The sequence below is a fragment of the Mus musculus genome, chromosome 9 (genome assembly GCF_000001635.26).
Source record: "Mus musculus strain C57BL/6J chromosome 9, GRCm38.p6 C57BL/6J".
Lineage (NCBI taxonomy): Eukaryota > Metazoa > Chordata > Mammalia > Rodentia > Muridae > Mus > Mus musculus.
This window is the reverse complement of record NC_000075.6, coordinates 72,659,462-72,798,129: the sequence shown is the minus strand read 5'-3', so window position 1 is coordinate 72,798,129 and position 138,668 is coordinate 72,659,462. Positions and strand designations below refer to the sequence as shown.

The 138,668-nt window shown below is 43.8% G+C and overlaps 1 protein-coding gene and 1 long non-coding RNA gene across 4 annotated transcripts; one reads left to right on the top strand and one right to left on the bottom strand.

Annotated features, from left to right (window-relative positions):
* Positions 1-18,702: 18,702 nt before the first annotated feature.
* Gm27204 (predicted gene 27204) lies at positions 18,703-24,978 on the top strand. The gene is made up of 3 exons (NR_166646.1): positions 18,703-19,128; positions 21,881-22,083; positions 23,720-24,978. It is a non-coding gene; the product is annotated as a predicted gene 27204 (long non-coding RNA).
* Positions 24,979-48,278: 23,300 nt separating this feature from the next.
* Positions 48,279-135,799, bottom strand: Nedd4 (neural precursor cell expressed, developmentally down-regulated 4). 3 transcript variants are annotated; one of them, NM_010890.4, is made up of 29 exons: positions 135,517-135,799; positions 128,014-128,178; positions 126,827-126,900; positions 120,737-120,815; positions 120,599-120,637; positions 112,016-112,069; positions 88,968-89,018; positions 87,591-87,652; positions 85,864-85,963; positions 79,746-79,912; positions 76,712-76,829; positions 76,469-76,633; positions 73,048-73,113; positions 71,600-71,719; positions 67,157-67,228; positions 66,854-66,908; positions 66,694-66,752; positions 65,473-65,538; positions 62,891-63,120; positions 61,342-61,463; positions 61,186-61,256; positions 58,995-59,090; positions 58,602-58,675; positions 57,902-57,962; positions 56,443-56,502; positions 55,370-55,477; positions 54,494-54,590; positions 51,651-51,723; positions 48,279-51,004 (listed from the first exon to the last, which is right to left on the bottom strand). In NM_010890.4, exons 1-29 carry the CDS (start codon positions 135,571-135,573, stop codon positions 50,902-50,904), a joined length of 2,664 nt encoding a protein of 887 aa, NP_035020.2. In that variant the 5' UTR covers positions 135,574-135,799; the 3' UTR covers positions 48,279-50,901. The 3 variants fall into 3 exon arrangements, with proteins under 3 accessions (NP_035020.2, NP_001344927.1, XP_011240974.1); XM_011242672.3 differs by lacking the exons at positions 112,016-112,069; positions 120,599-120,637; positions 120,737-120,815; ... (1 more) ...; positions 128,014-128,178; positions 135,517-135,799 and adding exons at positions 92,356-92,358; positions 95,840-95,844 and having other exon boundaries at positions 48,950-51,004; NM_001357998.1 differs by lacking the exons at positions 112,016-112,069; positions 120,599-120,637; positions 120,737-120,815; ... (1 more) ...; positions 128,014-128,178; positions 135,517-135,799 and adding an exon at positions 103,264-104,832.
* Positions 135,800-138,668: the final 2,869 nt, after the last annotated feature.

Genomic DNA, 138,668 nt, shown 5'->3' with positions numbered 1-138,668 from the left:
CCATAGATTTTTAAGGCCACAATTAGACCTTTTCAAGATAAAAATGTCCATGGTTCGGTTCCTAGCACCCAGGAGTGTGAGTTCACAATCACCTGTATGGCCAGCTCTGTGAGATCTGATGCTCCCACACTTGTGCACACTCACACATAGATACATAATGTGCACACACATCATTTAAAATACAATAAATCTTTTTTTAAAAAAGACTAAAAGCGGGCTGGAGAGATGGCTCAGTGGTTAAGAGCACCGACTGCTCTTCCGAAGGCCCTGAGTTCAAATCCCAGCAACCACATGGTGGCTCACAACCACCCGTAATGATAAGTGAATCTCTTCTGGGGTGTCTGAAGACAGCTATGGTGTACTTACATATAACAATAAATAAATCTTTAAAAAAAAAAAGACTAAAAGCTTAAAATGTTAGTTTTATTAATATCAAAGGAGATTTTCATTTCAAAGCTGCTCTTAAACTTTCCTTGGAGTTGATTGATATTGACAAACAAACCCTAATCCACTTATACCAATCAAATCCCACTTTTCATGACTGGCACCTTATAAGGCCAATTGCTACCCTGAGTCCTTGCTTCCAGTTCAAAGCCCCAGTATTGGTGATGAAGTGTTACTGGCTTCAAAGTCTTCACAGCTGCCTCTCCTCAGCCGCTGAGAGCGCAGGGACTCTCTGCTGGGTGTCACAGATGTTCTTGGTTCTCACCCAGAGTGTACGGAGGAAGGGCGGAGCCCTGTTCGCTCCCTGCCACCTCTGTTTGAGAACCTTGGCTCAGTCAAACCTGGCTGTGGTTTTTAAGGCTGCCCTGTTTCTTGTGGAGTTGGAGGAAGTAGAGGAAGGGCAGGAGAAAATGAGAGAAACTTCCCCTGGCCACTGGACGACCGCCCTTTCCATCCCCACCACTATGCTTCTTTCGCAATCCTGCTGTGACGCACTCCTCCCTCAGACAGTGTCTCCTGCTTTGCTGCAGCACAATGTCCATTAAATAAGGTAGTGAAGGCATCCTGTAGACATTACAGTTTTTATAATTAACTAAGTGGTTTCTCAATCTTAATCTTTTGTTTTGTTTTGTTTTGTTTTGGTTTGGTTTTTGGGTTTTTTTTTTTTTTTTTTTTTTTTTTTTGAGACAGGGTTTCTCTGTATAGCCCTGTCTGTCCTGGAACTCACTTTGTAGACCAAGCTGGCCTTCGAACTCAGAAATCCGCCTGCCTCTGCCTCCCAAGTGCTGGGATTAAAGACGTGCGCCACCACCGCCCGGCTCTCAATCTTAATCTTATATAATATTTCACTTGCTATTTTTATTTCCCTTGTGTCTGGGCACCCATGTACACGTATGCCATAACATCCATGTATATGTCAGAGGACAGCCTGAGTAAGCCACTTCCCTCCTTCTACTATGTAGGTACCAGGGATTGAACTCAAGTTTAACACCAGGAACCACTAAATAATGAACCATCTCACTACTACTATTTTTGCAATTTTTTTTCTATTTCTGAAAAATATTGTTTGTTTCTTTGTGGTTTTCTCATATGGGAAATTAGTTTGTCAATGTCTTTTCTGTAGATAAATCTAAGAAGCCGGGAAGGGAGAAGGGCTGAGCAGTGAAGAAGGTGAAAGGTGAGCTGGGACGCATGGAGCTGGGAACTGAGACTCAGCAGAGACAAGCAGGGCTGTCCTTGAGCTGCGGGATGCTCCTCGGGCACACATGAAACCCTGAAGGGGATCCCCAGCACTGCATAAAACCATGCATGCTGTTGAAGATTTATAATCCCAGTATTTAGGAGATTAAGACAGGAGGATCAAAAGCAGTTCACAAGGTCAGCCTGGGCTACTGGAAACTCTGTATCACTCATGGTCTGTAGTGACTAGGACGGTGAAGTTACAATAAGTTTATTTCATGCTTATGCGATTCCAAGTGTGATTATTCATGATTAATGAAGAAAGACCCACATGGTGAATCAGGGATCCAGGAAAGTTTTTCTGTACACACCAGCCCCTTTTCTATTAGCCTGAACTCTTGCACAGGAAATAATCACACTTCCTGTTGCTGGGAAACGTGGTCTAGAGGGGTTCCAGGTGTAAGGGAATGGGTTAGAGTGTTCCTGCTAGTCTAGTTCAGACAGAGATACCACAAATACCTGTAGGAGGTGTCCGAGGATGTGAAGTCACTTAAGCTGTGTTTTGCTCTCTCTGGCCAAGTGACATGCAGCAGTCATCGGGGGCTGTGTGTTGTCAGCTGGTCAATCTTTCTGAAGGTGCAACTCTGTATTTATTGCTGGCCAGTGGTGGCACACACTTTTAATCCCAGCACTCGGGAGGCAGAGGCAGGTAGATCTACAAGTTTGAGGCCACCATGGTCTACTGAGTTCCAGGACAGCCAGGGCTATACAGAGAAACCATGACTTGAAACACCCCCCCCCATTTTTTTAAAAATTAATTTGTGTGTTTTTCAGTGTTTTGCCTACAGGTATGCTGGGATTAAAGACGTGTGCTACCATCTCCCAGCCCAAAATTTTTTAAATTTTTTTTTAATAATTTGTGTGTATAGGTGTTTTGCCTATGTGTATGTCTGTGTATTGTATGTGTGTGTCTGATTCTCACAGAAGCCAGAGAATGCATTGGATCCCTCAGAGTTGAATTTACAAACTATTGTGAGCTGCCATCTGGATGCTGGGACTAGAATCTGGGTCCTCTGTAAGAACAGCCTGTGTTCTTAGCAGCTGAGCTATCTCTCCAGCTCCAACTATGGTATTTCGCAGAGTTAGAAAGATGAATTCACCTAAATCATTCTGACTGGGATAAAGTGAAATTGCAACGTAGTTTTCATCTGCATTTTCCTGCTGGGTAAGGATGTTGAACATTTTAAAACAGTGTTTCTTAGCCATTGGGATTTCATGTTTTCAGAACTCTCTGTTTACTGTTAGGTCCCACTTCTTAATTGGTTGTTTGTTTTCTTGATGTTTACTTTTTTGAGTTCTTTGTATATTTTAGATACTAACCCTCTGTCAGATGTATAAACGGTAAAGATATTTTTTCCTTTTTCTGTAGACTGTATCCTCATTTAAATGTTGGTGGCCTTTGCTGTACGAAACCTTTTTAGTTTCATGAGGCCCCATTTATTGGCGGTCTGAACACCTACATTATTGGGATCTGGTTTAGAAAGTTCTTTCCTGTGGCGAAAAGTTCAAGAACATTCCCTACCTTCGATCATACTCAGCCTTATGAGGCCTGTGTTGAGGTCCTTGATGCATTGGGAGTTGAGTTTTGCGTAGAACGAGAGAGTTCCAGTCCCATTCTTCCTCATGTAGCTGGCTAGCCATTTTGATCAGCATCAGTTGGTGAGGATGGTGTCTTTTTTCTCTAGTGTGTATTGTTGGCCCTTTTGCCAAAAGTCAGGTGGTGCAGGGCGGTGGTGGCTCATGCCTTTGATCCCAGCACTTGGGAGGTCACTTTGTAGACCAGGCTAGCCTTGAACTCAGAAATCTGCCCGCCTCTGCCTCCCGAGTGCTGGGATTAAAGGCATGTGCCACCACGCCTGACTGGATATTTTCTTTAAGGAATGTGAAGTATCCCTCCTTATCTCTCCTGACTAGTTTTGGATTGAAGTTTATTTTGTCAGATATTAGAATAGCTATGCCCTCTTGCTTCTTAATTCCATTTGCTTGGAATACTTTTTTTTTTTTAAAGATTTATTTATTTATTATATGTAAATACACTGTAGCTGTCTTCAGACACTCCAGAAGAGGGCATCAGATCTCATTACGGGTGGTTGTGAGCCACCATGTGGTTGCTGGGATTTGAACTTCGGACCTTCGGAAGAGCAGTCGGGTGCTCTTACCCACTGAGCCATCTCACCAGCCCGCTTGGAATACTTTTCTCCATCTTTTTATTCTAAGATGGTCTACAGTTAATGGTGAAGCATGTTTCTCAGAAGCAGAAAAAAGATGGATACCATTTTCTAACTTAATCTGTTAGTCTGTGTTTAATTTTTTAAAATTTTGTTCTTGTTTGTTTTGCTATTGTTTGTAGTATTTTGAGACAGGGTTTCTCTGAAACCCTGAACTTGCTCTGTTAAGGAGCTGCCAGGAGTAAAGGTATGGTTACAACATCCTGCAGTCTATGTCTTTTTATTGTGGAGTGGAGACCATTAATATTATGAGTTATTATTAAAATATTTGAATCAATTCCTGTCATTTGGTGATTTCATGACATTTTGTCAGCTCCCTTTTTATATATAATTTTCTTCTGTGACCTTTTGGATGTGATTATCCTCATATTAAATATTTCTCCTAAAATTCTCTGTATGGTTGGCTCAGTGGCTATAAGTACTTTTTTTATTTTCCTTTTTTTTTTAAAGATTTATTTATTTATTATATGTAAGTACACTGTAGCTGTCTTCAGACACTCCAGAAGAGGGCATCAGATCTTGTTACAGATGGTTGTGAGCCACCATGTGGTTGCTGGGATTTGAACTCTGGACCTTCAGAAGAACAGTCGGGTGCTCTTACCCACTGAGCCATCTCACCAGCCCTATAAGTACTTTTAACATCTGTGCTTACTATGGAAAGTTTTTGTTTCTTCCTCAAGTCTGATAGATAGTTTTGCTAGGTATAATAACTGAGTTGAGGGTTGTGGTCTTTCAGGACTTGAAGTACATCTTTCCAGGTTACTCTAAACTTTGTCTCTGCTCTCCTCTGACCATACACCCCTCCCTTCACTTCATCTGTGTGTTTATAGGGAAGTTTCCCTTTCCCTCATTGTAAGCTCATGGAGGTTCAGAGTTATGCTTTATTTAGTTCTGATTTGCTAACATGCAACCCACATTGGATACACTGAATTTAATTAAGGAAAGAAATCTGAGGACCAGAACTGGGAAGTAAACTCTACCCTTAAGTAGATGGTTCTCCATTTGACTTTGAATATGAGCCAGAGAGTATTGCTCTGGTAAATCTCTTAAGAAATATGATGTTTTCTCAGTAGCACAAAGAAGTTGAGGGCTAGGAGTATGTATAGGGGGACTGCATGTGTATGTGCAAGTGTGTCAGGGTATGCATTCATCTGTGTACACATGTGTTTTAAGACCAGGGATAGATATCGAGTGTCTTCTTCAGTCATTCTCCACTTTATTTTGTGAAACAAAGTCTCTCACTGAACCTAGGACTCATTTATTCTAAGTGGCTGTGCAGCAAGCTCTAGGTATCCTCCTGACTCTATCTCTGGGATTACCAATATGTCCACACCTGGACTACTTTATGTGGGTGCTGGGGATCTGAACTCAGGTCCTAGTGCCTGCATCCAAGTACTTTACCAACTGAGCCATCTCTCTGACCCATACTTCTCTTGATTGCTTTCTTGCTTTGGATGAAGTCAGTAGCTTGCTAATCTGCTGAACATCTGCAACACTTTTTTTTTTTCATGTAGGTCCACCCTGGTTCTAGACTTGGAATATGGGAAGATACACAGAGAGGGTCTGTTTGAATCCCTGGTAATTGACTTTCCATCTCTTCTGTATCCTCTTGTTTTTCTATAGTAGCAGAGAAGACTCCAGGGGCAAATGTGTTTGCGGTCCAGTTAACCATACAAAATATCCTGTTTCCCAAGCTTAGTTTTTCTCTCCTTTTCTTTCTTTTCTTTTTTCCTTTTTTTCCCTTCTTTTTTGGTGGTGGTACTAGGGATTGAACCAGGGGCCTCACTCATGCTAGGCAAACACTGTGCTACACTCCCAGCCCTCTAGGATTCACGTAGACTTTATAAACTCTGCATGAGTGAAAATATCGAAGCACCTTGTGCTTGTAACAATGGTTTCAAAATAGATAACTTGAATTTCTTAATTGAGACTGAAGAGACTTTTGGGTAATTCATGAATTGAAAGCAAAGAAACTGCCAGTTTCCGTCCCAAAGGTGACCCCTTTAAAGACGTTATTTGTTAGTTATGAGTGACAGAGGTTACGGAGCCAGCCGGGACCATTTCTAAAGTGTTAAGCTGACCTTAGGTAACGAGGTCGTGAGGTCGGTGGGGGTCAGGATTGGTGCAGGAGAGCCCTCTGCTTTTTGTGGAGAGCTTTTTAAAAGGCTTTAGCTTTCTGTCCCTCCCTCTCTTCTTGATGGTCTCATCCTGCCTGGCTGTTTTTAAAAAACCACCATGATTTGAAATCTGACTCACAGGCTGACCTCCCTAGTCGAAGGGCACATGGACAGCCAGATGCTGTGGTCAGAACCTCTTCCCCATTTGGCAGCATGGCAGGAGCCAGAAGCCTGGCGAGAAGGAATCTCTTACATGCCCCACCCCCCAAGTCTGTCTAATGCAGACACGGTTTTCAGGTCTCTCTTTCCGCTTCCGCTTATCTATGTCTCTGGTGACCTCGGATAAGTCATTTACACTTCCTGGGGACTCCTTTTTTTTTTTTTTTTTCTCCCTCATTGACAAAATAAGAAATTTGGACTGCAGGGTGCTTTCTTGATTTTTATCTCATTCATTTGGGTTGATAAAATGCCTGAACCATTTTGTCTTTGTTGTTCCTAATTAGTAAAATTAGAAACAGATCACATTTTGTTTTTATGCTATGTGCGTCTCTTCAGGGATGAAGTTGCTGCATTACCTTTGCTCTGTGTGTGACCAACGGCACGGCACGGCATGGCAAGGCACGGCACAGCAAGGCACGGCACAGCACGGCATGGCACAAGGGGCAGTAGACTCCTGGAGCCCCTACTTAAAGGGCAAGTTCCTGAGGACTCCGGAATTCAGTGTGAGTGGGGCCAGAGAGATGACTTAGTGGATAAAGGCAGTTGCTGCCAAACCGGATGACTTGAGTTTGATCCCTGGGACCTACATGGTGGGAGGAAAGAACTGACTCCCACAAGCAGTCCTTTGACTTCCAGATGTGCACCATGGCTATGCTCGTGAACACACATATGACACACATGCACAAAACGGTACAATAAAATGCAATTTTAAAAAGTTTGTTTGTTTGTGTTTTAAAAAGCGTTTAGTATTAAGTGTCTAAGCTCTGCTACACCATGTGCGCTTAGTGTGTAGTTCTATCTGTTCTCTCTGGCATGCGTGACGTGGTACTCGGACGAACCTGATACCTCACTACCACACTGTGCACTATGTTTTGTTTTATTTTGTTTTATAGAGACAAACTATGCTATATGTTCTCTTCTGCGCACTGAAAGCACTTCTGACAGACAGCCTTTGAGCAGAGCTCCAGCTCCCTGCCCACAGATACCTAAACTGACTCGGTGACATTCCTTCCTCATTAATCTCCCTCCATCAATTGGGAAAAGAAGTCAGCAGGATGAAACTTCGAAACTTTTCTAGTTTTTTCTACCTCTTTCTCTCCCCCTTTGGAAAGCCTGCTGGAATTTCGACTGGGATGTTTTCCAGGCTCCTGGCTGTAGAGACCTCAGCTCGCTAAAACCACAGTTGTTTGTGTGCTGCCGCCCCACAGGAGGCTACAATGATGAAAACCCAGAATGGCCTGTCTTCCATTCCCTCACCCCTGAGGAATCCGGAGACCAGCAGAAGGATGTGCCAGGGGCACATCTAGCTCCCCACCCTCTGCCTCCATTTTAGGAGAAGATGAAGACCCTGTTAATGCTCCTGGCACCACACACATCTCTCTGGATGTGCTGAATAGACAAGAACCAAGGACCCTGAGTAGGAATTTTAGAATTGTTTAAATCTGATTCAACAAGCAATCCATGAATAAAACTCTCATTTATTCTTACCCACAGAAAAATCGTAGCTTCTAATTTCTATTTACAGAGAAAACTATTGAGAGCTAGAAAGGTTGTTACCTGTATAGAATTACTTTCTTACCTTACTTTCTTACAACTGTTATTTAATTGTTAAATTTGATCCCTAGAGTCTTCTGAAGTTTCCCTTTGAAAAACTTCTGCCTAAACAGGGATGTGGCTAAAGTACAAATGTACAAATAGAGGAAGCATAGGACTTGGGGCAGGAAAAAGGATACAGTGTAGCAGCAGAGGCTGAAGTAAGAGGAGTCCCTAAAATTCAAAGCTGGGCTAGGTACCTGGCTGAGTTGGTCAAGTTTTTTCCTTGCAAACACAAGAACTTGAGCTTCATCCTCAGAAACCATCTACATGGGAGCCATATGTTATGTTGTGTTGTGTTGTGTTGAGTTGTGTGTTTATATTCCAGGGCTGTCAGAAAATAGATCCATTCAGTTTAGCATAGTTAGTGAGATGCAGGCCAATGAGAGACCTTGTCTCAAAGAAAGAAAGAAAGAAAGAAAGAAAGAAAGAAAGAAAGAAAGAAAGAAAGAAAGAAAAAAAGAAAGGAAGGAAGGAAGGAAGGAAGGAAGGAAGGAAGGAAGAAAGAAAGAAAGAAAGAAAGAAAGAAAGAAAGAAAGAAAGAAAGAAAGAAAGAAAGAAAGAAAGAAAAGAAGAAAAGAAAGAGATGGCAGAGGGAGGGAGGAAGAGAGAGAGAGAGAGAGAGAGAGAGAGAGAAGGAAGACCACATTTATAGAACATCTAATCTCTACCTATCTCTTCCTCAGTGTTGGGTGTTGGTCAGGAAATCCCCTTCCCCTCTCCAATACAAGCTGTTCATTGCATGCTACAGCTGGGTGTAAAGTCCCTGTTGCTGACAGCATTGTATACTTTGGTTGTAGGACAGGGAGAATTAGGCGGGAACTGAGTTAGAAGCCCCACTACCCACTGACTGCCATTCATAGTGCTAGAGGGCAGGGCACAGCTGCTGGAGGACTGTTACCACTGGTCCTACAAAGCTATGAGCCCACATGTCAACAGTAGCAGCATGCCAGGCCAGGTACGCACACTGATGTAATGGCGGCCCAGCTCTTATGCATACAGTGAACTATTTTTCAGGACTTGATGCCTGCTCCACTGGAGAGAACCTGAGGTTGGTAAGTATGTAAGTAGGAACAAAAATCCGGGGTCATAGGTCGTGGTGGGGGAACTACTAGTGTTTTGTTGAATGGATTCTACGTGCTTGTAAAGTCACAATATATTACTGCTGCTGTCAGCCTTGGTCAGTGAAGCTTCTTTTTGCAGTGGATGGTGGTTGCTATGGAAACTCATAACCGGTCACTCTTCTGGGAATAAATGCTTGTTGCTGTGGCACAGTGACATTTATGTCACCTTCTCTGAGCTTAGAGAATAAATACAGGGGCAGGAAGAATGGAAAAGCCACAAGAAGGAATAGCATGTTGTGTGGCTTTCCCTCTGAGTAGGACAGGATTTTTATCCCTTCACGTTGTTATTGCTGTTTGTTTGTTTTTTAAAGTGGTAAACTTCATGTGATGTGATTATATTACAATATTTAAGAGCTTTATTTATGTATTTATTTATTATATACAAGTACACTGCAGCTGTCTTCAGACACACCAGAAGAGGGCATCAGATCCCATTACAGATGGTTGTGAGCCACCATGTGGTTGCTGGGAATCGAATTCAGGACCTCTGGAAGAGCAGTCAGTGACCTTAACCGCTGAGCCATCTCTCCAGGCCAAAAGATTTATTTTTAAGTATGTGTCGGAGTTGGGAGGTGCCCATGTTGTAAGCACTCGTGGATGCTGGAAGAGTGTGTAAGATCCCTTAGAGCTGGACTAACAGTTGATTGAGAGCCACCTTTACGTGGGTACTGGGAACCGAACCCAGAGCTTCTGAAACAACAGCAGGCTCTCTAAACCCTGAACTCCCTCTAGTCCTGATCATGGACCTCTTAAACTGAGTACCTGGTCTCATCAGCATGAGAGCATGGCTCTCATGAAATGGGGTTTACTGACAATTCCCTCTTGGAGAGGTAGGAAACACGTGAGCCCTCACCCTTCCCCAAGGACATGTGAGGTGGGATGAGAATTTAGGTGTTATAGTTGCTGGTAGATTACCCGATGCCTTTCTTGCATTCATGTATAACCCCAAATTAACTAATTGGTTACCAAGCAAGGCTTGAGTGGAAACCTTTGTTTGCTCTGCCATTGACCCCTCTAGCTGGTGTGGATAGAAATGGACCCTCGGGGAAAGTCACATTCAAGCAGTTTGCCTTATAGGCTTGTCCTCTGATGACTCTAAATAGAGTTACTGACTTTTAGTTTGTAGACATTTTTTTCTTATGGGAATGGATGTGAAGGCCTCCAAAGCAAGAAGCAGAAGTCTCTAGACAGCCTATTGGAATAAGAAAGAAGCAGATGGCCCAGAGGAAGGAAGTAAAGAAGCAGGCAGTTGTAGGTCTTGTATAGTGGGAGTTTCTCCTGTCTGTAAAGCTCTGCCCATGAAGGGATTTAGAAACAAGCTCCCTACCTGTGCCCTCCATATCTTACCTTCTAGGGAGGGGCCTGAAGAGGAATTTCTCACCCCTGTATCCATTAGCTATAGCCAAGGTCCTAAGTTTACATAGTAAGGATGTAACTTTTCAAGTCTACCCCTGGGAGCTGGGAAGGGGTCTTTTTTTTTTTTTTAAAAGATTTATTTATTTATTATATGTAAGTACACCATAGCTGTCTTCAGACACTCCAGAAGAGGGCGTCAGATCTTGTTACAGATGGTTGTGAGCCACCATGTGGTTGCTGGGATTTGAACTTCGGACCTTTGGAAGAGCAGTCGGGTGTTCTTACCCACTGAGCCATCTCATCAGCCCAGGGGTCTTTTTAAGATGAATAGGAGCACAGGAAATATCCACCCCACTGTTAGATGTCCTTGCTTGGAGTCTCTTGTGAGAAGGGAGGGAAAAAGACAGCTGATGGATAAAAAGTACCATTACTGTCCAATTGCAAGAAGATGGAGACTGAAAAAATAAACTGGCTTTAATTTATTAATTAGCTAATTAATTAATTAATTAATTAATTAACTTTTTGAGACAAGGTGTACCATGTCCGTGGCTATAGCAGGGGATGGCTTTGAACTCCTTCCCAGTGCGCCATTACAGTTATGTATCACCAGACATGGTTCATGTGATGCTAGGAGATTGAACCTAAGGCTTCAGGAATACTACCAAGTATTTTCATTTATTTTTGTGAACTGAAGACCAGGCTCAACACCTTACAATCTACTAGGCCAGGGCTCTACCTCTGAGCAATGCCAGTGGCTTCAAATGTGTTCGGTTACCAAAGACTGAAGGGAAAGCTGCTGGAGGAGGCAGAAAGACAAGGTTACAGAGCAAGGGGCTGGAGAGATGATGGCTCAGTAGTTAAGAGAGGTCCCCCAGAGGACCAGAGTTCAGGTTCCAAGCACCCATGTTACATAGCCTCAGCTTCAGGGGTTCTGGTGCCCTTTTCTGTATTCCATGGGCACCACACTAACATGTTCACATGCACACAATTAAAAATAAAATAGTTCTCCACCCTTCCCATGCAGGAGAGGGGAAGGAAAGACTGTAGGAGTCAGAGGGGGTGAAGGACACCAGGAGAACATGGCCACTGAATCAATTAAGGAGGGCTCATATGGGCTCTTGAGTCAGGAAAACGAGGCCTACAAGGGCCTGTACCAGGTCCTCTGAGCACATTAGCTTAGAGTTGTTGTGGGAGGGACCCCCTAATAGTAAGAACAGCTGTCTCTGACTCTTTCATCTGCTCCCGGGACTCTTCCTGTTGCATTGGTTTTTTTTGCTTTGTCTTACCTTATCTCGTTTTGTCCTGTTTGGTTGGTGTCTCTGAGAGGCTTGCTCTTTTCTGAAGGGAAATGGAGCAGGAGTGGATCTGGGGGAGAAGGGTGGTTGTGAGGAGCTGGGAGGAGTGGAGGGAGGGTCAGGATATACTTGAGAGGAGCATCTATCTTCAGTTTTAAAAAAAGTATACAGAATGGGGGAGCTGGGTAGAGAGATGGCTCAATGGTTAGGAGCACTCCCTGATCTGGCAGAGGGTCTAGGATCTCCTAGTACCTGTATGGTTGTCCACAACTATCCTTAACTCCAGTTCCAGGGAATCTGATGCCCTCTTTTGAATTTCACAGACACCATACATGCGTGTGGCATACACATACATACATGCAAATAAACTATTCATACCCCTAAATTAAAAATAAATAAAGCTTTAAAAAAAAAAGCATACGGAACAAAAGAATTAATCTTAAATCCTCTGCTAATTTGGGTTACTTGGTGAAGATACCAATGGAGAGAGAAAATTGGGTGACTGATGGAAAGAATTCAGAGGTGGCTTTCTGAATACAGGGATGAAAACCAGAGGGTGTGCCTAAGGCTGGGTCTGTAGGGGGACGGGTGGGAGGAAAGGAGGAGAGGCAGGGTCCACGGGGGTTGAGGGCACTGTTTTGGCAACTGAGGTACCTTCTGCTCAGAGCCTGTGAGACTGCAGCTCACAGGCTCTGGATGGCTAAAGAAGGGATGAAAGACCAGAGGCAGAATTTGGAGTGCCGTTTCTTTATTTGTCTTGTAGTGAGTGCTGCTATAGCAAAGAGTTATGAACTGAGCAGTTTGGACAACAGGAATCTACTGTCTCCACCCTAGAAACTGAGATTAAAGTCACCTGGTGTCTTAGTTTGATGTTCCAGTGTTTTTATTGCTCTGTTAAAACACCATGTCCATGGGTGTAGGTCATTTTACTTCACTGAGGGAAATCAAGGCAGGAACTGATGCAGAGGCCATGAAAGGGTGCTGCTTGCTGGCTTGCTCCTGAGAAAGCCACACTCCTCACACTGCTTTTTCTTTCCTTTTCCTTTCTCCCTCTTTCTTTCTTTCTCTCAAGATTTTAAAATTTACTTTATGCATATGAGATGAGTGCTCCGTTTTCATCCACACTAGAAAAGGGAATCAGAAGCCGGATGGTGGTGGTGCATGCCTTTCTTTAATCCCAGCACTTGGGAGGCAGAGGCAGGCGGATTTCTGAGTTCGAGGCCAGCCTGGTCTACAGAGTGAGTTCCAGGACAGTCAGGGCTACACAGAGAAGCCCTGTCTCGAAAAACCAAAAAAAGAAAAAGAAAAAAGAAAAGAAAAGAAAAGAAAAGAAAAGAAAAGAAAAGAAAAGAAAAGAAAAGAAAAGGGAATCAGATTCCATATGGATGGTTGTGAGCCACCATGTGGTTGCTGGGAATTGAACTCAGGACCTCTGGAAGAGCAACCAATGCTCTTAACCGCTGAACCATCTCTCCAGCCCCAACACTGCTTTCTTAAACCACCCAGGACCCCTAGGCCCGGGATAGCACCATCCACAGTGGGCTGGACCCATCTCATCAATCATTAATCAAGAAAATGACCCAAAAGCTTGTCCCCAGGCCAGTGTCATGGGAGCATTTTCTCAGGTGAGGCTCCTTTTCCCAGGTGGCTCTAGTCTGTGTCAAGTTGTACAGCTAGCACACCTGGGTTGTGACGTACCTCGAGTGACTCCTTCTTATCCTAGCTTTAGCTATCTAATGCTTCATCCAACCACTCCCCAGCCACTGCTACCCATATCCTGCTGAACAGAGGATTCCTACACACGGTGCCTTGGGAGGTCCATTGTTTTACAACAGAAAACAAGTTGTCTTAATCAACTGAACTGAGACTTCTGCCCCGGCCTACCTCTGGTAGGATGTAATTGTGGGTTTTGGCTTCATAAACCTTGCCTTCCTTTTTTTTTTTAAGATTTATTTATTTATTTATTATATATAAGTACACTGTAGCTGACTTCAGACACACCAGAAGAGGGAGTCAGATCTCGTTAGGGATGGTTGTGAGCCACCATGTGGTTGCTGGGATTTGAACTCAGGACTTCGGAAGAGCAGTCGGCACTCGTAATCACTGGGCCATCTCATCAGCCCAAACCTCACCTTCCTTTCTCTGGGGTCAAGAGTTCTTTCTCGGGGGCTGGTGAGATGGCTCAACAGGTAAGAGCACCCGACTGCTCTTCCGAAGGTCCTGAGTTCAAATTCTGGCAACCACATGGTGGCTCACAAACATCTGTAATGAGATCTGACTCCCTCTTCTGGAGTGTCTGAAGACAGCTACAGTGTACTTACATATACTAAATAATAAATAAATCTTAAAAAAAAAAAGTTCTTTCTCGAATAAGACTGCTCTGGACCACTGGCAGCTAAGACACTCTTAACCTGACTTTCATTGAGTGGCATTCTCTGGCATCTCAGGTGGGCACATCAGGTCTGTTCCTGATCTGCCCATGACAATCTCTGAACTTCTGATGTATGGCAATGCCATTTCCGGCCCCTGCCTTTCTCTGTACAGGACAGTTTCCCTGGGTCTTCATTTGGCCTTTTCGTTAGACAATAGGGACCCGTGATAATCTAGCATAACATCATCCACGTGAACCTACAACTATCCCATTTCCAAATAGAGTCACATCTGAGTTCTTGGGGGCTACAGTTTCACTATTATTTTCTGTTCTAGTAGTGTACCAGGGAGTTTACTGGTATGATATACAGGAGCATGGTGACTTAAAGAGAGTCAGAGCTCCCTGTGTGACAAGCAGGTTGGAGACCCTCTTCCCAAATATCAATCTATTTTTCTTTTCTTATTTTGTATGTTTGGGGTGTTTTGTTTTGTTTTTCTTTTTCTTTTTTCTTTCTTCTTCCACTGTAGCTGTCTGTCTTCAGACACACCAGACAAAGGCATGGGGTCCCATTACAGATGGTTGTGAGCCACCATGTGGTTGCTGGGAATTGAACTGAGGATCTCTGGAAGAGTAGTCAGTGCTCTTAACTGCTGAGCCATCTCTCCAGCCCAGTGTTTTCTTGTTTTTCAAGACAGGGTTGCTTTGTGCAGCTTTAGCTGTCCTGGAATTCATTCTGTAGACCAGGTTGGCCTCAAACTCACAGAAATCCACCTGCCTCTGCCTCCCAAGTGCTAGAGTTAAAGGTGTATACCACCACTTCTCAGCTAAATACATTTTTTTTTGAGAGAACACAAGTCAATATGTAGTAGTTCCCACTTTATACACGAGCAGACTAAGAGTTGGAGAGATGAAATGAATTGACTACAGATGGTTGTGAGCCACCATGTGGGGTGCTGGGAATTGAACTCAGGACCTCCGGAAGAGCAGTCAGTGCTCTTAACCGCTGAGCCATCTCTCCAGCCCCAGCTCATGCTTTTTTAATCTCAGAACTTGAGAGACAGAGACTGTGAGTTTAGAATAGTCTGGGTCCTGTGTACTCTCCAGCTCCCGTTCTCTCTTCCTTTTTCTGGTTCGAGACCATCCAGAACTATATAGTAAAACCCTGTTTAAGACAGAGACAGAGACAGAGAGACAGAGAGATTGGAGAGTGATAGAGGAAACACCTGACATTGACAGCTGGCCTCCACATACTCGTGTGCACACACAGACACACAGACACATGCACACACACCCATACATGAATATACACAAACACACCACACAGCAATTAATAATTTTAAAATAAACAATAGTGATACCAATACTGACACTTTTATTTTATATATATATTCACCCGGAACAACAAGAACTCAAAGACATCACCAGGGAGGCCAGGGAGAGAAGAGAGGTGAAGGTCCCTCGGAGGCTACACTGGGTCACTGCGGTAGACTCACAACAGAGACACTTGAGCCCACACAGGGCAGGATGGAGGGTCAGAGAATGAGTTGGTAGTGGGCAGATCAAACGCTTGAGCGATGTCAAGGAGGATGAAGATGGAGAAATAATGCCAGCGCTTTGGAAATGAGTAGTCTAGTCAGCCTATGACCTCTTGAAGGTTTCAAGAGAGAAGGGGAGGAAACAGGCATGCGGGGCGGGGTGGGGGGAGCGAGGGGGCGGGACTGAGGAAATGGGGGAGTGAGGGGCTCCATTTTTCATTCAGAAAGTTTGGCAGGGAAAAGGAAAGGAGAACAGGATGGTAAGCTGGAGGGCACAGCAGGACCCAGCAAAGGTTTTTCCAAGAGGTGGGGAGGTGGGGGCGGGGGCTGTGTGTGTCTGGAATACATCGGATTTCAAGGCTAGCCTCTGTTTCCAGATGTGCAGTAGTCAGTGATGAATACAACGTCTCCATCTGTCAGCACAGCCAGAATCTCTCTCACAAAGATTTCCATGTTTATCAGCATATGGTACTAATTCTGTTTGCGTTGTCTTGGATGGTGTATTGCCCGACACTTGTCAGAGAAGTCCCCCATTAGATTTAAATGCATCATAGCACATGGTAACATTGAATGCATGGAGATTGAGAGCTTGGATGTGAAAGTATAAGGACCAAGTGGAGACAATCTGTGGCCAGCCACACACCCCAACTCCAGTTCCCTCATCAGGAGCCCAGGGGTGGTGCATTGTCAGTGGAAGGAAACGAACTCAGGCCAACACCTGGAACGGCCAAGCGCTCACTGTCTCCTGCTCTACAAAGTGCTGTGGTCGTGGGCACAGCCTTGAGAATGATGCTTCTGCTCTGTGCCCTTAAAATACAAAAATGGAGGCTTGTCTTATTTCTCATACTTCCTTTCCGTATGGGGAGTGTGCAGTCTCTCTTCCTACCAGAATTTTCTTTCGATCAGGGAGCGCTGGTGTAGGATAGGCTCCACTCCATACCAGAGCAGCCCCTCCCCCACTCATTCCTCCACTATCAGGTCAGTCTATGTGTGGGAAAAAAAGATCTGAGCTTTTTGCAAACAGATCTGGCATGGGGGTTGGGGAGGAAGAAGAGGGAAGGACAGACACCAAATGAAACTCTTTGATCTAAAAAAAAAAAAAAAGCCCCTCAATGCACACACACACACACACACACACACACACACACACACAAGCACAATTTGGTTTCTCTTTAGCATGAGCCTTTCTTTTGGAGGCCAAAGAGACAGACAAGAACATTGTTGAAAAGGTTTGCTTTTGTAGATATTAAAAATGGCGAAATCTGATGGGACTCTCCAGCTCTTTCCTCAGCTCATAAAGGAACACAGGGTAAGCTCCCGAATTATTATCTGGAATTAGAGAAATAGATATAGATTCCTTACATATATATTCTTTTCGAGTTCACAAACACACACACACCTTAGCATCTAGAAAAGCTACACCCTTGGGGAGAAGTGGCTGGAGAAAAGGCAGACTCCCCCAGAAACCTGACAAACAGAAACAAATATCCAGATCCACTCGGATGTTCTTTCAAGTTTTCTCAGCTCTTCACAAATACCCATTCCCCTTTGATCAGTCTCTTCTGAAGACTTGGGGGAAAGATGGAACTGGCTTCCTGCTGCTCTGGCCCATTTTATCTCATTAGACCCTCTGCTCCTCAGGAGAAGGCCACTTGGCCAGGGGAACCCATATCTCCCTCCAGGAATGTGTTCCCTACAGTACTGCTGTCACGGAAGACTGATGGCCTCCCTGGAGTGTGAAGATAAACAGGTTTCTCCTGTCTACAGAGCTTGTTCCCAGTGCCACCCATCCACTTCCACTCGTGCTCTGCAAGGACCCTCCCTGCATTAAAAGTACCCCCCCCCATGCGATATTGCTGCGCAAGGACTCTTTCCAGGCTGTCACATAATTGCCGTGAATACAGTACAGGCTAAGAGGATGCACCACCAAGACAAGACAAGCTGGTTCAACAATGGATGAGCTAACAGAGCGAAAGAAGCCCTAGATCATTCTCTGAGGTTACAATGGCCACAGATGTCAGGATCTGCCACCACATCTGCATACACACACACAGAAACACATAGACGCACAGCCAGACAGACACACAGACCCAAGCATACGCACGCATGCACACACTCACACACACCCATCTTGCCAAAGTCTCCTCTTCATGTCTGACTTCCAGCCTCTTGCATCCAGCATTCCATGCTCTCCCTCACTCGTAGGGTATCACCTTCTGGATTTATTTGCTCCTGTGATGCAGTGGGGGGGGGGGGCGTGGGTGTGGGGAGACACTGATGGTCTGGAAAGGCTCAAAAGATCACAGCTGTACTGTCACAGCGGCTCGGTGCAGACACAGTTGTGGGAGGTCGTGTGGGAGCCAGGCTCCTGATGGAAAAATCTCTCTCTCTTTTTTCCAGCGCAGAATTGATGTTGTTTTAGGGCAAAGACCATTTCGTATTAGTTCGAAGTGAAGCCTGGCTTTGGTTTTGCAAAATAAAGGTCCTCTGAATAAACCTAAGAAGAAGACAGCAGCCACACAGACAGACCTTGCCTGGAGGGGCAGCAGATACAGACAGAGCAGAGCCTCCAGGCCACGTAGGAATTTTAAACTGATAACCTCAAAATAGCCAATTGGGTTGCTAATCCCCCCTGGCGGCAGGTGACAAAGGCTTCTTGATGCCTTGCAGACTGGGCTTCGCTGCCAGGGCTCCTAATGGTCTGCAGTACACTCCCTGGTGTCCCCGAGGCAGTAGACTGCTCTAGGAAAAACCTCTTAGGCTCTTCAGGTTCCCTTCTGGTGTCAACAACCCTGGGGACAATGAAGGGGGTGGGGGTGGGGCTAAGGAGGGACTGGAAAGACTTCCTCTCTAGCACTGGAAAGTGCTCTGTAGGGAAGAGGGAGGATAACAGGGGAAAGGGCAGCTTCTGACTCCATCCTTGGCTTCAGAGCACCTTAGGTGACCTTAAAGAAGGGAAAGAAAGGGCTGGAGAGATGGCTCAGCGGTTAAGAGCACTGACTGCTCTTCCGAAGGTCCTGAGTTCAAATCCCAGCAACCACATGGTGGCTCACAACCATCCATAACAAGATCTGGTGCCCTCTTCTGGAGTGTCTGAAGACAGCTACAGTGTACTCTCATAAAATAAATAAATAAATAAATCTATCTTTAAAAAAAAAAAAAAAAAAAAAAAAAAGAAGGGAAAGAAAGGTTGGTTCTCCCAGCTCACAAGAGCTCTGGGGGCCTGGCATCCTCTTCGTAGGGTCCTCTAGAAAGGGACCGAGTTCCAAGTGAGGCCCATCAAGGAGGAGAGATGTGGACTTTACCCCCCAGCAAAGGCTGGAGGGAGTGAAAGCGGACAGACCCACACCCACTTCTGCATTCCTTCCTGCTCTCCCTCCGGCTCTCTGACTCCGGTGGGCCTCCTTCCCGGCTTCAGCTGGAATTCCTAAAGCAATTCCGTAGAGCCCCTCCCTGCCCTCCTGTTTTCTCCGTGGATTCCTGACTCGCTCAGCTCAGCCAGAGTGCTCCGGTCTGTGTCCTTAGGGCTCCGGAGGTGCAGGTGATGGGATAAACTGATTGGCACACAGCAGGGATACTGTGGCTGCTGAATGGACTATTATGATAAGTAAGTATTGCAACTCCAGAGCATTCTGCAATATTCTAGAATGCCTTCAGCCTCTTCAGTAAACATTATGGGAGATACTAAGAGGTCTTTTTTGACAGGGTTTCTCTGTATAGCCCTGGCTGTCCTGGAGCTCACTTTGTAGACCAGGCTGGCCTCGAACTCAGAAATCCGCCTGCCTCTGCCTCCCGAGTGCTGGGACTAAAGGCGTGCGTCACCACGCCCGGCCTAAGAGGTCTTTTTAAAAAGACCCGTTTGCTGGGCAGTGGATTCTCCTGTCTCTGCCTCTATACTGGGCTTATAGCTCCTTTCTGCTGGATTTGGCTTTATTCGGTTTCTGGGGATTTGAACTCAGGTCCTCACACTTGCAGTGGGAAGTACTTTACCCACTGAGCCTCCACACAAGGAGGTCTTATGGTACCTGCTCTAGTAGAGGACTGGAGAATGAAAGCAATGTTTGGAATCTGGCTGCATACCAGGACCCACCTAAGCACCTTTACTCCTCATTTGGGTCTTTGGGTTTGAAACAGAGTCTCCTGTAAGCCCGCGGGGGGGGGGGAGGAGGGGGTGCGGGGGGCGGGTGTCAAACTCACCAGGTAGCTGAGACTCGATTCTCCTGCTTCTGCTTCCCCAGTGCTGGGTGACAGTCCCCCATCAGCATGCCCAGGATTTGTTTGTTTTTAAGATTTAAAATTTTCTGTATGTGGCTACACACATGTGTGAATGGGTACCCATGGGACCCAGCAGATGGCAGCAACCCCTCTAAAGCCTGAGTTACATGTGGTTGGGAGTTACCTGAAATGGGTGCTGAGAACCGAACTCAGAGCCTCTTCAAGTACAGTGCTGTGTGCCATCTCTCCAGCCTCATCATGTCCAAGGCTAGCAGAACTGACAGCAGAGCTTATGGCACGTTAGGCAAGCATTCTACCAACTGAGTTATATTCCTAGCCTCTCAATGACATTCTTGATATGGGGAATTCTTTTTATTTTTTTATTCCTGGCTGTTCAGGAACTCTGTAGACCAGGCTGGCCTCAAACTCAGAGTCACGTCCTTCTGCCTTCTGAGTGCTGGGATTAAAGATGTGTGCCACCATAGCCTGGCTGATATGGGGCATTTTTTTAAAAAGAATTATTTATTTTATGTATATGATTACACTGTAGCTATCTTCAGACACACCAGAAGAGGGCATCAGATCCTTTTACAGATGGGTGTGAGCCACCAGGTGGTTGTTGGGAATTGAACTCAGGACCTCTGGAAGTGCTCTTAACCACTGAGCCATCTCTCCAGTCCACTAACGGGTGTTCTTAACATGGTTACATTAATGCACTGAATCACAAGTATGGGCTGCATTGTAATTAAGGTGAATTTTTAAAGGTATGCTTATATTGACAGCCTCAAACTGTACTGACTGCTTTTGTGTTTCAACTTGACACAAGCTGGAGTTATCACAGGGAAAGGAGCTTCCCTTGAGGAAATGCCTCCATGAGATCCAGCTGAAAGGCATTTTCTCAATTAGTGATCAAGAGGGGTGGGGGCATTGTGTGTGGTGCCATCTCTGAGCTGGTAGTCCTGGGTTCTATAAGAAAGCAAATCCAGCAAGCCAGGGGAAGCAGTCCAATAAGCAGCACCCCTCCATGTCCTCTGCATCAGCTCCTGACTCCAGGTTCCTGCCTTGTGTGAGTTCCGGTCCTGCCTTCCTTTGGTGATGAACAGCAATGTGGAAAGTGTAAGCTGAATAAACCCTTTCCTTCCCAACTTGCTTCTTGGTCATGATGTTTTGTGCAGGACTAGAAACTCTGACTTTGACACTAACTTACATGTTATGATGATTTGGCTTAAAATAATTTTGTGTGTGTGTGTGTGTGTGTGTGTGTATATACACGAGGTGAGTATAAAGGCATGTGAATTTTAGGAAACTGGTTCTTTCCCTCCCTCCACTGCAGATTCTGGGGACTGACCTTGGGTTGTCAGACTTGAGCATCAAGTACTTTTACCACTGAGACACCTCACAGGCTCACTCACTCGCTCTCTCCCTCTCTCTCTCTCTCTTAACTTCTTGATGATGTGAAAGGATATGTATTCAATGTAAATTCCAGATTCGTGAATTTTGATCCTTCCCAAGAGCTATCCTGTGCATACTCTCTTGCCTGGCTAAGAGCTGCCTATGAGCTGTGTTCCCATCAGCCATGAACTGTTGAGGGGAAACAATGGCTGCCACAAAGCCTGCTGAGCTGTGACACTGGTAGGCATCTCAAGTGCACTCTTGGTTTATGGGCAATGTGTTCTGCTTAGGATGAGTTCAACGGGTTGCCATCTAAGCCTCGGTCCCAAGCATCAGTGTAATGGAGGATGGCCTGTGTCTTTGTCCATTTGTCTTACTATAATGAAGCACTAAGACCAAGTGATTTGCAGACATTTATTTTCTCATGGCTCTGCATTCCGGGAACTGCAAGACTGACATCTTAGTTAAGTGAGTTCCAGGACTATATATATATATATATATATATATATACACCCTGTCTCCAAAACAAACAAACAAACAAACAAACAAAAAGACAAAACAAAACAAAAGGGTCAGACAAAGATTTGAGGGGGCCTAGCTTGGAGCACACGACTCAGATATGTTTGAGATAAAATATCACACCATGTTGCTGTTGGAATTGATGGGAAATTTGCCACAGACAAGCCTGGAACAGACTCCAAACATACAGGACTACAAATGTGTGTACAAAAGTCTTGGCTATTTTTCCGCAGGAAACGGAGTGAGTGGAATGGTACCACAGCACAGAGGGAGCCAACAGCATCAGACTTGTCCTTGACAGGCATGCCTGGCTTCAGATCTGCCATGAAGAGCCAGGACGTGGCAGGATCCAGGATGCTCTGGTCTCATCCTTAGCCCAGCTTTGAACACACTGCTTGGACAGGCTTCTCCTGCCTAAGATTTGACAACTGTTCAGGTAACATTCTGGTGGTATTTTCTGTAACAAAGCAATACATGGTATTTTGACGTTTAGAAAAATATCAGAAAGTAGGCCCTGGGAGATGGCTCAATGGATAAAGTGCTTGATGGACAATCATGAGGACCCAAGTTCAGATCCCCTCCCACATAAAAAGTCAGGCACTGGGGTTCACCCCTGTATTCCCAGTGCTGGTAAGAGGGAAATGAGAGGATCCACAGGACGTGCTGGCCAGCTAGTGTAGGCAATCAGTGATCTGGAAGTTCACTGATATACTCTGCCTTGAGAAATACAGTAGGGAGCTAGAGAGACAGCCCAGTGGTTTAGAGCACCAGTGGCTTTCGCAGAAGACCTGAATTGGGTCCCCAGAACCCACACAGCAGCTGACAACAGTCTGTAACTCCAGTCCCAGGAAATCTGATGTCCTCTTCTGGCTCTGAGAGCACTTCACACTGTGATACACAGACATACAAGCAGGCAAACATTCATGTACACAAAAAGCACAATAATAATTAATAATAAAATGAAAAATGGAGATACCCAACATTGACCTTTGCCCTTCATCTCTCTCTCTCTCTCTCTCTCTCTCTCTCTCTCAATGTATTAATTTACTTTCTGTAATGAAGTTGCTGTGATTAAAAAAAAAAAACAAAAAACTAAGAACAACTCGAGGAGGAAAGGAATGATTTCATCTCACTACTCCCAGGTCATCATCGGACATTGAGGAAAATCAGGGCATGAACTGAAGCACAGGGCATGGAGATCACTGCTCACTGTTTTGTCCTCCATGGCTGGCTCAGCTTGCTCTCTTACACAACCCAAGATCACCTACCCAGGGATGATACCACTCACAGTAGGCTGGGCTCTCATGTGTCAATCATTAACTGAGAAAACCCCCAATACAGGGTTTCTCTGTGTAGCCCTGGCTGTCCTGGAACTCACTTAGTAGACCAGGCTGGCCTCGAACTCAGAAATCTGCCTGCCTCTGCCCCTCAAGTGCTGGGACTAAAGGTGTGCGCCACCATGCCCGTTTTTTTTTTTTTTTTTTTTTTTTCTTTTTTTTTTCCTACTTGCTTCTTGATGCCATCTCTCATTGCTGCGACCTCAGAATTTGCCCTTTGCCCCTGGCAGTGCTAGAATACTTAGCGGCTATTCAACAAATATTATTTTCCTAGGCATTTGCTCTTTGTATGTTGCACATGGTGGTTTTATTTCTGAGAGTTGTTTTTCTTCTATTTTTGAATGACTGATTTTTGAATTACTATTTCATTGTAATAGCACGTGTGTGTCTGGCTGTCCCCGGAAGACTGTAAGCAAGGTGTCTGTAGTCAGGGTTATACACTGTTCTAACCTGCCTACAGTACCCAGGCTAGCACACTGTAGGGCTTTTCTAAGTATACTGGGAATGAGAGAGCCTGTCCTAAAACTTCCATTGGCAGATTCTCTATGGTTACCCAGGTCATCCCATCTTCCATCCTGAGTTCTTACAGCTGGTCCACTATGTGGCCCTGTGCTAGAGGCTGGGGAGGACAGGAGGATGACCAAAGTCTGGCTCTTGCCCTCAGAGAGTGTGTGTATATACGGTCAGTAACACATGCAGGTATAAATAACCCTAACTTAAAATTGTATTTAAAAGTCAGGGACAAGACTGAGCAAACACATCAGAGGCAGGAGGATTGCTTCCAGCTGCTGAGACCAGGCAGGCCTCCAGGACACGCACTGTCTTCTGCCATTCACCCCCATCGATGAAGAACGACCTCCCAAGACTTCAAAGGACTCTGGAACTAAGCTGATAACAGAGCAACTGGAGAGCCCCTCCCCAGCTATGTTCCTTGGAGTACTTCAGCATTGACTGTGTGTAGGAATTAGGATCTCTGTTGTGCCCCCTCCTCAGGGTGTGTGTGTGCACTTGCACACACACAGATACACAACTACTATTGTGCATATGTGGAGGTCAGAGGACAACATGGTATCAAAACTGGCTTTCCAGCTGTCTCTCTTGTTTGTTCTTTTCGGCTATGTACCCAAGGCTAGTCAGCCTGCAAGAGCCAGCCATTCTTCCCTCTTTGCCTCCCGTCCTAGCAGATGGTGCTCAGATTACAGCCACTGATGCTACTGTGTCCAACCTTTACCTAGGTTCAGGGGATCTAAACTCAGGTTGTAAAGCCTGACACTGTATTATTTATGGTTGAATACAATTCCATTGTGTCTATGTATCACACTTCCACTGTCTGGTTGATGGATACTGCAACACGGTGCAGCAACCAGCTCGGGTGTTTCTGTGATGTTCTCAGCTTCGCCTGGGTGCTCTCCCAGGGCAGTTCTAGTTTCAGAGGACCTCTTCCAGAGGACCTGAGTTCAATTCTCAGCAACCACATGGTGGCTCATGACCATCTGTAATGGCTTTCAGGAGTACATGCAGATAAAGCGCTCATATAAATAAATTAAAAACTAAAAAAAAAAAAAAAGCATTTGGTAGTTTGGGTTTTTTTTTTTTTTTTTTAATTTATTTGTTTTATGTGAGTCCACTGTCCCTGTCTTCACACACCAGAAGAGGGCATTGGATCCCATTACAGATGGTTGTGAGCCACCACGTGGTTGCTGGGAATTAAACTCAGGACCTCTTGAAGAACAGTTCATGCTTTTAAGGCTGAGCCCTCTCTCCAGCCCTGTTTTGTTTTTCAAGACAGGGTTTCTGGGGCTGTCTAGATAGGTCAGTGGTTAAGAGCGCTGACTGCTCTTCCAAAGGTCCCGAGTTCAAATCCCAGCAACCACATTGTGGCTCACAAATATTCCTTAACATCCCTAACAAAATCTGATGCCCTCTTCTGGAGTGTCTGAAGACAACTACAGTGTACTTACATATAATAAATAAATAAATCTTTAAAAAATTTTTTTAAAAATAATTTTAAAAAAAGACAGGGTTTCTTTGTGTAACAGAGCCCTTACTATCCTAGACTTGCCTTGTAGAGCAGGCTGGTCTCAAACTCACAGAGATCTGCCTGAGTGTCACAATGCCCAGATTTGTCAGGGTTTTGTTGTTTTTGTGATTGTTTTGTGTTGGGCATCAGTTACTTTGGAACTGAAGTTACAGGCATCTCCCAACTGCCTGGTGGTGAGTGCTGGGGTCACAATTGAGCAGCAGGCACTCACTCTCACTGTGATTTTGGTTTTATTCTGTCCCCTAGGCTGATCTGAGCTTCCAGGGATCCTCTCATTCTAGAGTGTCAGGATTACAGGTGTGAGCCACCATGCCTGACACAACACCCTTTTAATTTGCATCTCTCTGATGGCTAAGGATGGCTTTGTTTTGTTTCTCCAAATTTTGACCTGGCATAGCTCTTTTTCCAATCTATTTAGCTCATTTGCCTACTTACTGATTGGATTTTGTTGTTTCATTTTAGGAGGGTTTTTTGTTTTTGTTTTTGGTCTTTGTTTTTTTTTTTTTTTTTTTTTTTGCTTTTTAACAAGGTCTTTCTCTATAGCCCTGGCTGGTATGGAACTCACTAAATAGACCAGGCTCAAACTCAAGAGACCTGCCTGCCTCTACCTCTTGTGTTTAAAGCTGTAGAAATTAGTCTGTTAATCTATCAGATGTGTGGTTGGCAATGGTTTGTTCCCCTTTCGTAGGCTCTCTTCACTCTTTGTTCTTTCCATTCCTACACAGAAACTTCAACTTCCTGAAGTCCCATTTGTCCATTCTGGGAATTATTTTTTGCACTTATCTCCTTTTCAAAAAGTTCTTGTGTCTGCCTATACCCTAAAGTGTCTTCCTCTAACAACTTTAGAGTTCAGGTCTTATAGTAAGGTATTTGGTCCATCCTGAGTTAATTTCTTTTAGTAGGATTTGTTTGTTTTGAAACAGGGCCTTCCTATGTAGCTCTGTCTGTCCTGGAACCCACTATGTAGACAAGGCTGGCCTTGAACTCACAGAGATCTTCCTGTCTCTGCCTTCTGAGTACTGAGATTAAAGGTGTGAGCCACTATGCCCTGCACACAAGAGTCATTTTTTATTTTCTATAGGTAAGTGTTTTCCTGCTGGTTCTCTAGCCTTGGGTATGCAGAGGTTGGTTCAAGTGATCGATCCACGACTGAGCACTTGAGGTTTGCTCCCTTGATTCTTAGTTTCTTCATGGATACTTCAGATGATCATACGATTTTTCTCTTTCTTTTTTTTTCTTTTTTTTTTTTTTTTGCTGGTTTTTCGAGACAGGGTTTCTCTGTGTAGCCCTGGCTGTCCTGGAACTCACTCTGTAGACCAGGCTGGCCTCGAACTCAGAAATCCAACTGCCTCTGCCTCCTAAGTGCTGGGATTAAAAGTGTGTGCCACCATGCCCGGCTTGCTTGCTTGCTTTCTCTTTCTTTCTCTTTCTCTCTTTCTCTCTTTCTCTCTTTCTCTCTTTCTCTCTTTCTTTCTTTCCTTCTTTCTTTCTTTCTTTCTTTCTTTATTTCTTTCTTTCTTTCTTTCTTATTTTAATTTGTTTATTATGTATACAGCATTCTGTCTGTGTATGCCTGCAGGCCAGAAGAAGGCAGGCACCAGAACTCATTACAGATGGTTGTGAGCCACCATGTGGTTGCTAGGAATTGAACTCAGGGCCTCTGGAGGAGCAGTCACTGCTCTTAACCTCTTGAGCGATCTCTCCAGCCCTGAATCATACAGTTTTCATTGTGTTTTTCAAGACAAGATATATTGGTGACTTCTGAGTTGCTGTGACAACCAAAGAAGAATCTTAAGGGAAAAAAAGCTTATTTTGGCCCATGGTTTTGGGAGTGTAGCCCATCCAGGTAGGGAAGCCAGGTAGAATGTTCAGTAGCAGGAGCAGGTGGCAGACTCCTTGCATTGTGGTTGACCACTAGGGACAGGGAGAGGAAGCCCACCAGTGATGTTCCTTCTCCTGTCAGTGAAAGCCAATCTTCTAAGGGCCCCATTGGTTTCAGCTACACCACAAGCTAAGTACTCAGTATGATCCCAGGGAAGAAAATTTCAGATTCAAACCGCAACATGAAATAAAGGGGAATAGGGTATGGTTTGGAGCTTAAGAGAGGGAGAATCAACAAACAAATAATAACAGGGGACTGGAGCTGGGGAGTTGCCTCAGCAGTTAAGAGCACTCGCTGCTCTTGCAGAGGACCTACTTTTGGTTCCCAGCACCCAGGATGGGCAGTTCACGACCATATGTAACTCTAGCTCAAGGGAACCAATTCCCTCTTCTGGCCTCTGTGGGCACCTACATGTACATATTCACAGTACACATAAACTCATGCAGGCACCTACACACACACAAATAATAAATGGGTCTTTTAGAATGTCAAGGAAAACAAGACAACTAAACATATAAAATCCAAAGGAAACATGTAGAATGGCCACACCACACCAGCAATTTGCTAAACACAGTCTTTCAACACCCTCATGCTGCCTTTACAGAACTCGGATACAACAGTTCCTGTTACTGATGTGGAAACGGAGGTCCAGGGTCACACGGTGAGCAGGCAGGAACAGACGTGGACTTGGACATGGAAAGCGCACTCTTGAGCCGTATGTCGTGAAAAGGATGGTGGCCGGAAGCCATTCCGCTGTGTGTAAGGCTCACTCTGCATCGCGGCCCCTGTCTTCACAGTCAGCGTTGTCTGAACCTCACAGAGTTGGGAGTGGGTAACGGGATATATAGTTCGGGGGACACTCATCTTCCCCAGAGGTGCTCTCAGCCCACCTGCAACAATGTTCTGGTGCAGAAGTGAGGGGCCAACCTTGCCAGACTCTTCCTCACCGTGGACGCTCATCTTTGAGAGCTCTGTTGCTTCCTTGGCCCACCTCAAAACACCCATTTTAGCAGTGCCTTCCTATAGGTGCAGCAGGCCACCCTCTTTTTACAACCCACAGTGGGGCTTTCTGGAATCTAGTCTTATAGAATGTGGGACAGTTTTGAATCTGTGAATCACCTGTGCTGTAAGGCATACAAAAGATGGTTTCCGACTTCAATGCTCTTTCTATCACGCGCAGAGCAGTGACTTAGAACTCTGACTGTGCATAGCTAAGAAGTGTGGTGTCATGCCCACATCATATGCCAGAGTGTGGAAGGAGCCGAAATGATCCCTATGTATCTCCTTCCCTGTGCCTTCCCAGAAAGTGCTGGCTTCTCCCCTCAGATGCATCTTCTAAAAGATGTCTGTTTATTTTTACTTGTAAGTATGCCACATGTGTGCCCACAGAGGCTAGAGAAAGACACCAGGTCCTCCAGAGCTGGAATGGCAGGTGCTTATGAGCCACTCAACATGGGTGCTGAGAATTGAGCTCTGCGCCCTCTCCAGACCCCTCAGATACATTTCAATAGAATAATGTCTCAGTCCCCCACCCTTGGGACTGGCTGGCTTCCTTGTCCTTCTCCAGCTCTGCTGGAACCTCTCAAACATCCCCTATCACTATTTGGAAATCTGACGAGTAGAATCATTTTATTTCCTTCACCACAAAAGAGATCAACATGTCTCTCCCTGACTTTTTTCAGGTGATAAAAGAAACCTGCATGAGGCAGATGAGAAACAGTAATCCTTCCCTCTCAGAAACTGATGCAGTTGTGTGTGCATGTGAGTATGTCTATTGTGTGCATGTATGTACATGTGTGTGTGCATGTGTGTGTATGTGTGTGTACATGTGTGTATGTGTGTGTGCATGTATGTTCATGTGTGTGTATGTGTGTGGTAGGTACACTCACACATACATGCACACATGAAGGCTGTGGAGGCCAGTATCTTTAGGCCAGTACCTTTCTCTATCACTCTTCACATTATTTGTTGAGACAGGGTCTCTAACGGGATCTGGAGCTAGCTGTTTGGACTCACCAGTGGTTCCAAACCTGTGGGTCTCACTCTTTTTTTGGGGGGGGGAGGGTAGAATGATCCTTTCACAGGGGTTTCCTAAGAACACAGATATATACATTACAATTCATAACTAGCAAAATTACAGTTATGAAACAGCAATGAAAAATTGTTGTATGGCTGGGGGGGTCATTACAACCTGAGAAACTGTATGAAAGGGTCACAGTACCAGGAAGGTTGAGAACTGATGAGTTATACTAACAGGCCAGTAAAACCCCAGGGTCCTCTTGTCTCTGCCTCTCAGCCCAACATCTACACGGCTGCCAGGGATCCGAACTCAGGTCCTGGAGCTCACAGGGAGGTATTCAACCACCAAGTTATCTCCTCAGACCCCACACACATTCATCTTAAAGGCTCTGCTGAGGCCACGACCAAACGTTCAAGATGTCAGAATCTGTCCACAGTATGCCCGGCATGACAGCTAGGAAGTGCCCAGTGCTTCCATATGCCAAGGAGACGCAGGACTCCTGAAACGAAGGTCCAATGATGCCTTGGGATTTTCTACTTGAATCTTAAAATTATTTACTTCAGTGGTTCTCGAAACCTTCCTAATGCTGTGACCCTTCAATACAGTTCCTCATGTTGTATGACTCCTGACTATAAAATGATTTAATTATGACTTCATAATTAATTGTGCTGCTGTTATGAATCAAAGTATAAATATCTGATATGGAAGACATCTGAAGTGTGTCTCCCAAGGGGTCACGACCCACAGGTTGAGAACCACTGGGTTTCTTTATGGAAGAAGAGCTAGCTGATATATTTGAATCAGAACTATTTAATGATACCCATTTCAGCCCAGGTCTCTTTCTCCTCTCCCCTCTCTGCCTTCAGCTCTACCCCTGCTCCCCTCTCCCTTCTCCTCCCCCTTCTCTTTCTCAGGGGATGAGGGGGGTCTCTAGTTTCTTAGGAGCTATCCATTTTTTATTTATTTATTTATTTATTTTATTATTTTTTTTTTTTTTGGTTTTTCGAGACAGGGTTTCTCTGTGTAGCCCTGGCTGTCCTGGAACTCACTCTATAGACCAGGCTGGCCTTAAACTCAGAAATCCACCTGCCTCTGCCTCCCAAGTGCTGGGATTAGAGGAGTGGGCCACCACTACCTGGCCCACATTATCTTTAAGACAGGGTCTCTCACTGTCCTGGATCTCACTGAGTAGGCTGGTTGGGTAGCTAGTGACCCACCCCACCCCCACCCCGGGGGTCCCCCCTCCCTACCTCCCCACAGCACAGCACGGGGCTTGCAAGTTTGCGCCACCATGACTGGCTTGTTAAAAACAAACAAACAAACCACGGGTTCTGGGGATTTAACTTAGGTCCTTTACAGACTGAGCTATCTCCCAAGCAGATGTACACACACACACACACACACACACACACACTCACACACACTCACACACACTGACACACTCTTCCTTCCTCCCTTTCTCTCTTTCTTCTCCCTCCCCTTCTTCTGTTTCTTTAACATGTGAGAAGAAATCAAAGCCTAGGATCATTTAGGGGAATTTTCACTTTGGATCCTCTTTCTGTCTCCTAGACTGTCTTTGGGTAGTATCCCAGTCATGGGCCTGCTGGCCTAAGGTCTTTTCTTTCTTTCTCTCTTCCTTCCTTCCTTCCTTCCTTCCTTCCTTCCTTCCTTCCTTCCTTTCTTGCTCTTTCTTTCTTTCTTTCTTTCTTTCTTTCTTTCTTTCTTTCTTTCTTTCCTTCCTTCCTTCCTTCCTTCCTTCCTTCCTTCCTTCCTTCTTTCTTTCTTTCTTTCTTTCTTTCTTTCTTTCTTTCTTTTTTTCTTTCTTCCTTTCTTTTCCCTGCCCTGATCCCTCTCCACACTATTGACCTGGCTCACAGTAACCTGAGACAACTAGAAACCACTCTTTTCTGAGCCTCTCTAGCTTAGCTGCTGCCAGAGATCTAAGGTTGCAAAATTGTATCTGCTCCCCCCCCCCTCCGCCCCCAAGCAGCAATTAGGCAATTGACAAGCTCGGTGGCCATTTGTACCTTCTGAACAGCGTGCAAATGGCTGATGGTGGGTACTATGTAACAACAGCACATGTTCATCCCTGACCGTTAGCGCTTTCCAGAAACCAGACGACGGGCCAAAGACCATGCTGATGCCCTCGGAGTCAGCAAAGGGAGAGATGGCGCACGGTGCAGCCACCCCCTGGGAGCATGAGCAGCAGTATTTCTAAGATTAATCTGTTGGCAGCTGGTAAGTAGGTGAGTTCCCTGCAGCCTTTGAAAGCAGAGGGGATTGATTCGCAAACGACCGCCCACGCTTCCGGGCAAACATGAGTCCGTGGCGCCATCTTCTGGCAGAAATGACCTCAAGGAGTGGCTGAGGACAACAACAGACATTTTATTGGAGGTGTCAGAAGATTCTGAGCTAGGAGAAATCACAGGACTGGTTTTGATCTGGCCCTTTGGGCGCAGACGGGAGTCAGGGGTAGAGCAGAGATAGAAACTCAGCGGATGAACCGATTGACACCCGTTGATTCTTTCAGCTGAGCCCAGCCAAGCACAGTATATGCTCATACCCTCCATGTGAAAAGTGAAATCAGACAGGCTCAAGAGATGGCTAATTACATGTCCCAGTGGCCTTTCATACACACAAATGACACTTGTAACAGAAACTCAACCTAGGCTCCACAGTGTCTGGGAAAATACCGCCACTCTACCCTGCTCCTGTCTCCAGAGCTCCTGAATGGTCACAGGCCCAGTTATTTGGAGAGAGGACCGCGGAGGGGGCCCCCAGAGAGCAGGGGCATGGAGCCCTAAGAAGGCAAGTGGCTCACAAGCAGTCAGTCAGTAAACAACATTCACCAGACACTTTGTTCTCGAGTTTTTCTCACAAATGCCAGACCAGTGTCTTATTTGGAAAAAATAACTCCTTTGTTATGAAACACAGTGGGGGAGACACTTATTAAGTATAATAGATTGGGCTGGTGAGGGGGCTCAGGGAGTAAGGCTGTTTGACTCCAAGCATGGACCTGGATTTGATCCTAACGAACCACAGACTTCTGAAAGTTGTCCTCTGCCCCCACACACATGCCATGGCACATGCGTGCACACACACAGAGAGAAGTAGAATACACATATATGCCTGCATAGTAGATTACCACAGAAGGGGACACAGGCATCATTTCCCAAGCATCTCTCTCTTGTATACTTGTAACATGCCTGCCACATGTTACACTATTACATATAAATACATTATCCTCTCCGGGTCCTAACCCAGTGGGAGGAGGTCCAGAAATCTCACTCAGAGACTGCTTACCTTTTTTTGGTTTTGTTTGTTTGTTTGTTTTGCTTTGTTGTTTTGTTTTGTTTTCGAGACAGAGTTTCTCGATGTAACAGTCCTGGCTGTCCTGGAAATTGCTCTGTAGACCAGGCTGACCTCCAGCTCACAGAGCTTCTGTCTTCCAAGTGCTGGGATCGAAGGTGTGCACCACCACCGCCCAGATAGGTTATCTGTCTTTTGTATGGTCCTATAATTAAAGTTATTCTTTTGGTGACTCAGTTTGTTATACAACTGCAGCCCATGGTCCTTTTTTTTTTTTTTTTTTTTTTTTTTTAATTAATCTGGAATTTCATTCCATTCTTTTTTTTTTTTTAAAGATTTATTTATTTATTATATGTAAGTACACTGTAGCTGTCTTCAGACACACCAGAAGAGGGAGTCAGATCTCGTGATCAGATGGTTGTGAGCCACCATGTGGTTGCTGGGATTTGAACTCCTGACCTTCGGAAGAGCAGTTGGGTGCTCTTACCCACTGAGCCATCTCACCGCAGCCCATGGTCCTAATGGGTCACTTCCTGGGCCTGTTTGTCTTCTACAGAGAGGTGGCCATGTTCCTCTTGCTCTCTTCCCCTTAACTCGCCTTGGTTTTCTCCATATCTCCTGCCTGGAGGTTCTGTTCCCACCATGCAGCGTCCATCCCTGGTCACAAGTACAACCTGTTGAGAGCTCGGCTGTGGGAAATGTTCTTTCTTCTATACCCAGGTGCTGCCAGGGTCAGCCCTGGCCTCTACCAGAGAGCAGTCACTCAAAGAGAACTTTTGTGGCTTATCCCTGACTGTCCCAATGGGCACATGGGCCTGGTTTATACCTGGCTCTTCAGAGGATACTGTGAACATCTGCAGTTATTGGGTAACTCTGTATTGGTCCCTGCAGATCTGTCCCATCACCCATCTCATCCATAACACAAGGGATGTGGACCCTCTGACCTCAGTGGTCCTTTGAGGCTCTGATGCAAGCCCTTAGTTCTGAGCGCCTACGCTGGTGTCTCTGAGGAGAGCAGAAACTTTTCCAGTCACATCTGTGCCTCCTTTGCATGCTAATCTTTTCCTTCCTGGAAATTTCATAATGGCTACAGATTACTATTTGGCAGAATCTTTCCGGCTGGGTTGAAGAATCCTTTACACGTCTTTTCTTTCCCATCTCCCCCTCCTTTCCTCAGGCCTCTCAGTGCATCCAAGGCCTTACCTCAGGGCTTCTCTAAGCTCTGGGTGGTCATCTGTGGTGGTCATGCTTGCCCTGCACTGTGACAGCCCTGAGAAGAAACCAGGAGGATTTTCTTTTATGTTCAGGTGCGTTTGTGCGGAGTGAGGTAGCACGTGGAGCTCAAGTCAGCCTCAGCTGCTGTTCCTCGGGTGACAGCCACCGCTAGAGATTAGGCTTCTGGGACACTGTGTGGTCCGTGACCCCCAGGATCTGATCATCTCTTCCTCCTCCAGCGCTGGTTTACAAGCGAGGGTTATCTCGGTTGTTTTTTTTTAATGTGGGTTCTGAGGGTTGAACTCCGGTCCTTGTACTCACAAAGCTCTGAGCTTTCTCCTCAGACCCCAGCCAAGGAAGAGTTTTGAATGCTGAAGAGGATGCTGTACACATCTAGATCAATGTCGAGGTTATGACAGCCCCTCTTTCCATATCGAGATTGTTTTTAGGACCAGGATTAACATGTTATTTACTACAATCTAGAGCTAGGTTATGTGAGACACTGTTTTCTCTAATCACTTTCATGTGGCTAGGGTATATACTTTATTTATTTATTTATTTTTGGTTCTTTCAAGACAGGGTTTCTCTGCGTAGCCCTGGCTGTCCTAGAACTTACTCTGTAGATCAGGCTGGCCTCGAACTCAGAAATCTGCCTGCCTCTGCCTCCCAAGTGCTGGGATTAAAGGCATGCGCCACCACGCCCGGTAAATTTATTTATTTTTATTTATATAAGTGCACTGTAGCTGTCTTCAGACACACACCAGAAGAGGGCATCAGATCTCATTACAGATGGTTGTGAGCCACCATGTGGTTGCTGGGAATTGAACTCAGGACCTCTGGAAGAGCAATTAGTGCTCTTAACCACTGAGCCATGTCTCCAGCCCTGGGTATACATTTATTTATGCAAACACTTAATTTATCACAAGAGGGAATGCATAAAAATTTTGAGCATATATTTTGTTTTCTCACAAGAAGCATTTGTCTCCCCTTCAGGAAGACACTCTGCAGTGAAGTCATTAACAGCTGCCTGTCCACCTATGTGTTCAGACCAAACTAATCCTGACTTTTCTTCTCAGCCTGTAAAGAACAACAGACATGTTGGGGCTCAGACTCTGAGTCTAGGCTAGTGTGCCCTGATGCTGTGTCCCCAGAGTCCTTCCTGGTAGGCAGTCAGAACAGAACAGCACGGGCAAGTGCTTTGCTGTATCTGCCACAGGGGAGTAATCATAAGAGAGAAAAGACAAAAATGTTTTAATTGCCTTGTAACTCTCCTTAGCTGTGAAACTGAAGTGGCCTTTACAGCTGCCCCCCCAGGGAGACTAAACACCAGCCAGGCCTATTTTGAATGGAGAGCCATAAAGTGCCATTGGTTAACAAGAGGAAAATCTGTAATCAGGGCTATTTATAGCTCCGGCCCCACAGGCACAAGGCCCAGAGCTCCTTACTGCACGGCTGTCAGCAGCTGCCATTGCCTGCAGTTGAGGGCCCAGCCTCCAGCAGAAGCTTGGATTGGAGGAAGCCTAGGTCTGTGGAATTCCAGTCAAACACACAGGTGTGTTTAGGAGGGTAGGGGTTGGGGAGTGGGCAGAGTCAGAAGCCAGAGGCTCCCCCAAGCTAGGCTATGAAGAGGATGGCTGACTGGCAGCGAATCCGCCATTACTTGTATTTCTCTTACCCACAAGTGCTTGGAATCTAGGATCTATACCACTGGAAAGATTTAAACATTTAAACATTAAAATTTTTTGTAGCTTTCTTCTGCCCAAATTAAGCATCTGTAGATTTCATAGTGCCCGGGACAGCTGTGATTGGTGGATCTACACACCTCGCTCTCCTCCACCCCTCGCTGCTTACCTACCCCTCTCCCTTCCTTCTTTCCTTGTGCTGTTTTGAGACAGGGTCTCACCATGGAGGCCTGGCTGGCTTGGGACTCACTGTGTAGATCAGGCTGGCCCCACACATGTGGTGATCCTCCTGCCTCTGGATGCTGGGGTCACACGTGTGCACTGCCTTACCTGGCTCTCCCTAGAGAGGCAGATTGAAACCTAAGCGGCACCCACAGGCCAGCTAGAGAGAGTGAGCAAGCGAGTGAAACAAACAGAGAAACTCATCCCAGGAGGAAGCAAAACGAGATCAGGGAACAGAAGACTTAGACCAGAGTCTGCAAACAGTGTCTTCAGTTGGCATCTTGTCCATAAAACAAGACAGGATGCTATATCATGGGGCTGGGAAGATGGCTTGCCAGTTAAAGGAGATTGTCACCGACTCTGACAAGCCAGGTTTATTCCTTGGAATCCACAGAATGGAAAGAGAAAAGTTGTCGTCTGAGCTTCACAGGCGTGCATGCGCATGCACACACGCGCATGCATGCACGCACGCACACGCATGCACACACACATCTTTTGAGAACATGAAAATAATAAATAGAAAAAGCTGGACATTAAAACAATTGCTGAGGCCGGGCGTGGTGGAGCACACCTTTAATCCCAGCACTTGGAAGGCAGAGGCAGGCGGATTTCTGAGTTCGAGGCCAGCCTGGTCTACAAAGTGAGTTCCAGGACAGCCAGGGCTATACAGAGAAACCCTGTCTCGAAAAACCAAAACAAAAAACAAAACAAGCAAACAAAACCAAAACAATAATTGCTGAAAGAAAACTTCAATCAAAGAGAAAGAAAATCTCCCAGATGGTAAAATTTTAAAAAACAAAAATCCCATAAGTGAGGCTTGGTGCCACACGCCTTCAATCCCAACCTTCAAAGGGTGAGGCAGAGGCAGGCAGATCTTTGCAAGTTGAGACCAGCCTGGTCTATATAACAAGTTCTTGGAGAGCCAGGAGTAGAGGCTCTGTCTCAAAAAAAACTAAAGTTCAATAAAGAAATAAATACCACATAAAAATGAAGAGATCGAGAACTAATTGAAAAGGTCAAAGTGTTCCAGAAAGAACCATGAACAGGCAAGAGAGAAAACGATGAAAGGAAAAAAATTCTAATGTTGAACAGCATACGCCAATGAGCAACGTCATAGGTAACAAAACCTACTTGGGCTACGCACATGGTTTACTTGCCTGGCTTGTGAGAGGTTCCGGGTTCAATCCCTAGCAATTCATACTTACACACAGAATGCCTTGCACACTTAGAAAATGGACTAGGTATAGTGACACACGCCTTTAATTCCAGAGCTCAGGAGGCAGAGGCAGGCAGATTTCTGAGTTTGAAGCCTGTCTGGTCTACAGAGCGAGTTCCACAATAGCCAGAGCTACACAGAGAAACCCTGTCTTTAAAGAGTAGATTCACACATACATATACCAGGGACCCTCACTATACTGAAAATGAAAGTCCCAAGGGAGTGACGGAGAATGAAGCTGCACATCTGCACATCTAAACAGATGCGCTTCAGAATGACGGAGGCAACCATTACCGATAGAGCACAGACAGACAAATGCCACCGACTTCTAAGGGTAAATGGTTGTCAACTAGAAATCTGTAGCCAACACAGTTATCGCCTAAACATGAGGACAAAACCTTTTAGGAGTTAAACTATAAGCAATCTGTGTTGTAAGAATTTACCCTAAGATGTGTTCTAGGAAAACAAGGATGTGGGTTAGAGCGATGGCTCAGTGGTTAAGAGTGGTAAGTTGATCTTCCAGAGGTCCTGAGTGCAGTTCCCAGCAATCAGATGGTGGCTTACAATCATCTATAATGGGATCTGATGCCTTCTCCTGTCATGCAAGTGTATATCCATACAGAGTGCTCATATACATAAATAGATCTTTAAAGAAAAACAAGGAAGCAAATTGCAAAATGACCCATGACTGGGTCCAGTGTAGAAGAGTCTCCGGATCCCAAAGTGAGCATCAGTCAGAACAGAAGGAACTCCCAGGACACAGTCACTTCACAGTTACAGAGAGATTAAAATAAGTCAAGAGCTGGTGAGATGGCTCAGTGGGTAAGAGCACCCGACTGCTCTTCCGAAGGTCTGGAGTTCAAATCCCAGCAACCACATGGTGGCTCACAACCACCAGAAATGAGATCTGACTCTCTCTTCTGGAGTGTCTGAAGACAGCTGCAGTGTACTTACATATAATAAATAATAAATAAATCTTTAAAAAAAAAAGAAAAGAAGTCGAAATGTGATAAAGACAATTGGTAGACTAATGGCACAAGGAAAAGTCCAGGAGGGGCCTGCGGGGATACACAGCAGTTATCAGTGCTGGTTGCAGGATTGTTGGATCATGTGGTACAAAGAGAGAATGACTCCTGAAAGTCATATTTTTCAAATGTATTTATGTTGTGCTTATGTCCGATGCCCTGCAGCTGGAGTTACAGATGTGCCAGTGAGCCACCAGAGGGTGTGAGTGTTGGGAGTGTGAACTCTCTACAGAAGCAGGTGTGTGCGTGAGATGGTGTATGAGTGCAGAGGTCAGAGTGCAGAGGTCAGAGTGTGTAGGAGTCAGCTTTCTCCTTCCATCACATGTGTGTCCCATGGATTGAATTCGTCCATTAGGCTTGGCGGCAGGGACCTTTACCCACTGAGTCATCTTGCTGGCCTAGAGTTGAATAACAGTTACCTGGCCATCATAATGCTCATTTTCAGCCATTGGACTAAGCCAATAAGCAATGAAAAATGTTATGTTTTTGGACCCAAATGTAAGCATCCTGAATCTATTTTTTAATTTTTATTTATTTTTATTTATTTATTATTTTATTTTATTTTATTTTTGAGACAGGGTTTCTCTGTGTAGCCATGGCTGTCCTGGAACTCACTCCGTAGACCAGGCTGGCTTGGAACTCAGAGATCCGCCTGCCTCTGCCTCCCAAGTGCTAGGATTAAAGGCACATGCCACCACTGCCTGGCAAGCATTCTGAATCTTGAAAATACAGAAGGAAAAGTTAGATAAACAGTTAGGGAGAAGAACGAACCGGCTGAGAGAAAAAATATGGGTGATAACCAGGTAGTGGTGGTGCATGCCTTTAATCTCAGCACTCAGGAGGTAGACGCAGGCAGGTCTCTGGGTTTGAGGCCAGCCTGGTTTATAGAGCGAGTTCCAGGACAGCCAGGATTACACAGGGAAACCCAGTCTTAAAAAAAACCAATAAATAGGGCTGGAGAGATGGCTCAGTGGTTAAGAGCACTGACTGCTCTTCCAGAGGTCATGAGTTCACTTCTCAGCAACAACATGGTGGCTCACAACCATCTGTAATGAGATCCGATGCCCTCTTCTGGTGTGTTTGAAAATAGCTACAGTGTACTCATATACATGAAATCAAATAAATAAGTAAATAAATAAATAAATAAGTCTAAAATATTTAAAGAAAAACCAATTAATAAATAACTTTTAACATTTGTGTGCCTGTGTCTGCACAAATGAGCGCAGGTGCTCATGGGCCAGAAGGGCGCATCCAATGCTCTGGAGCTGGAGCGCTGGTGACTTCATAATATGGAGCCATGCCCTGCAAGAGCAGGGATGTCTTTCATTTGTTCAGAAGTGCCACTGAGCTTTTCAGGAGTGTCAAGTTACACTTTAAAATATACTCGTTTTCAACTAATTTCAGGGCTGTGTTGAGTTTTTAGGATGTGATATCTCACAAGATGGGGACAACATATGCCACACTCTGTGGAAAAAAAGCTGATCTGCATCTTAACTGGGATTCTGCCTCCCACACTAGGCGATGTTTTCGAAGCCCACAGAGAGCATGGCGGTCTCCTTTGATGGGCTTTTTATCAATGTCAGCTGCAGAGGGAGGCTGTGGGCAACCAGGAAATGCCAGGGACACGGGGTCACTTTCTTTTTTGGATCTGCCTTTCAGTGCTCTGCAGGAAGCCAGATCTTACCACCTAACCCAGAACATTTCTCGAGAAACATAAACACCTTCTCCCTTCTTGAGGAGAGAAGGTTGACGTAACCCACAGTCAATAATCCGAGACAGACTCATGGAGACTAGCACTCAGGAGAAAACGAGTGTGGAGGCAGGCCAGTACTTGTAATAATGGGACAGCAGATGTGCTGCAGAGAACTGTGTACACATGTATACACATGGTCAGGAACACATAGAGCACATGTGCACATGTGAAAACACACATGTAAGTGCACAAAACATGGACAAAGGCATGCACACAATGCACACACCTAGACACGTATGCAAGCATACGCATATATATGCAAACAGTACTCACACGCATATTGCACAAAGTGCATGGACATATGTACTCACACACTTGAGTATGTGTGCACATACACACAAACATATTAAAAATAACAGAAAAAAATTGACGCGTGCACAGATAATGTGCACGACCCAAGAGTGTCAGAGCAAAGTTGTCCTCCCCTCCCCCCTCGGCAACTTGAATAAGAGAATCATCACCACCGACCTGAGTTACATCTGGGGATCCAAAGCCACCAGCACCCTGACACACTAGATTTCTGATTGCTGATGATTTGTGTTTAACTATGGCGCCTGTCATAGTTTTAAGATTCATTAAGGCCGTATTAAAAAAAAAATGCAAATCCCATGAGGTCTAGCTGTCCTGAGTTTATTTGGACTCTTGCTGTGAGGAAGAGAGGAGGGGACCTGACTGAAACTTCAGATTGAAGGGTGGTCTTCGGTCTCACCTACAGGTCAGGCATGGGGAGATGAAGGTGCACACATTAGGCCTCTATGGAGCTGGGAAGCTGTAGAAAGCCTGAGTCTGGAGACCACCCAAGGAGACTGACCTAACTCCTGGACCTGCCTCTCGTTTGCTCTGTGGGTGAGCTCTTGGTGGCTCCTGGCTTGCCTTTTTAACTCTCATGAGAATGAGGCTGTGTGCTCTTACTGGCTTCCCTGGCATTCGACAGAGTGAGACAGTAAAGGGAAAACCGTGCTAACGGGAATTAGAAGCTCGTTCGAATGTCAGAGTGGCTCTCAAGTCCGTGTCCTAGCACTCCTGGCTGCACACACCTCGAGGAAGAACAACCTACGGTTAGACGCCTCAGAGATGAGCGTCATGGGTTTGAAACTCACTCGGGGACTGAGCCACACTCCCATACTTAGGAATATGCATGAGGTCTCTGTGTGCATGTACTCGGCCAACTTAAAGGGCTAAGGGACCTGGATTCCACCATTACCAAGCAGTCCCCGCACAGCTGGCAGGGCACGCTGAGGCTGAGTCAAAGGAGAGTAGTTATTGTCACCCTGGCAGAGTTTCTGGAGCCTCTAAGAACAACATTCCTTATATTCAATTAGGGAACCAACATCATTTCAAACCTCACATTTAGAGCTGTCCTTTATGGTGCCAGCCCATTGGCTCTGTGCACCCGAAGACTAAGCATCTTTTGGGTAATTCAATATTCAGGAGCATTTTGTGGTGTCGAATTGTGAAATACTTCTCCGCAGAAGCCCTAAGGGAGATCTCAAGCAGATGACGCAGTCTAGTGGCTTGTATTGTGTGGAGAACACACTGGAGACCTCAATCTCTGTCTTAGCTGTCTCTCCTGGCCCAAGACTGGCTTCTGGCGCCAAGACAGAGTGGACAGGCTACAGTATGGCTCCCATAGGCCTTGGGGGCTCTTTTCCAACTCAGAGCAAAAGTCTCTTTTCTAAGTAACCCGCTCTGGAACAATAGTTGACTATGGGTATATCTGGGGCTGGGAATCTTTTTTTTCCTTTGGCTTATAACTTCTTTTCTTCCCCTTTCTGACAATGTCTCATGTAGTCCAAGCTCATATGAATTCAACATGTAGCTGAGGGTGACCTTGAACTCCTGATCTGTCTTTCCCTACCATCAGAGCGCTAGATTTGCATCACCACACCCAGGTGAGGTGGAAGCCAGGGTCTGGCTCACGGAAGGTGAGCTCTCTGCCAACTGAGTTTTGTCTTCATTCCTGGTGCATGATTTCAGCGTGAAAATAAAGGGACTTCTTTTCTATTCAGATCAGCCATCAGCAAACAGGTGCTAGTATATACCCTAAGTCTCATATCTTACCCATCTGAGGCATTTACATTTGTACGGTCACACTAACTCATTTCTGGGTTCTACTTCCTCAAGGATCTCAGAGCATCTCACTGTGTTCTCTGCCTGGGCCACTTGGCCTGGTTGATTTCTCTGTATACCTAGTCACCTCATGGAAGTACTAGGGCTGTGTCTGAGTACCCCCTTCCCAAGTTCTCAAGCCAGGCGTCTTACAGCCTTCTAGCCCTACATGTTAAATGAGGAAGAAAAAATTGCCTTTACCTGGGAGGCTCAGGCCCAGGGGATAGCGGTACCAAGGTGGGGTTCTCCTCTGCCAGGAGGCTCAGGACTTGAGAGGGAAACTCAAACACCCTCAGAGGGAGTGTTGGAGCACAGTTGAAACTGTGAACCCCAGCCATCAGTAGACCCAAATGTATACAATGTGTGCACGGAGGGAGTCTATTATTACAGATCCTAGAACACCCAACAGGGCAGAGACAACCTAAAATCCAGTCGGATGCTTTAATTCTGGTCAAATATGAATTTAATTCTCAGCCCCTGCCCTTTCCACCCTCTGAGGCAAGGTCTCATTATGTAGCTCTCAGAGTTCTGCCTTTCTAAGTGCTGGAATTAAAGGCTTGTGTCACTATGTCTGGCCCACTATCTTTCTTTCTTTCTGTCTGTCTTTCTTCCTTCCTTCTTTTCTTTCCTTTCCTTTCCTTTCCTTTCCTTTCCTTTCCTTTCCTTTCCTTTCCTTTTCTTTTCTTTTTCTTGTTTTTTTTAAAAACAGGGTTTCCCTGTATAGCCTTGGCTGTTCTGGAACACACTCTGTAGACCATGCTGGCCTTGATCACAGAGATCTGCCTGTTTCTGCCTCTGGAGTGCTGGGATTTAAGCACTTCACTGCCACCACCACCGCCACCACCACCACCGCCACCACCAGCTTTTTTTTCTCCCTTAAGAAATGGTCTCATTTAGCTGTGGAGTTAGAGGCTAGTCTTGCAGAGCAAGTTCTAGAAAAGAAGAGAAAACATGGCTTTAAATGAAAAGATAAGAAAAGGAAAGAGAGATGGTTTCATTCAGCCCAGGCTAGCCTCACATTTGTAATATAGCACAGGATGGCTCCACCTGCGATCCTCCTGTCTCTATATCTATCTCAAGGACTGAGATTTTGAGTGTGAGTCACTATGCCTGGTTTATGGGGCGCTGGGTTTAAATCGGGGTCTCATGAATGCTACCAGTTTAGAGAATTAATTTTTTAAATACAAACCCAGCTACATTTAGAATCTTCCCCAATAAACATTTACATTATCCTACTGAATATAAGATATCTGCAAAGGTTGCCCCCGTCGGAAGTTCAGGGATCAGGGCTGGAGACGTAGCTCATTTGGTAGGCTGCTTGTGAAACATGCTCAAAGCCCTGGGCTTGAATCCAGTTCTCCATAAACAAAGGGTAGTGATATACCTTTGTTATCCCAGCACTGGGAAGGTAGAGGCAAGAGGATCAAGATTTAAGGTCATCCTTGGCTACATAGGGAATTTGAGACTAGTCTGGAATATGTGAACAGGAGATGTCCTCATTAAGAAAGAAAACCTGGTGTGTGTGTGTGTGTGTGTGTGTGTGTGTGCGTGTGTGTATGTGTGTGTGAAGAGATGGCTCAGCTGACTGCTCTTCTCGAGGTCCTGAGCTCAATTCCCAGCAACCACATGGTGGCTCACAACCATCTGTAATGAGACCCGATGCTCTCTTCTGGTTTGTCTGAAGACAGCAACAGTATACTCACATACATAAAATAAATAAATAAATCTTAAAAGCAAGCAAGCAAGCAGGGTAGTGGTGGCACATACCTTTAACCAGAGCATGCAGGAGGCAGAGGCAGGGGGATCTCTGTAAGTTTGAGGCCAGCCTAGACTACAGAGTGACTTCCAGGACAGCCAGGGCTATACAGAGAAACTGTGTCTCAAAAAAAGGAAACAAAACTGAATATAAAATTACTTAAAGCTGCCAGAGGCAGGGGGATCTCTGTGAGTTTGAGGCCAGCCTAGACTACAGAGTGACTTCCAGGACAGCCAGGGCTATACAGAGAAACTGTGTCTCAAAAAAAGGAAACAAAACTGAATATAAAATTACTTAAAGCTGCCAGGTGGTGGTGGCGGCACTTGGGAGGCAGAGGCAGGTGGATTTCTGAGTTCAAGGAGGCCAGCCTGGTTTACAGAGTGAATTCCAGGACAGCCAGGGTTACACAGAGAAACCCTGTCTCAAAACAACAACAACAACAACATTACTTAAAGCAAAGAAAAAAAATGGCAAGAAGAGAGTGGGAGAGAGAGAACGCAGAGAAGCTAAGGCTCAGCTTGGACCCTGTCTCCTGGTAGGTCCTTCTGTCTAACTTGGGATATCTGCACATCTCACCTCCCTAACAGGAAGTTCTGACTCCATACCTGCTGCCCCTGGGTACTAAGAGTCTCCTAAAAGGTGAACTGGTGGCTCAGGATTCAGCTCCCACCTCGGCCATCACCGGTGGAGGCACAGATGATCCTGTTACCACAATCATCTGCTTCTCTTTTTTCACACTAAGATAATCCCCACTCCTCCCCCCCCCCACCCCCCCGCTGGGAGTAACTCATAATTATCTGCGAGGAGCCCCTTGTTTTACTTCACAGGCCACACGCACGGCTGAAAATGAGCGAGTTGGTTCCAGTTCAAAGCCTCCAGCTGGACCCACTTCCCAGCCAGTGCCCATCTGCAGTCCATTAGCCCTCCTGGTCTGGTCGCATCTTGTTATTATCCTCATAGCCAAAAAAACAAATAGCTGTCTCTCCCACAGCCTGTGCTTTCCCCTGCATGTCTGAGGTTTGTTCCCAGTGACCCCTGCTACCCCAGTCCCCAGGAGCTCCTGCCTCAAACAGTGGCTTTTGCCAGTCTTTCTGTTTTGTCTCGGCCCTCTTTCAGATACACAGTCTCTTTCCCATTCACCTCCCAACTGTGCTGAGCATGCCATCAGCTCGGCTACTGGGGACAACCTCAGCTCAGTGGATTGATCTCTCTCTCTCTCTCTCTCTCTCTCCCTCTCTCCCTCTCCCTCTCCCTCTCCCTCTCTCTCTCTCTCTCTCTCTCTCTCTCTCTCTCTCTCTCTCTCAGAATCGGCTTGTTTCCCCGGGGAAGACTTACTATAGAGAGAAGGATGATCTCCAACTTTAAAGCTCCTGCCTCTCTGCCTCTGCCTCTGCCTCTGCCTCTGCCTCTGCCTCTGCCTCCCCATACCCATACCCAGCTGATATGATTCTGAGGATGAAATTGAGGATTCCCTGCATGACAAGCTAGCACCAAGTCACACCCCCAGCCCTAGAGAGGTGTCCCTCATACCCCTACTCCTCTCACGCATGCACTCTGGCAGATGCTGGCAGGAGTTGAACATTCACACTCTTCCCTACTGTGGTGGTTTCGATCAGAACGGCCCCTATAGACTCGTGTATTTGAATGCTTAGTTATCAGGGAGTGAGACCATTTGAAAAGATTAAAAAGATTAGGAGTTGGTATGGCCTTGTTAGAGGAAGTGTGTTATGGGCTGGACTTTGAGGTTTCAAAGGCCCAAGTCTGGTCCAGTCAGTCAGTCAGTCTGTCTGTCTGTCTGTCTGCCTGCAGATCAGGCTGTAGTTCTCAGCTACTTCGTCAGCATGTCTCCTGCCTGCCACCATGCTCTCTGACATGATGATAATGGACTAAGCCCCTGAAACTGTAAGCGAGTCCCTAATTAAATGCTTCCTTTTTGAAGAGGTGCTGTGGTCAGGGTGTCTCATCACAGCAATAGAACCGTGACCAAGACACCTTCATAAGCCGCATCAGTCTGTCTGTCACCCAAGTTGTCAACAGTAAAAACCGTATCAGGGAAGTGAAAGGGCTTCTGGGGAAGCAGACAGCCATTCTGAGCCTTCTAGGTGTGAGCCCAGAGACTGCAGGACACGGCAGTCGATAGCGCGTAGCTTAGTTCTCAGCAACTGGCTTTCCTGGAGTTGGAGAGAGAAAGTGAATCCAGAGTGTCAGAGCTTCTAGCTGCCTCTCTCATATACTGCTCCAGCCTTGCTGATCGATGCCAAAGCTCTGCCTCTGCCTCTGCCTCTGCCTCTGCCTCTGCCTCCCCATACCCATACCCAGCTGATATGATTCTGAGGATGAAATTGAGGATTCCCTGCATGACAAGCTAGCACCAAGTCACACCCCCAGCCCTAGAGAGGTGTCCCTCATACCCCTACTCCTCTCACGCATGCACTCTGGCAGATGCTGGCACACGGCTATTTGGAATGTGGCCAGTCTGAACGGAGACATGGTAAGGTGTAAGACAACACTGGATTTTGATGACCAAATATTCCCAGGTGAAGACTCTGCTCTATTAATTGCATGTGGATTACATATGAACGTGGTGTGTTGCATACACTGGGTTCTATGTTTCACTTGTTTGGACGTAGCTATTAGGAGAGCGTTACATACATGTCTATTGGTTAGGGCTGCAGCGGTTTGGAGTAAGCCCTCACGCAGGTCTCAGTACAGCTTCCCAGCCTGATTATGTCTTCTTTGTCCCTAATACATACTGTGATGGTATGCATATGCTTGGCCCACCAGGCGGTGGCTCTATTAAGCGGTGTGGCCTTGTTGTAGTAGGTGTGTCACTGTGAGAGTGGGCTTAAGACCCCCACCCTAGCTGCTTGGAAGTCAGTCTTCCACTAGCAGCCTTCAGATGAAGATGTAGAACTCTCAGCTCAGCATGTGCCATGCCTGCCTGGACTTTGACATGTTCCCACCTTGACGATAATGGACTGAACCTCTGACCTGTAAGCCAGCCCCAATTAAATGTTGTTCTTTATAAGACTTGCCTTGGTCATGGTGTCTGTTCACAGCAGTAAAACCCTAACTAAGACAGCCACCTACCTTGGCAATGCCTAAACAAGTAATTAGAAGTCTTTTTCTGGCCGGGCGTGGTGGCACATGCCTTTAATCCCAGCACTTGGGAGGCAGAGGCAGGCAGATTTCTGAGTTCGAGGCCAGCCTGGTCTACAAAGTGAGTTCCAGGACAGCCAGGGCTATACAGAGAAACCTTGTCTCAAAAAGAAAGAGAGAGAGAGAGAGAGAGAGAGAGAGAGAGAGAGAGAGAGAGAGAGAGAGAGAGAGAAAAAGAATGAATTAGGGAAAGGAAAGATGGGCTCAGTGGCTAAGAGCACTGGCTGATTTTCCAGAGGGCTTGAGTTTCATTTGCCCAATGGCTCATAAGCACCTGTAACTCCAGTTTCAGGTGACCCAACACTCTCCTCTAGCCTCCAAAGACAGACAGACAGACACACACACACACACACACACACACACACACACAGATGTATAAATAAAAATTAAAAAAAAGATGCATGCAAAGCCTTTTCCATCTGTAAGCTGCCCAAATTCGTGCAAAAATAAATGATGGTTAATATAAAGCGACTGGTCACAGTGGATACCAATGCTGCAGTCACTGAGCCCAAAAAAGGGATGGAAAAAGTGGGAAAGTGAGTCCTCCTAGAAATGCAAGCACTGAGCACTGGTCATGGGTAGAGGGTGGTCGAGTGAGGCCTGATAAAATTTTAAAAATGTTTTATTGATAGGTTGTGAATTTCACACCATGCTCCCCATCCCTACTCATCTCTTCTTTCTTATCCGCCCACCGCCCTTCTTTTCGACTTAACTGTGTTTTATTTGCTTCCCACTAACAATCTTTATTTCATTCCTGAAAGCAGTCGCTCACCCATTCAGCTCCCCTGCCCAGTCATTCAAAAGGAAAACCCAAGGTCAGAGAAATGGAGGGACTGACTCCCCTGAATTCTGACAAAATATGGTAAAGGTCGAAAAATGTTTTAAGTTTGCAATTCCTAGTAGGAAAACATTATGTGCATGAACACTCTTAACGGCAAACCTGTAACACGCCTCAGCCGCATTTGATGCAGAGGGTAGGGATTAATCTCAAAGCGTCCCAGCTCTCCTGCCACCCGCCGCCCCCCCACCCCATATCATCATGGAAGCTGCAGTCTGTCAGTGTGTGCCACAGTATATCCCTCTGTCCATACGTCTTCAATTGCAAATGTTAATTGAGTCATTGGTCTGGTTTAGGGCCTCTGGCTTCTGCTACACTATCAATACCGGAGCCTCACCAGGACTTCTCTTGGATATCCTACTGTTGCCCTGTGTCCTGGAGATGCTATAGCTTTGGATCTTCAGGACAGGCTCCTTCATGTACTACAGCAGTTCACAGATGGGAAAGGCCAACACAGAGCCTTGGGCTTGGGCAGTAGCTGAGATGTTCTGCTTGCCAGCTCACTTGCACCAGGACCACCAGTGTGAGTTCTCCAACACTGGCCCAGCTAGGCTAGATCAAGCTCTCCAACTCTCTGTCCTAGGGGCTGGCTTTTTAAAGTTTTGGATTTTTTTTTTTTTTTTTTTGAGCAGAGACAGTACCAACAGGAACAGGAGGCTACGTGAGTGAGAACACTCAAGGACCCAGGCTACAGAGGTCTAAAGGAAGGAGGAGCTGCAGCTCAGGTGACCCCCTATTTCGGTTGACAGACTAGGTAATATATTCACTTTTCCCACCTCACACTTTTATGTAGCCCAGTGAGTGCATGGGAGGATTCCAGGGGCTCTATAGTTCCTGGTACACTGTCTGGAGAGGGGTGTGTGCATAGTACATGTAGGAACTAGGCATTATTACAGGGAGAACTGTGTAACCCAAAACCAATAGGGAGTCCTAAGCTAAAGCACCTTCTATGCTTGCCAGCCTAGAGGCCAGAGTGCGGCTGTCTGTCAGGTAATCATGGAGGGCACTCACACAGTCACCAAGCCGTCTTGAGACTCTCAAACATTTTTAGGTAACGGAGCCACAGCTTTGTTTTTAAAATCAGAATAGAACTTTATTTGTGGAATTGAGATTTTGAAAATGATTTTATAGTTTATGCAATAAATTTCGATACCTTAATCTGGATATACATTTACCATATAAGAAAAAATTTAAAAACAATGTCAAATAGCTTATCATTAAAACCAATTGAGTTTAACTTGATACGTATAAGGAATAACTCGAGCGGTATAAATAAAATCGAAAACAAATACCATTTGGGTTTGCTTTTGTAATGCAATTTTGTGTTTCATTTGTTGGGGTGGGGATTAGAGAAAAAGTAGGCTAAAACACTTTTCTAGAGAAGTACAAGGTCTTCGTGTTTCGTGAATGTGACTCCACAATGCCCCAGTGGTAGAATATGAACGAGATGTTTTCATGCACTAGCATGGGGGGCTGTGGTGTTCCAGCCAGGGTCCCTTCGGACCATTACTACACACCTGGGGTAGGGAGGGGGACACCAGGTTCTGTGATGTCACTGAATCATCCAAAGGAAAATGAGTGTGAAGGAGGAAGGAAGCTCGTGTTTTCTAAGCCCTGCTGGGGATGAGTTCTGGGGACGACACTGAACAACCGTGTACAGTTCTGTTTTCACCCTTAGTTCCACACAATGGGGGCACTCCAGATAACACACCAGCCCATATTAGTGTTATTTTGCCACTATGGAGGAAGTGAACTTTTGACGCTGAAATCCTTACATGAACACACACATAATCCAGCACGTAGTAGGGATCCTCCTCGCCTAGGCTAAATCACTTTAGGTGAACATGCTTACTGGGAGGGGACAGCTGACTCAGACTCTGGTGGCTTGCAGAAAAGTACCCCTTTAAGAACTTACCATAGCCTTGAGAGACAGAATGAGTGGGCCCAGCTATCCACATCTGCCAGACGGGGAAATGAGCCCCGTGCTGCAGGCTCAGCTGGCTAATGATAAAAATCAACACTGGACGGTGGCCATGCCTGGCTGACTGATCAGGACACTCTGGAAGCATGCACTGGCCTGGGGGTGTCTTTCACCGATCAACATAGTGGTGTGGTCTGTGGAAAGCGTTTCCACTACTGTCACTGAAATCCCTACCATGGGCTGACAGGTATTAGTCATGTTAGAGCCAACAAGCTTAAATCAATGGCCCCAAGTATTTCTTACAGCTCCCACAGGCTACTTATAAGCATTCGGAAAGTTTATAACACAAGCTTACACTAACTCATTACATGCCACATTGCTTTTCTCATATCTAAGAGCATTTTCCGTATAATCACCAGTGTAAGCTGACTAGAAGGAGCCTTGGCAGATATGACCTCGCAGTCGGACTCGGACCTCGCTTTCCTGTCCTTCTGCCTTTGTTATTCTGCGGGCTCTTACTTCCCACTGACTGTAAAGTCACCATCCCACTTGTTTCTAAGCCTGAGGATGAAGACGGGGCTGGATGTCAGTGCTGATGGCTTCATCCCAAGGGCCCGGTGCACAGCAGCCAGCACTGCTCATGTGTGCAGATTCATGCATGGAACCTCTTCCTGTGCCTCAAAGGTGACTATGGTGGGACTCCACCTGTAGCATTTTGCCCCAAGGGTTCTTGACTTTTGATTAAACATAATTTTCATAGGAAACAGTATTTTTTTAGAAAGCATAAGAAACTTGGTAACAAATTCATACAAATTATGCATTGAACTACTCTTTGGTTATTTTAAACAAATTTTTATACTAACGTGATACTAAAAATATAAAAATGCAACTACAGAAATTCGCTTAATCTGTAAACATAATGAACTCCGTAAACACGTATGTACTACGTGACTGCAAGCGTGAAGAGTGGCTGGTAAGGGCAAGTCATACATGGAACTCGGTTCTTCACGGCATGCTTAGAAACACTGCGTTGTGGAGCTTGTTTCGTGTTTGAAGGAATTCTAACGCACTAACACATAATGACTCTAGCCTTAGGATGCACAGGCAAAAAGGAGGCCTAAGACTCACTACACACTGCAATAAAAGCTTGCTCCACTTGTCTCCAGAATCGCCTGTAAGGCTCAAGCTGCATGCTAACAAACGTGAAATACTTCCCAAGTGAAGAGTACATTTTTTTTTTAAACACTAGTGACTTAAGTGACTAAAAACACGTGTGATACATCTTCCAAAGCGGCTTCAAGGTTCTAGGCGATAAGGTACACTAGGCAGGTCTACAGAATAAGTAGCGACATGTGGTACTAAGTATGTCGCAGTATACTAATCATTAAAGACTTTCTTTGTCCAAATTTCATCTTTAAAAAGCATCAAATTTTTCCCACCAGCTACTCATTACAGATATTTCACAGTTGGAATCTCAGTAGTTTCAGAAGGATGTGCCTAGCAAGATGAGATAGGGTCAGAACTCAGGCGTACAGGACTCACATCCTGCCGTACACATGAACCCCAACAACTGGACAAAGTAACTGGACAAGTGAACAGGTCAGCATGGTGGTGGCTAAATCATGGATAAACTGTCCTCTGGTCTCGGTGGGAAGAGCCAGTGACCATCTTTTAGAAACTATCTGGAAAATGTTAAAATGTGATTTTGTTTTTGCTTTTGCTTAGAAACTATGGTGTACAAGACACCACAGCTTGTTTTTTTTTGTAATCTAATCAACGCCATCAAAGCCCTGTGTGTTCTCAATTGCCATCTGAAGTTTATCCCAGAGTTCGTCAAAGGATTCGTAGGGTGGCAGGTCCAGGCGATTGAAGCTGAAAAGATTGAGAGGATCTGGTTAGAGTGACAGAGAGGGAGGAAATGTCACCATGGTAACCATAGTCCCACTGCTACTTGGTCAAGAGCATGTTCCATCATTGCTATTAGAGGTCACAACAGCCAGGGAAGTCTCCCGACCTCTGGTGCAGTCTCGTCCTTACATCCCTCTCCAGATAACTGCGTTCCTTGACTATGTTAGCCATCAAGATAGAATATTCTGGCACTCTGGGGAAAAGACCACATTACTCATGGAACAGGGATATATATATGGCCAACAGTTTAGTTGGGCCTAATTTTTTTTAAGATTTATTTATTTTATGTATGAGTATAGCTGTCTTCAGACACACCAGAAGAGAATATTGGATTCCATTACAGATGGTTGTGAGTAACCATGTGGTTGCTGGGAACTGAACACAGGAACAGTCAGTGCTTTTAACTGCTGAGCAAACCCTCCAGCCCAGAGCATCTCTATCTTTAGCTGCCTGAATTTTGAGCCCAAGCAGGATGGGTTTCTGGATCCGAGTTTCTGTCCTTCCTGTCTTCTAAGGCTGCCACACACCTATTACAAGAGGGCACAGCTGGGGCTGCCCCTACACCAGCAGGGAGAAACTATGCCCTGTCTAGGGTAAAACAGCTACTCACCAGGTGTGTGCTCTTGGCAGCTTATCAGGGGTGCCCCATTGTTCCACTGTGAAGGATTGTGGTCCATTCGAGCCTGTGGGGAAGATGAGTTTCTGTGGTTTAATTTGCTTTACCCACAAGTCCGTAGACATTTCAAAACATACTTCTCCATATATAACTCGCACACACAGAAAACGACTCAGAAGAGACAGAGAAGCCTCCCCAGTGTGAGGAGTCACTGCTGAGTCGTCCAGCACAGTCTGTCCCTTCACCTGAGGGCGCTGAGCCCTTTCTGCCCACCGTGGCACACCTGAGACACTCGGCTTTTTCCTAGACTGACCCAGTTGCATCTTGAATTAGGACTTTCTTCACTGGTACAGGGAGGGAGGACGGACTTCCTTTCTGCTTTAGATTCCCATTGGACCAGTTTTAATTTTTCCCTGATTATGTAATGTCACTGTAAAAACTGAAAATAACAGAATAAAACACAGCTGAAGGATGTGAAAGTCATGACAATCTTAGCTCATGAGGTAACCCTGGGAAGGGTTTTGTGTGGTTTCTGTGGGGTTTTCTTTTGTTTGATTTGTTTTTCAATGTTGAATTTAGGGCCTCCTACATGCCATGAAAGCACTACGGAACCACAGTAAAAGCTTTTAGCTTTTAAAACATTTAAATTATACTTATTCACTATTATTTCCTCTGTACCTTAGTGTCCATGTGTGGAGGTCAGGCAACAAGCTGTGGGAGTTCTCTCTCCACTTGTGGGCCCTGGGGATTTAACTAAGGCCGTCAAGCTTGGCGGCAAGGCTTGGTTGTCTGATGTTCAAGACTGGGTTTTACTCTTAGTCCAGGCTGTGCTGGAACTCACAATATAGCTGAGGCTGGCCTCAAAGTACTGTCAACCTGTGTACTTCAGATTCCCAAGTCCTGGGATTCCCGAGTCCTTCTGGGCAGCTTCCCCCCTCCTTTCACAGCCTGCCATGCTGTGCTGACCCCCAACCATACAATTATTTCACTGATACTTCGTAACTGTAATTTTGCTAGTGGTTTACACTGTAATGCATATATCCAGTATGTGAGCCTCCTAGGGTCGCGGTCCACAGGTTGAGAATGCGAGTTTAGAGCATCTTATGTGCATGTGACCCTGTTACACAGTCTACAGTTTTTCTCATTACGGACATTTTAGAAACCGCCTTTTTCTTTCAGAGATTCCACTTAGCTCTCTCCAATCCTCAACACCCCAAGCGCCAGATAACCAAGCTCACAACCTGATCTGAGACTTTCTTTCCACTCTTCTCCTTAAATCCCATAATCACTTCCAAATGTGCATGCATGGCTGCCAGAGGGTTTCTCAGAGGCATAATTTCTATATTTGTCCTTCATGATCAGATCACAGCTACGACTTTCAGTACCAGGGCTGGAGAGAGCTCAGCTGTTTAGAGCCCACACTTGCAGGGGACAGGAGTTAGGCTCCTAGCAGCCACACTGGGTGGCTCACGACCTCCCTGTAGCACTAGGGGATCTGACATGCTCTTCTGGCCTCCACAGGCAAGCACACGGTGCACAAACACCATTACACATAACATAACATAAAATAAAATAAAATAAAATAAAATAAAGTAGAGGGGGAGCTATGTGTGATCTTATCTGGGGTCCCACCATCTTCCACAAGAATAAAAACCCTGCTGGGCAGTGGTGGTGCACGCCTTTAATCCCAGCACTTGGGAAGCAGAGGCAGGCGGATTTCTGAGTTCCAGGACAGACTGGTCTACAGAGTGAGGTGAGATTCAGGACAGCCAGCGCTACACAGAGAAACTCTGTCTCCAAAAACCAAAAACCCAAACTACCCCCGCCCCCAAAAAAGAAAAAAGAATAAAGACCCTTCGGAGAGTCTCTATACTCCACAGCTCACACCAAACCACAAAAAAGATTGTCTATCAACAAAGCTTGGAAAAACTTACTTTTAATTTAACTTTATTTTTTACATACAAGTTCCTAAGATATTGTTGAGTTCTTCCTAACCTGTGGAGAGAATGTTTCAAGTCCCCTGTGGACGCCTAAAATAGTGAATAGTGATGAACCTGGTCTTTGCATGCACATCTCACATGTAGGCATGTAAGTATGCTCTCTGCTGTTTATTAAAATGCCTTTAATATTTCTGGACTGAATGACTGTGGTAGTTGAAGTAGCGGAAGGTGAATCCTTGGGTAAGAGGAGAATTTACCTTTCTTTAGTGTAGTCTGCGAATCCTCTAAGGTGTATTCTCTACACTCACTGCATAGATGTCAGCTAACGCTATTTCCCTGCTCTCTCCACCCAGCAGTGAGAGTAGTGGTTCTCAACCTGTGGGTTTTCACCCTGGAGGGGACTGAATGACCCCATTATAGAGGTCACCTAAGACAACTAGAAAACATAGGCATTTATATTATGACTCATGATAGTAGCAAAATTACAATTATGAAGTAGCAACAAAAGAGTGAGCATGACAGGAGGAGCCTCAGAGGGCTGCAGCGTGAGGAAGCTTGGAAAGGCAGAGCTGGGCTGGAGGTGCTGGGTTTCTAGGACCACAGCACAGAGAACGCAGCTTAATGCCCAAGACGGAAAGTAACTCAACCATGTGCCAGTTTCTGTCACTGTCCAATGAGAAGGTAGCAGCACCTCCACTTCTCTTTTTGGGACAGAGCCTCTTACCTACCTGCAGTTTGCCAGGTAGTCTAGGTTGGCACTTTACCATCATGTTGTCTCCCAAGCCTATAACTTAGTTGTTTAAAAATTAAACTAAAGTGGAAGCCTGAAGACGCCTGAGCTATGACAATGACAGTCGGTGTGTGCATACTTCTGAGAGCTCTGCACAGGACCCTTACCATAGAGTTCAGCAAACCCATTCATCGGCACACGGGATGTGCCAGTGACAAACTGAAGTAAGCGTATTCTTTTTTCCGAATCCATCATCCAAACAGCCTGAAAAAGAGAAAGACTTCTGCTAGACAAGAGTGACAAGAGTACTGAAAATAACAAACTGCCCTGGGAAAGCCATTAGAGCCCCTGGAGGCAGTGGTGGCGGCATGTGGATCTCTGAGTTCAAAGCCAGCATGGTCTACAGAGGATACAGGATAGTCAAAGCTATACAGAGAACTCTTTTTTTTTTTTTATTTTGATTTTGTTCGAGACAAGGTTTCTCTGTGTAGTCTTGTACAGAGAACTCAAAAAGTGATTAGCATTTAGAGAATAATCACTAAAGTTTGTTCTTGTTCTCAAAAAAACAAAGACAAACAAATCCTATTTCTAAGACTTTTCTCTCAGCAATGGAGAGATGGCTCAGCAGTTAAGAATGCTCTTGCATGGCCTGGATTCAGTCCCCAGCATCTACAGTTGGCTCACAACCGTCTGTAACTGTGCTTCCAGTGGAACCTTGCTCCCTCTTGGCTTCTACAACTATTGCACGCATTGACACAAATCCATGCAAGCATTCTCTCTCTTCTCTCTCTCCCTCCCTCCCTCCCCCAAAACAAAAACCTTTGACAGTTGCATATATTGGTATTACTGAAAGGCATAGCTGTAAGCATTTAGAGGAGCCATGTTGCCGGTTACCTCACATTCTAAGAGTGTTCCCACATTGGTGAAAGCTAATGTGCCCATCTCAGTGCACCCTGAATGCTCTCCCTGCTTACCCATGGCTATTGGCAAGGGTGGACTCACACTCAGAGGCATAGCACGACTGAGTACATGTCTTAGATTACCTTCCAGAACCAGTGGATGACCTGGTGGTTCATGCTGTAGCCATTTTTGTATTTTGTGTGTTCCCGCCAGTCGTTCACATCCACATCTCCCAGACCACACATGAGAAGCTGCAGACAGATACACGGATCGGCAGTCAGAATGGTAAGCAGGAAAACCAGGGCGAAGCTCTGCTGTTTTCTCCTTCCCGAGACAGGGTCTTATTATGTACCTCTGGAACTCATTATATAGATCAGGCTGGCCTCAAACTCACAGCGGTTCACTGCCTCTGTCCCTCAGTGCTGGGACATCCAGCCAAAGCTGTTTTAACATAGAGCATTTAGGGCTAGAGAGATGGCTCAGCTGTTAAGAGCACTGATTGCTCTTCCAGAGGTCCTGAGTTCAATTCTCAGCAATCTCATGATGGCTCACAACCATCTCTAATGGAATCTGATGCCCTCTTCTGCTGTGTCTGAAGACAGCAACAGTGCACTCATATACATAAAATATATCTTAAAAAAAACAAAACCATAGAGCATTTCTCTTTCCTTATCTATCTATCTATCTATCTATCTATCTATCTATCTATCTATCTATCTATCTATCTATCAAACTGTATGTATGTATGTATGTATGTATGTATGGCAACATCAGCATGTGTATGTCATGTTCTGAGTGAGAAAGTTAGAGGACAACTCATTGGGGGTCCATGTCCACTCCAGGAGCCAAATTCAGGCTGTCAGGCTTGGCGGTCTACTTTTCCCACTGAGCCATCTTGTCAGCCCTCCAGTTCTCTTTTTAAAGACAGGGTCCCTGTAGCCCAGGTTAGCTTCAAACAGTGTAGCTCTGGATGACAAGAACTATTGGTCTTCTTGCTTCCACCTCCAAAGAGCTGGGTAACAGGTGTGCACCACCACACCCGTTCTACGGTGTCTGAGGACGGGGCCCAGGGCTTCACACGCTAAGGAAGCCCCTCCCTCATCCCTTCCACAAATGGCCATCCCCTCTACCCCACACCAGTGGTGCTAAGGACTGAACTCATGGCCTGCAGCGCTCATTAACTACATTCCCAAGCACATGCAGAAATAGTTCTTACCTCTAGCTCATTTTCATCAAATATCTTGATGAGATCCTGTGGTATCAGTTCAAAAAATCCCTAGAAGGAAAGGAAACGCGTCGGAAGCTAGTGAGCAGGCACAGCTATGCTCCAGCGTCTGGTAAAGGGGAGCGCGTTCACTTCTACAGACTTTGCCGCTACACACTGCATTTCAATATGGCTGTTCTTTATTTCTTAAAGTGGCTGGTAACAGCCTCCTTTGTCCCTCTCCCTCCCTTGTTCACAGTACTGAGGAGACTGAGTCAGACAAAATTCCTCCCCCCACCCTGGCCACGCCCACTGCAGGAGGGAAGACCCCTCAGCAAGGCCTCAGAGGCTTCTGCAGTGTCCTCAGCTCCCTGCTCCTCTCCTTCACCCACTGAAGCCTGCACAAAGTCACCTCTCACTTCTTCCTTTCACAGACAAGTACACAGAGTGTGCAAAGCTAAATTCAGTCATTTGTACGCCAACTGCCCCTCCACCACACTGCCACCTGCCCTGCTGCAGACACAGCCAAGGTCAGCACTGTAACGGTCTGGTAAACACTTTGTATTTCTATTCTATTTGATTTTTGTCTAAAACATCACGTTTGTGCCTGTATGTCTGTGTAAATGTATGGGTACACATGTTCCACAGCACGTGTGTGGCAGTCGGATGACAGCTTGCAGGAGTTAGCTTTCTCCTTCCACTAAGTGATTATATGTGCCCAGGGTTCAAAGCCATGTCCTCAAGTTTGGCAGCACACACCTTAAACCCACTGAGCCCTCCCAGCCTGCTCTTAATACTACAATCTCTCTCCCTACTCCCTTTTTGACAGGGTCATACTATGTATCCCAGGCTGCCCTTGGACTTGCATTCATCCGGCCTCCGCCCCCAACCATAGCACCTCTGCACCTTACTTTCCCCCACTTGGAGGACTGAAGACTCTCGTTCTCACTGGCACAGCTGCTTGCTCATGGCTTTTTCTCTGAGTTCCTCTAGTCCCCAGCTTAATCCCGCTTTGAGCCTCCCTAACCACTTCCCACTAAGATTCTAAGAATTCTTGAAGACAGTCAGAGCAGGAAGATTTGCCCAGGAATATATAGTGAGACTGACATATAGCACCTGAGCAGAGGTAACCAGCTACATGGCAGAATAAAGATTGAAATAAATGTGTTATCTATAAGTTATGATCCTAGTCAGAGAAGAACCTAGCTATATGGCCAGGGTACTTGTAAGACTTGGGTCTGAGTCTTATTTCTGGGAGCATGGGACTAGAAGAAAGAATTGGGACCCAACTTGTACACTCCAGGGGGTTCTTTACTGATCTCCATGAGTGCATATGTATATTATTTTAAAAACATAAAATCAAACTAGAAACATATTGAGAAAGACTTTACAGAGCCCACCACATCTTACCCTCTCAGATGTGTGGGTCTTGGAAGTCTGGGTATGGTGAGCAAGAGTGCTGTGTACCTACCTCTTTAAAAGCTGCCATTTGCTTCTGGATACGGTTCACAAATCGCCATTGTATTACAAGGCTAAAAGGAGGAAAAACAAAACAAAACATTTCTTTCCATTTCCCCCCCAATACAAACCAAGAAACAATTTTAGGACATGTTTATACCACTTAGAAACAGACAGACTGGCCGGGCATGGTGGTGCACGCCTTTAATCCCAGCACTTGGGAGGCAGAGGCAGGCAGATTTCTGAGTTCAAGGCCAGCCTGGTATACAAAGTGATTTCCAGGACAGCCAGGGCTACACAGAGAAACCCTGTCTTGAAAAAAACAACAACAAAAAAGAAACAGACAGCCGGGCATGGTGGCGCATGCCTTTAATCCCAGCACTCGGGAGGCAGAGGCAGGCGGATTTCTGAGTTTGAGGCCAGCCTGGTATACAAAGTGAGTTCCAGGACAGCCAAGACTATACAGAGAAACCCTGTATCGAAAAACCAAAAAAAAAAAGAAACAGAGAGACTGGAGCTGGGCCCAAGGCAAAAGCTGAGCAGAATCGGGGAGAACTAGGGTGTGCTTGTCCTAAGAGAACTGAGATTCTGGCACGGGGGAAGAAAGAACAAGGAAAGGAAAAATCTTCTCAAAGAAGAAAAGAGGAGGAGAAGGAACAGAAAAAAGCAGCATGGGATTATTTCTAGAAAATATTTAGAAATTAAGTACTCACTAGATATACTCCTTTTTGTTCTTATTGGTGACAACAATCTCTGATCCTCCGGTTTTCAGTTCGTGCTGATGTGTCTAAAGTAAACATGAATGTGGTTTTTGTAAGGGAAATGGGAGAAAAGCGCACATGAATTACACCAGAAGCCTGGTGTTTTAAATTAAATCCACTCAAAAGTGAAAAGCTAAGAAACCTTAAACATAAGTTCTACTCAGACAAACACAGAAGTGGTCATGTGTCAGCACAGATACAAATGCTGGCTGAGAGACAGCTTTTGCTTCCAGAGAATGAATGTATAAGCTGAGCCCAAAAGTGTCTCAAGGGTGTACTGACGCCTATAATTAGGTGACAGGATTGGTTTTGCAAAGGATGTTTAGTATCTGAAAGTCCACAGACCTGTCCAAAAAGTTCTTCATCTATGATAAATCTCAGGTCCAGCTCCGTCGGGTCATTTTCAAGAATCCATCGCAGAGAACTGTAATATTCACTATCCTAGAAGGAAAATTACACTCCAATTAATTAATCAATTAATTTTGCAGTGCTAGGAATTGAACTCAGCCTAGAATTGTATATTCTAGGCATGTGCTTTACCACTGAGCTACAGCCCTAAGGAAAAACTCACTTAAAAAATCTGTATACAGAAAGATACCTCAACAGGCACGACAAGTACACTGACGGGCTGGGAGACGCTCAGGCAGCAGAGCGTGCGCCTCACAAGTATGAGGGTCTGAGTCTGCATCTCCACCATAACCGAGGAAATGCCGGGCGCAGGGCACACACCTCAGCTCCCAGCACCAGGACTGTGAGATGAGTCCATGTGGAATGTCAGAGTTCACTGCTGCCCGGTACTCAAAAGTTTCAAATTAAGTATGTTATCTTTTAACCAACCCAAATAATAGCCCTGTGCTCTTACAATATCCAAAGACTCCTGCTGGGGATGCGGCTCACTAAACTGGTGGAGCACTTACTAGCCTGTGTAAAGCCCTGGGGTTGATTCCTAGAAAAGCACGAACCAGGTGTGGTGGTGTAGCTGTAACCACAGCACCCATAAGAGGAGGCAGGAGGGTCAGAAGTCATCGCTGGCTACATAGTGTGTTGAGGCCAGTCTGTTCTCCGTAAGACACGGTCTCAAGTAACAAGAAAAAGCACAAGAATCAATCGGGGCCTAGAGAGCTAGCCGCTCAGCGGGTAAAAGCTCTGGTTGCTTTTGCAGAAGAACAAGGTTTAATTCCAAGCGGCCACATCACAGCTCACAACCATCTGCTGCTCCAGCTTAAGGGGACACAGCATCTCTTTCTGGCCTCTAAGCGCACCAGGCGTGTATATGGTGCACATACACACACTCATACACATAACATAAAAATCATAGTGTTTGTAACTGACCATGTGTATCTACACTGCACAGAGCCACACACAGGACTTGGTCCTTGGGCTTCTGTTCGCTTACAGGAACCCTGCCCCAACACTCTGCCTTTGTAGTGACGGCTTTAAACATTTGCCATTCATTGTAAGTAACTATATCGCAAAACGTGATGCAAAAGATTATCTAACTACTATGTGGCATAAAGAACCTAGCAGGTCTTGCAAGACTCCTCAGTGGGTAAAGGCAACTGTCACGGAGCATGGTAGTCTGAGTTCATCACTGAGACCCACAGGACAGAAGGAGAGAAGCAACTACGGCCAAGTGTCTGTTGACGTTCACGGGTGTGCCACTTATAAGCAACACTCCCTTCCCCACTAAACAAATGTAATAAAAATAATTACATGTAAATTTAATAAATCTAATTAAAATGTGTACGGAGAGGGCTCAGTGGTTAAAGGCAGGTGCCACTTAATGAGCAGAATCAATCCTGGAATCTACACAATGGAACTGGCTCCCTCTTTATGTGGTGCCTACATGCATACACAAACAAGCTATGTAAATTTAAAAGGTTGCAGCAGAAGATGTGATTAATAGTTACAGTGCCTGAGAAACAGATGGACTGATGGACAGAGGCGCAAGAATGAAGTCAGTGCAGTAGACAGTAGAGATGCAAGTACTCACTGCGAAGTCCCTTCAATGTATTCTATGAGGGGAAATGTTCATCTGCATATTTCTGTATGCAGATGACTGTGCCTGCATATGTGTGTAGTGGGCGCATGCACCCACTGGGCACACGGGCCCTGCTCAGTCACCCTCTGTGTTGTCTCACTGAGATGGGGCTTCTCGCTGACCCTGAAACTGAGCTCATGGGTAGGTAGCAAAGCCCAGAAATCCTCCAGCTTCCATCCCCAACAGTGCTGAGGTTTCAGACACTCAAGCAGACACAACCAACTTTTTCTGTGGTGAAAGGATGTAAACTCCGGCCCCTGTGCTTTTTTTGGTGCCCAGCAAATGCTCCTACCCACTGGCCCATCTCCTTAGCCCCTATCTATATTTTAACACATTAAAATTTATGAATTTCTGTTTTTAATATAAATTATCTGGGTTATGTATGCCACTTAGAGGTACAGCACTCACTAAGCAGGTGCCACCACCATTAAGCCAATTCTGCAAGAAATCATCTGCCCACTGAACCCTCCGTATTCTAACGCATAAGAGACCTACCACGGACTCCATGTCGTGCAGTGTTATCAGTTTCTGAAGCATCATCTTGTAAAACGGACGGATGAAAAACCCTTGTAAGAAATAAAGTATTTTTAAGATTTTTTAAAATCAAAAACAACAACAATAAACACATAAAGATTGCAACATGATGCTAACCATCCAACAGCTTGCCATGATAAACTGCCATCCCAGCCACACGGCCAATGAACTTGAAGTATGAGAGGTGATCTTCATTACACAAGCCCGAGTTAGGATTTATCTGTAGGGTGTAATTATCCCTGGAAAGACAAACCAGACTCATGTGACCCTCTCAATAGTTCATAGAACAAAATAATTTATGTAAATAAACGATTATGAAAATCTCCCCTTTTGTTATTTTCCTGTGCTAAAATCACTGGATCTGATAATGGTCTTAAATAGTCACTTCTGTCCAAAGATGGAAATAGTCCCAAAGGACACGTAAACAGATAGATTAAAAACTATTTTATTTGTATATACAAAGGATAAAGAAAAAAACCTTTCTGCTTGGAATACCATGGCTAGACTTTAAAGACAGGTTGTTGGACAATTTCTCTGAATTGAATTCAAATACTGCCCCTGGAAAGACACAGAGGCTCACAAGACCCAGGAAGAGCACCTGCTGCTGTTGTAGAAGACCTACCTGCAGTTGAATTTCCAGCACCCACATGGCAACTAACAACCATCTGGAACATCAGTTCCGTTGCCCCCTTGTGGCCTCTGAGGGTACTACATGCGTATGGTGCACAGGCATACATGCAGGTGAAAAACTATTCACATTAAATGAAACTAAAAACAAAGATCCAGGAAGTTATGAAAACGTAAAAGATCTACAAAGCCACTCCCCTGGGTGAGGTAAAGCAGCAGCAGGGGAGAAGAGACTCTGACCAACAGAGCTCCTGTGGTCATGCAGGGAGCTCCAGGGACACAGCCTTTGTAGGGCCTCACCCATGCTAGGAAGGGCTTCTCTGCTGCCCAAGAGTCATGCCTGATGCCAGAAGAGTCCCTCACCCACATGTCTCAAAAGTTCTTCAAGTTAGCCCATTGGTTTTCCATGTTGGGCTTTGGTAAGAATAAAAGGTTGGTCTGTTCTTGGTACCCTATCTTTGGTAAGAGAGGTTTGTTCATGTTTTCCAAGGAAATGTCACTTGACATATGTTAAGTGACATAATCCATACACTTCAGCCCAGTGCTGTATGGTCCCATGCATCTAATGTATGGATGTAGTCAGAGGCACAGAGAATAGCAGACTGGTGGCTGCCTGTATATGGTGGGAAAAGTGTTTAATGAATGTAGAATTATTCAGGAGGATGGGAAAGGTACAGAGATCAACAATACAGGAAGCACTTGAAACGCCAGCCAAGTGTGTGCTTACAGAGGTCTGTGAGGTGGGCATTCTGTGGAGGACGGCCTGCCTACCACGTGCAATCCACAACACACACACAAGGTTAAAATGGTAATTTCTATGTACATTATATACAATTTTCAGGTCCTATAAAACAATCTTTAAAAAGCTATTTCTGAAATATCTCCTTGTGGCCCCGATCACGTAGCCCATGCTTTCTAACATGTAACCTAGTTTTGGAGACTATAATTTAGTGCACAGCCATTTAAAGTATTTATGAACAGTGTAAGGACGTGTGGCTGAGTCTTAGCAAATGAGGAGGCTGAGGCAGCAGGAACTTACGTAGCAGAATATTCAAACAGGCCGTAGTAAGGGTTGAACATTTCCTTCGAGATGAGGAAGAACCACTCTCTGGCAACCCCTCCATAGTCAAGGCCCTTTTCACCATCAAACTCAATCCAGAGTCTGGCCTTGAGCAAGTCAGCTCTCTTCACACCCATAATCCTCCGGTAAGAATCCTCCAGAATGTTTGCGCGGCGAAGCTTCATTTCAAATTTGTTTGGAATGTCAGTCTGCAGAGCCAGGGAGAGAGACATGTTTAAAATAGCCCAGTGTGTTTCCCACACTTCACCAGGCACCGATACCCTTTCCCTTTAAGTAAGGCCACCAGGACAACCCCACTTAGGTGTACTGAACTTTCTTTCCCCACCCTGCTTTAAGAAACAGGGTCCATTTTTGTCATCCAGGATTGCCATTCACTTGCTCCGGGTAGCCTAGAAACCCTCAAAGCCCACTCCCAACCCACCCAGTCTGGACTTATTGTTATGCATCCCCATATCCAGTGTGGAAGTGGTATGATTTCTTTTTTTTTTTTTTTTTTTTTGAGACAGGGTTTCTCTGTATAGCCCTGACTGTCCTGGAACTCACTTTGTAGACCAGGCTGGCTTCGAACTCAGAAATCCGCCTGCCTCTGCCTCCTGAGTGCTGGGATTAAAGGTGTGCACAACCAGGCCCAAGCTCCCTTATTTTAAAAAGCTTGTGGTTTTTTTTTTTTTTTAACTTGAGATCGAGTCTCTCTGTGAAACCCTTGTCCTGGAACTCTATGAAGACCAGGCAGGCCTCGAACTGAAGAGGTCAATCTACCCATATCCCTCATCAAATGCTTTAAAATCACAATGCCTAAAAATAGAAATTTATACACAAAGTTATTGTTTAAGGAAAAAGTTCTGAAGAATTTAAAAGGCCTTTTCTATGTAAAAATTTTATTGGGGAATATAATATGTACACTAAAAATAAAAAAGTAGTGTTTCATTTTGTTAAATTTGTAAATGAAAAACTCTGGTATCTAACCCACCATTTTGAATCCCTGGAAGTCACCAGCTTGGAACCCCTCAAAAAAGCACAACTAGTACTGCCACCTAGTGGCCTCGCCCCTAAACTGCAGGGAAAGGAGGAAGGGACCATTCCACGAGGAAGGCATTTAAAATGCTAGTTATACCAAATGATGGGCATTTAATAATAAACATAATGAAGTTTGGTCATGGGAAAGAGTAACAAACGTATCTGCCAAGCATAAGGAAATGAGTAACAATACCATACATCTGCACTGTGTTCACAGCTAACTTTTTTTTAAAAAAAGATTTATTTATTTATTTATTTATTTATTTATTTATTTATTTATTGTATACAGTGCTCTGCCTGCATGTCAGAAGAGGGCACCAGATCTCATTACAGATGGTTGTGAGCCACCAGGTGGTTGCTGGGAATTGAACTTAGGACTTCTGGAAGAGTAGTCAGTGGTCTGAGCCATCTCTCCAGCCACACTGTTAACTTTTAAATTGTGTTGACATGTATTGTGCTTAAAGCTGAGAATAGATGGCTATTAACACCTAAGGTAGTCAAGGGTCCAGAAGCCTGGAACACAATCAAACATAAAACACCAAGAAAGAAAATCTCCTGATCACCAAGTTACAAAGAACAAAAACAGGAGGAGAGAGACTACAGCAACTGTGTTATGACCTTTTTCTTTTTTCCTTTCCTATTTATTTATTTAATGTATAGGAGTATATTGCCACTGTCTTCAGACAAACCAGAAGAGGGCATCAGATCCCATTACAGATGGTTGTGAGCCACCATGTGGTTGCTGGGAATTGAACTCAGGACCTCTGGAAGAGCAGTCAGTGCTCTTAACTGCTGAGCCATCTCTCTAGCCCCCATGATCTTTTTCTAAATTACAAAGACTCCTGAAAAGTACACAGGAATGTAAGCATGCTACTTATAAGTTATCTGAAATACACGCATCCCAGGGTTAGAGAGGTGGCTCAGCAGGTAAGAGCACGCACTGCTCACGTAAGGGACCTGAGCTCAGCTCACAGGGTTCATGGCAAGCAGCTCACAACCACCTATAGGGACAGCGGACATGACACCTTGGCAGCTACAGCACTCACACACAATTAAACTTGTAGTTCCTTTTGTTTTGTTTTTTGAAAGGTGTCACTACACATCCTTGATTGTTCCTGAGCTCATGGAGAGGCACCGACCTCTGCCTTCCGAGTGCTGGGATTAATGGCATGCATCACCATGTCCAGCCTTTAAAAGTAATAATCTTTTAAAAATCATGGAGCTGAAGAGGTGGCTCAGTGGCTCAGAGATCTCCCTACTCTTGCACAGGACCCAGATTCAGGCCCGCAGGACAGCTTAACCATCCTGGAACTGCAGCTGCAGACCCAGCCCCCTCTCCTGCTTCCACAAGCACCAGACCAGGTATGCATGAGGAAGAACACTCATACAGGCTGAATAAATGGGTCTCTGAAAATAATTTAACACACACACACACACACGCACACACACTCACACACACACACACACACTCACACACACACACACCACCATTTTCTGTGAGCAGCTGTTATGACGTCACCCACCTGCTTCTTGAGCTTCCTTCTGAAGAACTCGTACTTTCTCTTGTAATCTCTGGAGTAGGGCACTGCCTTTAGTTGAAAACATTTGAAAAAAAAAAAAATGAAGGAAGTTTAGGTCGTTTTTATTCCAAACAACATTATATTCTCCCCCTGGATATTTTAATGAGTATTTACAACAACAAAGAATTACTTGGAAATTGAAGTTTCATATGAAGAAAAGCAAACAGAAAACTTAATTTTTAAAAAATTTCTCTTAAAAGTAAAATAGCATTCAGCAGTCTCTGCGGCTGCTTTTCTTTCCTTTTGTAAAGAGAGTCTCTATGTATCACTGGCTATCTGTGAATTCTCTATGTAGACCAGGCTAGCCTTGAAGTCACAGCAATCAACGTACTTGACTTATGTTGTTAACACAATGTGCCACTATTCGCAGCTCATGCTACTTCTGAAAAAAATGCCTTCTCCGTTAAAGGAAACATTGAAAAATACATTGTTTCCCATGGACTCCCAGGAGTTCCCTTACTTACTTATCATTTAAAGAGTACACACTAACATGCTAGATACTAAAAAAACAAAACAAAACCCAAAAACCTGTATATCCAATTTTGATTAATTTTGTGTATTAAAATCTGAAGGAAAAAAAAAAAGTAGGCTGGGCAGTGGTGGTGAACAACTTTAATCCCAGCACTTGGGAGGCAGAGGCAGAGGCAGGTGGATTTCTGAGTTTGAGACAGCCTGGTCTACAAAGTGAGTTCTAGGACAGCCAGGGCTATACAGAGAAACCCTGTTTCAGAAAAACAAAAAACAAAAACAAAAACAAGTAGCTATATGGCAGAGTTTCCTATAAATTAACCTAACTCAAGATCAGCATAATTATGGGACACTGAAATATTTATACAAAACATGAATAAGGCTTAAATAGTAGGCATTTTGCAATGGCTTTGACTAAAAATCTAGTTCAAGGTGTGATCCTGGAGATGAAAGGGAGGTGCCACTCACCCCGCCCCAGCCGGGCTCCTGATGCCTTGTGTGTTACTTTAGCCTGCCTGGACTGGGCAGTCTACTGCCCCAGCCCCCACAGCGCCCAGCCCTGACTGCTTCTGGCTGTCCAAGCCTGAGGAGCAGGGTAAAAAGGCTTTCACACTATCTTTTCAAAGAAAAGAGAGGCCGGAGGAGGGTGTTCCTCTAGTTTCACCCCGACCCAGAGCACCAGATTCCAGAACTCACTGGTCCAGTGATTGCCACGTTCTGCAGGCGAGGATCTTCCCACTGGGTCTTCTTTATATCTAAGAGGGAAAAAAAAGAAAAGAAAAGAGCTGTTCCTCTTCCTCATGTCCACACCTGAGTACTACAAACAACTGCCAGAGAGAAGCCATGCAGCACGTACTGTGGTTTATGAAGAAGACTCGCCCATCTGTGTGGGTTCTTTCTTCCCAGCCTGGCTGTAAGGAAACATTCATTGCAATTATTTTAGTACCAGGTCTTAGATGTACAGGTTATTTAAAAAAAAAAAAAAAAGAAACAGAAATAGAAGATCTCATATTGCATATATGCTTAATTTGTACATAACACTTAAAACGAAAGGCATCAATAACTTATTAACAATGTTAGTTATAGTTGTTAAGTAACTCCAGCATCCCAAGGTACAAAATGTCTGAAATAGTGAAGTGAGCTCAGCAGGAGAACTTACAGGTAAGGGTCCCAGGTCATTGGAGTCAGTCTTTCCTCTCAGATGAGCAGGGATTTTCGATCTTGGATCATCCTTTATTTGTTTTAGTCATAAATAAAACGACATACACATTTTAAAATAATGCCAGTCATTGTGCTACAGTTGCTTTGTAATGCCAATAGATTTTAAAATACTCTTTGGAGCTGTAGAAGCAGCTCAGTAGTTAAAGCATTTGCCATGCAACAGTGAGGACAGAAGCCTGGATTCTAAGAATAAGCAAACACCAGGCAGGCACCATGGTCCACTCTAATTCTAGCCTTGGATGGCAGGCAATGTACATGTGTAGCACACACACACACACACACACACACACACACACATGAAAATGAAAAAATAATGAAATAAATAAAATTCTCTTTTATACTTCATTTACACCGATGGTTTGGCTTTTTGAGACAAGAGCTCACAGCCCAGACTGGCGCTGGAGTTCCCGTGTTCCTACCGCACAGCCTCTTGAGTGGTAGGGCTAGGGGCTGTGCCACCTCACTGTACTTCATCTTTAATTCCTTTCCTTGTGACTTATTTCTACTTCTGGAAGATACTGCTGGGAGGTCCTACTGATGGGTGAGAACGCCACTCCCCAGTGGGCTCAGGAGTGATGTCTTCCACTGAGACCCATTTCAGCCGACTGCGAAGCCTCTGAGAACATTCTGCCCAGTCCATTGGAACCCAAACTACATCAAGTTTTTCTCTGCACAGAAACTGGTATAAGATGGTGGCATTAGACTGGACCACATCTGGGCTGGTGAGGTGGCTCAGGGGGCTAAATGCTTACTACCAGGTCTGATAATCTGAGTGTGATACCTGGGACTCACATGACAGAACAGAAGTATAGAACAGGCCCCTACAAGTTAACTGTCCCCTGATCTCCACACAGATGCTGTGCACATGCATGTGCACATACAGGATAAATAACTGCATGGGTGTGATCAAACAAATGAATGAATAAACAAGCAGAATCACATATTGTGGTCCTATCTGAATATTGATTTTCTTTCTTTGAAAGAAGGGTAGACTAAAAAAGGTTACTAAGATCTATTTGAATCTTAAAAAAAGAGAACCAAGTTCAGTTTATGTGGATTAGTTAAAGTATAATTACCTTAATATTATTATACTAAGTTATTAAACTCTTTTAGATTTGTTTTAGCTATTCAAACCTTTGAAATAGCTTTTAAAATAGTTCTTTTTTTGTTTGTTTGTTTGTTTGTTTGTTTTTTAATATTTATCTACTATATGTAAGTACACTGTTGCTGTCTTCAGACACTCCAGAAGAGGCATCTGATTTCCTTACAGATGGTTGTGAGCCACCATGTGGTTGCTGGGATTTGAACTCAGGACCTTTGGAAGAGCAGTCGGCGCTCTTAACCCCTAAGCCATCTCACCAGCCCCTTAAAATAGTTCTTAAGTCTTAAGTGTTGACACCTCTTCTGGCCTCCATGGACACATATGTAGGTAGTCATACATGCAAAATAATGTAAATAAATTCTGAAAACAACAATAATAGCAATAAATATCTGTTCATCTTAGCTTCACAGAGTCTTTCTGGGAGTATTAATAAATGAGATAGAAACTTGAAAGTTCTCTGAAAATAGTAAGTCTCATATAGAGGTAGAAAATTATTACTAAAAGTCTTCCTAAGTTTTTAAGACGAGTGAACCAAAAACTAGAAAATGGAACACCTTCATAAAATCTAATCTAAGTCAAAAGAAGCATAAATGTACCTTGAATAAAATAATATTAAGATTCCCTAGAGCTGGAGAGGTGGCTCAATTGGAAAGCACTTGCCTAGCATGCATAAAGCCCTGGCTTCCAGGGCTAGAGAGATGGCTCAGTGGTTAAGATTGGCGCTGCTCGGCCAGAGGATGCAAGTTCAATCTGTAATCCACCTCCACGTGATCTGACATCTTCAAACAGATATACATACACGCAGGCAAAACACCAATGTATATAAAATAAAAATAAATCCTAGCACCACAGAAACAGGGCCTCTGTGTGGTACCTAGGAGGTGGAAGCAGGCAAATCAGGAATTCAAGTTCAGCTTCAGTTATACAGCAAGTTCTAGAACAGTCTGAGCTACATAAGACCTTACCTCAAATAACCAAAAAAAACCAAAACAAAATCTAAACCCCAAGATTTTTACTTGTAATTCATTCTTATGAAAGGCAGATTACGGGCTGGTGAGGTGGCTCAGTGGGTAAGATCACCCGACTGCTCTTCCGAAGGTCTGGAGTTCAAATCCCAGCAACCACATGGTGGCTCACAACCATCTCACAACCATCCATAATGAGATCTGACTCCCTCTTCTGGAGTATCTGAAGACAGCTACAGTGTACTTACATATAATAAATAAATAAATCTTAAAAAAAAAAAAAGAAAGAAAGAAAGGCAGATTATACCAGCACATGTGACTACATTGAGAAGCAATTGCTGCTATAAATTTAAAGTGAGGAGTATGGAAGGAAGCTACCCAGGTGGCAGTCTTGGGTGTTGTGGTCAATAAAGAAAGGCCTTTGATTGGTGCATGCCAGACTCCCCAACCTTCAGAAAGGAATCTTTGCTCAGTGTTAGAATGCGGATTTGCCTGTTTAGCAGGGTCCCTGGTGAGGAGCTCTGGCTGAGGGCCTGCGGAACTCTGGCTCGATGGCAGCTGACTATCTCCAATGTGGCCTGGCACATGAATTACGTCATACTTTACATCTATGGAGAACTCACAAATAATAGAATTAAAATAGCTAGCTTAACCTATAAACAGAAGGCACACTTGCAAGCAAGTCTTAAACCTCTGAGGCTAATTTGTAGCAATTTAATCTTACTATGTGGCCCTGCATGCCTGCATATGGATTTGCCTGCAGGGCCCATGGAGGTCAGAGGTCCTGACGTGGGCACAACTTCAGTTCTCGGGAAGACCAGCAGGTGCTCTTAAACCACTCTTAAAAAATCTTTTTTCCTGAATTTTAAATAAAATTTTCTATCAAACTTTGCATTTATAATAATTTAGTCAACTAATTTATAACAATTTTCTCAGCTAATTAACACGCAGTAAGATTTGACTGCTGTGAACATATCTGTCCAAGAAGCCAGAGTAGCAGCCTGTGTAGCCTGAAAGGGGTTGGGAGGTTTATAGTGCCCACAGCAGAAAGCTCGCTTTGCCCTGTAAGAGTCACAGTGGGAACAGCCTCAGCACAGAAGTGGCTTTAGGGCCAGTGAGATGGCTGAGTGGGCAAAGGTGCTTGCTACACCTAAGGACCCGAGTTTGATTCCCCAGAACCCACATGGCAGAAGGAAGGACCAACGCCTGTAAGTTGTCCTCTGACCCCCGCTCACACACACACATACACACCCTATGGTATCCATCCCCATAAAAAATTAAATGTGAAAAGAAAAAATTTCAGTGAAAGAAATGGTGATAAAATAAACATTACAACTATAAAACTTTTAAAAGATGTATTTACTTATTTCATGTATGTGGGTATACTGCCAATGTCTTCAGACACACCAGAAGAGGACATCTGACCCCTTACAGAGGGTTATGAGCCACTGTGTGGTTGCTGGGAGTCGAACTCAGGACCTTTGGAAGCCAGTGCTTTTAACCACTGAGCTATCACTCCAGGCCCATAAACTTCTTTTACAGTTTTATATATTTAATCTGAATGAGTATTTTGTCTGCGTGTATGGTTGCACACAAATGTATTCAGTGCCCATGAGGCTGAAACAGGGCATCGCATCCTCTAAACCTGGAGTTACGAATGAGCCACCACGTGTGTCCTCTGCAAAAGCAGCAAACACTGAGCCGACTCTTCATCCCCATAATTATAAACTTCTTGCACAGACACTAGTCAGCAAGATTAGCTTAGCAAACTATCTGAAGAAGTGCCCAGGGAGCTGGCTCAGTGGATACAATGCTTGTCATTAGTGTAAAGAGCACAGTACAGATCGACAGCACACACACAGAAAGCCACTCAGGCATGGCGGCCAGTCTATGGTCCCACTGCCTGAGAGCTAGAGACCAAATCCTAGAGAAAACTCCAAATTCAGCCAAAGTCCCTGACTAAATACATAATAACATGAAGAGCAATTGAGGAATTCACAGTGTCAACTCTAGGCTTCCACATGAGTCTTTCATACGCACCCCCCACACAACCCCACACGTGTACATACCCACTTGTACATACACATACATGTGCGCACGCACACACACACACACACACACACACGCGTGCGCGCACACACACACACGCACACACACACGCACACGCACACACACACACACACACACACACACACAGAGGCATGCATGCCAAAACTAAACAACACAATCACTGAAGGAGCAGGTCATCACTCTGCTCTTGCTCTAGAAGTGTGAGGTCTGAGCTTACCAAAGACAAGCTAAGAGTTCAGAGTACCTGCATGGTGGGCTTGGACCATGTGGTGGTTTTAGAGTTGTGGTCTACATAGTATGATCTTCCTCTGTCATCTTGTTTTTCTTCCCAACCTGGTGGCAATCCAGATGAAGTAGGCAAAAGCTAATATGCACAGACACAAAAAAACCCCTCAGTGTTAACCAGGAGGAATTTCTGACAGAAGCCTCCTGCCTTTCTTCACTGCTGGTGCTCTGAAACAACTCTTGTTTTAAAATTTAGAACAATGAACCACATTTTAAATCATATTTTAAAACATATTTTTAAAACATAGCAATTCACTTGGTGCTGGGCGGCAGAGGAAGGTGGATCTGTGAGTCTGAGGCCAGCCTGATCTACCAAGTGAGCTCCAGGACTGTAGTGAGATTCGGCTTTTGCTTGCACATGCTGTGGTCTAAAAGGAGGCCAGACAAGCCAGGGTATGGACACCGGAACAAGATAACAGGGGAGTCCCTTCTTGACCCCTACGATCTACTGTCATGATGACTAGGCCAGTGGTCTTCAGAGTCAGGTGAACTCAGCACAGGACTGGAAAGAATCCTTTTCTAAGACAGATAAGACACTCTCCTGAGCCTCGGCCCCCCATCTCTTTCCTCAAAACTGATATATAGAATGGCAGTTAAAGGTGTACTGACCAGGGGGCAAGTGAGGAGGGACTTCCAAGAGGAGTAATGGGATGTGCACATATCAGATGAGTCAATAGAGAATTAAAAGGAGGATATTCAGGTGTTTGGAAGAGAACAGACAGGAGCCAAGGTGGCGGGTAGCAGGCAAGGGAAAGGGTAGAACGAAGACACGGGAGCCTCAGAGCTTTGTAAATCAAGCATGGTGCACGATGCCTGTAATTCTAGCACGAGGAAGAACGGGCATCGAAGGGTTGGGAGATATGAGGTCGACTCACAAGCAAAGTAAAGTGATTACATGAGGTAGTGAGACCTTGGCATAACGAGAGGAAAGCCAGGAAGAAGAGGTGAGAAGCACTGTGGAGATGGGCGGTCTGTGCTGAATCAGAGCACTGCCAAGGGAGACGCTGGGAGATGAAAATGCCGACCTGGCTGCCACATACTGGACCAAATGATAGAGGGCACTGGGTAGACAACCCACACAAAGGGCAGATATGGCTGTGTGGCGCATGTCAGTACACAGCTGCATGCTGTGTATCACATGTGGGGTAGCAGCGGCCCATCACCTCTGAGCAGCAGGGTCCCAGCTGAGAAGCCACATCCCACCTGCCACCATCACATGAGCACGGGGCTTGCTTTACAAGAGAGACAGTTCTCTTGAGGCTTGACTTCCAAGGTTGTGCCCCATGTCTCCCTAGTCCCTTGCTAAGCAGTCACACACTCAGTGTTGTGATATACAAGTATCAAAAAAATTAGCTGAGGTTTTGAATCTTTCTTTCATTCTTGGCTGAGGCAGAGGAGAAAACTCACCACAGGAAGTGTAGGCTGTTCCTCAAAGATACAGGTCTGCAAGCTGCCTCCTCTGCTGGAATGATTCTTAAGGGGAGGAAACAAGTAACACTTTAGCTTTGCACTCAGAGCACAGGCAATGTAGGGAGGGTACAGTTGACACTGTAGGAGACAGCAAGCATGCCAGGAGGGTGGGGTGGCTAAAACGGGGGATGCCTTCTCTCCCCGCCCTCCACCCTGGCTCTTCCACCTTCTGGTCCTCCAATGTAGTTGTAGACACGACTGGACTTGGATTTTCCCTGCGGATACCCACTCTAACTCATTCCTTCACACTGTCATTCCTAGCAAGTTCAAACATGGCTTTTCTTGCTAGACCCAAATAAAACAATTTCACCATTTGTCACCTTAATTACTCTGACAGTGACAAGGGCTTCCTGCTTCAACCCTCATTTCTGCATGTCCAGATTTCCAGCTGTAGCCAGAGGGCTGGATTTAACACGCTTGTTCTCTGCCTACTACCTTCAACAAAATTTCATCGAGTACTTGGATGTTCAGCACCAAACACTGTGCTCCCGCTCAGAACCTGGCCCTTCCTCATCTCGACACTTCTGGACTCACAGCCCACCACTGGGTGTCCACTCTGATAACTTATTTCCTGGAAATCCATTCTCTCTTCCCCTTCACCGTGATCATTAACCACTAACTGAAATATCTTATTTTTGTTATTAAATGGCATCAAAACTTACAAATACACATACATAAAATCAGAATATCCCAAACTGTACTGTTTATGATAACACAAATGATTAAACAACATAAGTTCATCACAACAGGAAATGGTGGATATTTTCAGGACAACTAGTTTTAGTGATTTTAAAAGAAGTACATTGATATCCATGGAAACAGTTCAATTAGCAAGTGAAAAATAATAACCAAAAGGGATGTGTAAGATGACCACAGGGAACTAGAGTGTGGCTTGGAGATGAGACACACGCTCTGCACACATAAAGCTATTTGATCCTCACACCCCAAATCAACCAACCCACAAAAACACAGAACAGCAACACACACAGACACAGACACACAGACAGACAGACAGACAGACAGACAGACAGATAGACACACACACACTCTTTAAAATTACATATAGGGGTTGTAAAAATGGCTCAGCAGTTAAGAGGGCTTGCTGCTCTTCCAGAGGTACATATCTTGGAATCAGCACCTATCAGGTGGCTCACAACTACCTGTAACTCCAGCTTCAAGGGATTTGATGTCCTCTCTTCTGGACTCCATGGGCACTACACTCATGTGTCCATGTGCACAAACCCATATACAGATACATATAAACATGCACACATACACATTAAAATAAATCTTCTATAAAAAACTTTAAAGGTATGTAACTATATGTGCATACATGTATGTTTATGAATAAATATGTAATGTTTAAGACACTACATTTAAAACCATTAGTAGTCACTGAGGCAATGTAATTCGGAAGGAAGAAGGAAGAACCATTTTTTACTTTGTAAGCCTCAATACTGTCTCAGGTTTCAACACATTCATGAAATGGTTCAAGAATATTCTTAACAGGTGACGGTAACTCATAGAAGGCCTAAGCATGACATGGGCACACTGCTGCATCTGGTTTTTATTTTACATGGGTTCTGGGCATTATACTCAGGGACTTTTATCTGCATGGCAAATACTTTTCTGAGTCATCTCCCCATACCTATTCTGTAAATCTGATGAATCCTTTCCTTTGACCCCTGACAAATTAATTGATTAAGCAAATGGAAAAAAGAATAGGCTGTGGAAGAAAGAAAGAAAAGGAGGCCGGTGAAGAGGCAACCTGACGGATACTCACGTAGGTAGGGACATACAACTATGTAGAACTTCTTTTTTTTTTTTTTTTAAGAGATTTATTTATTATTATACATAAGTACACTGTAGCTGTTTTCAGATGCATCAGAAGAGGGCATCAGATCTCATTATGGGTGGTTGTGAGCCACCATGTGGTTGCTGGGATTTGAACTCAGGACCTTCGGAAGAGCAGTCGGTGCTCTTACCAGCTGAGCCATCTCACCAGCCCATAGGTGAAACTTCTTGAGGAAGGAGCTAGAACTTAGCAAATAATTACCCGCTGAGGTGCAACACTGAATGCTAGTTCTAATTGCTTGGCTCTGAGATGTGGTTTGAACATGGCCATGAACAAGTAGGAATGGCTGGATTCCATTGACACCTTATTTATGGCAACAGGCAGCTGCAGATTTGGCACGCAGGGCGCAGTAATGACCCTGCACTAGAATGAAGTCCTGAAGATCAAGGTGTTCTGTCCACTTTAGGACAGATGAAGTCTCAGTGAGTGAGTGGTTATGGCACCTTGTACCTGGCCAGCCAGAGGCTCCCACAGGGGTGGTAGATGCATGCTGGGGTGCTTGTTTGTGGACCCTGTAGACAGTGAATGAAACCATTACTTCTCTCCTCATTTAACCAATATGCCTCTAATCTACACATGTGTACGGATGGGTGACATCTGTGATTTTATGTTAAAACCTCATACAGGGAATAGAGATACAGTTCAAGTGCGTAAAAGCAGAACCAGGGTTCAATTCCCAGCACCCACATTGTAGTTCACAACTGTCTCTAACTCTAGTTGCTGGGGATCTGTCAGTTACTTTGGGCCTTTGAGGGTATCAAGCATAGACATGTTACACATACATGCAGTCAACACACACACACACACACAAAATCTTTAAAAAACAAAACAAAAAACACCCACCCCAAAAAACAATGTCAACTCACACAACCAAGATAGAGAAGTAGTTTCCACCACTCATGAACTAACCTGGCACACACAGACAGAGTCATGGCAAATTCAAGTTGCCGTCTAAATTGTGTCTGAACATAGGAAAAACAACAACAAACAAAAAACAAAACCAAGAAACAAAATGAAACAAACCCACTACCTAAGCTGCAAAATACCAAACAGTTGTCATGTCCACTCTTCTTTCTCCTCATCGAGTTGTGTCCTCACAGGAGGAGATCTGAGTTATTCAAACACAATTCTTTCCACTTCCTGACAACATCTAGAGTAGTCTCCTGTCTCCCCCAACCTCTTTTAAAATTCCCCAAGGAATCAAATCCACCGTCCTCGCTGGCACCCTCTCACTGCCAGTCCATGATTCTTTGTGTGAAACGACCAAGAACCACAGCTTGTGGCTTCCGTGTTTCTGGTGGCAGTGGGTGAAGGACCCGAGAACACAGGGTCCATTAGAACTATCCACGCTCTGCTCCACGGAGTTAGTGGAAGGGTAAGTGAAAGCCCCCAACATGTTACTATGGCATGTCACTGAAGACAAAAGTCTACATAAAACATACGCTGTTACATCAATGTATGACAAGGTATCACAAATTCATGACAAGATCTAAATCATCTTACTGAGCTGGTAACCGGCTGGCTGGTGGCTGGATTTCCACACACAGCAAGTCTGGTATTAAACTCTTCTGCAAGGTGAGTCTGCACATCAATGTGACCCGATGGAGGTGACTGGACAGCCTGACCACTATACTCGGTGTTTTCATCTTCTCGTACGATTTCCCAATTCTGAAAAGAGCAGAGTCCACACTCATCCACTGCATAACATGTGCCGGACACGGGAACAAGAGAAGGAAGGGTTCATACCTCAGGGGACTCCCGGTTGTCAGGGCCATCCACATCCTCCGATATCTGCCGCCTGGTGGTGAATGCTCGCTGCGCTTGCAGCTGCATATCATCATTGTCTTCATCCGTGAGGTCATCGCTAGGGCAGAAGTGTAAGAAGGCGTCACCCCTGCCTTGTTACAGTTAGAATCATAATCAAAGAGTCTGTGCTTACTCATCCCTAGATTGAATTCATGGGTTCTGACCAAAGCTAATCACACTGTCAACACTTTGGTCTGGGAAACTAGGGCAGAAGAAAATGTACATTGGAAGTAGAAATCTCATGCAAATGTGTTAAGAGCTGATATTTAGTTCATCACTGTGCTAGCTTGATTCTTATGCTATGATAAAACCCTGACCAAGAGCAACCCAGGAAGGAAAAGGCGATTTTCTTTTACAGGCTCCAGTCATCACCAAGGGCAAGAATCTGGTCCTCATACAACCCAGGACCACTTGCCCAGGGTTGCCACTGCCAACAGTATGTTGTACCCTCTCACATTAATGATCAACCTAGAAAATGCCCATCGGACATGTCCACAGGCACATATGAAGACAAGTCCTCAACTACAGTTCCTCTTACCAGCTGAGAAAACTAACGGCACAAATGATGTTTGACATGAAATTTGTTTATTATTCTTGTACCATGTCAGCCTGAGATAGAAACCCAAGGCAGTTCTAAAGTAACAGGATGCCTCATGAATGGATTAACTGGTGGGCTCGGTCTTAGCAGGGAGCCATACTCCCCATGCAGGCATGCAGAAGAGGAATGGCAGGCAGTACAAGCACCCTACGGCTGAAAATTTAATAGAGATCTAAGTCCAGGAAAAGCACAAACTTTAGGCATGTCTAGGTTACAATAGCCTAGTTATTTCTGTCTATATTGAGACAAATCAGGAATTTTATTCATACAATCGGGAACAAAAATCTTAACTTAAAATTTTTTAAGTATTTATGTGTTAGGTGTTTATACATGTGTGTGCCCTGGGCATGAGTGTGGAGGCCAGAAACCTACTTGCAGGAATTAGGTCTCTCTTTTTATCTTGTTGGTTCAGGGGAATCAAGCTCACTGAGCCATCTTAATGGCCCCCAAAATATTCATTTGTTTGATGTCATATTAGACCAAGATAGTTTCTAAACGATCCTAAACTATTTCCATTTTTAAAATCAGTTCTTTTAAAATATAATTTTTGCCATAGTGGATGAGATACACCTTTAATTACACCAATTAGGAGGCAGAGGCAGGCAGATCTCTTTGAGTTTGAGGCCAGCCTGGTCTACAGAGCTAGTTCCAGAACAACCAGGGCTATACAGAGTAAGCCCATATCGAAAAACCAAAAACCCAAAAGTTCCAGGAGCTCTTATACTGTCTTTTGCACAGATATACATATAGGCAAAACAGCCATACATACAAAATAAAGTAAAAATTAAAAACAAAAGCAGGACATTGGACAGGTTGGGGTGCTATGTGGTCCATGGGTGCACACACTGTTAGTGACTGTGTATAAAGAGATGGGAGTGCTTGACGTACATATCACTTATTCATATCACTTCTGGGTGACATCCTCGTTTGCTTTTACAAACATTCAATACAGCATTACCAACCACAGATACCTTACCGGTTCACAGAACATGAGAACTATATCAAACTGTCCACAGCATCACCTCCCGTACCCCCCAGCCACAAGAAAATCATTCTCTATTGTGGCTTGTAAAAACATAAATTGTGACTAATGGATCTAAGAAATGTTTAATTTTTTTTCTTGCATCTGCATCCTGCCACCTGAAATCGACACCACCAGTAGAACACACGATTCTGTGTGGCAGGTCTGCCTGTCTGTCAAAGACAACAGGGTAGCTTGACAGACTGTCCCACTTTGTACTTGGTGTGTGATCGCGCAGATCCTGATGGCCATGTGCTTGAGAGTGTGACCACTAGTCTACTTTGGAGGGTTTGAAAACAGACAGGAAAAAATTTTTAGGAAGTATCAGATGTATTGGAGGTGAATGGACTAGTAAGATAAATGATAAGGATGTGTCAAGCACTCAAAGATTGAAAACAGCCACGTGAGGCTACAGGAGAAGGAAGACAGGAGGATATCTGATTCTGGGAATAACATGCACAATTGTTGTTAGTTTCCTCATCTGTTTTCGTCCTGGAGATTGAACTAGGGGCCTTAAGCTTGCTAGCCAAGCACTTTCCTAGTGAATTAAACCTCTAACTCCAAATGAGATCACAGTGCAGTTTTATACTTAAAAAAAAAAAAAAGCCACTAAGGAGCTATGAGCATGAACATATCCAAGGTTATTCTGCCTTGCATCTGCATGTGGGAAGATCTATGTCTACCATCTAAATTAGAGAAGGGTGTTAGGAAAGGACCCATTAGTGTCTTCACTGTGAATTAACAATAATTTCTATTTTAAAAATGAAGTGCTGGGTTGTGGTTCAGTGGGAAAGAACTTGTTTAGCAGGAATGAGGCACTGGCTCCAAACTCTAGCAGCACAAAAACACTGCAGAAAGTTAAGAATAACCTTGAACTTGCGATCCTGCCTCTACCTTCAAGTGCAGGGATTAGAGGATCGCCACCGTATGTCGTCTTATGTGATGCTGGAGACGGAACTCAGGGTCTCCTGTAGGCAAGTGAGCCACAGCTCTAGCCTAAAATTGTTTTTCAAGATATGCTTTGTTTTTTATTACATGTGTGTATATAGATGTGAGCATGGCATGACACACATGTGGTGGTCAGAAGATAGCTTTTGGTAATCACTTCTCTCCTTCTACTATGTGGGACCTGGGGATCAGGCTGGGTAGCAAGGGTCCTTCATACACCAAGCCATCTTGCTGGCCTCCAAATATTTTTTAAACAATATCAAATCATTTTTTAAAAATCACAGCTAACTAAGTTTTTCAATGGTGGTTAGCTGACAGTTCAGGGGTCCCTATACCACTATACGCCTACTCGAATCACAGCATTAACAGGCCAAGGAGCAGCAAAATCTATGCAGACTGGCACATACTCAGGGCTTGGCCTTTTCCACTGTGTTCTTCTAGATTCATGGTTTACGTAGTAGGTCCTTCCAAGGACATCCTGCCTCTCTTCCCATCCTGGAGGTAGGGGAGAGGGTTCTGGTGGATGCGGCAAATGAGTGGCAGCATCTGGTTGGTCCAAAACAACCCAGCCAGGCTGAAAAACAGAATGGAAGCAATTAGCTTGATCTGATGTTTGACTCAAAAACAAAACAAAACAAAAAACCTACAAATTACAAATAAAAAGCAAAAATAAAGGAAATTAAAAGAGAATTTATGTTCAATTTCAGAAATATGCATAACAGAATTAGTCCATGCTCAATTCTCAAAGAATGTGAATACTTTGTAAGCAAGGCTTTCCTGCAGAAACATTTAAAAGTTGTTTGAAAATGCCTATTTCCAAAAAGCGTAAAACACAAAACAAAACATACAAACAAACAGACAAACAGAATGAGACAATAAACCCCCTGAAAAAACGACGGACAACACGGACAACAAGACCAAACCCTTCATAACTGAATGAGGCTGTGACATGGGGGCGCTAGGGAAACGAGGAACCCAATTGGAGCCATATGACCGTAGCCACTCTCTCAGCCACAAGCAGCTGAAGCCAGCAGGGAAAGAGATCCACAGACACTAGAGACATGAAAAGCTGTCCACTGAGGCCAACCCTGAGAAGCCCAACAGAGGCAGTGAGAGTGACTAAGAAACAGTCACTACTCAGACTGTATGTGTGGGTGAGTGTGAGATGACAGACCTGTCACTGTGAGACTGGGGTCTGCATTTTCTATTTCTCCCCTAACCCTAGAACAAGCATTGTGGCCAAGTCATAAAACTCAAACAAGAAATTTTAAAAGAAGAAATGCCCAGGAATTTGGGTCTTAAAGAAACAAAATGCACAAAACCCTATGGGAGTTAAATAGTAAGGAATTAAGTGGAAAAGTTATTAAGTATTAACATGCGTTCATATTAAAAACCTTGTAACAGGGGCTTGAGAGTTTGCTCAGTGATCAAGCACATACTGTTCTTGCGGAGGGCCTGAATTTGGTTACCAGAACCACTATCAGGTGGCTGACAACTTCCTGTAACTCCAGTCTCAGGAGATCTGATATCTTTGGCCTTCACAGATAAATGCAGTCAAACACTCGAGCACACATATGCAAGCACACGCACACGCACGCACGCACACACACACACACACACACACACACACACACACACACACACACACACACGGCTGCGGAGTGTAGCTCAGTTCGTAGAGTCTGGGAATAGCAAGCATCAAGTCCTGCATTCCATCCCAGACACCACAGACAGCAGGCATGATGGATCAATTTCCGAGGGCAAATCTGTCAAAATTCTGATACAATTATTATGTTACAGATGTTTTTTAAATAATGAGAGCTAATTCTCAAGTTCAAGTAGAAACACAAACAAGTCAGTCATAACCAACACCATTCTAAGGGAGAAGAGATGTGTGGACAGTTCTGTCATAGAAAACAGTCGGGGTCTAAGCTGCACACACATAGCTCAAAAGACAACTGGGAAACAGAACAAAACTCAGAGGAACTTGGCATCAACAAGCACATTTTACATCTATGGCGAAATGGGAAGATTGTTTGGAGAATAGGTACTTGTTGGGAAAAAATTAATTCACATCCCTACCTAGTATCTTATACCAAGATATACAACAAATTGAGTAATATTCAAATGTTTAAAAAACAAACCCAAGGTGTGTTAGAACAAATTTGGAGAAATGTAAAGCAGTATGCCCCAGAGTGGGAAGCGATGAAACATGACGGCAAATCCAGAAAGCACAAAGGAGAAGAATTCTGCACTGGACACGGGAACTCATAAACATATTCACACCCTAGCCCTGCTAAATCAATGGAAAAGCAGAGAAACAGGAAAGGTCTTCAGTACTGTGACAGATCCACCCCAGCATACTGACTGGGCTTCTACTCCCTGCGCTGGCACTGAGCGTACAGGCAGATGCAGGCTGGGAAGAGCAGCCCAATGCTTGGAGGCTGCACCTGACAGTAAGAGCAGCAGGTGGAGGCTGAGAGGAAGAGGGAGTTTAGGGAATGGAGGGAGGACCAGAGAATTACTGGGAGGGCATTCTATGTGGGAAGCTAAAGTTGGACCCCATCACGTGTGGTCTCTTTTTCTCGTTTCACTGCTATGGGAGCTGATACCCAAATTCTATTCTCTTCTTTTCCTCTTACTTCATCTCCATTTTTTTTCTGTCTTCCTTTCTTGTAGACCATCAAAATGTGCTACTTTATAAAGGGAACTCTAATCCTGTGTACAGTCAAACTGCATCTCTCAGGACTTGGTCTCAGAAGGCATGATCTGAGTTTATTACAGTCTGTTAACAGTCTCTGGTATTCTGTTTAGCTCAAGATTTCCTTTCTCAATTACTCATTTATTCATTCTTATGTGTTTAGATGTTAGTACCTGTGCATAACATACACTGCAGTGCCGGTAAATGGCAGAAGGCATTGTGTTCCAGGAAACTGCAGTTACAGATGGTTGTAAGGCACCATGTGGGTACTGGGAATTTAATCTGAGACCTCTAGAAAAGCATCCAGTGCTCTTAACCACTGAGCTATCTCACCAGTCCCGGGATTTCTTTATTGAATGTGGCCAATGGCTATTTTGCTCTCAGAAAAATAGGGTCTTATCAATAAAAGTGAATTTACTAAGGAGAATAAAAGAAGACACAAAGGTGGATTACAAAGGAAAAGGTGATGGGGAGGGGGAGGGAGCTGAAGGCAGATAGTGGCAGTGACTGTGATCAAGATAAATTACATGTACGGAGGGACACGTCAGAAGAAAAGCAGCCTTCTAGGATTCCGTGACATCAACAAGAAAGGCTGTTTAAAAAGGAATCCCACGCCAGGCAGTGGTGACGCACACCTTTAATCCCAGCACTTGGGAGGCAGAGGCAGGAGGATTTCTGAGTTCAAGGCCAGCCTGGTCTACAAAGTGAGTTCCAGGACATCCAGGGTTATACAGAGAAACCCTGTCTCAAAACAAACAAACAAGCAAACAAAAAAAAAAAAAAAAAAAGAAAAGAAGAGAAAGGTCCCACTGCTGAACATGAAAACAAGACACTACAGAGGGACAGCTCAGCGGTTAGGAGAGCTTGCCCTTCCATCTCCAGCACTCACACCAGGTGACTCACCAGTGGCCTGAAGCCCAGTGCAGGGAGGGCTGATGGCCTTTGGCACATTCCAAGTGTGTAAGGGTGCATGCATGCCATGTACGTGGGGGTCAGAGGACCTACTGTAGGAGCTGGTCCTTTCCTTTCCCCCTCCTATGCAGGGTTCCTTCTTGCTGCCTCTGGCACTGAGCTAGCTGGGCCTTAGGCTTCCAGGGGATTCATCTTGCTGAGGAATACGATCAAGTGGGCTGAAGACGGAGCTTAAACTTGGAGCTTCTGGCTTGTGACCAGTAAGCTGCTTCCCTGGCACAAGAGCATTTCTTTGAAAATGTGTATTACTTTTTAAAGATCTGCTTTAGTGTTGCCCATGTAAATTCAGTAAGAAAAATGGAAAAAAAAAAAAGGTACTTAATTTCTTATTTTAATGCTTTAGAAAAAGAAATGGTTTTAAGTTTGAGAAAGTACAACTATACCCCCAAACACTACTGGGAAAGAATATTTTCTGTCTTCCCTAAGAAATATGGATTATCTATTTTCCTCATAAAATAATTTTCTACAAGGCAAGAAATCCTAACTACTAGTCTTAAAGCCAATATGCAAATACCTACAATTTAATGGAGTCAGAAGGGCCAGAAAGCAAGTACAAAGTACTTAGACAAACATTTTATCCTAATCTTGTAGAATTCATACAGATGATCGTAAATAACACAAAATGAAACGTTACACACAGCTAATCAGAGCCACACTATACTCAGAAATGTAAGAAGCCCAGAGCTCACCTCCCTCCAAAATTGCACTTGTTGTTTTTTTCAAATAGCAGAATTTGAAATATGTAGTCACAAACTACACATCACAGGACCAGGCAAGACGTCTCTGGTCTCTCGCTGCCCAGAAGATAAATAAGCACATTCGTGGGTCTGAATTCCTCGGCCTTTGCATAAACAAACGACACGCTTACATCTCTCGAAATTATAAGGTGGCCTCTGAAGGAATTCAAACATTGTGATGGGAGGCCAAAGCATAAAGCAAGGCGAGTCTACACCACAGAGGCAAACCAAACCATGAATGAGGTGCCTGTGAACCATGCTCAAGCAAAGCTGGGGCGAGCTCCCATGTAATGAAATGCTGCTAAACTTCAAAGTCTCTGGGAAAGCCTTTTCTTCCTTCATAGCAAAGTTCATTTCAAGCAGAAATCCAAATGTAAGAATCCCTCTGCGTGACAAGGCCATGGACAGACATTTGTACCCCAAAAAAATCTCTTAAAAGCTTGCAATGTGGGCCAGTGAGATGGCCACAATAAAGGCACTGTGAATGAAGGTGAGACCTCACAGTGGAAGGAGGGGACATTCAAGCTGTCCTCTGACTTCTGCAGTGTTCTACGGAACACCCATGCACACGAGCAAGCACAAACCCACGAGCACACTCCGTGGAGGAAGGAAAAAGGAATGAATGTGAACAGGGGCTGGAGACACAGCAGGTAAGACCACTCACTGGGTTCAACTCCGGCACCCACATAGCAGCTCTCAACTACCTGTAACTCCAGACCAAGTGGATCTAAAACAGCACCTCTGACCTCATGAGTACCAAGCATACACTAACCTAACATATAAACACACATATAAAATAAAGAAATAAAATATTCAGAGAAAATAAATGTATATTAGAAAAATTAAAAACAAAGACAAACAGATCAGCAGAAAAGGTAATCAAGGAGGGGATATCTATTTATTTAAGAGAACGGTGACAAGTTTCAGTCATCAATGAGGGGTCATCTATCATCTATTATTTAAGGAAAAAACAACTTTCTTTCTACCCTCAAACATTCCCCTACAAAGTAAAATCTCACTAACACATAGACTACCAAAAGCTTTGCTAATTCATTTCCTGCTCAAGGCACCCAAGCACATGAGCTAGAGCCCACACCTCAGGGATATCCCCTGGTCTCACAGCTCTGAGAGACCAGAGCAAACCCTCAACCAAAGAGAGACAAGCCTGGAAGAAAGCATACACAAGAAAGAACCTTCCAGAACAATCAGGTTAGATGCACATTCTCTCTCTCTGCCTCTGTCTCTCTCTCTGCCTCTGTCTCTCTCTCTCTCTCTCTCTCTCTCTCTCTCTCTCTCTCTCTCTCTCTCTCACACACACACACACACAGAACACACATACAGTGTGAGGTAGAATAAATGTTTAAATTTAAACCTTTTGATGAACTGTCTCTAAGGGCACCACAGAAAGGAGGTGGTTTTGTCTTTTTAAAGCCAGGGAAGAAACCCTAAAGGCGACCTGGTGCAGTCCTTCTCCCCCACAAAAGAAAAACCTAGCAGATCAGAGGTCACATGGCTGTGGGAAGCAGAGCTAGCTTGCTCCAGGGGCTCAGCTAGCTATCAAAGCCCAAGCCACCCTGCTACTCTTCAGTGCCCAGATGTGTGGCTCTGTTCAGGCACCTGGTTTGATTCTTTATTAATCCTGTCACCTGTGAGAACCATGAACTAAAATGTACTTCAAATAAACATGACAAGAAAAGCAAAATGAATTAAATGTCCTTCGAGTTTTATACTAATGTAATTAGTATATAGAAACAGAGCAATTTTAACATAGTACGATGTCTATAGATTTAGCTTACAAACACCTATTTTCTTATTGTAAAGTAGACTAGGACATAGTTTTTTAAAAAAAAAAAAACCTAAAGACAATGACATAATTATAATAAACACCTGCATTGATAAATATTGCATTTCCTATTTCTACCTGTAAGTCTACCAATAACAACCACTCTACAGAAATACTGTCAGAGAGAGAACTGCTTAAGGAACATTTGGTCAAATCAACATCGTGGTGATTTTCATTGCATGCATCAGTTTCCTTGAAAACCATGGTTTTCTACCAAGAACGATATCAGACAGCCCCATTTCAGCCTAAGCAAACATTCCTGGGAATCTCACCTCTAACTCCTCAGCCTGGTCTGCATTTTCATCTTCTGAGCCATTTTTAGGTAAATAAGTCATTTTTAATCTCAGATAACCTTTAACTCTTGATTTGTGACTGTGGGAAGGAAAGAAAACAATTATTAATGAAACTTGAACACCACAAAGAAAGGATTTATCTGCTTTAGGGTCTGCAGCAACTCGGGAAATGTCTTTACAGCAATCTGAGGGACAGAGAGCAGGGCGAGCAAAACAGGCGGGAAAATATTTGCTTAGTTATTCTTGGTATGCACATATTGCAATCGGTCCAAAACGAGAGGAAGAAAAGAGATTCAATTCCTAGACTTCGACAGGAACAGAGGCCTTCTCTCGCAGACAGAATAAGCAACCACAAAACCAAAAATCCTTTATGTTGTTTTAATATTTATATTACAAAGACTAGGTTAAAGCAGCCATTTTTAAATGAAAAAGATTTAAATGTCCATAATACACTGTTCAATGCATTTCTTTGTTAGAAAGCATAAAGCAAGTGCTATGGTTTTCCCAGATGGGTTACTTTTACATGTGATAATTAATTACACATTCTAAATTGATTTTAATTGGCCAAGTGGCACAAAAGACCATAAGGAGTTGCATGTAGAACTTAAGACTTTAAATGTGGAGGGCTGGAGAGACGGCTCCGTGGTCACGAGCACCTTTTGACCTTGCGGGGGATCCAGGTTCAGTTTCCACCGCCCACAGGGCGGCTCGAATATGGCTCTAACTCCCATTCCAGTGGATCTCATACACTCTTCTGGCCTCCTTTACCACCGAATGCATGCATTGCAAAGACATGCACTCAGGTAAAACACTCATACACATTAAATAAAGTGAGTAGGTCCTTTTTAAAGATTAAATTTAGTTTAAAAAAAGGAACCAAGTAACTCAGTTCAGGAAAATGGAATTCCAAGCGTACTTACTGGGTTTAAATTTTATTCACTATTCATGCTAGTTTCTCTATGGGAATCTTCTAAAATGTTTTTGAAATTAAATTTTGCAAAATATACTCAAGTTAATTCTGAATTTGTTTTTGTACCGATCAAGCTGGACATTTGTTTTACGTGAAATACAGCTATTAGATAAATAAGGGGGACAAATCATTCCTAATTTTTGTGTCTATTTAAGAATTTTATTTGGAATATGAACAAAGTACACTGTGATTCTGTGTGTGTTGTATGTGTGTGCATGTGTGTGTGTGTTGTATGTGTATGTGCATGTGTGTGTGTGTTGTATGTGTATGTGCATGTGTGTTGTATGTGTGTGTGCATGTGTGTTGGGTCCACTGAAAGAGTAGCAAGCACATCTAACAATTGAGCCATGTTTTCCAGCCACTTGAGTTTATTTTATAGTCTGAAATAACTAAAGCTTTTAAAAGAAATAATATTAATTTATTTAAATAGCTTGTTTATAGGGTGTTTAAATCCTGGATTTTTAAAGAGGAGAGTAAGGTTTAATGAAGACACAAATCTATAGTATGTGTACTGTATGTGGAGGGATGGCTGAATGGTTCAGGAGCACTGGCTGCTCTTGCAGAGAACATACATACAATTCTTAGCAGCCACATAGGAATCTGACACTTTCTCTTGGCCTCCTTGGAAACTGCATATACATGGTGCATATTCAGGCAGACACTAATATACATAAAATAAAAATAAAATCGCAAAACTATTAACCTTAATAAACTATAATCTTACATATTTACTGACCTTCTTGGATGAAGAACAAAATCCTTAAATGTATATGGTCTCTCCATTCTTGGGTTTTCAGTCTAAAATGAGAAAGGGGGTTGAGTACTTTGGAAAGCACTGCTGAACTATAATGAAAGGCAGACTGAAGAACGAGAAAAGAAGGTTTAATTTGTTAAGAGTCAGCTGGTAACCACATGGCTTTGGCTTCCTGCACAGGAACTCCAGCAAACTCCATAACTAAGGGGGGAACAAGCAGAGGGGAGGGAGCGCGGGGAAGTAGGGGGGTAGGCTGAGATGTGGGAGCAGGCAGGACCCAGGCAGTAGAGGACAGTACAGTATGGGCAGAACCCTGCCCCAAAGGAACATGGGATATGTACTATGTCAGCAGCTTGACTCTGTTAAGAGTATACAGAGAATTCTAAAACAAAAGCAAAAACTCCAACGTTGAGAGGAGTGTGGGCGGCCACCTTCCCACAGCAACCCCCTGCTTTGTATTACTTCTCTATGGCTTTGCTACCCTCTGCGCCTTGAAAGTTATTTACATGAAAGATCTCACTATAAAGCCAGGCTGGCCTCAATGTTGTAATCCTCCTGCCTTAGCCTCCTTCCAAGTATTTACATGGAAGACCATGCACAATCAGAAGCTATTTCCTTATAGTTTTTGGAAAGTATTTTCTTTGGTTCTTTCTACTCTGTCTTCTGACTTTCTTTTGATCCACCCATGTTGACTAAGGTTTTGCACCTGGTCCTTCATTTAGACACCAAGAACGCTCAACCCTTCCTGTTTCTTTTCCCTACACAATTTTCTTATATGCTGCTACTAACTGCCCACATTAACTTTCAAATTTCTACAATTTCTTATCAGAATTAAATATGGCCAAAATGTGCACTGAATGTGTACAGGATCCATGAGAAGCCAGAAGAGGGCACCGGATCCCATACAAGTGAGGTTTCTGGTGGCTGGGCGCTGGCAGGTGAGTGCAGGGAACTGAGGCCTCTGATCAGTCCCATGAAGCACTGAGCCATCTCTGCAAGCCCCCAGTGACATTTGATTCTGAAAGGCTACCTAAGCCTTTCCCACTCTTGTGTTTCCAACTCCATTCTCAGGAGTGTTAATGGTCCTTCGGTCTCTTAGTCTCTCACATCCAGTATGTGAGCCCAAGTTCTTGCTGTTTATGGGGATAATTCCAAGCCCTTAAAATCCAGGCTCCATCTTGCCTACCAATCCCTGTGGTTCAGTTTCTTGAAGCTCACGTAAGGAAAGGAGATGAGTGAAAAGGAAAAGTGAGATATATTTCAGGAAACAGCTGATATACTAAAGATTCACATTAGCAGTTATTAAAATAGAAAAAAATCACAAATACAAAACCCAAAACCATGGATGCCAATACTAACCGGTAAAGGATAGAGAGGGACATCCACTTGACCTAGGAAATCATCTCTTGTCTGTAAAAGAAAGGATAAAGAGCATTACGAATATATTCACTTGATGAGAAACCATCATACATACACACAAAAGTAAGTTGTTAAATCCACTGAAGCATCCATGGAAAGTCAATGGCAAACAAAAGCAGAGTGATGTGGTACCCTCTCGGGTGGCACAGCAGAAACTCCAGTCCTGCAGATAATCACTACACACTCAGGCAAGTATAGACACACCAACGCACAAGAGAATAGCAGTAGAGGTAGGAGGAACCAGGCACACAACCACACATCACACATGAACTGTTCAGTCCTTAAGCAAACATCTGCAAAGTTCAGGCTTGAGCGGTGGGAAAGCCAAGTGTGGAACTAACAACACAATAGAAAAGTAGGCAAGAAAGCGCAGGAAAAAAACAAAAATCAATGACCCTCAATGGTCCCTGAACCGCCCTCCTTAAAGGCACAAGATTCAAAAGACAAGAGTATAAACCTCAGGCAATGTAACCCAGTAAGTTAGTTAGTTTGCGAGACTGAGAGTCAACAGTCTTCCAAGAAAAGGTGCACAATTTACTTCCTCTCCATCTGGAACCATACGCAATGAAACATACAACATAGGGGGAGGAGCTAGGCAGAAAATTATTTGAAAAACTCAAAGTAGGCAAAGTTTTTCCAGGTTTGAGAAAATAAAAGCTTAAATTTCAATAAACTGACAGCTGATAACTCTTAATTATGAATGAATAAGCACATCATTATTAAATGCTAGAAATTACGGGAAAATCTTGAAAGATACCAAATTTAAAAACAAAAACAAAACACCAAAAACCACTGCACACAGGAAATAAAATATACATGGTGGGGCTAGAGACGCTGGGGGGTTAAGAGTGCATGCTGCTTTCTCTAAGGACCCCAGGGTGGTTCCTGGCTCCTACACTGGGTGGCTCACAACTGCCTACACCTCCTCCTCCACAGTATCTGATTCCTTCTCTGGTCTCCACAGGCATCTGCACTCACATGGACCCCCACACCCCCCCCCCCACACACACACCAATTTTTAAAATCTTTAAGTGCATGAGTGTTTCACTTTCATGTGTATATGTGTGTGTATGTATGTATGTGTGTGCACCATATGCACTCAGTGTCTAGGGAGGCCAGAAGCTGGTGTCGATCTCCTGGAACTGGAGTTGCAGCCTGTAAGTTGCCATGCAGGTGCTGGGAGTTGAATCTGGATCCTCAGAAGGAGGAGCTAGTGCTCTTAGCCATTTGTGCCACCTCTCTAGCCCCCATATACACATAATTTAAGAAAGAATACAAATAATGGCAGGTTATCCATTAAAAACACTGAAAGCAAGAAGACAAAAGAATGCTGTTTATCAAGTGTCTCAGTCAGGGTTTCTATTCCTGCACAAACATCATGACCAAGAAGCAAGTTGGGGAGGAAAGGGTTTATTCGGCTTACACTTCCATACTACTGTTCATCACCAAGGAAGTCAGGACTGGAACTCAAGCAGGTCAGAAAGCAGGAGCTGATGTAGAGGCCATAGAGGGATGTTCCTTACTGGCTTGCTTCCCCTGGCTTGTTGAGCCTGCTCTCTTATAGAACCAAGACTGCCAGCCCAGAGATGGTCCCACCCACAAGGGGCCTTTCCCCCTTGATCAACTGAGAAAATGCCTTACAGTTGGATCTCATGGGGGCATTTCCTCAACTGAAGTTCCTTTCTCTGTGATAACTCCAGCTGTGTCAAGTTGACACAAAACTAGCCAGTACATCAAGTATCTAGAATTCTCGTCTAGCAAAGAAATATCCTTCAAAATTAAAAGGAAAACAAGAGGCTTATGGCGGATGACAAGAGACAAGATTGCCGTCGGTGGGCTGGTAGGACATGTGGGAGGAAGCACTGCACAAAGTGAAAGGAAAGGCATAGGAGCGAAGGTCAGGTTCAAAGAGGGAAAGAGCATCAAAGTCACTAGCTGTAGGCTGGGCAGCAGCTGAGTGGGTGAAAGCATTTGCTCTACAAGCTATAGGCCATGAGTTCAAAGCCGAGAACTAACACAAAAGCTGAAGAGATTGCTCAGCAATTCAAAAGGGCCTGAGGGTTTGATTCCCAGCATTCACATGGTAGCAACAACGACTGAGATTCCAAGTCCAGAGGGTCCTATGCCCTCTTCCAGCTTCCTGCTCCTTTTGTAGAAGACCTGGATTAAGTTCCTAGCACCCGAGCCTGCCCACGTTCACATTTGTACCTGTAACCCCAGTTCTACACTCTCTGACACTCTCGCCCCATACCTACAGACAAATAATTGAAAATAAATTAAGATTTTTTTAAAAGCTTTGACATACAATTCACACAAAGTTTACCTAAACTGAAGGCGGTGTATCCACAGGTGGGAGTACATGCTGAGGCTGGAGATTGACATGTTGAAACAGGGTGCTTTCCTCTATCCCTCTCTTAATTTTTAAGAAGTATTTATTTTTATTTTATGTGCATTGTTGTTTTGCCTGCATGTGTGTCTGTGTAAGGGTATCAGATCCCCTGAACTGGAGTTACAGTTGTGGGCTGCCATGTGCGTGCTGGGAATTAAACCCAGGTCTAAATAGGGTTTTATCTTTACAAAAAGTGGTCCATGTGTTTCCTAGACATGCCTGTCTGTCCCTGTTCCCTAGTGCCACGAGCCTCACCCATCTTTTTTTTTTTTAAAGATTTATTTATTTATTATGTATATAGCATTCTGGCTGCATATGTGACTGCAGGCCAGAAGAAGGCATCAGATTCCATTACAGATGGTTATGAGCCACCATGTGGTTGCTGGGAATTAAACTCAGGACCTTCGGAAGAGCAGCCAGTGCTCTTAACCTCTGATTCATATCTCCAGCCCCTCAGCTCCATCTTTAACAGATGGAAACAGCCACAGGGAATCTGCATATTGTTGGTAAAGTCGGACAGATTAACAGGCTATATTAACAGGTCATGAAGTTGACCTATAATACAGCAAGCATCAACTTCACTGAAATTATAACACTGATCTCAAAAACAAAAATAACAACAACAAAAAAAAACATCATTGACAGGTAAAATTTAGAACTCAAGATAAAACATTTTACACTTTCTTCAACTAAGAATACTAAATATTTAAAATAAAGGTTAAAACTAATTCCTTGGGCTTGTAAGATGACTGGGTTGAGAGTGTTTGCTATGCAAGCATGGAGATCTGCATTTGCATCCCCAGAGCGGACATAAAGATTAGTTGTGTTGGGGTAGACAGCACAGCAATACGAGTACTTGGTGACATGGATTTGGTTCTCAGAACCCATATGGTAGCTCACAACTAATGCCTGTAACTCCAGAACCAGGGGATATGACACCAACTTCCAGGCTCCGTAGGCAGTGTACACAGATATGCAAGCAAAACACCCATACACATAAAAAATAATACAGCTGAAAAAAAAAAAAGAAAGCTGGCTATGGGACTCTGAACCTATTGTCTAGCACTATGAGCAGAGGACAGGAAGGGTCCCTGGAACTCAATGGCCATTCAGTCTGGTCCAATGGGTGACCTCCAGGTTCAGTGAGGGGAGTAGAGGAAAACATTCAATATCAACCTGTGGCCATGTGCACAAGCACCATGACGTCAGGAGCACTCTCATGAATACGGTATGTGCAAAAAGTACAAACAAAAAACAATTTGTAAGCCACACCACACTGCACATAGTATGACCTCATTATTTAACTGAGGTTAACTCTATCTTCATTGCCAGTTTACAAGTCAACAAACTTGAAATCCATAATCTAGTGACCTGCAGACCTGTATTAAAGAGCAGTGAACACAAGTGGACTACACAGTGCTGTTCATTTAAGGGTTATCAATGATACGATACTATATTAATTTGGTAAGTTCTCTGTGTACCCCAGACTGGACTTCTGAAGGCTTAGATCAGGACTATGTCCTGCCAATCTTGTGTCAATCTAGTTTCTATTCCTTTCTTCATTTGTAACATGCAAGTTTTAAATAAAAACTGGGCAGTATTGGTGGATGCCTTTAATCCCAGCACTTGGGAGGCAGAGGCAGGCAGATCTCCGAGTTTTAGAGAAGAGATTTAAGCTTCCTTGGTCTACAGAGAGAAGTTCCTAGACAGCCATGGCTGCTACACAGGGAAACCCTGTCTCACGGACTAGAAAAACAGAATAGCACAGACAGACAGACAGACACACACACACACACACACTCTCATACACACACATACTCATGTATACATGTCCCAAATGTTGCACATGCACAACTAAATAACCATACATATAAAAATAATAAATAAATCTTAAAAAATAAAATATCTTTTGGTTTTTTATGTAGGCTGACATATTGAAGTATTTTACAGCAAAATATATTAAAAAGCAAAATTTAACTGTTGGGACAAGCAGTGACATGCATAATCCTTGAAGAATGATGTAGGGAAGTAATAAGACAAAATTAGTAAGTAAAAAAATGAAGACAGAAGATGGGCAAAATGATTGAAAGTGCTGACAATACTTGAAGGTGAAACATCCATTCACCATGTTATTTCTTATACTTTCTTGTGTATTCTGAAAATGTACATATTAAAAGGGTTTATTATAATATTGGTGGAAACAGGAATAGCAGTTCTCATGAGACCCTGAGGAGCATGAGCCTGGAATTAACAGACGAGGTTGTAAGTGATGGAGCTGGCTGGCTGCAGTAAAGGCAGTAAGGTTCATCAGAGCAAGTGTGAAGCCCAGAGTTTCAGGCTCAGGAACCTACAGAAAAGCCAAGCTGCCCTGGCTGTCCACCTAGAATTTCAATGTTGGGAAGAAGTAGGGCTCCTTCAAACGAGCTGGGAGCAAAACTCCCAGCAAGCTCCAGGCTGGATTGAGAGACCCTATCTCAGAAGTAGCATGGGGGAGCCACTGAGATGATTCCCAACATTAACCTGAGCGTCCACAAGCACATGCCCATCCACACACATGAAAAACAGAAAGTAATCAACAAAATGAACTATTTCACTCCTTTGGCCACAAGATGGGGAAAACAACCAAACAGGTAAAAGGGAAGTTAATTATCCGGGAACAGTAGCTGACATCTCCAGCCTTTCCTGTCACTCAACAACTGCAGGAAGGATGGACTTGACCTGCGCCACACGCTACCCAGCTGGGACATTATTCATCAGGTCGGAGTCATCACGATGGAATTTTTCCTCCAGACACTTGTTTTTTCCTTCTGGTGTGATTTTTACCAAAATAACCTTTTCTAAGCAGCTTGCCCCAGTTGGGTTCTCCTACTGCAGGGGTAAAGTGCTGTTTGCCTGTGGTAGAGCAGGAACACTATTAGACCATGGAGGCACTACGCTTCAGTCTGTGGGGCCCAAGTCAGGCATGTGAACATTTATTTAACCCTTCATTTCCCATGCAGAAGTATTAACTGTTTGGCAAGTTTCTAAAACACAGAATATGAAATACAAGCACCAATTAACTCTCTGTGGAACAATATGGCAAGTTCTCCTTCAAGATTAAAAATTCTAGCTGAGTCTTTTTGACATAATGATGGTAAGCATCCCAAACCAAACCCTAGCAGGAAGCCATCGTGGTACCTTTCCTAGTCTTACTCTGAAGGGAATGTATATGTGTGCATATATATATGGAAACCACAGGACACTCTCAAATTCATTCATTCCCCAGCCATCACCCATCTTTCTTTGTTTTTCCCCAGACAGTGTCTCCCACCAGAATCTTGCGTCATCATTTGAGTAGGCTAACTGACCTGCAAGCCCTAGCGACCTGCCTATCTCTGCTTCCCATCATATGCTACCATGCCCACTTTAATCTATGTGAGGTGGGACTTGAACTCAGGTCCGTCCTCATGCTTATTCAACAAGCACTTTACTGATTGAACCATCTTGTTCTATTACATTCATCCGTTTGGTTGGTTTTGTCCAAGACAAGGTTTCTTTGTGTATTTTGGAATTCTCTCTATAGACACAGGCTGGCCTCAAACTCAAAGAGATCCTTCTGCCTCTGCATCCTGAGTGCTGGGATTAAAGGTGTGCGCCACCATGGCCCGGCTCTGACCAATTTCTAATAAATGGTTCTATGGCTGTAAGTGGCAGGAATGCATGCTTATACTTAGCATATTGTCAAGAATGCAAAAGGTCACAGTGTGTGTTAAAAAAATAATATTTTAATATTATGAGACATATTTGAATTAGTCACGAGGACTAGATATACTTCCAGAATATACCTAGGTAAATCAGACAATAAATGTGAAGGTCAGGTAATTTTATGTATTGCAAATTAATTCCCACAAGCACCTTGAGAATCAGGTTAAGTAAATATTACTTTTTAAAATACGTTTTACCCTAAGTTAATACAGTTATATATTGCATAGAGAGAAAACATTTTCCTGTGTCCATCACTGTGTCTAAAAATTGGGCAATAATACAAGGTGTTCAGTTTCTGGTAAATACTTTAGTCAAACGCATTTGCTTTGAAGATGACTTGAGTGTCCATTAAGGTCTATGACCCCGTAAGAGGGCGAAGGTCATTCTTAGCTAAAATAGTCATTTGAAACTAGCACCTACTCAGAGGATCCCAGCTTCAGGCTTGGAGGAACTCGAACAATGATAACTGTGAGGCAGCCTGATGGCCTTTGCTGAAATGTCCTTTCAAGTCTTTCTCCATTCAATTTTCCTTGCAGAAAACTTGATCTGGGGCTTTTATGCAGACACCAAGTTCTAGGTTACCAGTGAGTGGAATGTGCAGGCTATGAATCAGAGTCTACTGTGGAAACTAATCCTTGACTCAGGATCACAATATTCCATTGGCACTCAGCCCAGGGACACGATATTCATTTAGGAGAACCGTCCAGTCATCACTTAAATAGCCTAGATTGGTTTTCTGTCCCTGCCAGGCTGTCAGCTCAGCCTTAGCCAGCAAGATCCTCTCCACCTCATCCCAAAGGGGCCATGACTTTATTCAGTAATCAACACTTTCAATGTGAACTACCAGCTGTGAGCTGCCAGATGTGGGTGCTGGGAACCCAACTCCTAGCAGCCCTGGATAAAGTCATGTAAGCTGCTCTAAAGAAAGAGCAATTTCTAAGAATTTTTAACGTTGATTTAGAGTTGAAAAGTAATATATTATTTTAACACTATGAAAGTATAAAAAATGATTTTTCGCTGGGCAGTGGTGGCGCATGCCTTTAATCCCAGCACTTGAGAGACAGAGGCAGGCAGATTTCTGAGTTCCTGGCCTACAGAGTGAGTTCCAGAACAGCCAGGGCTATACAAAGAAAACCTGTCTCAAAAAACAAAAACAAAAAAAAAGTGATTTTTCAACTTTCTCCTTTAAAGTAGCAAAAGGAAAAGCCACAACTGTGCACATAGAGTATACAATGTCTCAGTGATTACATAGTGCAGTTTAAGAGTTAAACAGTCTCAGCTGGGCGTGGTGGCCCACGCCTTTGATCCCAGCACTCCACTCGGAAGGCGGAGGCAGGCGGATTTCTGAGCTTGAGGCCAGCCGCCAGCCTGGTCTACAAAGCGAGTTCCAGGACAGAAAGGGCTATATAGAGAAACCCTGTCTCAATAAAACAAAAAACAAACAAAAACAAAAAAAAACAAAAAAAAGAGTTAACCAGTCTCAGTACTATCTTGACTGCCACACCTGAAGAATGCTTCGAGGATGTAAACATTGCTTAAATAAGCCAGAAGAGTTAAAGAAAACAGAACGTGCCAACAGTCCTCGTGTTGAAAAGGGAAAATGTAACATAAGAACCATTCTTAAAGGAACTCACAATGGGGCTAGAGAGAGGGTTTAGCAGACATCAGACATGAACATGGTACACTTAACATGCATGGCAGCAAATCACTCACATATATCAAGTAAAAACAAATAAATGAAAAAAATAAAATACCACAAGTGTTTCCGAATGGCAGATTTTGGTTAGTGCCCAACTATTTCCATGAGCAAATTCAATTCAAATGAAATGCCACCATATGATAAGAACATACTTAACCATTTAAGGTTGTAAAGTCTGGATAGCATTATTGTCATTAAGATTGACAACAAACCAAACACAAATGCAGCCTCTCTGCTGTGGATACTCAGGGTCTAAATATCTGAATATAAGCTGAGTGTTGGTCAACTTACACAGTATCAGGAAACTAATCTAAATTGCCACACACAAAAAGCCATCAATTCCAACCAGTTACGAAGGTTGCTTATCTTTTCAAGTCTCACCCCTCCAGTCAGCACTGACTTATGTCTAGAAGATCTGAGTAGTAATACACCCATTCTTTAAATTCCTATTTTCTCTCTTCTGTGAAACTGTTTTATTCAATCATGAATTCCAGCTGTCCACTTTCTAAATTCTTGAGCGTGAATGTAGACAGTGCTAAGTGTTGACAGAAACATCAGACTCATCCCATCCTGGTACATTAGAGAAGCTAAGCACTGAGAAACCCTGTTTTGTTTTGTTGTTTTGAGTAAAGGTCTCTCTACACAGCCCTGGCTTTTCTGGAACTCAGTTATTCCCATACTCAGACAAATGCAGGCAGATCCTTTCTTGGTCTGCTTTCATCCTCCATTCTCTTTCTCTCCCCACTGTTTTCATGACCTAGTTTATTCTGGACCCTGTGGCTGTCTCTAGGCATGCTCTCCCTCAGGCCAACAATACAACCCTATCCTCAACCATGCTCGGGAATGCTCATGTCCTCATTTTCATTCACCATTAATATTCTTAATGCAAATTCTTTGTTTGGCAACGTATTTATTCTAGAAAGCACCATGGCTCATGGCTCTGTACTATCTCCCATAGGCGTCTAAGAACCTATCTAAAAATGTGTGAGCTGCCTCCTGAGAGGTGTTTCCTATAGCTGGTGAGCTGAGCTACAGGACTCAGTGCCATGCCAAATGCTTCTCTTTCCACACTCAGACCTGCTGCTAGGTGGGATTATATCCCAGAAGCCTTTTAAATCTTAACAAAGCTGAGGCTGCTTTCAGCAACCACTTCCATGTTGACAGCCCCCAGATCAGATCACAGACTAGACAGCTCCTAGGCTGTTTTCAAACATTTTTCTTTGATCTTGAAGCACCTGTCACAACCTTCCCACAAGAAAAGCCTGAAGAAGATACCAGCAAGGCTTTGGACACTCCGAAGATATGCTGACAGATAACTGCTTCACCACCCCCCAGCCTTCCCTTCCCTTAATCTTGCTCTCAACCTCAGCACGTGGCCTGGCCACACCCAGCAATGCTGCCAAGCCTCCTGCTTGGCCAAGCTCCCAAGCCCAGGTCTAATCTTGTCTTGTCAGCCATCACAGTGCAGTAAAGTTTACAACAGCTAGCTCGGGCAGGCTCCCTATCCCAAAGTTTTTAGGCCATAACCTTAAAAACCTTGGCTCAATTCTACATAGAGGCTCTACTTGGTTTTATTTTCTCTAAATGTTTTATTATAGTTATCAATTTGCATATGGACACACAGGAGTATGTCAGAGTGCATATGTGGAATTGAGAGCACACTTGTGGGAGTTAATTCTCTCATTCTACCATGCGGGTCCAGGGATTAAACTAAGGTCAACAGCAAGTGCCTTTACCTGCTGAGCTATCTTGTCAGCTCTATGTTATTTTTGGTGTCAGATGAGAGGCTGAGAAAAGCAAAGCAATGTTGTTCACATACTCCGGTGGATGGCCACACCCATGGAATCAGTGGGCTATAAAAAAAAAGGGAGGGGGGATACAAAGGTGGGAGGGGGAAGAGGTTGTAAAAGTAGATCTGGAAGGAGTTATTGAGACAAAGGGGTGATAATGGTCAAAGCATGAAATTCTCTTAATAAAATATGATATTCTTAAAGAGGAATTGTGGCTATGCATTGCAGTCCTGAGTTCCCATATACAGTTTTCTGTTCCCTCACATAACACTGACAGAATCCAGTCTGGGTTTTACCACCCATACTTTCCTATCTAAGGTGCCAAGGTGAAGAGCGGAGAGCCCTGTCCTCCCATTCCTGGGGAAGACAGCACTTTCTTTGTAGGGATGTAGTTTGTCTTATTCCATCTTAAATCACAAAATGCTGAGTCTTATTTGTAACAATCATTAAACCGTACCTGACTATTCTACACTGCACTCATTGTAGGATGGCATCTATGCTTGCTGTTCTCAGCTATGTTATCATTTCACCTTGGGCTCTAACCCTGGGATTTTCCTAGCTTACTTTTGCTGGAGTCACCAATGAGCTCCTAACTACTGCATGCAATGGAGAATGAAGTTCTCTGTAGAGGCATATGCTTTCTGCTGGCCCTTCCCTGCCTGCATGTCATCAACCTCTCCTGGCCAGTCTAGGAGCTCACTGGGTCTCCCTTTTATCTTCTTTTACCCTGTCCTCATAATTAGTGGTCCCCACTGTGTTTCATGTGATGCATGGCCCAGCTGAGATGATCCTTTGAGCACAGTCCTCCCTATTGGTGGAGATTCCGAGCTCCTCTATGGGCTCAGCTCCCATTCCTCCAGCAGCACTACCAGGACCTCACTGTACCTGCTGCACCACTCAGGCTCAGGCTGGTCTTACCTCCTGTACTCCCTTACTTCAGGGCATCAGTGTTTATCCAATCACACAAGGTAAGAAAAGTTAGAGTAGCTTAAATTCCTGGTGCCACAAATAATTATCTTAAAGCACAAAAGTGATGGGGCTGGAATGGTAGCTCAGTAGTTAAGACTATGTATGTACCGCTCTTATAGAAGGTCTGGGTTGGATTCCCCAGAACACAGAAAGCAGAAAGCTCGCAACAGCCTACAAGTCCAGCTCCTGAGGATTCGAGATATCTAGTCTCAGGACACCTAAACTCACATATACATACCTACCACAGACATGCAGGCAGGCAGGCAAACCCACAGACACTGAGACACACAGATACCCCCACACTTATTTAAAAAACATAAAGATGTCTATTTACTAAGTGTGGTCTGTTAACAGGACATAAAGGACTTCTTTGCAGGCCTACTTTAGCTCCAACCTAAGCATCATGCCCCCCGGCTCCCCCAGGCCTTCTGCACCTCTCCCGTGAGTCACACTGAGTGACTTACAACCTAAGGCTCTTGCACATTTCTGGCCTTCAAACACCAAGACTTCTGCCTAAAGTAGCAATTCTTACCAGGAGGCAACTTGCCCAAGAGGACACGTGGCAATGCCTGGAGCCATTTTTGACTGGTACACTTTGGGGTGTGCAAGTGGCATCTAGTGTCGGATGGTCAGGCTGCTCCCTGCTTGACACCCTAGAGTGCAAAAAACAGCCCCACCCACAAAAAAATTTACCTGGCTCCAAATATAAACAGTGTTGGAGAATTCCTGCCCTGAAATACCCATCTGGGCTTTTGATATCAGAAAGAATTATTTTAAAATTACTGAATTGTATCATCTGGAGATTAATGGTGAACATTATAATTAAGACAAAACTAGGGCTGGAGAGATGGCTCAGCGGTTAAGAGCACTGACTGCTCTTCTGAAGGTCCTGGATTCAAATCCCAACAACCACATGATGGCTCACAACCATCCGTAATGAGATCTGACTCCCTCTTCTGGTGTGTCTGAAGACAGCTACAGTGTACTTACATATAATAAATAAATAAATAAATAAATAAATAAATAAATAAATAAATAAATCTTTAAAAAAAAAGACAAAACTATTTCAGGATCTATTCCTTTAGGACTAAGCAATATGCTTATCTAGGGTTAAGTACTAGACGAGGAGCAGGAAACCCTTTCATAACAAAAAGCACAGCATTTCTGGATGATGGAAGGAAAGCACATCCAAGCCAGGGTGGAGCTGGAAGGATTCTAAACAAGGCAATGGAAGGTCTCAGCACCAACAATGAGATTTAGAACATACGACACAGGGAAAAGTGAACTAATAATAAACAAGCGAACTACAGACTTTAGAAAGTTCAGTATTCATTTTCAGAACTGTGTATGTCACCTTGGCTCCTTAAACTGACAAACTACCATACTGACCAAAGAAACACAAAACTTCTCCTGGCAGATCAAAGGCCACCATATATTTTTACCTACACAGTATTGCATTTGAAATGCACAAAACAAAGCAAAAAGAGACCCAACCACAAAAAAATCCCCCAAAGGTTGTTTTTTGCTGCACCTGAAATAGACACTGAGGCAGGTTTTAGGAAACCATTTTTCAGTCTCAGCTGTAAGCACAGAGGATAGCCTATGTCTTAGATACAGGTAAAAAGTCCTAACTACACATTAAACATTAGTCATTTACAAGCTAGGATTATAAGAGAGCTGTAAACTCGAGAAGAGGCTGCTGTGAGCTCATAGCCAAATACAAGAGAAGAGACTTGAGACCTCTCTGCCTCACCAGGGTCTCTGACCAAAGCTGTTATCTGATTTCACTGCTACTCAGTACAGATGGCTGACATTACCAAGGGCGACTCCAGTATCAACTTGTTAAATGTGGATGCAGTCTCAGCACATCTGAACACGAACCCAGACTAACTGGAGACATGGGAAATATTTTGGGAGCTGTTTATTTATAAGCTAGTTACAATAAACCACTATAATTAGATTAATATATTATTGATAAACATGCCATTACTTCTGAAATGTCATTACTGTGGCCACTCCGTGTTTAGAAAAGGAATTAGCATAAGCACTCAATTTGTCATTTCTAAGTGAATTAATTTAGACACAGTAGACAGTAAATATAACTTATGTCACTTATACTATTTTTATGTTTAATACATGTTGAAGAACAATTTAAAGTTCTCAGACAAATAGCACCTTCTGTATTTTTTTACAACTAAGAGACTAGGATTAGGTTGTTACAAAGCAGTAATTGTTAGTTTGCTAGAAAATTTAAAGGCCTGTGAAAACATTCTTAGCGATGCAAACAGCATTGAGTTTATATACTTCACTGGGTGTATTTAAAGTACCTCTTTGGAAAGCATCAGTGGCAAATGATAGTGCTGCCACAGTAACGACTGTCTCTGGACTATTTCTAGAATTCTTTTCAGATTCATAACTTCTTAGGTTTCTTTGAATGTAGACTCTGTGAGTAACATCGACTGAATTGGCAGAGTACTAATGCTGCTTTAAGGACCCAGCACTTTGGGGAAGAGAATTAAACCGATTATAATGTTCCAAAAACTGTTTTAGAAAAATTTTGCAAGTGGAATGAATAACTCTAAAACAAAGATCAAACTTTGAAATCTAATCTTCTCTTATCCCCAGTGAAGTAGCTGCGTAGATTAACCTTGGGTGGACACAATGATTATATTTTCCAGATTTCAAAAGAGAGAAAAAAGAGCCCAATTACCTAATTTTCTAACTCCATCTGTCTAGACATTATCTGGATTCCCCCCACACTCCTCCAACATTTAATACAGGCATTGCCATGAAAAGAAGCAAGGTCCCTTCACAAGAAAGAAATAGAGCACGCCAGCCAGCATATGTGTTGTCAATCTAGAGCTAATGTCGTCAGAAAAACAATTAAATTTCCTGGAATTTTGCAAAACCTTCCAAATACAGACATGGTAAAGGCTACTTTAGTTTTAAAGATTGTAAATAATTTGAAAAGGCCAAATTACATAAAATGCCAATCTGGCTAAGATCTGTTAGAGCTAAATTACTAATAAAATAAAGCAACATTGTGAGAACAATAAACTAGTGTAGTAAATTGAAAATTATAGAAACTACCTAGTACGTTTAAGCCAATTCAAACACATAAAACTTAGAAATCAATACTGCTGAAAAAGTGAGTTACATTTTGGGAGACAGCGATCACTGGGAACTCAGGAAAAATAGGGTGCAAACAGCATTCCTGTGGCTAGGGTGTATGTAAATGCAAAGCCCACTTACTTTTCCTCTGCTTGAAACATTCAATATAATAGTCTTTTTGATCAGCGATCTTACAAATACATGTGTTTTAAGAGGGAGAAGAAAATCCCATTTCTGAAGGTAAGAAGAACAAATATCCCAAGATCGAGTGTTATGACATCGAGCCAGTTCTGGAAGAATTTTAGGATTTAAATCACCAAGGAAAGGTTTTTTTGGTTTTTTTTTTGTTTGTTTGTTTTAAAAGTAGTTTATCCATTGGTAAAATAAGAAAGAGCTTTACAAATATAAAATTGAAGCTTTCTAAAAACTTCCTCACTAAGGGCCACAGAAAGGAACAGATAGTGCTATAATCAAGTATAATCAGTATAGCTAAGAATTCCAGGAAGTATTTTTTCAAGACCAGAGGAATCTTACCTTACAAACATCAGACAGTTCATTTGTCAAGTCTCTCTGTCTCCAGAAACTATCAACTTTACCATCATTCCCAGATGCAAACTTAATGAGCAACTGAGATGGTCCCCCCTTTGAACAATTGTGCTTCAGGCTGGATAAGCAGGAAATATTTGGGTATGTCCCACCCAGCGAAACACTTCTTTGCAAAGCAGCATGGCCTTTGCTTATCGGTGAATTTGGTCTTTCCAACTCTCCACGGATGTTTAAATGGTAACCCATGTCTGATGCGGTTGGCAAGCAAGGGGATGCCCTCTGTTTGAGCATGCCATGGTCCAAATCAGACTGCAGCTGAAGTTCTAACCTCTCTGATGTGCAGCCACCACGGGGGTTTGCACAATCTGATGTCGTTGGTTTTTGTTGGGTCAAGTGCACGGAAACACAGGAAAATCCTTCTGGCAACTTCTCACACACAGTTTGTTTGGGCCTATTATTTGAAATGACAATTTTCTTTTGCAATGAGCCCTTGGCATGGAGTGGCCGTACATCTCTGACTTCTCCAGGAGTACAAACCATTTTAGATAATCGAAGCCCGTTGACAGCTGTTGACAGAAAGCCTTTGGTGCCAGATCCATCTTCATGATGTGCAGTTTCAGTAGGTGATACAACCAACTGGTGTGAGGTCTGGTAGGCACCTCTGCTCGTCGGGGATGCTGGTGGGGTGTTTGAAGGACTCCTGGGGAAAATGACCAAAGACGTGCAGCGCTTCAGTGGACCCTTTGCGTTCCTACTCACTGGCAGTTTCATAATCTCTACTCCACGATCCAGGTCCTCCTGGGCAAAGGGAAGTCTACTGGGACTTCCGCACATAACTTCACGGGGTGTAGTGTCGACTGGCACGCTTCTGTTGGAGGCGTTGTCAGAAGGTAAATTTCCACTGAAAAAGGTCTCATAGCCACTACTGTCGCTGACACCACTGCCGGTGGAGGAGCCTCCACTTGCGAGGCTTGCACAAGACCCACAGTCACTGCCACTGCTGCTGTAAGACCCACTGTCACTGGCTGAGAAGTTACTGAGGCTGCCATTGTCCAGCTCACTGTCAATTCCACTGCTGCTGCAAACATCATCCTTTGAAGCACAGGTAGAGGAAGTACTGTCCCTATCAGCCACGACAGTGTCAGATGGAAGACACCCTCCGTATCTGGGCTGCAGTGAGATCTGCAGGCAGCTGCTCTTTTTGTCAGTACTTTCAGAGGATCTATGCTCTACCCACGGAGCCTGTGGCGCCTGTCTGGGGGTCAGCCTCATTTGAACCACACTAGCCACTGAGATCCGGGGCCGCCTCTGGCCGTGTGTGTCAACGTGGCTATCCAAGTCATCTCCAGAGGGTTCCGACAGAGGGTAAGTCTTGCTTCTTCTGGCGGCAAAGTGCAGTCGTAAACTCTGTGCCATTTGTTCTCATTTCCAAGCATGTTCAGGGCTGAGAGTCAAAACAAAGAGCTCTGTCTGTAGTCAGGCTAGCGCAGCTGTGCTGCATCCAGAGGAAAAAACCATCGGCGGTGTTGAAAAAGCTCGTGGGGAGGCGTCTTTAACTTCAGATACCAGATTTCATAGAAAAGGACGACCCATGCCCGAGATTGACGTTCCCCAAGTGTCTAGAATCGCCGGGAGTCAGAACGCCTTCACTGACAAAGCACTTGATTTCCAGCGACCTTTAAGCTGAGCTCAGCTGCAGCCCTGACTCAAACACAGCCAACCTTGTTTCAATTATACCTTCGCCAATTTGCATGAATGAGTAACGCAAGAACAACAAGCTTCTTCAATTTCAACTGGGAAACCTAGTTTTTCACCCCAGCCCTACAAAACGAACATTTAACTCCCGAAATCTCAGTGCCTACAACTTCCCCCGGTGATCCTCACCGCTAATATTTTCACTGAATGCTATAGGATTACAGGAAATGGGTACAAATAAAACCTGTGTGATTGAGTATCAAATTAAAGATTGAATTTCAAAATATGGCCATACTGAGAGATTTAGTCAGGTTTAATGCAGGGACTACGCGGACTGTAATATTTTTTCAGGAATGAGTAAATGAAAACAGCTGAATAACTTGGAAATACAAAAACGTGGGGTGAGGGGCATAAAGCCTAACCGTCAAATTGAACAAGGTAAATATTTTAGCAAAACACAATTATGAAAGTGAAAGTTGACAAACTGAACTACAAAACGAGCCCAGTAACATTGTTGTAAACACCAAATAACCTCCTCAAGGGGAAATTTTTAAAAAAAGGCTGAGGAGAAGCTGTCACCAACCATTTTGTCCTGTAATTTTAACGTTTAATGCAGCCAAGTAGTACAGTCTTTAAATGATGCCATTTATATTTTGACTATTAAAATCCTGCCAAGAAATAGCCTGGGTAAACATTCCATTAAAAACATATGCAGATTAGACAGAAAAGCTACACCCCAATATAGTCTGAACACATTGGATATTTTATTCCACTGTGTGCAATTCATTCACTTAAAGAGAGTGTTGTGGTAAGTAAAGAAGCCTAAAAAGGATTTAACACATCAAATAAACATATCTCAATGGCAATCCTGTTCTCGGAGAGTCCTCTGCGGGCCCTACTGGTGCTTTAAAACAACCCAGGCAGCTGTTAGACACCTATAAAGACAAGACATACAAACCAGGCCACATATTTCATAATATAAACAAGGCAGGCCCTTGTTTACATCTTTGCCCACTAGCATGGCCTCTGAGGTAGAATTACGAGTACTGATAAAACTCTCACAGCAGAGAACAGTAGACGGCTTGTCCTTCAGAGGTGGTGATTCTCTGTATATATAGATATATATTTCTGATTTATGTTTACATAACCTTTACTGTATTTTCAGCTTACTCGGCAATAAAGGCTTAATATTTTAATTTCTCTCCCAAATGTCACAGACCAAGGTTGGTATTCTATTTGAAAGAAGCAAATTTATTTTTAAATAATACTCTAGGGTATATTTAAACCCCTTACCTGAATTTTATAGCAAGAACTCCAGCAATAAGTATATACTGGCCCATTCATAGCAAAATAGTTGAGTTATTTACACTACATGGCACTACACCCAAGCTGTATTTTTTCTAACTTAAGGGTTTTTTTCCTAAGTAAAAGCAAATGTGTCAAACATATACTTTGTTTAAAAAAGAAAACTGCTTAAGTCAGATCTGTTTTGAATTCCAATTTTCTAACAGTATTTTTAACCAGTTAACCATAACAGACTGGAATCTGTTAGGTTTTGTTCGACTGAAATGGACATTACCCTTGCTTAGCCCGTTATGCCTTTACAGACTTCAGGAAACACTGCCGTGTATTACGCTGCTTCTGTATGGGAGCAAAGTCCTAATCTGGTTTCTTCTTCTAACTTTTTTTTGGATTAAGTTAGGCGTTTGCCATATTCAATAGGTCACTTGTAGTCAGACAATCAGTACCGGCTAAGTACACAGGCCTTGGAATAAAACTTAGTGAGAAAAAGCTCTGATTATTAATATAAAACAATGCTGAATATCTGACATGTTTTCTCCTCAACAAACAGCTTTTCGGTAAGATTTAATCTTCCAGAGTGTGAGGAACACAAGCAGGCTTTTTTTCCCCTTTTTCCCTTCTTCTGATTCTACTGAACATAAAGCAAGGACCAAGGACCAAGCTTGGATTTGTTTGTGTGTTTGCTTTGATTTTTAAAGTTGACTCACAGGTGAAGATGAAACTCAGTTGATAAAGTGCTTACCTCACATTCACAAGGTCCTGGATAACACACCCAGCACCCTATAAACATGGTATGGGGTAACACACCTCTAATCAATCCCAGCATTTGGGAGGTGGAAACAGGGGGATCAGAGGTCAGTGTATGGAGCGTTTGAGGAAAGCCTGGCCACATGAGATATTAACTCCATGCAGTGGCTGCTTCTGAATGATTACTTGTTAGGTTCAATGATAGATGAGAGGCTTTGATAACTGAGAAACTGGAGGAATAAGGCTAGACAATCATGACTTAAAATCCCAAAATGCTGAATAGCCCAAATTGTAGGCTCAGACCTCAGGCAATGCAGAGCCACACACCGTAGTTACCAGGGCCAGTATCAACTCCAAGTTCAAGCCAGAGGAATGAGAAGTGCTGGCAGCCCTCATCTGGGAGTATTCTGCTGTCTTGTCGAAACCCAGAGTCTGAAGAGAAATGGACAGGACCCCAGGGTGGAAGAAGCTTGGCTGCTCACTCTGAGCTGCTGGATCACTGGTTATATACACATAGGATAAAGTGATCATCTATGCTATATGAGCAGCTCGGGATGCTAATGATTGCAGATGAACCTTGAACACCGACATACTGTGGTAAGTAGCTGTAATTAACAACTCTGACTACTATATTAGGGCACGAGGCTGTTTGAACAAATTCCAATCTACACATTGTTGAAGGTATTTCTAAAGACGGGAAGAAGAGGAAAACCAGTGGCCGGCCTTTCAGTAAAAGCAGATGGCCTTCCAAGATGTGAACAGTCCTCATCCAATCAGCTGAAGGTCTCAAGAGAGAAGGCGTGTTTCATAAAGAGGCAATGTAACTTGTTTTTAAGACTTATTTTTAATATTTTTAATTATTCAGGTGTGTTTGTACATATGCAATAGGTGCCGTGTCCTAGATGCCCGAGGAATAAGAGCCCTCTGGCACTCGAGTTACAGGCAGTTGTGGTCTGCTTGACATGGGTGCTGACAGCCAAACTCAGATCCTCTATACCACTATTAATCAAAGAGCCATCTCTCCACCTCCAGTAGAGAAATCCTGCCTGCTTTCATTTCATAATCATCAGGACCCAGACCACCCCTGCCACCATCACCTCAAGCCTTAAAACCAGCTAAGAAAAAAAAAGCAGGAATGATACATGATTCGGGAAACATTTTCCAGACGCCTGGAAATTATTTTGTAAAAAATTATACTTGTGCTCTTCACCTTTCTCTTTCCAAAGAGGTCTGCTAGGATATGTTTTCAAGGATAGATGTTTATAGTGTTGGGAGTCTGCTGTGGACTGGCCAGCCCAGTGGCTACGACTTCCAATGCATCGACATGATTTCTAAACTTGTTATGAGCTGAGGTGTGGGTGGTGCTCAGCACACTGCTCTCGTTATTTCCGACCCCTGCTGGCTGCTCAAATTCACTTTCAGAGAAAGCTCTATTCCAGGACACATGAAGACTGTCACAGCAGATACTCACAGCATAAATAAGGTACCATGGTAAATGTTAAAACAGTTTAAATCGGTATTCTCAAGAAGATGGGGACAAGGCTCAGTTGGCAGACTGATGTCTAATATGCAGAAAGCCACCAGATGTGGAGGCATACATGTAACCCCAGCACTGGAGAGATGGAGGCAGGAAGATCGATATTTAAGGTCATCCTTAGCTATCCTAGGGAGTTTTAACTCAGCCTGGGACAGACACATGAAACCCTGCCTCAATAAATAAACTAAATTAAACTAAATATTAACAGCCAGGTGTGGCATTAAATACCTTTAATCCCAACACTTAATTGGGAGACAAAGACAGAAAGATATTTGTGAGTTCAAGGCCAGTATGGTCTACATAATGAGATCAAGGATAGACAAAGCTACATAGTGAGATCTTGTCTTGGGGAAGAAAAATATTTTTCTGAGTGTTTTCCCAGCCCTTGTCTTACTTTTAGTTTAACTAATTAATTTGGTTTTGGATGTAGGCTCTCCTACAGGCCCAGGCTGGTAGCATGGCTCCTTGCACAGCTGAGAATGACCTTAAAATGAGTTTTCCTGCCTCTGCTTCTCAAGCACTCGGTGACAGGCACACACTTCCATGTCCTGTTTGCTGATTTGTCTGGGGTTACCACTAATGTGACAAATGAGAGCTGAGACCCTAATGGAACTCCAGAGTCCTTGCTGTGGGATCTGTATGATCTGGACTAATACACAGCTTTGGATTTATCTTAAATTTTTAAGCTTTGGTGCTGGAGAGATGGAGCGGCAGCTAGGACTGCACATGCTCTTGCATACCCATGCTGGGCAGCTCACAACTGCCCCAGGAAGATCTAATACCTTCTACCTTCTGTGGGCACTGCACAAAGCTACACACTGAGTAATGCTACACAGACCAGACACACAGACACAGAGTAAATTAAAAAGAAAACACCTTTTCTTATGAGCTTTAAAGTTGGAAGTGCCACATTTATCATCTAACAGTGTTTAACCCACTAATACCAAGGGCACTGCCCCTCCAAGATCATTATACTCAGTACAGAACCACACACATATAAATTCTCAAATGTGTTAATGAAACAATATGTTTGACAACACCGATGCTGACAATGAAGAAGCAATCACATCCCATGGAAGTCACTGGAAGGAAGGACCAAACAACCACACGTGGTGGAAAATAAAAGGAGCTGTCTTGCCCTCTGGATTAAATTTAAATAACTTGAATGACACCCAAGGATCAAGAAGAAAGTTACTTCAGCAGGGCATGCCTTTAATCCCAGCACTTGGGATGCAGAGGCAGGTGGATTTCTGAGTTCGAGGTCAGCCTGGTCTACAGAGTGAGTTGCAGAACAGCCAAGGCTATTCAGAGAAACCCTGTCTCTAAAAACAAACAAACAAACAAACAAGAAAGTCACTTCAGCATGAACATTAGCACAGGGAGTGAAGTTAAAGTAAAAACGCTGCTTTGATTATTATGATTTTTCAACGGAGCATCATCAGTCAGTAGTACAACTTATCATTTCCTGTTTTTAACTATTTTTGAGGCAGGGTCTCCTAGTACTAGTACAGGCTTGCCTACAACTCTCTAGAAAGGCTGGTGGGTGGGTGTGAGCGCGCACTCACGCGTGGTGTGTGTCTATCTATCTCTGTGTTATTGTTTTTGTTGTTGTTTTATTTTGAGACAGGTTTTGCTATACAGCCTTGGTTGCCCTGGAACTCACTGGGTAGCCTTGAACTCACAGAGATCTGCCTGCCTTTGCCTTCGAATGACTACCCAGCTTGCCTGAAAGTCTCAATACAGAGTTCTAGGATTACAAATATGTGCCTCCATGCCAGACTCAATTATCATTTCTTAAAAATAAAGTTATACAATGTAACAATATTCTTTTTCAAAAGTTTTCATTAAAATCATGTGAGTTTATGTATACATGTGTATGCAGATACACACATAGAGGCTGTGATGTGTGTTCCCCTACCAATCTCCTCCTTTAAGGCAGGGTCTCTCTCCTAGGTCACATGTTTTCTCTGGTGGGCTAAATACCAGCAAGCAGCAGCAATCTTCCTGCATCCATTCGCCTCTGAACGGGAGTTGCTGGAATTTACATGGCATTCCTAGGATACCTGGTTTGCTATCCTGGTAATGAAATCCAAAATCTGGTTTTCATAGCTGCCCATCGGGCACTTTTAACCACTAAGCCGTTTCTCCAACCCCAAATCCAGTTTTTCTGTTAGTCAAAAAAGTGATTCAGGCCAGGCTTGGTGGTGCATGCCTTTAATCCCAGTACTTGAGAGGCAGAAGCAGGCAGAATTCTGAGTTCGAGGCCAGCCTGATCTACAAAGTGAGTTCCAGGACAGCCAAGGCTATACAGAGAAACCCTGTCTCGAAGAAAAAGAAAAAAAAAAAAAAAAAGACCCTAAAGAGAGAAAATTACAGTTTCCAGATGTTTTTCAGGAAACCAAGAGGCAGAATGGCCATTTTATAAAAATGAAAGAAAACCAGGCTGAGCATGGAGGTTCAGGCCTGTAATCTCAGCACTTGGAAGACAGAAATAGGAGAGTCCCTGTAAGTTCATGGCCAGCCTGACCTGCAGACTGAGTTCCAAGGTCAGAGCAAGTCGACTCTACAGAGTGAGTTCCAAGAAAGCCAGCGATATGTAGGGAGACCCTATCTTAAAACTAAAACCAAAGCCAAACCAATGAAAGCACTCAGGTTGGCTCTGTCCTAGCCTTTGTGAATGATGCTCACTCCCTCAGTGTAGACAGGCTCGTAGAAGAGAGTAGACGGACAGTAAAACGGGGCCTGGAAACCTGAAGAAAAGCCACCACAGGAGCTGCCTCCTAAGCATGAGGGCCTGAGTTCTGATGCCCAATATCCACACAGAAAGATGGGCACAGTGATACACACTGTATTCCCAGCACTGGGAGATAAGAGGTGAAGGCATACAGCTTCCAGGATACTCAGAGGTGGCGAGCTTTGCCTTCCTGGCAAGGTGCCAAGCCAATGTGACCCTGTCTCAAAACAAAAGTTATGATGTGCCTAAGGACTGAAACTGACAGAAACACACACACACCACACACACACACCACACACACACACCACACACACACACCACACACACACACACACACACACACACACACACACACACACACACACACACACACACACACACACCCGGTAGGTGGTGCACTGTAGCAGACACACAGTACACACAACTGCAGATTCAGAGTACACGGCATGGAAAACGAGGAAAAACGGCTTCCCTTCCCCACCTTCTGTCACATAGGCGTTGAGAGAGACTTTACAGTCTTAACAAGCAGGACAGGTCCTTCAGAACAGAATGGAATGGGAGGGTTAACTCCAGGAAAGGAGAAAGAAAAATACCATAGCCCCATTAGTAGCTCAGAAGTCTCTCAGATCAGTCTCAGATCTCAGGTTCCTGACCCAACTGCCACCACTCTCCTGAAGTTCACCATCAATGCAACCTACACACTCATGCAGTGTGACAGAACTTACCAAACGATTTTCATCAAACACTTCGAAAAGAATGCGGTGTCGCTGTGGAAGGACCTACATAAAAGAAAACAAGCTTTCTTTAAAAACACGAATATCCATTCACCTGTAGATGCCAAGAAACATCTTCAAAATGAGCAACTTACTGACCCAGGTAAGCAGTTCAATTGCACAAAGAATAGGCAAGACTCACGTTACCCACAGTCACACTTATTCCAACACTTTTTGTTGTTGAAATGATATGTGGTATTTTTCAAAGCTAATGTCTCCCATTTTTGCAGAAATATTTCAATAGTTAAAATTTACTGGGCCGGGCGTGGTGGCACACGCCTTTAATCCCAGAACTTGGGAGGCAGAGGCAGGCAGATTTCTGAGTTCGAGGCCAGCCTGGTCTACAGAGTGAGTTCCAGGACAGCCAGGGTTATACAGAGAACCCCTGTCTTGAAAAACAAAAAAACAAAAACCAAAAAAAAAAATCTACTTATTACTAAACATAAAAGAAACCATTTTTTAATATACCAGAGGTTGAAGATTATATATATATATTTATATATTTCAGATGGGGTTTCCTGGCTACAGTACGTGCTATGCAACTGTGAAGACTTACACTTAACACAATCTAAGATCTCCTTCGCAGGAGATAATGCCACCCACAGAGGGCTGGATCTTCCTACATCAACTGATAACCAAGACAATACCCCACAGGCGTGCAATTCAGATAAGCCCTCACTGAGACTCTCTTCCCAAGTGACTTTAGACTGTGTCAAACAGCAGCCAAGGAACACAATGTGAAACTGAAGGGGGCCCTTCTACAAAGGAGAGTGCTTCATGTGCCATCCTAGCCTCTGGAATGGATGGTCACACATCTGCGAACATGCATAAACAAACACACACCATTATTTGGGATTTTCTCTTTGTATCTGATTTGAGGAAGGTATTGACCTCAGAATGCAGTTTCAGTGCACAAAATACCAACAGAAATGAAAAGCTATAAAATGTAATCTCTGAATGTTAATACATTTTATATACAGAAGCAATGCAAAGTTTTTTTCATTTTACAACTTAAATATGACTAGATCATCACTGAAGAGTGGTCCAGTGACTTAGAACACTTGATGCTCTACCAGAGGACCGAGTTCCGTTTCCCAGCACACACTTGACAACTCAGAGGTGACTGTAAGTCCAGTTCCATGGATGCAACACCCTCTTCTGGCCTCTGCATGGCACATACAAACTCACACAGGCTCACACACACTCACATGAGTCAAAACAATCAAAGTAAAAATAAACCATAGATGTTCCCCCATAGAAAACAAAGTAGCTAAGGAAACAATAGCAACCACTTATCAAAACTCTGATGCTTAGAACACTCACAGGCACAAAACAAGAGAGCTACTGAAGAGCAAAGACTGCTAGATTCAAATAGGTGAATTTGTGGTAGGTGCTCAAAATATAGAAGAAAATACAAAGTTGAAGAAACAAAAACACTCTGAGCAAATTCTAATCAAAGAATTAAGCTTCTCTTCTCTAAAACAAAGAATGGGCAATATATGATTAGCAAATCAAACTGAGTTCAGCACTTATTTTTTTCTTATGAACCGTTAGATAAGAATTATGACATTTTGTATGCATATGTCCCTGTGGTGTATGCATGTGTGCATGTGTATGCGAGAGTGCTCACCTGGGCCACATGTGTTGAAGTGAGAAGTGCATGTTGGGTGCCTTATTCAACCAATTATTTTTTGAGAAAGGATCTCTCACAGGACTGGGAACTTCCCGTTTTGAATAGGCTAATTGACTATTGAGCAGTTTCTGCCTCTAGCACTGGGGCTACAGGTATGTAACTATACCTATCAGGAATTTTATTTTTGAAGATACTTTTTTTTTTAAGTATTATTTATATGAGTACGCTATCACTCTTTTCAGACACACCAGAAGAGGGCATCAGATCCCATTACAAATGGTTGTGAGCCCCCATGTGAGTGCTGGGAATTGAACTCAGGACCTCTGAGAGAGCAGTCAGTGCTCTTAACTGCTGAGCCATCTCCAGCCCACCTATCAAGAATTAATACATTTTTTAAAAATGGTCTTATCGGGGGCTGGTGAGATGGCTCAGTGGGTAAGAGCACCCGACTGCTCTTCCAAAGGTCCGGAGTTCAAATACCAGCAACCACATGGTGGCTCACAACCATCCATAAGGAGATCTGACGCCCTCTTCTGGTGTGTCTGAAGACAGCTACAGTGTACTTACATACAATAAATAAATAAATCTTTAAAAAAATAAAATAAAATAAAATATAATGGTCTTATTTTGCATACCTATATGCTTGAGCTGGGGTTCTGCTATGTTAGACCTGCTAATCTCAAAATCCTAGATTCAAGTGATCTTTCTGCTTCAGCTCCTAGAAAGCTGTCATTACAGGTATACCGTAACAGTCCATTCTTCTAGAAAGGATAGGTAGCCCAGGCTGGTCTCAAAGTCACTATATAGTAGAGGCTGGCCTTGAACTTGTGATCCTCCTGTATCTACTATACAGTAATGCACCATCACACTAGGCTTACACTAGAGTCTACATGCATATGTAAGTACTTACACTAAAGCCCTGCCTTTCTCTCCTCACCCTAAGCACCTACATTTCAATGATCAAAGTTGTCCTTTGGTCTGCAAACACAGGACATGTGCACGTGTTCTCATACACACAGAAATGGAGGAGTAAGAAAAATCCATTGTCCAAACACCAGATATTTCCTTTCAGGGATCTATTAGGTTCTCTCCTACCTATTTAGAAAGTACTGATATCCAAGAGAGATAGGAGAAATCACATTAAGTGACATTTTCTGATACTGTGGTTTCACAAAAATGTCTGATTTAAAGAACAGAAACGGGCTGGTGAGATGGCTCAGTGGGTAAGAGCACCCGACTGCTCTTCCGAAGGTCCAGAGTTCAAATCCCAGCAACCACATGGTGGCTCACAACCATCCGTAACAAGATCTGACTCCCTCTTCTGGTGTGTCTGAAGACAGCTACAGTGTACTTACATATAATAATAAATAAAAATCTTAAAAAAAAAAAAGAACAGAAACAAAACTAGAATACTAATGATGTTCAGTTCTATTCTCTCACAGTCTACACTTGGTTTTTTTAAGAGAGTACTTCTGGTTTTACAAACAAATTGCTACATGATCCCTCCTTTTTTATTTTTTCATATAACATTGTGTAGAATGTATGACATAATTCAAAAGTAGGAATACTGGGATCAAATTCTTCTTGGCTAAATGTTTTTAACTTCAATATTCAATTTCTTTATAAGACGGGACTATTTGGACAACCTATTTCTGCTTAAGTAAGCTTTGATGGTTTGTATCTTTAAAGTCCCTGATCCTCATCATGCACGTGTACACTATGGGTGAAGAACTTCCAGCTGCGTCCCGCATCACACTATCCATCCCGCACACTTCCATCCCGCACCACACTATCTATTTCAACAGATGAGAAATCAATCCAGCACTGTGAGTGAAATAGAAATCTAGTGAGAAAATTCATATTTTTGAGAAAGAGAAATGTTGGAAATTAAAAACTCAACAAAAGCCGAGCATGGTGGCACACACCTTTAATCCCAGCCCTTGGGAGGCAGAGGCAGGAGGATTTCTGAGTTCCAGGCCACCCTGGTCTACAAAATGAGTTCCAGAATAGCCAGTGCTACAAAGAAACCCTGTCTTGAAAAAAATAAGAAAACAAAACAAAACAAAACAAAAAACCTCACCAGATCTGGACAGGAGATGACACACAGGTCAAGAACACTGAATGTTCTTCAGCATGATCTGGGCCAGATCTACTTTGATATGTTAAATAGGCACCTCAGGTGCTGGTCAGTTTGAAATTTAACCCTGAGTACATATCCAGTAAGTTACTACCCCACAGAGATGCTAGCACACCCACATTCACTGCTCTCATTCACAGCAGCATCAACAGATTGAGTGGATGAAAAATATGTGGTCCACATACAGTGGACTCTATGCCTTCCAGGTGAGGGTGCCTTGGCCTACATAGACCAGTTCCTTCGGTTACCATTCTGACTGCTCTATACTGCGCTCCTCCACTGCACAAAGTCTCCCGGAGCTCTGGGGGTAAATGGTTTATAGTGAGCAGGCTTTCTTCCAGTCACTGTTCTGCGACTTATCTTAGAGTTCACTGTCAAGGAGCAGTGTCAGAACTGTTTCCTCCCAGACGTGACAAGGAAAAAGCTTCTTGTTGCTTTACAACAGTGTGCGCTAAGTGCTGGACTTGGCCATGAGTACTCTGCAGCTCTATTTATAGAACAGTCAAAAGACTGTTTGCAAAACATGACGGCCAGGGACCTTTTCCTCTGTTTCAATACCTATATACCTAGTAAACAAAGCAGTAGGCAGACATTTCCTAAAGTTTAAGCATTAGCTTTTTTTTTTTTTTTTGGTTTTTCGAGACAGGGTTTCTCTGTGTAGCCCTGGCTGTCCTGGAAATCACTTTGCAGACCAGGCTGGCCTCGAACTCAGAAATCCACCTGCCTCTGCCTCCCAAGTGCTGGGATTAAAGGCGTGCGCCACCACGCCAGGCTAAGCAGTAGCTTTATAGAGTCTTGGTTACTTTATTTTTTTAAGTTTTTTTTATATTATTATATGTAAGTATACTGTAGTTGTCTTCTTTTTTTTTTAAATATTAAGGCCTGTCTTAGTTAAGGTTTCTTAATTTTTTTAATTTATTTACTTATTATATTTAAGTATACTGTAGCTGTCTTCAGACACTCCAGAAGAGGGCGCTAGATCTCGTTACGGATGGTTGTGAGCCACCATGTGGTTGCTGGGATTTGAACTCAGGACCTTCAGAAGAACAGTCAGTGCGTTTAACCGCTGAGCCATCTCTCCAGCCCTGTAGTTATCTTCAAACACACCAGAAGAGGGCGTCAGATCTCATTATGGATGATTGTTAGCCACAATGTGGTTGCTGGGATTTGAACTCAGGACCTCGGGAATACAAGTCAGTGCTCTTAACCACTGAGCCATCTTACCAGCCCACTTGATTTTATTTACTTATTTATTTTAATGCTTTACATTTGATACAACTATTGAAAATCAACTTAAAACTACCTTCCCAGTAATATATTTTAAGTAATATATATTTTAATATCTATATAAGAAAGTGACAGTGGAGGACTCAATTTCTCATGTATACTATGTTTAATGGTAGGGTCTCATTGTTAAGGCACAAATTATTTCAAAGAAGTTTCTCTAAAAACAGATTATTTCATACACACACACAAAAATGAAATAATGGGAATAATTTGGGGCTTTTTTTTAATTTTAAAAGAAAATTGACTTATTTACCACAAGCTACTTTTCCCTCTCTGGTGACTGGTTTGGCAAATGCTAAATTTTTCTGTCTTCTGCCTTTGAAAAGGAATTGTTGACACTGGAATTGAGGGCATCTACAGAGAAGTTGGTGTCAATGCCATTTAATAAGTCATATTTTTTCACAAATAAGGAAAAATCATTTTAATGAGAAGTCTAAGTATTAACAATAAGTATATGTATATAGATTATATGTATTCATATATTATTTTTCTTTTTTTTTTTTTTTTTTAAGATTTATTTATTTATATGTAAGTACACTGTAGCTGTCTTCAGACACTCCAGAAGAGGGAGTCAGATCTCGTTAGGATGGTTGTGAGCCACCATGTGGTTGCTGGGATTTGAACTCCAGACCTTCGGAAGAGCAGTCGGGTGCTCTTACTCACTGAGCCATCTCACCAGCCCCTATTTTTCTTTTTATAATTAGGTAAAAATTAACAAAAAGTTAAAAAAAGGAAATTGAAAACATGGTGTTTGCAAGAAGATGAATGCAACTAGAAGTATAAGTGAAAGTCACTGAGAAAGACAAATACTATATGTTTTGTCTTCTATGCAAAACTTGTTATGTGTGTATTTATTTACATGTTCAGATCACAAAATTAGACCTGCAGGAAAGGAAAAGATCCTAAAAAGGGCAGGGAATGGAGAGGGCAATAAATAGAAATCCTGCACTAAGAAAGTAAAACAGGGAGCCAGGCAGTGGTGGCACACGCCTTTAATCCCAACACTTGGGAGCCAGGGCAGGCGGATTTCTGAGTTCGAGGCCAGCCTGGTCTACAAAGTGAGTTCCAGGAAAGCCAGGGCTACACAGAGAAACCCTGTCTGTGAGTGGGAGGTGGGGGGGAGGAGGTGGGGAGAAAGTAGAACAGGAAGTGGGGAAGTAAATGGGGGGTAGGAGGGAAAGGGAGCCAGCCTGGGAGGGGCAGTGAGTACTGCAAAGGGCTGTGGAAGGGATAACTGAGAACAAAGAATGATGACAAATGTTTGAGTAGCCCATTATGGAACAATATATCTTATATGTTAACCTAAAAAAAAAATCAATTGAAAGAACAGATTGTCTTATACTCTGAAGTCATCGAGGATATTTTTATAGTCAATGTTCACATTTTCTTACAGTTAAAAAGCAAGAACAAAGAAATAATCTCAAAAGAAGTAGAGATGGTAAATTTTAGTTTTTAGTTCATTCCTCTCTATAGTATCTTTGTTAGTACTTTTATTAACAAGCAAATGTTATCAAAAGTAAATAAAGTATAATGAATATAACATGTAATAGTTAATAATATAGATTTAAAAATAAGTAAATAAATCAAAAACAAATAAATAGCCAGGTGGTGATGCTGCACACCTAGCACGTTGGGGGTAGAGACGGGCAGGTCTCTGAGTTTAAGGCCAGCCTGGTCTACAGAGCAAGTTCCAAGTGCTACAAAGAGAAACGCTGTCCTGAATCAAAATAAAACAAGAGCAGATGTGCCAAAAAAAAAAAAAAAAAAAGTTGGTCTGCTGAAAAATGCACACATTTCTGAGCAGGACACAGTAAGTTAAGTAATAATATAATTTAAATAAGCAACTGAGCACCTTGGAAGATCTTAGAAAATTCTAAGCCAAAAAAAAAAAAAAAAAAAAAAAAAAAAAAAAAGGGAAAATTCTAAGCAACATGCAAAGAAACTGCCCAAGGCGGCCACAGTAGCCTCGGACTGAAAGAGTAAACCTAAACTTAGTTTCACTTTCCTTGGAATGACTAACTAACTCTGAGGTGTTTCTTCTAGACTCTAAAACCTCAGACTGGTTTCAAGAGCTAGTTCTGATATGCTAAGTAGAGACCTTCCTCTGAACATGAACGCCAGAAGCACCTGCTGGTGCTGCACTGGACCTCAGACTCACGAGTCTTACCTCAGCAACTTCTTCCCTGCTGTGTTCTCCACCATCAACACTGAATGTACAACTCAGACAAGTAGCATCCTTTTCCCTGACTAAAACCAAGGGATTTCACAGAAGCCTACAGACACAGTTGCATTCACATACAAACAACTTTTTAAATGATTTTTATTTTATGCACTTCGGAGTTCTGTCTGCATGTATGTCTGTGTGAGGTGTCAGATCTCCTGGAACCAGCAGTTTGGTTGACAACAAACAGCTGAGAGCTACCTTCTGGGTGCTGGGAATTAAACCCAGGTCCTTTGGAAGAACAGCCAGTGCTCTTACCCGTTGAAGCATCTCTCCAGCACCCATTCTTTTTAGTAAAGAACTTTTTTTTTAATAAAATAAAATAAATATTGACTCAGAAGCACATTGCATCAAAGGTAAGAGAGCAGACAGGCCTGGCAGCTGGGTTGTGAGATGGGTTGTAAGCAAGATCAGAGCTGTGGAAAGCATATTGAAAAAGCAGAAATGAAATGAAAAGGTATCTTTGTAAGAACACTGGCTTAGGCCGGGCTGTGGTGGCACACGCCTTTAATCCCAGGACTCGGGAGACAGAGGCAGGCGGATTTCTGAGTTCGAGGCCAGCCTGGTCTACAGAGTGAGTTCCAGGACAGCCAGGGCTACACAGAGAAACCCTGTCTTGAAAAACAAAAACAAACAAACAAACAAAAAAAGAATACTGGCTTAGTATAAGCCCACAGAAAAAAGGGAAACCGAGGCACAAAAAAACCATTTTAAGGAAAATATAAGAGGACTTTTGGGATAGCATTTGAAATGTAAATGAAAATAATAAAAAAGATGGAAAATACAAGCAGAAATGATCCAGCCAAGAGACTGGAAATGCATTTCCTCCACCCTCCAGGGAACAGGAAGGGCAGAAGTGTGCCCCTCACTCTACTGGGAGCTTGAATAGCAGGACAGGATGAGAGGTGGGGTGAGTTAAGAAGGGCGTGTAAGGGCTGGAGAGATAGCTCAGAGGCTAAGAGCACTGACTGCTCTTCCAGAGGTCCTGAGTTCAATTCCCAGCAACCATGCTTTCTGCCAGGCAGTGGTGGCGCACTCCTTTAATCCCAGCACTTGGGAGGCAGAGGCAGGCGGATCTCGGAGTTCGAGGCCAGCCTGGTCTACAGAGTGAGTTCCAAGACAGCCAGGGCTACACAGAGAAACCCTGTCTCATAAAAAACACCCTCTAGGCACATTTCAAAGTGTTATTTTAAGATATTGTAAATGACTACATAATGGTACCTACAAAGAAAAAATTTTTAATAAAATAATACTTACCCTGAACAGTATTTCTTCATTCCATTTTGGATTCAAAGACTAAAAGACAATAAACGTAGCATAATTTATTTTTTAGAATGACTTGTCATAGAAAAAGCAAAGTTTATTAAAAATCTTTGAAAGCTGGCTAAATCTAACCTTTTTGATAGTTTTTGTCTGCACGCTGGTAAGGATTCCACTCATCGGGTCATACAATGTCACTCTTACGTAAGGATCACTGTTAAAAGTTAAAAACAAGTAAGTTTTAGTAGTTACTAATAGTAATTTAGTCCAACTGTTCAAATTATCAGATTTTCAGTTCTATTATTTCTATTGCTTTGTACCCTAAAAACCAGGGATCTGTATACAGTTATAGAAATTTATACTTTATTAAAAACTTTAATTACCACATCTGTAGAATGACCAAAGATTTAGTGTAGAACTTGGGAGAGTGGGCCCCATGCCTTGACTGGGCAGCACAGAACTGGCTCTGGAGGCCTAGATACAGGTGAGCCAGCTAAGGGTATGAGTGCAGGAGAGCTAGCCCTGCCTCCTGCCAACGGCAGCATTGGGTGGCCATGCCAGAGCAAGCCTGGAGAGTTTGTACTGATGGTCCAGGTAAAGAAGAAGCTGGTGGGTTGGCTAGCTCTGCTACCACACAGGCCCAGGTCCAGAGGTTCTGAAATTGGCCCACCCCATCTGAGACAAGCTGAGACACAAGACAAGGCTAGTTCTGCAGATCCAGCTGCAGGATCTCCATGACACAGGGCTACAACGGGATAACTGGGAAGAGTGCTGATGAAGATCTAATATTGATGGTGTCACAGAAGCTAGAGATCCTGAACAGTCAAATGACTCATTACAAGTGGAAATGTGTGGGACAGTGTGACACACCACAGCTTTCACGATGAGATGTTTTCCATGCTTTTTGTCATTTGCTTTCGTGGTTTTTTGATTGGGGACGAGGCGGAGGCTGAAAGGGGGAAGGGACGGACATACAGACATAAGGAATGGACATGAGCAGTACTCAGGTACTTGATATGAAACTCACAAAGAACCAATAAAGAGATTTGAAAAAAACAAAAACAAAAAAACCTTTAATCCCAGCACTTAGGAGGCAGAGGCAGGCAGATTTCTGAGTTCGAGGCCTGCCTGGTCTACAAAGTGAGTTCCAGGACAGCCTGGGCTATACAGAGAAACCCTGTCTCAAAAAAACCAAAAAATTGTATCTTGCCAAGCACAGCGGGACGCATGTTTTGATCCAAGCAATCCGAAGGCAGAGGAAATCTGAGTCCAGCAAGGGCTACATGGTTAAATCCCTGTCTCAGAACAAACAAAAAACATGTTGTAGAAGCTCTTCCATTTTTTTAAGGCTTAGTTTACTTTATTCATGTTTATGACTCGTGTGTGTGTGTGTGTGTGTGTGTGTGTGTGGGTGTGTGTGTGTGTGTGTACAGATGCCCATGTATGTCAATCAGAAGGTATCAGGTCCCCTGGAGCTAGAGTTACACAGCCATCTAACATAAATAGGTACTAGGAACAGAACTCAGGTTCTCTGCAAGCGTAGCAAGATCTCGTCTCATCTCTGCAGCCCCAGGGAAATAGGGACAAGGACAGTTTGGAGACACAGGGCACTCTTGCCTAGCATGATCCACCTTGGAAGGCAGTCAGCCCATTTCAACACCTCCTTTGTCCTAGCTTTTCATGATCTAGCAATACATTTTGAAACTCCTCTATTCCTTATTCCTGTTAACTCCTTCTAGGAAAGCAGCAAATGTCTTTTTCTTCCCTTCTCAGTTAAAGTTACAAGAGAAAGTTGGTAATAACTTACATAGAAATTACTCCACATCAAACACTGCTCCAAACAGTTTTTGTGGATCAGGGTTAGCTACTGTCGTTTTCTCCAAGTTGTACAGACTACACAGCAGTGAGAGAGTGTGGCTGAGACTACAGCACTCCTCCACAGGAAGGAGCACACAACACAGCAACCCCCTAGCCATACTTCGCCCCCACAACAGCTCTTCAAATCCCATCTGCTTTCTGTCTGTTCTCAGATCTACTCTGAAAAAGGTTTGAAATACTTATGTCTGGGTTCCTACACCGTTCTCAATTTGTATTCTTTCTCTCCATCTCTCCCTGACAGGTCATCAGTAGCCCACGCTGGCCCTAAACTCTCTGTAGCTGAGCAGGATGCTGACCTTCTGATTTTCTTGCCTCTCCCCTCACGCTTAGATTACAGACATGCATCACAACCAGTCTTCATGGTCCACAGACTGAACCTAGTATGTCCTAGGCAAACTGAGCTACAGCCCCTCCAAATAAAAACTAAGAATTGCTGGATACAGTAGCACATGCATTTAACCTCAGCACTTAGGAGGCAGAGGCAGGGGCTGGAGAGATGGCTCAGTGGGTTAAGAGGACTGACTGCTCTTCCAGAGGTCCTGAGTTCAAATCCCGGCAACCACATGGGGGCTCACAACCACTGTAATGGCATCCAATACCCTCTTCTGATGTGTCTGTAGAGAGCAATGTTGTATTCATATACATAAAAAAAAATCTTTAAAAAGAAGAAATTCACATGGGCAATACCCAAATGCTCTCACCCACATGTGCTAGCACACTCTGGGGCTCCCCAGCTGCCCCTTGCCTGGTGAGGCCATTGTTCTCTATTCAGCTATGGACATCTCTGATTTTGTTGAGGTGATCCCTGTGTTCACCTGAATGACATCCTGAATGCATCTTCTCTCCTGGAAATGGGCTCCTTTGTGGGAATGAAGAACCTGGACCCAGATCAGACCAGAGGTCACAGGGCATTGGCCAAGATATGCAAATCTCCTGAGGCACATCTGGTGACTGGAGGTTCTATCACAGGGTGAAGACCCACAAAAGCATTCTGAAAACTCAGTGACATCTCTGGAGCATCATGAGGACAGGTCTAGAGTTTACAGACAACCCCTCTTGAGACCTCATAACCAAATTAGAAACAGATACACAAGAGTTCCTTCGTGAGACCATTAACAGTGGATCAAGGTGAAGGCTCAGGGGCTTCTGAATCATTCAGACTGTGAACAATGAACACATGCTTGTTGAGACACGAAGCTATTGTTAATATTACCAGACAGCTAAAGGTAATAATCCTCACAGGCCCATGACTGTCAATGTACTGTATACATTTGAACATCTATTCTGCAGTTAAGAATGTTTGCTCTGCAGCCTTTAGGATGTGTTCTTAAGCCAAAGTCATTGGTAATACTGTACAATTTTTATCATTTATTTAAAGATTTATTTTTATTTTTAATTATGTTGGGGGGCGCTATGCATATGAATGCTGGTGCCTGCAGGAGTCAGAGGCAGCTGTTAGCTACCAGATACCAGACATGGAAGTTGGAAATCAACATGGGGCTCTGCAAAGGCAGCAAGAACTCTCAATGACAGAGCTTTCTCTCCAGCCTCATCTGATTTTTTCAAAAATTATGTTTTAACAATTTTGAAAAAGGCATTGGTGTCTTTATCCAAAATAGAATTTTTAATTTTTCCTTTAATTCTGTCAAGTTTTGAGCCATACATCTGCAAGTTCTGGTACCAGGCACATACCCATTTCTGCCTAATACATTCCTGGTGATTTTATTATCATTGTGAAATATTTGAAAATACCTTTCCCTTATTTTAGCAGATTTTAATTGTTTTTGATTTTGTTTTTTTCATGACAGGGTTACTCTTGTGTAGCCCTAACCATCCTAGAATGCTATATGTAGACCAGGCTGGCCTACAGAGTCAGAGATCTACCTGCCTCTGCCTCCTGATAGCTGGGATTAAAGACATGTGCCACACTGCCTGGCTCGTATTCACGTTAATCTTTATCATACCATTTTTGCATCCATTTTCCCCAACCTAGGTATATCATTGAATTTAAGTATGTTTTTTAAAGAGTTGCTTCATAATTTATGTGCATACAGTGTATGCCTCTGTGTTATGTGTACATGTGCCTGCCAAAGCCATAAGAGTGTTGGATCTCCGTGAGCTGGATTTACAGACAGTTGTAAGCCAGCTAATGTGGGTGCTTGTAATTATTACATGATTGGATACAAGTATATTAACTCATGTTTTCCTTCCCTTGTCCTGTCCCCTTTAAAAAGAATTGTTTTGTACTGACTTTTTAATTGTTTCAAGAACTTCAGTTTAAAATTTCTGCTTTTACAGCTCTAGAGTACAACTATGCTTGCATAGCTATGGTGGTGGTGGCACATGCCCTTAAATCCAGCACTTGAGAGACAGAGACAGGCAGTCCTGAGTTCAAGGCCAGCCTAGTCTACAGAAGTAATTTTAGGATAGCCAGAGAAACTGTCAAAAAGAAACAAACAAAAACAAAAAACCTCCAAATTTCTGCTCTTACAAAACCTAAAATTCTTCACATTACTGTTGAAATGTTGATATGATTATGTTTTCTATTTCATACCCTTAATGATTCACTTTGCCTATGCTTTCTACCACACGATCCTTCCATGCAGGGTCACAGCAAACACACACCCTATCCTTTATGCTGTTATTCCCATAAGCATTCCTTTCATCCCTTTTATCTAATATGAATCCGTAAGACAAGGTTGTTGAATCATGATTCCAATGGGCCCTGTATAAGGTTAAGAGCATTTACTGCTCTTGCAAGGGACCCAAGTTTGATTCCCAGCACAAACATGGCAGATCACAGCCAATTATAACTCTAGTTCCAGGAGACTAATATCCTCTTCTGACCTCTATGGACATCAAATGTTCAAACATATACATGAAGACAAAACACCCACACACAAAAATAAAACTTTTAATTAATTAAAAAAAAAAGCATCTGTAGATTCCAGGTATTTATCACTTCTGATGGTCTTTTCCTTTCTCTTCACCAGGAGCTTTAACCTGCTTTAACATTTCTTCTTTAAAAAGATTTAAGTTGTGTGTACATGTGTGCAGTGCCTGTGGAGGCCAGGAGAGGGCGCCAGATCCCCTGGAGTTGGTCACAGGCAGTTCCCAGGGAAACCTCAGTAAAAGCAATACAGGATTGCTGAGCCAACTCTCCAGTCCAGTTGTATATTTCATTGATCGTTTTCCAAATTTAGACACTTATTCTTTAAAAAGATTTTATTTCATTATTTATCTCTCTGGGATGTAGTTCAAACAGACCTTTCTTCTTCATCATCTTCTAATTGGTAAATGATCCCCATTAATCTATGTTCAGTTCATCTTTGTTCTATGTATCCATTCAGAAATCACGGCCAACCAAAGAACTTGAATTTCAATTATATTTTAGTTGTAGAGTTTCCCCGGTATTTTATTATTTATTTATCTATTTATGTCTCTACTTCATTCCTGAGATTTCCAATGTTTTGACTGACAATGAGCATATATTCTTTCTCCCTTTCTTTTTTTCTTTCTTTCCCACCCAGTTTTTGTTTCGTGGAGACAGAGTCTCGCTATGCAGCCCTGGAACTCACTATGTAGACCAGACTAGCCGTGAGTGCCTCCCATCACATTCTGCTCACATATTCCTTATTGATTGACAGTGTGTCCCACTTCCCTTGCTCTTTACAGACCAGGTGACTACATGCTGTACCGTGGACATTGTAAGCTGAGTTACAGAGACTCTGGGTTGTTTTTTTCTGTGTTTATCTATCTTGTTTAGACACTCACTCTCTGCTCAGATCTTCTGACACCAGCTGAGAGGCCAACTCTTTCTCTTCCAGAATCCCCACCACTGCCAGGCTTCCTGCCAATCTCTCATTTCTCCACCAGAGTCCAACCCCTGCTCCAGGTTTTCAGGCTGTGGAGACCACCAACCCCTGCCTCAGGTTGTAATTCTCCCTGGCTGACTAATTCCTCTAAGGGAACCCCGCCACACCACTGGGTCTCTCCCATGTAGCTCCAACCCAGTGCGCCCCGCTCTGCTCACTTGATACTCAGAGCTCCTTTTTCTACTGTAACCAGAGATTATGCTGGTTATTATCTGCTAACGGATTTAGAGAATTAAAATGCTATCAAATTCTGGGGGCAGAACTCAATAGTAAATCTATAACTACAACTGTCTTTAATTTTGCAAATTCATTGATTCAGATACCAAGAAAATAATCAGCCACTTACCCTGTAAGGATCTCACTGTGTACCAAAATTTGCTACTATCACTCAGATTTTCATTTAATCAAAGTTCAAGAAAGAAACTAAGCAATACTGTTTCCTTAAACCCCAAGCTCATGCATTGTTATTTACCTGGCTCCCAAGATGTCTTTCTTGGCCAGGCCTATGCCAGCTATAACCTTCACTCTCACAACTCGTGTGTCATCCTAAAATACAAAAAGGTGTTTTATTTTCATGTCATTACAAGCTATCTAATACAATAGTCACGAGAATACTAAATTCAAAGGAATATTTAAAAGTAAGTAATCTGATTGAAAGCTATATAGAAGAAAATAAAGACAAAATTTACAATTTTTAGATACATTTAATCACACACACAAAAACCAAAGAACTAAAGTCAAGTTATTACACATAGTAATTTAGCTTTCTTTCTTTTTTTTTTTTTTTTTTTTTTTTTAAGATTTTATTTATTATTATAGTAAGTACACTGTAGCTATCTTCAGACACACCAGAAGAGGGAGTCAGATCTTGTTACAGATGGTTGTGAGCCACCATGTGGTTGCTGGGATTTGAACTCTGGACCTTCGGAAGAGCAGTCGGGTGCTCTTACCCACTGAGCCATCTCACCAGCCCCCTAATTTAGCTTTCTTATAATAAACTTTTAATGACAAATTATAACTAAGGAAGTTACCACTGTTGCTGTGTTCATACCATGAAATCAAAAGCTCATAGTCATTTGTAATAACTACAAAGAAAAGGTAGTTTTTAAGTACCATTAAACAGTTTATAAATAACAGTGAACACACTATGATATGTCAAATACCAATGATCTTGCATGTCAACAGTGGAATGAGGTCTCATGGGAGAATTTCCTTGTCTTAAAAGAGATATATCATCTGAGGGTAGCTGGGGGGAGAAGTTGGCAGGGTAAATATGATCACATTACATTGTCTATGGCTAGGTGTGGTGATAAGCCACTTTAACCCCTTGGAGCCAGCACTAGAACAATTCAAGACCAGCGTGGTTTACATAGCAAGTTCCAGGCTAGTCAGGGCTATTATGAGATCCTGCCTCAAAGGAAATTCATTAATTTGGGGGGTTGAGAAATAGCTCAGCAGTTTAAAGCATTAGCTGTTCTTCCAAAGGATCTGGATTCAATTCCTAGCACCTACACGGGGGCTCACAACCATCTCTAAGTCCAGGTCTAAGGTCTGAAGAGGCCCTCTTCCAGTCTCTATGGACACTAGGAATACACACCATATAAAGGCATACATACAAACAAAACACCCATACGCATAAATAAGAATTTAAAAACATACGTTGTGGAGCTCCAGGTACGGATCAGCAGTGAACAGCACGTGCTCCTCTTCCAGGGAATTCGGATTCAACTCCCAGCATCCACATGGAGGCTCACAAGTATCTGTAACATCACTTCCGGGGGATCCGCCACCATCTTCTGTCTTATCCAGGCAAAACTCCCATACCCATAATTTAAAAAAATAAATACATTGTTGTGAAATTCTCAACAAAATAATAAAAATATTATACTTTCTAAAGTGATGAATAACAAAGTATTCAGCAGAAAATGGCACAAATTCTGTAACTTATTCTCAAGTGGCTCAGCAAATAAAAAGTTGGATGTGAGTCTGTGCAAATGTAGGTAATGTCTCCAAGCTGTGGACTACACTGTTGTACGCACTCTTAACCTACAGATTATAAATCGTTTAAATCAAAAAAGGGTAGGTATTCTGGATTCATTTCAGATACTGGGGAAAATATTCCAATAAAAAGCAACCTTGGGGATTTGGCTTAAAAACATTCAGTCCGCCAGGCGGCGCACTTAATCCCAGCACTTGGGAGGCAGAGGCAGGTGGATTTGAGTTCCAGGACAGCTGGGGCTATACAGGGAAATCAAGGCAAGAATTGAAGCAGCTCTCATATATACTCAGTCACGAGCAGAGGCTTGCTGCCCATCAGTCAGCTTTCCTCTTACATTGTTTGGAACCCCTGCCTAAAATGTCTGTAAGACAGTTCAGTATAATGCAAGCTTCCGTAAACTCAGTGCACAGCCTGGTAATACTGTGTTCATTCTCTTTTTATAGACTCATGCTAACTGTGCTGGCTAGTTATATGTGAACTTGACACAGCTATTGTCATGAGAGAAGGAACCTCAATATAGGCAGAAAATGTCCCAAGACTGGACTGTAAACTAGTATTTGTAATTAGTGATTGATGTGAGAGGGCCAGGCAACCTCTATGCTGGTAGACTTGGGTGCTTTAAGGCAGGCTGAGCAAGCAATGAATGACGAGCCAGTAAGTGGGCTCTACAGTAGCTTCTGCCTCCAGGTACCTGCAAAACCTAGAGTTCCTGCTCTAAATCCTTCAATGATGGACCACAATGTGGCCAATGTAAGCTAAGTAAAGCCCTTCCTCCCCACCTCACTGTTGGTCATAGTGTCTCTCAGACAATAAGACACTAAGACAGGTGAGAATAAGTTACTTGAGCTGAGTGCCACTCACAATAAACTGGGTCTTCTTATATGAAGTAACCATCAAGACAACCCCCACGGGCTGGTGAGATGGCTCAGTGGGTAAGAGTACCCGACTGCTCTTCCGAAGGTCAGGAGTTCAAATCCCAGCAACCACATGGTGGCTCACAACCATCTGTAACAAGATCTGACTCCCTCTTCTGGAGTGTCTGAAGACAGCTACAGTGTACTTACATTAATAAAATAAATAAATCTAAAAAAAAAAAAAAAAAGACAACCCCCACACATCTGTTCACAGACCAACCTGATTCAGATAATTCCTCATTAAGAGCCTTCCCCTACTATTTGTACATAGTTTTAATGCCAGCACTCAGGAGTTAGAAGCCAGCAGATAGATCTCTGGACTATATAATGAGTTCCAAGGTAGCCGGTGCTACACAGTAGGATCCTGTCTCAATATACATATTTTTCCACATACATATGTTTAAAATTGTACAAGATACAGAAACAAAATAAACAAACTTCAACTGATAATATTAAAAACACTGTTGAAGGACATTAGAGAACTAATAAATGAAGACATTCTCTGTGCTTGTTGATGAAAAATTTTAATAAGTTGCCTATTTTCTCCAAAGTAATATATAAATCCAATATAATTCCAACCTCCAACTCCTTATATTTTTGTGGTCTTATTAAATGACTAGAGTCCATATTGAAATGTAAAAAGACAACATTAACAATGGCACCCAATTACTATCTTACACAACAAGCATAAGAAACAAAATTCGGGCTGGAGAGATGGCTCAGCGGGTAAGAGCACCCGACTGCCCTTCCAAAGGTCCGGAGTTCAAATCCCAGCAACCACATGGTGGCTCACAACCATCCGTAACGAGATCTGACTCCCTCTTCTGGAGTGTCTGAAGACAGCTACAGTGTACTTACATATAATAAATAAATCTTAAAAAAAAAGAAAGAAAGAAACAAAATTCACTGGGTGACAGTAGTTCAGAGAGAAACTCTGTCTTGAAAAAATAAAATTAAAAAAAGTTCACAAGAAGCCGGGCGGTGGTGGCGCACGCCTTTAATCCCAGCACTTAGGATACAGAGGTAGGCAGATTTTTGAGTTTGAGGCCAGCCTGGTCTACAAAGTGAGTTCCAGGATAGCCAGGGCTACACAGAGGAAAAACCTGTCTTAAATAAATAAATAATAAATGTTCACAAGAGTGTGTCAGCAAAATGGCTCCATGTCCCTTCCCCCCACACCTCCCCACCCGCACTTGCTGACAAGTCTGGTGACTCAAGTTCAATTCCTGAGACCCACATGATAGACAGAGGATTCCTAAAAGCTGCTTCTAACTTCCATTCATGCACCATGGCACACGAATACATACACATGCGTGCGCACAAACAAGTAAATAAATGTAATTTGTTAAATCTCAGAAAGATTTTCAGAAGAATTCCTTAATATTTCTATGAATTTAAGTAGGAAAGATTCAGGGCTAGGGACATAGCTAAGTTAGTAGAGTATATGCCCACATACAGGATGCTCTGCATTCATACATGTAGCCAGGAGCATCTTGAACCTTAACCCCACCCCTCCATTTCCAGATACGGGATTCCGGTATGCACCACCACACCCATAAACCCAGTGCTCTTGCTAGACAAGCACTTCACCAACTAAGCTACAAATCCAGCCTCAGACATTGGCACTCTTTTTTGTCATGGTTTCCCTTCATTATTTTTAATTAGATGCTTGTGTCTCTGTGTGTGTGTGTGTGTGTGCGTGTGCATCTGTGTGTGGGGCTCTGTGGAGGCCAGCAGAGTGAGGGGATCCTCCAAGTTCAAGTAACAGGCTTGTGTGTGTGCTGCCTAGTGAGTGCTAGAAACTGAACTCAGGTCTTCTACACAAACAGTAAGCGCTCCTAACTACTGAGGCTTCTCTGCAGTCATCAAAACTGTAGAAAAAATTGTAGAAAAATTCAACCTGCATACATGTATGCTTATCAGCAGAAAAAGCCAAAGCGATACCCCTCTTTTTTATCCCCCCCCATCTTCAGTGAGTGCATCTTAATAGGAAACCTACTTCTCACAACTCTAACTGGGAAAAGTCTCCAGCCTCCCAGCCTCTAAAGAGTGGGCAGTGCCTGGCTGATAAGATGGCTCAGTGGGTAAGAGCACCCGACTGCTCTTCCGGAGGTCCAGAGTTCAAATCCCAGCAACCACATGGTGGCTCACAACCACCCGTAATGAGATCTGATGCCCTCTTCTGGTGCGTCTGAAGACAGCTACAGTGTACTTACATATAATAAATAAATAAATAAATCTTTAAAAAAAAAAAAAAAAAAAAAAAAAGAGTCGGCAGTGCCCTGGGAGGACAACAGGTAATAACCCCCAGGCCCACATCCTTCCTCTCATCCTTTCTTTCATCTTTCTCTGGGGACAATGCCTAGCACCTCTAATCTCACAGCAAGCAGGCAGGCAGCTCTCTGAGTTCCCGGCCAGCCTGATCTACAGAGTTCTCCAGGTTATACAGCGAGACCCTGTTTCAAAAAAAGCAAAAGGAATGAGTTATTTTCTGTAGTTAATCCTAAGTGGCCACCAGAGCAAACCATGTAAATTATATTACACTTCTTCATTTAGCTAATGTCCTAATAGTAAAATTTCTGCAAACAGAATCTCTTTCCATAGGCTATACATAAAAGAACTAAAACTCAAGCCGGGCGTGGTGGCACACGCCTTTAATCCCAGGACTCGGGAGACAGAGGCAGGCGGATTTCTGAGTTCGAGGCCAGCCTGGTCTACAGAGTGAGTTCAAAGACAGCCAGGGCTACACAGAGAAACCCTGTCTCAAAAAAACCAAAAAAAAAAAAAACCCAAAAAACTAAAACTCATCCAAAAGGGGGCAGGTATTAGATCCAATTTCAGCATGCTTTAATACCCTCCGTCACATCACCCAGTGAGTCCTAATCGCTCTGTAAGATTAAGCCACAATTCTCTACATTCTGTGCCATTTCTATTCATCTTTCTCCTTGTTTCAGATTTGTTTGAATCCATTTCCTTCTTTTGGAGACAGGCGCTCACAGCACAGCTCTGGTTGGTCTTAGTCAGGCGCTCATGCCTCTGGCCCTCCGTTTCCACTTGCCATGACAGATGTGTGCTCTGACGTACTGCTACATGACCTTTGACCTTTTTTTTTCCCCCCTCTGAGAGGTCTCATTATGTAACCCTAGCTGTTCAGGACCTTGCTATGTAGATGATACTGACCTCGAACTCACAGAATTCCTCTTGCCTGTCTCCCAGGTGCTGGTATTAAAAGCATGGGCTAACACATCCGTTGTACGCAATGCAGGATATTCAACCATGGCTTCAGACACACTAGGCAAGCACTCAACCAACTAAACCACACCCCAGTCCAAACACTTTTAATCAACAGCAGCAGGCTGCCTACTCTGACTAGTCTGAGCTCAAGAGATGACACAGCCGCCATGTTTCCATCTTTAAATAAAGAACAAAATGTGTATGGGGGTGGGGGGTGTTGTGGTATGTATGTATGTGTGTGTGATGTGTACGTGTGTAGTAGTGTTCGTGGTGTGGGGGGGGGGGCATGTGGTATTTGGGTGTGTGTGGGGTGGGCTGTGTTCCAAGCTGCCATTTGGTTCTGTGATAAACCAGAAAATAAATAAATAAATAAATGCCCAATGAGAGGAATGAGCTTCCAGCTGCAACCAGCAAACGAGCCATTTCTAGCTTGTTCACCAGACAGTGAGCTCCTTGGAGGCTGGTCTTTTATCCTCTGTATCCCTGGTGCTTGGCACACGGCACACAGAACATTAATGAACGTCTGCTGAGTGAATATTAATAACCCAATTAGCCCCGCAGTGGAAGACGCTCACAACCCTATCTGTCTTCCTGCCTCTCTCCCTTAGTGAGCACAAAGTAGACACAGAAAGAGGGGAGAAAAATTTGAGTCCCAGAACCCACATCTAAACCTTTATCATGGGAATGTAACAGGCCCCGGATCATAAGCTCTTCAGAAGTATAGATCCTTCACTAAGTTCAGTTAGTCCTTACTACAGAGGGAGCTCCGAGCCCCAGCTGCTGCTGCGCACCCACTAGCGGCCACACAGATCTTTCTTTATTTCAGCTGGGCAGATGAAAAGGACAATCTGGAAAACAGATACTGGGCCAAGAGGGAGAAAAGAGACAGAGAAAGATAACTTTAACATTATTTAGTCTGTGACCAGCTAGCTCTGCTGGAAGAGGTAGCTGGACGAGCCAGCCAGAAGCCCAAGGCCAGAGTAGGATACCAACTTGAGATCTTCCAAATTGAGTGGGTATGCAGCAGGCAGGGTAGAGGAAAGGCATCCTAGCCACAGGGCAACAGTAACTCCTGACTCCTATGAAATAGTGGGCACTGCGCAGACCGTCACCCCTGGCTAGAGGAGGGGGAGGGCTGCTTCTGAGTACCTAGAACCTTCTGTATCTGCCTGTTACCATATTCTAAATGTTACCTGAGAACTGGGCTTTTTTCTAAAGGTTGGTTGGTTTGTTTGTTTATTTAGTGTGTGTCTTGCTGCATGTGCTTATGTGCACCATGTCTATAGCTGACTTCCACAGAGGTCAGAAGAGGGCATCATTTCTGAGGACTGTAAACCACCATGTGAGTGCTGGGAACCAAACCTAAGTTCTCTGAAAGACCAAATGCTCTTAACTAAGTCCTCTCTACAGCCCATCTTGTAGCATTCCAAAGTATATAAGCATTCAGCCCACCGTGCATTTAACAGCCCAGCAGAGCTTACAGCTACTGTGACTCAGTACTCTCACTGGCCTTTGCTTTGGCCTCTCTTCCCCAACTGCTCTCCCCAGCTCCAGTAATGTACTCGTGTGTGTGTGTGTGTGTGTGTGTGTGTGTGTGTGAGTGAGAGAGAGAGAGAGAGAGAGAGTGAATGTATGCCATGTGTGCTGGTGCCACAGAGATCCAGAGCTGGAATTACTGTTATGAGGGGCCCCACCATGGGGCTGTACACTGGTCCTTTACAAGAGCTCGGCCACCGAGCCACCTCTTCAGACCCTTTACTAACAACTTTTATAATAGCAACTTTCTAGATTCCCCATGAGATCTCAAGTAACCTCTCTCTAGGCCGGGCTTAGTTCATTTAATATGTCCTCCAGTCCACCAATGTTTAAAAAAAAAAAAAAAAAAAAAAAAAACAGGATTGCCTAAAAAATTAAATTCCAACCACAATACATACACGCACACACAGGCACACACGCACGGGTGTGAACACACAAACGTTTTCAAAATATGTTGCAATAATTATCTTAATGAAGCGCCCACTATAGATAAACAAAAAGCTCTTAGGGAAACGGGGAAAAATTGGAGGGCGCCATTACAATAGTGTTTGGAGGTACCTGAGAAAGGAATAAAAAATTGGGGGGGTTAGGAATTTCTAGCTAATTGAGCCCAATCTTGATAAAATGCACATGTGACCACTAGATTAAGTAACAGAAACCCGGAGATTGGATTCACACAGGCACACACAGGCACACACACAGGCAGGCGCGCACGCGCAGGCGCGCACACACACAATCTGAAAGGGTCACTGTTAAACACTTCGAAGTCTCTAATGCCCCACCCATTTGAGACGACCGCCAGCTCCATCGAAGCCCTCCCTCAAGAGGGCCTCACTTTCAGCGAGCGCGAGGCAAAGTCGCGATTAAGTTGTTCCTCTGTAACAGACGGTTTTGCGTGCCACGAATCCTTGGGCTGCAGTTTTTGAAGCCAACAGCTGCTGGGTGTTCTTTTAAAGTATTTCTCTATTTCTTTTGCCTTCACTTAAAAAAAAATACTAACAAAGGCCTGGAAACAAAGTGTGAACTTTCCACATCCGACGCTGGCCGCGGACTCGAAGGAATCCCACCCTCCCCCCACCCCCCTTCGTTCCCAACCCTGGCCCTCGGGAAGCCATAGTGGCAAAGTCGCTAAGTTCTGTCGGCTCCCGCTGCGGCAGGAGCGGGATGCTGAGTCTCGGGAGGCCGCCCCACCCAAGCCATGGCCCTCCCGGAGAGGGTGAGCGAGCGCGCCCAGGCCGCAGCCAAAGGCCCCCGGAGGCCCCCCGGGGGAGGCCCAAGGCCCCGAGCAGCGAGGCGAGCAAGCGGGGAATCTGCTCCCGCAGAGGCCTCGTGCGCGCCTCTCTCCATCTCCCCCTCACCGCCTGCCCCGCTCCGGAGCGCGGGGCCAAATTCGGGCCCCGATCGCCCGCCACCCCCGCTACCCACCCCGGCCACCCCTCGCCACGATGAACCCCCGCGCGGCACGCAGCCTTCCCGCACCTCGTCCTCCGAGAGTACTGGGGCCTCCGACTCGTCGGCTGCCATGTCCGAGCTCATGCTGGACGAAGCGCCCCTACTAGGCTGCAGCGGCGAGAGAGAGCGAGAGACCGAGAGAGAAGGAGAGAGGAAGAGGAGGAGGAGGCGTCGCTGCGGCGGAGGAGGCCCACTCCGGGAGCGCGCTGGGGTGCAGGGGCGCGCGGCGAGAAGGGGCGGGACCCGCTCTGCGGCTGCGCGCGAGGCTTGGGGGGCTGGGTTGGAGCAAGCGTGGCGGGACTCCAGAAACAAGGAGCTCGTCCGGAGCGCGCGTCGCGGGGCCCGCGGCGGGGGCGGCAGCGCGCGCGCGGGGGTGGGGGGAAGGGCGGGCGAGGTTGGCGGCGGAGGCCCCGCAGCCCCCGGAGGAGGCGGGGGTGGGGTGGAGTGGGGGAAGGGCCGAGAAACGTGGCTCTTCCGCAAAGCCACTACCTTGCGGTTTTGCTCGAACAACAGGTCTCCCTGGGAGCCCGCCACGCGAGCCTGTCGCCTACAGATTAGGCGTTTTAGCTAGCCCCCAACCTAAAGCCACATTTGAAAAGCGTGCTCCTGGCCGATCGGAAGCCGCCCGCCATAGGACCCGGGAAGGAATGCGCAGGCCTAAATCTGGGGGGGTGTCGGCTTCAAGGCCAGCCACTAGGCTGGCGGAGTCGGCCATCCAAACCTGCATAGCTGAGCCTCCGCCGACAGCGCGGCAGCGAGGCCCTGAAGAAAAGGTGGGGGTGGGAAGAAGACAGCCGCTGCTCCGAGGTTTTGAGACATGGCTGGTCGGGGCTCACAGGCTAGCCTCCAGCTCTGCATCGTTCTGACTCACGGCCCTGAGCCTACATTACAGGCCAAAAGCATAGCATGTTTTTCTATAGTGGGAAAATACTGCAGAAATTAGACTCTCAAAATCCGATTGCAGGGGCCGCGAGATAGCTAAGGAGATTAAGGCCTTCTCGGGCAACAACCGGGAGGCCTATACCCCAAAACCCCATGGAGGAAAGAGAACTGACTGCAGCAAATTGTTCTCTTGACCAACACACCTACCTAATACATAAATAAATAAATAAAATTTTTTACAGATCTTATTTTAGTTTTCCCCAAGAGAATTAAACTAATTCTGAACTCTAAACTAGTCACCGTTTGAAAAATGTTGATAGGTGTGAGCAATTGGTTGTTTACGAAATATTTAATTGCCTTTGGCAGAATCCATTTCATTCATATTAGCTGTCAGACTTCTGTTAATATGTAATCCACATTTTATCATTTGTGTTAGGACAGATGTAACAACTAATTATGGATAGAGTATTCCTGAATAATCAGGAATGTTAGCTGACTTAAATCCAAACATTATCATGACTAGCAGTGTAAATTAGTAGTAGAGTGATCTCTAGCACATACAGGCCTGGATTGGAGGCCCAGTCTCACAAATAAGTAAACAGGTGGTTGTAGAATTAACTCTTTTGCTTTATAAACTCACACATCTGTGTTCTTAGATCTTAAGAATAAAATAAGCCAATCATAGTGGCCCACATTTTAGTAACAGCACTAAAAAGGCAGAGAGGCAGGAGGATCTCTGAGTTAAAGGCCAGCTTGATCCACGTGGTGAGTTCCAGGACAGCAAGAGCTACATAGTGAGACTTGTCTCAAAAAAGCAGGAGGAAGAAGAAAAAGGAAATCTGAATATATTCAATGTGTCTTTTACTTTTGAAAATCATAATTTCTCCTAATAATTCATTGCATTTTTTTAACAAAACAGAGTCTCTCACTATGTAGCATTAATTTTCCTAGAATTCACTATGTAGAACTAAGAATAGCCTCAAACTCATAGAGATCTGCCTGCCACTGCTCCCTGAGAGTCAGGATTAAAACTGCACTACCACACCTGGCACTGTGTATATTTTTTACATTTAATCTTAAGTAGGCCATTCATGTTATTTCAAACAAGATCAGAAGTCAATTCCATTACTGGTATTAATATTTAATGGTGGAAGAAATTGAAATTGGCAGTCGGATCATTGAGAAATCCCCCATGAGATTATGAGCCGAAACATTTGATAATGATAATTCCAAATCCTGGTATTCGAATCACAGTTCTTCTTTCCATTAAATGGGACTCATAAGGAAGAACTAAGTAGGCAGGAGCTTGCATGTGCTGAAAGGGAGAGTGCTTGTTCTCTTGTAGCAGAAGGCAGGGGGAGGGCCTTGTGAAACTAGCTTCAGAAGTTAAAAGGAACTTAAAAGACAGAAGTGGTTAACCGGTGGTTCAATATCTAACCTCAAGTTGAGGAAGCTATTTAAATGGAAAACCCCTTTTCTCTCTGTATTCCTCAGCTCTATGGGATTTTTTCGGAGGGTGTGTATGTGTGTGTGTGTGTGTGTGTGTGTGTGTGTGTGTGTGTTCATGCCTGGGTAGAGTCGGTTCTCTGTTGCCATCTTTATGTGAATTCTAGGGATTGAACATAGTACCTCATGATGCTCCCTTTCACGTAGCCACATGTTCTTCTGAAGAACAGAGCCGATAATAATAATACATGTGATAATTGGTGATGGTAATTTTTTTTTTTGGTAATTTTTAAGAATAGTGATGGAGGTATTCCAGACCTCGAGTTGGTTCAGATTTTTAACTCAGATCATTCTTTTTTTATTCTCTTATAAGTATGTTGAAATAAGTCCTTGAAAAGCCATGGAAGGCTCCAGCCACCTTATCTGCTTAAGAAGCAAACTGAAGCTCACTGGAACCTGGCGGATCAAACCTCAGCTTACCCAATCAGATACTCAAGGGATCTCCGCAGAGTTACTTTTCACATAATTCCAATCAGTAGCCACAGGGAGGAAGACAAGGTTTCACACTGTCCACTGCATCAACCTGAGGTCTGCAGAGACCTGTCTTGGGGCAAAACTAGATCCTTGGCCACAGATAAGAATTTCAGGACTAACCTGTGTGAAGCAGAGTTGGAGTTTATTAAAACTAGAAACAAGAAGCCAGGGAGCGGTAGCTCACACCCACTTGATCCCAGTACTTGGGAGGCAGAGACAGGCAGATCTCTTACGAGTTCAAGGCCAGCCTGGTCTACAAATCGAGTTCCAGGAAAGCCAAGGCTACACAGAGAAACCCTGTCTTGGGAGAGAAAGAA

Coding starts and splice junctions, on each gene's coding strand:
- Nedd4 (NM_001357998.1), bottom strand. CDS start 104,691: ATGGCACAGAGTTTACGACTGCACTTTGCCGCCAGAAGAAGCAAGACT. Junction 85,964..87,590: donor TTTGTTCTTCATCCAAGAAG/GTCAGTAAATAT, acceptor TCCTTCCCACAG/TCACAAATCAAGAGTTAAAG. Junction 61,464..62,890: donor CTGTTTGAATATTCTGCTAC/GTAAGTTCCTGC, acceptor TTGTCTTTCCAG/GGATAATTACACCCTACAGA.